The following is a 122,194-nucleotide window of genomic DNA, read 5'->3' as shown; positions in this document are numbered from 1 at the left end:
ATTTTGAACATAATTTGGATACAATTTCTAGGGGCTCTTTATTTTCAGATAAATATTGTAACTACCCCCTCAAAAGCCACCAGTTGCTTTTTGGAAAAATTTTGACCTGGTTTCTGAGATTCTGTTCATTCTGCTTTATTAATTGCTTCCTCAGTTTTTGTTTGTTTGTTTGTTTGTTTTTTGAGACGGAGCCTCCCTCTGTCGCCCAGGCTGGAGTGCAGTGGGGCAGTCTCAGCTCACTGCAACCTCCACCTCCCAAGTTCAAGTGATTCTTGTGCCTCAGCATCCTGAGTAGCTGGGACTACAGGCACACGCCACCACACTCGGCTAATTTTTGTATTTTTAGTAGAGCTGGGGTTCACCATGTTGGCAGGCTGGTCTCAAACTCCTGACCTCAAGTGATCTGCCCACTACGGCCTCACAAAGTGCTGGGATTTCAGGCATGAGCCACTGTGCCCAGCCCTAGCTTCCTCAGCTTTTAATTTGGATAGTTTTGATCTCATGTGCATGGTTGACATGTAATGTTTTCCACATCTGTAAATACGTAATATTATCGAATACAATTCCAATCTTACTACTGATGGATTACATGGATTATAATTTTGAATTGTGTGGATTATTTAAATGTCTTCTTGGTTTTTCTATAAGCAATTTCCCCATATATTTTTGTGTGCCAGTTAACGTAGAGCATTTGTTTTTGCATTACTATTTTTCATTATTCTAGACTTACCGTCTTCATCATGACTCTTAAGAATTGTTTAAATTGCATTCATTTACTATGTTTTGAAGTTTTCATGAAAGATCACAGAGAATAATAAAACATCCATGTACCTACCACCCAAATTTAATACATCCTAAGTGGCCTTCCTTGCTTTAATTCTTCTGAGAAACAATATGTTATAGATGTAGTTATTTTGTTTTCTCCCCATAACCCATTCCCTTCCTCTCTCCTAAAAGGTGACTGATATCAACCACTATCCTGGGTGTGAGATGTTTCTATCTACTTTTTTTTTTTTTTCTTCTGAGACGGAGTCTTGCTCTGCCGCCCAGGCTGGAGTGCAGTGGCCAGTTCTCAGCTCACTGCAAGCTCTGCCTCCCAGGTTTACAGCATTCTCCTGCCTCAGCCTCCCGAGTAGCTGGGACTACAGGTGCCCACCACCTCGCCCGGCTACTTTTTTTGTATTTTTTAGTAGAGATGAGGTTTCACCTGTATTAGCCAGGATGGTCTCAATCTCCTGACCTCGTGATCCGCCCGTCTCGGCCTCCCAAAGTGCTGGGATTACAGGCTTGAGCCACCGCGCCTGGCCTCTATCTACATTTTTACATTATGCTTTTATTATAGACCGGATTTCAGAAATCTATGGTAGAGTTTTGTGTGGTTCTTAAACTTTATTAAGGCTATTGTACTATATAAGTAGTATTCTGTGTATTGATTTTTTCAGGTAAATGGTATATTAGATATTCATGTTTGTACTTGAATATCTAAGTCATTCATTTTGACTGTTATATAAAATTAAGAATGTATCATAATTTGTCATTTTTCTCTGTATAGAAATATCACTTCCAATTTCTTGCTAATGTGAATAGTGCTATAATGAACATCCTTGTATATTATCTCCTTATAGCATATGCAAGTTTCCCAGAGGCATGCACCTAGTAATGAAATTGTTAGATCTACAGTAGTCAACCTTACTAGGTATTGTCAAATTGCTTTCTAAAGTATAATGAGTGAATAATGATAATTTTCATCTCACCACATCTCACCAACACCTGATACTGTCACATTTTTAACATTCTTGTCGGCCGGGCGCGGTGGCTCACACCTGTAATCCTAGCACTTTGGGAAGCTGAGGCGGATGGATAACCTGAGGTCAGGAGTTCAAGACCAGCCTGACCAACATGGAGAAACCCTGTCTCTACTAAAAATACAAAAATTAGCCGGGCATGGTGGCACGTGCCTGTAATCCCAGCTACCCGGGAGGCTGAGGCAGGAGAATTACCTGAACCCAGGAGACGGAGGTTGTGGTGAGCCAAGAACATGCCATTGTACTCCAACCTGGGCAACAAGAGCAAAACTCCATCTCAAAGAAAGAAAAAAAAAAATTTGTCAACCCACGTTGGTATGAAATTGTTTCTCATTATTTGCATTTCACTTATTACTAGTGAGGTCAAACATTTTTTCCCTCTTATTTTTTATCCATTAAAGTTCATTCTGTGAATTGCCAGTTCATGGCCATTTTGGGGGTGTAGTTTTTCTTACTGATATATTGAAGTTTAATATTTTTCTGGAAACTAATATTTTGCTAGTTGTGTCAGTTGTAAATATATTCTCCCACTGTATGTTTTTTTTAAAACTTCGTTTGTATTGTCTAACTTAGCACATATTTAGTGAATGCCTCTATGTGCAATTCTTTTTTTTTTTTTTTTGAGACGGAGTTTCACTCTTGTTACCCAGGCTGGAGTGCAGTGGCGTGATCTCAGCTCACTGCAACCTTTACCTCCCAGGTTCAAGTGATTCTCCTGCCTCAGGCTTCCCGAGTAGCTGGGATTACAGGCACCTGTTACCATGACCGGCTAATTTTTTGTATTTTTAGTAGAGATGGGGGTTTCATCATGCTGGCCAGGTTGGTCTTGAACTCCTGACCTCCGGTGATCCACCCGCCTCGGCCTCCCAAAGTGTAGGGATTACAGGCGTGAGCCACTGAGCCCAGCCTCTATGTGCAATTCTTAATGTCAAGCTGAGGGAGAAGTCTAAGAAGTTTTATATAAGTCTGACACCCAAGGTGCCTGTAATTAAAGGTGGAGTGAAATTATAATTTACGAGTTGATCCTTTTGTTTTTTAGTTCAGTACTTCCCCCTTTTTATAATGTATACTTTCCAGATAATTAGTGAGATAAAGATTTGATTTTCACTTTTAGCGTTTCTAAAAGACGTAATAAGCTACCTAATATAACTTGTTTTTAATTCTCGCTCTAACTTCTGATATTTTATAGTTGTGTGTTTTGAATTATAGTTTAAAGGATTAAGTGGATTATTGTGCATGATGTTTAGTAAAGTGTTTGGGTAGCGTTTAGTACAGCCTCCAAACTTAGAATTCCACTAGCCCCCTGATCCTACATATCTGGCATCTTAAGAGTCAATAATAGTAAAGTTGAGAGAGGCAGCTTGGTGTGGTGGAAAGAACATGGGTTTTGGATCAGGTAGTCTTAGGTTCAAATCCTGGCTTCTTCAGTAATTATCTTCTGTAATTTTAGCCAAGTGTTTAATTTCCTCAAGTCTTGGTGTCTCAAAGATGACATAGAAAATGGCTTTCACCAGGTTGTTGTAAAGATTGAATCAAATAGTGTACATGACAAGTGCAAGGCATAGTGCTCAGTACAGAGTTAACATTCTTAAATATATGTTGAGGAATGGTGTGCACCTGTAGCCCCAGCTACTTGGGAGGCTGAGGTGGCAGGATCACTTGAGTCCGGGAGGTTGAGGTTGCAGTGAGCCATGATTATGCCACTGCACTCCAGCCTGGGTGACAGAATGAGACCCTGTCTCAAAAAAAAAAAAGTGATTTTTTTTTTTTGCACATAAAAGCAAATATATACTGCATTCTAATTTTTCTCCTTTCTTTTCTTTCTTTTTTTAAACACAAAAGGGACAAGTACAGTACAATATTCTGTACTTCATTTGTTAATGTATCTTGACATGTCCTTCTTTTTTTCATAGAGCTGCACTGTGTGGGCATACCAGAGAGTAACCTAGCAGTGTACAAGTGCTAGTTCCCTAGCAGTGTACGTTTCAGTTGTTTCCAGTCTTTTGCTATTACAAACAGTTCTACAAAAAATTACTTTGCGCACATGAGTAAGGATATCCCGAAGTGGAAAAGCTGGATCAAAAGGCATGTATATTTGCAGTTTTTATAGGAATTTTCAGAAGGCTCTTCTACCACCATTAGATGAGGGCTCCTAGTTCCCTACAGCCTTGCCCACAGAGTTTATTAACCTGGGGTTTTTGTTATTCTGATAAGTAAAAAATGGTAGGTCAGTGTAGATTTAAATTGATCTTCTCCATTATGAGTTTTATATTTCCCTTTCTGCTAATTTATCTTACTATCCTTTGCCCATTTTTCTATTAGGGTGCTGATCTTTTTTCTTTTTCTTTCTTTCTTTTTTTTTTTTTTTGAGACAGGGTCTCACTCTGTCACCCAGGTTGGAGTGCAGTGGGGCAATCTTGGCTGACTGCAACCTCCACCTCCCAGGCTCAAGTGAATCTCCCACCAGGATTTCACGATGTTACTCAGGCTGGTCTCAAACTCCTGAGTTCAGGTGATCCGCCTGCCTTGGCCTCCCAAAGTGCTCTGGGATTACAGGCATGAGCCACTGTGCCTGGCCTCTTTTCTTCTTGATTTGAAATTCTTCATAGATTAGACAAATTTGCCCATTGTACAAATATGTTGCAATTATATTTTCTTGGTTTGCTATTTATCTTGATTTTTCTTACAGTTTTAAAAAAATGTGATTGGATTTATGGTTTCTGGCATTGAACCATAGTTTTAAATGTATGCTTTACTCTGAGGTTGTCCAGGGGAGTTCCTAATTTTCGTAATTTAATTTTCATCTTTTTAAAAACAGCTCTATTGATGTATAATTGATATACAAAAATAGCACATATTTACTGCAGTTTGATAAGTTTGGACATGTGTACACACCCAGGAAACCATCTGTTAACCTGATGGTGGTGAAGGTTTCATGTAATTTTATGCTTCTATTTTTCACATTTAAGTCTGACTTTTCTGGGATTTATCTAAGTGCATGATGTGAAAAATAGATTCAATTTATTTTTCTTGCCAGATGGCTACACCTTGTTCTAGCATAATTTATTAAATAGTTCATCTTTTTCTTTCTGATCTGAGATGCTATTTTATTGAGATGCTAAATTTCTGTACGTTTAAATTTATTTGCTCCTTTTGTTTGTGTCTTCGTACACCAGTATCTATCTCATTGTTCTAAGTATTCGAGCTTCATGAGAAATTTTAATACCTTCTGGGTAGGAACAGAACCTTCTCGTTACTCTTGTAAAGTTTTCTTCTTTATTCTGGTTTATTTTTCCTAAGAACTTTAAAAGTTGGTACTGAATTCCAAAATAGAACACCCCAAAAAGCCTGTTGATTGTTCCACTGAGATTATGTTAAATTTTCAGGTTAACTTAGGGGAAACTGTTATCTTCATGATGTTAATTAAGTCTTACTCCGTGAGAGCATGGTACGTCTTTTCATCTGCACAGGTCTTTTTATATATTGTTCAGTAGCAATTTGAAAAAACATCTACTAAGTTCAATGAAATAAAAGTCGAGATTTAAAAATTTGGCAAGGAGTTGAAAACTATAAAAAAGAGGCAAATAAAAATTCTTTTTTTGCTCCCATAAGGCAGAAGAGATAAAAATTCTACAACTGAAAAAATATAATATCTAATATTAAGAAATCAATAAATGGTTTATTATATTAGATACATTTGAAGAGACAACTAAAAAATAAGAAAAATATTTTCAAAGCAACTCAGAAAAAAGAAGATAAAAAAGAATACAATACTGTTTATATATAATAGTATATATAATACACAAGTTTAACATAGGACTGCATTTGCAGAATAGAAGAGAGATAATGGGAAGATAGCAACACTTGAAGGAAAAATAACTAATACCTTTTTTTTTTTTTTGAGACGGAGTCTCGCTCTGTCACCCAGGCTGGAGTGCGGTACTGCGATCTTGGCTCACTGCAAGCTCCACCTCTCGGGTTCCCGCCATTCTGCCTCAGCCTTCCAAGTAGCTGGGACTACAGGCGCCCGCCACCACGCCCGGCTAGTTTTTTTGTATTTTTAGTAGAGATGGGGTTTCACCGTTTTAGCCAGGATGGTCTCGATCTGCTGACCTCGTAATCAGCCTGCTTCGGCCTCCCAAAGTGCTGTGATTACAGACGTGAGCCACCACGTCCGGCCAAAAATAACTAATACTTTTTTATTTAAAGTGCCTAACTTGGCTGGATGTGGTGGCTGACACCTGTAATCTCAACACTTTGGGAGGCTGAGATGGGTGGATCATTTGAGCCCAGGAGTTCAAGACCAACCTGGGTAATATGGCAAAACCCCGTCTCTACAGAGAAACCCCCAAAAGCAAAAAACAATAATCAGCTGAGTGTGGTAGCACATGCCTTGCTACTCAGCGAGGCCTTGCTACTCAGGAGGTGAGGGTGGGAGAATTACCAGGGCCTGGAAGTCAAGGCTGCAGTGAGCTGTGATCGCGTCACTTTACTTTAGCCTGGTTGACAGAGTGAGACCCTGTCTCAAAAAGAAAAAAAAAAAAAAGTGCCTAACTTGGTGCTTGGCACTTTCTAAAATTGATACATAATATTTGTACCTGTTTATGGAGTATATGTGATATTTTGATACATGCATACAATGTGTGTAATGATCAAATGAGGGTATTTAAGATATCCATCATCTCAAACATTTTTCTTTGTGTTGAGAACATTCCAAATCTAGGTATTTTGAAATATATAATAAATTACCAACTATAGTCATCCTAATGTGCTATTGAATATTATTGAATTCCATCTAATTATATGTTTGTACCAATTAACCAATCTGTATTTATTCCTCACCCCCAGCTCCCACTAACCCTTTCCAGTCTCTGGTAACTATCATTGTATTGTCTACCTCCATGAGATCAAATTTTTTACCTCCCATATTGTTGTCAATATTATTATTTTTCCCACCTCAGCTCCTATGAAGGATTTATTGACAATATCACTGGAATCTAAATCCTCTAGGCCATTTTTTCACCAAAGCCCTTATTTTCTTAGGGCATTATTTTTTTTCTTAAATCAACAGTTTTCTTGAAATATAATTCCCATTCTATAAAATTTCCTCTTTTGAATTGTACAGTTTAATAGTTTTTAGTATATTCACAGAAGTGTGCAACCATCACCATAATAAATTATGAAACATTTTCAGCAGGGCATAGTGGCTCACGCCTGTAATCCCAGCTACTCAGGAGGCTGAGGCAGGAGAATTGCTTGAACCCGGAAGGCAGAGGTTTCAGTGAGCCGAGATTGCGCCACCGCACTCCAGCCTGGGCCACAGAGACTCCGTCTCAAAACAAAACAAAACAAAACAAAACAAAACCAAAAAACCCAACAATTTTAGAACATTTTCATCTCACCATCCTACCAAAAAACCCTGTTCTCCTTAGCCATCAATCTTCAGCTCCCTACCCACCTCTAACCACAAATCTATTTTCTGTCTCTGTAGATTGGACTATTCTAGATATTTCATATGAATGAAATAATATAATATACGGTTCCTTGTGACTAGTTTCTTTCACTTAGTATGTTTCCAAGTTCATCCATGTTTTGGTATGTATCAGTACTTCATTCCTTTTTATCACGGAATAATATTCTGTTGTATTGATATACTGCATTTTATTCATTCATCTGTTGATGAACATTTGGATTATTTCCACTTTTGTCTATTATAATAATTCTGCTATGAACACTCATGTATAAGTGTTTGTATGGACATGATTTCATTTTTCTCGGATATATACCTAGCAGTAGAATTGTCGAGTCATAAAGAACTCTAGGTTTAGCTTTTTGAGGAGCTTCCAGATTATTTTCCAAAATGGCTGTGCCATTTTACATTCCCACCAGTAAAGTATGAGAGTTCTAATTTTTCCCTGTCTTCACCAACACTTGTTGTTACCTTTTTTATTATAGTCATCATAGTCCGTATGAAGTGATTTCTCACTGTAGTTTTTTCAGTAGTAATTTTAAAAGTTCCTACCTACTTTAGCCTAAAATTACTTTCCTGACTCTCTTCAGGGAGCCTGCCAGAGAATTCTCTTTCTCTTGTGCTGGCTCCCTTATGCCTGGGCATAAGCTCTGATAAAGCCCTGTCTGGGAAAACTCTTTTGGCCTTCTCAATTTCTATTACATTGAGAGCCCAAGAACCCATGGTCAGTAACAGGCCAATGAGAAGGCTCCTGCATTAGTCTAGGTGAAGGATGATGGTGGCTTGGACCAGAATAGGGTGGTAGTCATGGAAATGGGGAGAATTTGACAGACTAAATTTATTTTGGAAATAGAACTGAATTTGACCAGATTGAATTGGGCAGGGAGCAGGGAAACTGAAGGGGAAGGAAGACTCCAGGTTTATGCCTTCAGCATTTGGGTGGATGAATGGATGGGTGGTGGTTGGATGGATGAGTGGTTGGATGAATGGATGGTGAAGGGGTGAATAGATTGGGTGGATGGAAAATGGAGAGATGATGAACTGAGATGGGGAAGACTAGAAGAGGTGCATATTTTGAGACAAAGACAGTTTTGCAATACGTTAAGTTTGAGGTGCCTCAGAGTCATACAAGAGGATTTGTCAGAAAGGCAGTTGGATATAAGATTTCGAAGCTCAAAAGACAGGAAGGGCCTGATGGTATGTTTAAACCTATATGGATATCACATAGGTAACATTTAAAGCCTTAGAAATGGGCCAGGCGCAGTGGCTCACACTTGTATTCCCAGCACTTTGGGAGGCTGAGGTGGGTGGATCACTTGACGTCAGGAATTCAAGACCAACCCAGCCAACATGGTGAAACCCCATCTCTACTAAAAACACAAAAATTAGTGGGGCGTGGTGGCGCATGCCTGTAGTCCCAGCTACTCAGGAGGCTGAGGTGGGAGAATTGCTTGAACCCAGGAGGCAGAGGTTGCAGTGAGCCGAGATTGCGCCACTGCACTCCAGCCTGGGCGACAGAGCAAGACTCTGTCTAAAAAAAAAAGAAAGAAAGAAAAAAAAGAAAGCCTTAGAAATAGGCAATGCCACGTAAGAAGAAAGATGAAAGGAGGGCAGTGCCCTGAGGTGTGCCAGCACTGGAGGAAACAAACAGCCAGAGATGTAGGAGGAAAGCCCAGAGAAACTGTGAGCTGCAACGATGAAGTAGTAACAAATAAAAACGCCACCAAGAGAAGAAGAAGGATGACGGGAAACAAATAAACAAGAAAGACTATTGCATTTAGCAACTTGCAAGCATTGGATTACTTTTTACTCAGAAATCAGACCCCAAGGATAGTGTTTCCCCTCCCTGCAGGGGTTTCTGCAGGTCCCTTTACATGCCCCCTTCCACTTCTTTAAGTGCTAAAAGTGATTATTTGGGGATGATGTTTTAATTTTTATTCTTTTTGGCTTATAACTGTGTTTTCTCATTCTCTACAACAACAGGTAGTATGTTGTAATAGAAAAATCCACTGTGGTCAATGATAACTTCTGCCCGTTCCTGGGCACAGGGGACATCACTATTAGTGCCTATTCCTTCCTCCCTACTGCTGATAAGGAAACAGGGGCAGGAATAATACTAATAATTTGTGCTACTTTTTCTGCATACCCTTGGCCTTATTCTGGGCTACTGAGCTGAGAGCTTGTCTGTGGCTGGAGCTCTACTGTCTGAATCCAGGGGCAGAAATAACTGAGGGCTCTTTACGGCATCCACCTGGAGGCTGCCTGCAGGCTTGGGTTGCTAAGTGCATTGCTTAATTTAGAAGCGCCTTTTATCCTGGCTCTCTTGACCAGTCAAAGTTGTGGTCACTGTTTTCAACAAGGACTGGGAAAGAAAGGGTGGAATTAATTAAACCTAGAGGAAGGGACTTTGAAGGGCGGAGCTAAGGTCAAAGAAAGAACCCTTTAAATAAAGGGCCCACACTGGCTGCCAGGGAGTGCGCAGGACTGGCAAGAGGGAAGCTGGGCTGCTCCACGCCTTTCACACCTTCCACCTCCTGCGTGTCCATCTGTGAGAAGCAGCCAGAGCCCAAGGGAGAGGATGGAGCCTGAGGAGTACAGAGAGAGAGGTGAGCGACAGGCATCCCTGGCCCTCTTCCCTGCTGCTACTTCTGCAGGAACAGCTGCTGGTGGGTGGCCCTTAGATTTTGGGGTGACATTTGACCGGAGCATTAGAATTGCCTTCTGAGAGTTGGAACCAGCAACACTTTTTTTTTTTTTCTGCAAAAGGGATATGGGATCAGAGTGTAAAACTTTTTTCAACCACTCTTTCATTCTCTCTCTCATATACCCACTCTCACATACGTCCACACTACCGTGCCTTGCTTTTCCTCCTCACTTTCCCACAAAATAGAGGATTTGGATTCCTGAGCCACTAAATGGGAAAAGGGGATTGTTCATATTCTGAAATAGACAAAAAATGTTCTCAGTATTTTGTGATCACTGCAAATCTTTTCTTTCTTAACATTCATTCCTTCACGTGTGAACCTATCGGGAGCATTCTTTGATTTAGTCATTTATTTCATAAATATTTAGTAGGTGCCTACTCTGTATCAGGCAAAACCAAGTGGTTATCCAGTTTTCAGACATGGCTCTCCCTTAGCAGGAAAGTAGGTAGTTGCTTAAAAGAGAATCTTGAATGTTTTTATTTCTACAATTTTTTATATCCTCCTACTCACTAATTAGTGTGCATTGGCTTCTTCTGTTGCTTTCCTAAGGCACTGTCAGCTGAGAGCAGGTTCCTGTAGATAGTCATCCTCTGAGTAGAACACAAGTACATTTAGCACTGTTGCTGGACGTGGGGAGGGTTAGGTCTAGAGCTCTCAGATCTCTGGTGGGGCCCTGCTGGAGAAGCACCAGGATGTGAGAGGGCTGAAGGGGAGCAGAAGGAAGACAGAATGGTGTGGAAATCTACCTTTGTCTCATCAGTGTTGTCTGGGGCTGGTTCTGTTCTTAAGAACTTTGCATAAGCTGCTGCAGAGGGGAGAAATTGAGTTCCCTCTCCTAGGTAAAAGCACCTCAGGAAGTACTAAGGAATGGATATTGAGACAAAGAAATACGTACACACACACACACACACACACACACACACACACAGAGCAACAGAGGCATTGAAGACTGCAACCTGAAAGAATAAATAATTTGCAATAGTTTCAGAGTATTCGACTTGACTTTTTTTCCCTTCCTTATTCATATGTTCATTCACTTGATACATTTTTTTTTTTTTTAGCATCTAAAAAATATCCTAAGCACTGAGGTGTTGATGGAGGCAGCAGGGAGGGAGAGAAAGTCATTAACATTTGGTGCCACATTTCCCAGGCCAGGGCAGGGGGCTTGGTCTGGACCCATGGTTGTGCTTTAGGAATTCTGTGAGTCTCAGAAATTATACACAAAGTTCTGTGTATATGTAAGCCTACAGTTTTAATCAGATTCTTGAATTTAAGTCCTCATATGAGTCCAAAAAAGATGAATAATAATGGATTCAATGGGAATGGTGAAAAAATAGATTTTTTTGTCCTTTATTGGAACTGGGCATGGAATCTTTCCATCTGTGCTAACAGATGTAACTGGTGGGTGTGTGTGTAACACTTTTTGGATACAAAGAGCTATAGAGTTTCTACTGAACCTATAAAGTAGTTAATAGATGTCCTGTTTCTGAGAAGGAAAGAAAGGTAGGAGAGACAATCAAAATTGAAGTGGAAAAAGGAAGGGGAAAGAAAATGAAACGTTTCACTTTGGCGCTAGAGTTTTGTGCTTTGGAGATTTTCCCTCTTGTTCATTTGCTCACTCAGAATCTCCCTCCATCATTCATTCACTCCCTTAGTCTTTTTTTAAATTCTGAAGATAAGGTTGTGCAGGGGAGCAGATCCTACCCTCGGCCCATGAATCTGTCTCTTTTTTTTTTGGGTCCAGGCTGGAGTGCAGTGGTGCGATCTTGGCTCACTGCAACTTCCATCTCCCAGGTTCAAGCGATTCTCCTGCCTCAGCCCCCCAAGTAGCTGGGATTATAGGCACCTGCCACCATGCTTGGCTAATTTTTTTGTATTTTTAGAAGAGAGGGGTTTCACTGTGTTAGCCAGGATGGTCTCGATCTCCTGACCTAGTGATCCACCTGCCTCAGCCTCCCAAAGTGCTGGGATTACAGGCATGAGCCACCGCGCCCGGCCAAATCCATCTCCTTCTTTACCAAGTCTCTTGGCCCGGACCTGAGAGGGATGGGCACAAATCGGTCAGGCCCAGTCAGGGGACTTCAACCTGATTTCTCTGTGTCACTTCTAGGGAGAGAGATGGTGGATTACATCTGCCAGTACCTGAGCACTGTGCGGGAGAGGCGTGTGACGCCAGACGTGCAGCCTGGCTACCTGCGAGCCCAGCTGCCTGAGAGTGCTCCTGAGGACCCCGACAGCTGGGACAGCATCTTTGGGGACATTGAACGAATCATCATGCCTGGGGTGAGACACAGTGACCACAAGGGCAGATCTGGATTTCAGGGCATGGAAGGGTGGGTGGTGGCCTGAAGAAAGGCCTGCTTTGTGTCAGCTTGGGATGAGAATGAATCCTTCAGCCACTTGGCCACCAACACCCCAGCCCATCTGCGAGGCATGTGGAGGGCAGGACTTTGACTGGTATTAGGTTTCTTTTTCTTTTTTTTTTTTCCCAGTTGTGCCGGTTTATGATGCCAGGGCAGGGCTGGCCAGAACACCTGCATTCCAGAGCACAGTCTGGCAGAAGTGTGGAAGTCTAATGGGATGGGTGGAGAAGAGAACATTTTGTCTGAGGGGAAAGGACAACTGTGGGTAGTAAGACAGCGGAGAGGAAGCTGGAGGTAGTGCCTGGCCCTGACGACGGAGCCAGGGACTCTTCTATACAGTGTCTGAGACCAAACCAAAGAGAAGGAAGGAAGTGGGGAACACATCCCTGCAAGGACACTCTGGTGACCAGGTTGCATTGGTCCAGGAAACTGGGTGGGCCCCAGCAACCCCTCCTGTCACCTCTGAGGTCTGGTGATTGAGCTGCTTTCCAAGAGCAAGAGGGGCTTTCCCTGAATCATTGATACTTTCCATGACGGAGGGTGCAGCCGGGGTAGTGCTGGTGGGGCCAGGAAGCTGATGGAAGCTGGCTGATGCATGGGCTTGAGCTGGAGCCTGCCTTGATGGGTGGTGATGACACCCCTGGCCAGTGGCAGTGAGGAGCTCTGCCATGTGCTCATGCTAAAGTAGCATCGACTCCCTTCCTGTGGCGGGGCTCCCTGCCATGTGCCAGCTCTGTGCTGGCCACATTACATGCTCTCTTATTTAATCTTCCCAGTGGCCCTGTTTTACAGATGAGGAAGCTGCTGATGCTCAGAGAAGTTAACTGTCTTGCCCAAAGTCACAGAATTAGTACCTGGTAGATCCAGGATTTTAACCTAGACCAGTCTTACTTCACAGGCTCTGCCATTTCTCCTACCCTCTGTCACCTCTACTGGTGAGTGCCTGAGTGTGCCTGGCTAAGCCTGGGTCCCTAGCATTGCCTCTCTGGTTCTGCACCCCCACACAGGTTGGGTCCTCCCTCTCCCTGCTTAGGGCATTTGTGTTCTGAACCACACATGTTTAGAGGCTCTTCCTGAGGCCAACTTGAGGTTTGCCTTCATCATTGCCAAAGAACTTTTGACTTAAATGTGACAAAAAGGCCAGGCGCGGTGGCTCACGCCTGTAATCCCAGCACTTTGGGAGGCCGAGGCAGGAGGATCACCTGAGGTTGGGAATTCGAGACCAGCCTGACCAACATGTAGAGAAACCCCGTCTCTACTAAAAATACAAAATTAGCTGGGTGTAGTGGCGCATGCCTGTAATCCCAGCTACTTGGGAGGCTGAGGTAGGAGAATCGCTTGAACCCGGGAGGAGGAGGAGGTTGTGGTGAGCTGAGATAGCACCATTGCACTCCAGCCTGGGCAACAAGAGCGAAACTCCATCTCAAAAAAAAAAAAAAAAAAAAGTGACAAAAATATGCTAGAGGCAGGGGTGTGAAAATACTCAAGCTCAGAAAGTGATGGCAATTTGGATTTTTTTTTTTTTTTAAAGCAACAGAAACAAGGTCTCACTATGTTGCCCAAGCTGGTCTCCAATTCCTGGGCTCAAGTGATCCTCCTGCCTCGGCCTTCCAAAGTGCTGGGACGAGAGGTCTAAGCCACTGCGCCTGGCCATGAAGGCAATTTCATATAAAGCCATTCATCTCTTTGACCATTCAGCCTATTTCACAAGCATCTTTTGAAAATGTCCGTATCAGTAAGGCTTACGGAGGCTAGATCCTGATAAGATTATCTCCTGGATTTTATTCTGTAAAATGTAATCTGCTGAGGGGCTAACTGTAATCTGGGAGTGAGACTGAAAGCAACTGTCAGAAGAGGTGGAAATGAGCTGATTCATTTGATTGAAAGGAATTCCAGCAGTTGCTGTGGGTGTGGTCGGTGAGGCTCATTTCTGGAAGGGAGGTCTGTTTGTTTTTGATAAGGGCTCTTCTGGCTTATTCTATCTTATTTATCTTACGAGAACAGACTATTGTCTCTTGATAGGGCTAGGAGGTAGAAGCCCTTGTCTGGGGTTTCCAAAATACTGTCACTAAACACAGTGATAATAAGGGTCAAATCTCTCAACTCATCTCTCAGGCCACACCAGCCTCCGAGAGCTGGCCTGAAAGCAGTTGGCCCTTTGCTTACTCATTTTGCTCAGTGCCTCATTGAGAACTGAATTAGTTTTTCTCTTCCTGCCACCACCTAGAAAATAAGAGAAGAAAAACTCTCTTTCCCCTTTAATTCCAACCCTGGTTAGACAATCCTCATTTACTTTTCATGAGAGAGAGAGGGCATTCCCATGGAAAAAGTCAGGACACCACCCTGCTCAGGTGTCTGGGCTTCTGTCTTATTGCAGTCACCTGTCTCTATGGGGTATGTGTGACCACAGGGATGTTGCTTCTCTCTGCCACCCCCAGTTCTCACCTGTAAAACAGAGATAATGCGTAGGCCCTACCCCATAAGGTCCTGTGAGAAGTAAGTAAGAGAAGGCATGGAGAGCAGGAGATGTGGTTATTACCAGTCATGAGTCTTGCATGGTGAAAATCGGAGGAAGAGGTTTGATTCTCTGAGTCAAGTCAGGATATGTGATGTGTCTGTCACCCACATGATTAGTTTACCGTTAACATTTCACACATTTCTTGCCCACGCCTCCACCCACACAGCAACCCTAGGAGACAGGATTTATTTTACGACGAGAAACTGAGGTTGAGGGAAGTGCGGGATAGGCTCCTGGTTTTAGGGGGTCTGTACTGTAAACGCTTTTTGAGACCTCCTCTTGAAAAACAAAAAAGAATGAGGCTGGGCACGGTGGTGCACACCTGTAATCCCAGCACTTTAGCACTTTGGGAGGCTGAGGTGGGTGGATCACAAGGTCAGGAGTTCGAGACCAGCCTGGCCAGCATAATGAAACCCTGTCTCTATTAAAAATATGAAAACATTAGCCAGGCATGGTGGCGGGCACCTGTAATCCCAGCTACTTGGGAGGCTGAAGCAGGAGAATTGCTTGAACCCGGGAGGCGGGGGTTGCAGTGAGTCGAGATGGTGCCATTGCACTCCAGCCCTGGTGACAGTGTGAGAATCTGTCTCAGAAAAAAGAATCTTAAAAGAGACCCCTGCAAACATGGTATGTTGGAGCTTAAGTTCATTAGCTTCATGGTAAATCTACACAGTCACACAGCTGGTTAGGGACCAAGGTGGGATGGGAACTTGTGTCCTTGGACTTAATTCTTATGCTCCTCATACTATACATGTTGTCCAGGACAAGGCCTTTGTTCTTCAAGGACTCTGAGTATTTGTGCACAGTAAAGAACAGGATGATGTTCTAAGAGGTTATCAAATGAGTCCTCAGTAGAGTGAAACATCTAGAATTATAGTTTTCCATCGCTCAGGGAAGGGATCGAAGGGAGCTGTGGGAGCTAGGGGAGAGTTCGAGTAGGAAATGAATATTTAGTAGCTTTCTAAAAACTGGCAGGTTTTGGAAGGTCATGTCTTTATGGCGAGTGTCTTTGTATCAGGGGACACAGCATTGCTCAAAGACATAAATGCAGGAAGGAACAGGGCATGCTTGCAGAGCAGTGAGATGAGGAGAGATTAGATAATCCATGAGGCAGATGAACCACTGGGGCTGCTTCTGAGTTCTGATGGGGGCCCTCCCTGCCCACTCAGCTCCTCCTTACATCCGGGTTTGATTGTGGGCTCAGGGCTTAGCCTGGAGGTTGGCCTCCAATATGCGTGGTCTGGGCTCTCCTCTCTACTGTCTCCTCTCCTCACTACATTCCCAATGTGATGCTTAAGGACAGCTTTGAACCTATTCACCCTGACCCTCTGAGCTGCATGCCCAGAGAGCTCAGTGCTCCATAAAACAAAAGGTACCTTTTTCAAGAAACTGGATGAAACAAGCAATCTACTTTTCTAGAGCTCACAGTCTGTCCTTCCTTTTATTCCTGGGCAGGGGCGGCATGAGCGGTAAGTATTGGGGACTAATGTGAATACCACTCAGAATCCCACAACTGGATTACTTTAGCAACTTTCCTTTTGCATTTTCCCCTCTGGACTTTGCATATAGGAAAAGGCTCCACTGATGATCTAGCATAGGACATGAGCCATGTGAGTGGCAAGAACACCAGTTAACAAGTCGGATTTTCATGGAGTTGTGTCACTTATTTCTGCTTAAAAGTGTCAGCCCATCTCTAGAGTGACACTTCACCTTGCCAGAGATGGTCTCTGGAGAAAGCAAGCCTCCTGGTGCCAACTGTGTGCATGCTCTGCCTCCAGGTGGTACATTGGCAGAGCCCCCATATGCACGCCTACTACCCAGCCCTCACCTCTTGGCCCTCCCTGCTAGGAGACATGCTGGCTGATGCCATCAACTGCTTGGGATTCACTTGGGTGAGTAGCAACGGCTGTAACTACTGGCAATGGGGAACGTAGCAGGGAGTGGCATCCTAGGGCAGACATATTTTGCCTTTCTTTCTGAATATGGCTCCACAATAAATATTAACAATGGCTACATTATTTAAGCTTATGCCTTATTTTAATTTTCTCATTGCATCCTTTAACCCTATGGAATCACAAGTATTGGTCTCATTGCGTAGGTGAGGAAATCGAGGCTTAAGCAACTTATCTCCCCCAGATCACACAGCTCATAGAGACACAGATAAGATTTGGATATAGATCCGGTTATTGCCACAGTTTGTGACCTTAACTAAGCAATTTGATGCCTGTTGGGTCGCCACTTCCCCTGTGCCCTTGTATTTGAGTAGCTGGAGATACGTCCTAAGACTTCCCTTAATAACCCCTTAAGCACCACTCAGCTTTAAATGGTGCCAAAAAGCCTTCTAGAACATCTTTTTATTTTAAGCCTGAACTCTTATGGGTGTGTGGGTGGGAGGGCGGGGATATTCATATCTTTTCTAGGAAAGAGTACGTTCTTAGTCCTAAAACTTCCCCCTGGGCATTTGAGGACTTCTCAGCTATGTATTTTAGGGACTTGGAAAACCAAATCCAAGCCAACGATTTCTAGGGCTATTTCTCCATAGAGCCTTGGAGAATTCACCTCATTGAGGGCAGCATGAATCCAAAACCCCACATTATTTTCTCTTTTTGGTTGACAGAGCGTGGACCGGGAGAGAGGCACATGGCCTAACATTGATCCCTTTTCCAGAAAGGTTCCCATTGACACCATCAGGGGCAGACATGTTTCTGGAGCTCGTGGGGGCACCTCAGTGCCCTGGGGCTGTGCAGTTTGAAGTTCCTTTTCCTTTCTCAGGCATCCAGCCCTGTGTGTACAGAGCTAGAGATGAATGTCATGGACTGGCTGGCAAAAATGCTGGGACTTCCAGAGCACTTCTTGCACTACCACCCCAGCAGCCAGGGCGGAGGCGTCCTGCAGGTACTTCCCTTGGCAAAGCTTCGCCTAGCATGGGGGCTCAGTAGTGAAAGACAAGCCAAACCCTAACCTGGCAATTCTCCCGTTCTCCATGGAGTTTCCCCCACATTACCACACCATCATCACCAACACCACCATCATCACAGCTTCCACCTCTACTCCCAACTCAGCTTCTGCTTCATTCACATGTGCTGCTACTTCCTTTGAAAGAAATTAAAGAGCCAACACATGATCACATTTCCAGTATTATTTGATTCGGGTTTCTTAGTCTATAATCTGACAATTCCCTTTTGTTGTCCCATTTGCATCTCACGGTGAAAGGGGAAAGGAGAAGGCAAGGGAGGACTTCCCTCTCTCTCCCTGCTAGGTTCAGGAGATCCCTTGCAGTGAGAGCAACTAACAGCATAAACTGATTAATGGCATCCTCTGACCCTATCTTTTGGATAGTTGTCAAATAATGGCTTTTCAAATATTTCTTTTTTTCAACTGTAGTGCCATGGAGTGGAGCTTTCTGGGTGCCTCCCAGAAAGCTTAGGTGCTTTTGCATCAGTGAGCTATGATTGCACCACTGCCCTTCAGCCTGGGCGACAGAGGAAGACCTTGTATCAAAAAATAAAAAAATTGCCATGTCGCTCTGAGATGAGAGCCAGGAAGTTCACTGGGTCCTCTTGCTAGCTGAGTGACTCCCTCTCTCACTCCAGCCTTGCAGCCAGATTAAAATCTGAACCTCGGAAGAAAGACAAATTGCTGCATGTTGTGGACATTTTGGGTTGTCAGCAAATAGTTACAACTTCGGATATCGTATTTGGGAGAACATGCTAAATGTCTATGGTGCATGATCTTGCTTTTCATCTAATTATCTCAGGAACCCTGTAGGTGAATAGTACCATTCGCCAATGTTTGAGATAAGAGCATTGAAGTTCAGAGAGATTAAATAACTTGCCCTAGCTTACACAGCTGAGAAGCAGAAGAACAAGGATTCAAACCCATGCCTGTCTAAATCCAAACCATGCTTTCTCCTGTATCGTCAGCCATGTGAACTTGAGTTCATCCCATCACCTCTCTGAACATCCCTCTCCTCCTCTTAGTGTGACAAGAATCATAATTATCTCGAAGAGGTGTTGTGAGGAGCAAGTAGAATGCCAGAAAGTGTTTTGTAAACTAGGAATTGCAATACGGATGGAAGGTGTTGTTACTATTATTATTATTTTTAAAAACAGGGCCTGGTTCTGTCGCCCAGGCTGGAGTGCAGTGGAGCCATCATGGCTCACTGCAGCCTTTACCTCCTGGGCCCAAGCAATCCTCCCACCTCAGCCTCCCGTGTAGCTGGGACTACAGGTGTGCGCCACTAAACCTGGCTAATTTTTTTTCTTTAAGAGATAGGGTCTCACTATGTTGTCCAGGCTGGTCTCAAACTCCTGGACTCAAGGGATCCTCCCAAAGTGCTGGGATTACAGGCGCAAGCCACTGCACCCAGCTGATGATGATGATTATTATGCTATGTACCTCTTTACATAAATAGCTTTCTTGTTATGGAGTAACTCCCAGACACTTACTATCTGTGGGATCTGGTCCACACCACTCTCCATGACAGTGTCTGCCAGGCCTTTTTAGCAGGATTCTATCAGCTATAGGTTACTGGAAGATTTCAAGAAGCAAAGACATCAAAGACTGGGTGAATGAATGATGAGGAACCATAAAGACTCCTGTGAAGTTTCTGAGGTGGCCCTGAAGATTTCCACAATCATGGCCAGAGCAAAATCCTACCCAGCCCTTGTTTGGATAATCTATACTTCCGTCCTGGGAAGCAGTTAAAGGGATGCTCTCCATTTCATAGACAGAAAAGAGTCTTCTGGAGGGGAAATGTTAGCCCAAGCTCACAAGAGCTATTGACAACTAAATGGGCCCAAGTCACCAGCCTCTCACACAGGCCAGGATCCTCTCTCCCTGGGGAATCGAACTCCATTTCCATTTGTGTAATAAACTGAGAGTTCTTCTTTTAAATATGTTTTACATGGGGAGCAAACACATCCAGGAGGGACAGAACATTCTCTTTTCGGTTTCTGTGGCCTCTCTAATAGAGAGGGTGGTATTAGGTGCAAGCTTATTTTAGAAGGCAGAATAGGAATGCAAGTTGGGGAGGGAGATAGGCACCTTGGGCAGGAGGAGCTGTGTATTTCCTTCTGTGAATAGCTATGACAGAGAGAGAGAGAGAGAGAGAGAGAGAGAGAGAGAGAAACAAAACCTGGGGAAATTTGGCAAGAGAACACAGAAAGGCTGCCATGGTAATCCTTTTCCCCTGCAGAGCACGGTCAGTGAATCCACTTTGATTGCCCTGCTGGCAGCAAGGAAGAACAAAATCCTGGAAATGAAAACGTCTGAGCCAGATGCTGATGAGTCCTGCTTGAATGCCCGACTCGTGGCCTATGCCTCTGACCAGGTGAGTTGCCCGACACAGGACAGCCCTTCGGGTTGGTGCTTGGCTTCTGGAATCTTGGTCCCTGAACAATTTTTTTCTAGATGTGAGTACGCTGGGGTTCCAGGCAGCTCAGACCTGGGAGCTTGTCTCCAGCAACTGTAGGGAAGACAAGCTTCCAATGATTGTATTCGGTTCCCCGAGTCTTAGGCTTCAGCAGTTTCTGGGGAGTGATCATTCCAGGACGACTCTTGCTGACAGGTTTCTGTGGCTTCTAGGCTCACTCCTCCGTGGAAAAGGCTGGTTTGATATCCCTTGTGAAGATGAAATTTCTGCCTGTGGATGATAATTTCTCACTCCGAGGGGAAGCTCTTCAGAAGGCCATCGAGGAAGACAAGCAGCGGGGCTTGGTGCCTGTCTTTGTAAGTCAGAATGTGTGCCTAAGCTTAGAATGATAGAACTTGGATGTGAGGAAGGAATTTTGGCAGAATTCAGGTAAGTAACATGCTGCACACAAAAGCAGAAAGGTCCTCCCATACAGTATTTTACACATCATGAGGTGCTATCCATAGGTGTGTTGTGGAATAAATTTTGTGGGTCATAACCAACATTAAAAAGAAATATAGTATAAAATATTAGAGTGCACACATATAGCCAGAGTATGCATTGTTTTATGAAACTTTTTTTTTCAAATACACATGTATACATGTACTAGATTGTTATATAAAATGTAGTTTCTTACGAGCCATGGTAAAACACAGTCTGAAATATACACTGTTCTGGTGGGATGGATGGCAGAAGATCACATGTGTGGTGAAATCTTTCTCAGGCCAAATGTGTCACACGAGCCCACCCTCCTATGTTAACTTGCCTTCATTTTCCCCTAGGTCTGTGCCACACTAGGGACCACCGGGGTCTGTGCGTTTGACTGTCTGTCAGAGCTGGGCCCCATCTGTAAGTATCTTCCCTCTCTGGCTAGGAAGACAAGGAATACATTTTAAAATGTCTCCTAACGCAAGAACCTGAGACTAGCTCTATGGGATTATTCTGTTCCTCTTTGGTCAATGCAGAGACATGGGAAGAACCACCAAAGGTCATGAGGCTGTCTTCCAGGGATCCCTGGACACTGCCTTTCCCAGTGGTGTGACAAGAGTTAGAGGTGCCCTACCTTGCCTCCTGTCCTAGGAGGCGACAGTAAGAGAGGCTTTGGTTTTCTCATCCTCTTACTCGTATGTTGAACTTTACTTAATGCAGGCTATATCCAAAATACAGTGGGAATTAGGTTAGAATAGAAATGCTTTCTATTCTAGCTTCAGAAAAGGAAAAGGGTAGGGTAGGGGAAATAATGGGAGAGATTAAAGGCAGAGAGGAAACCCAGTCGGGACTGTTTAACCCCCAAGCAAGAAACCCTCTAACTTTTGTATTCGGTGCACTAACATTGCTCTCTGTGCTGGCGGGAAATTGATTTCTGTGCCAGGATGTTCTAGGTTGAGGCCAAGAGGGTGCTGGCTCTTTACCCAGTGGAAGAAAAAGGCAAGGGTGAGGGTTTGTAGACTTTCCTGTTAGGAGGTAACGATGCCTCCTTCAGCCCCACTTCTTCAAAACTCCCCCTGCTCCCATCTCCACACCCCTCCATTTCTCATTTAGTCAAAGCACATTATCCTTGCAGCCCACCACTCAGCTTGGCCAGGTGAGAGACACCTTTCCCCACTTCATGCCTCCCCTCCAGCCAGGTGATGTTTGCCTCCTCAGGTGCCCGTGAGGGGCTGTGGCTCCACATCGATGCTGCTTATGCAGGCACTGCCTTCCTGTGCCCCGAGTTCCGGGGGTTTCTGAAGGGGATTGAGTATGCCGACTCCTTCACCTTTAATCCTTCCAAGTGGATGATGGTGCATTTTGACTGTACTGGGTTCTGGTGAGTGGGGCAGCCCAGCTCTGAGCAGGCGGGAAAGCCTTGCCTCCTCTGGAGAGACCTCAGCCACTAATGCCCGTTTGGAAACCCACAGGGTCAAGGACAAGTACAAGCTTCAGCAGACCTTCAGTGTGAATCCCATCTACCTCAGGCATGCCAACTCAGGCGTGGCCACCGACTTCATGGTGAGTGGCCAGGGACAGGCAGCCTAGTGGTCTCGGGCGTCTGACCCCCCAAAATCTGGACGGTGGCTCCCTTCACAAGGTAGCACGCTATGAGCTCCTCTCAGAATATTGCCAATGCATATCTTGGTTTCTAATTGTCCCTAAGTATATAGAATGAAACCCAGAAAATGGTTGAAAATGAGACCAGCCTTTGAGGCAGTGTGCACATTTCCTGAATATTTGTGGCACCGTTTTAATTCCCAGAAACGCTCTTCCTATCACAGGTGGACCAGTTCCTTCTGCCTCCATCTCGGGTCATCTTTTTTGTTTCCTACCCAGTAGCAGGGCAGGGTGGAGAATTTCCCTGGTGGGGAAAGAGCCTTCTTGCTGAAATCGGTTTTGTTTTTTCGTCCCTGACAGAGGCGCTGTGTGGCAGCTCTGTGGTAGTGACGGGCTGTGGGACTTGTGTGAGGTTCTGGAAGCCTCCGAGCATTCCTGACTTCCCCAGCTGGCTGCACCTCAACTCTCTAACACACACACTCTCTCTCTCTCTCTCTCTCTCTCTCTCTCTCTCTCTCTCTCTCTCTCTCTCTCTTTTTTTTTTTTTGAGACGGAGTCTCGCTCTGTCAACCAGGCGGGAGTGCAGCGGCGCCATCTTGGCTCACTGCAACCACCGCCTTCCGGATTCAAGCGATTCTCGTGCCTCAGCCTCCCGAGTATCTGGGACTACAAGCTTGAACCACCGCGCCCGGCAAACCTCAGCTCTCTTGATCCCACATCCTCAGCCAGTATTTTGCCTTAGGGAAACGAGTTCTTACAAATTGACTCCGCAGTTTGAGGATGAGCCCTTCCTTTACTTGTAGGGGAGACAGGGATGTAAACGAATGTATTACACATTACCTGGCCAACGAAGGCAGCAGAGCAGAGTGGGGGCGAGCTTGGTTTGGAATTCCATTGCAGCAGGGGCCCTTTGGGAAACTAACTGGACCTCTCTGAGCCTCGCTTTCCTTATCTGTAAAATGAGAATAGTGGCGCTGATTCACAGGGTATTGTGAAGCTTAAATGGGAACACGTGTAGATCACTTAGCACAATAACCGTGTGGCAAGTGCTCGATATATGGTAGGCATAGTATTTCTGAAAGTTCTTCTTTAAGGTGCAGAGATTTGTTATGACAGTGGGTAAACATGTAGGTGCTAAAGCCAAATGGCTTGTATTGGAGTCCTGGCTTTCTGTTTACTAACTTGTGTGACCTTGGACAAGTGACTTAAACTCTGTGTCCAGATTTCCTCTTGTGTCAAATGAGGCTGATGACCACAGTTCTGGCTTCTTAGGCTTGCTGTGAAGATTATACAAATTAATACACTGAAGCGCTGAGAGCAGTGTCTGACCCGCGTAAGTGTCCTTCCTTATGAAGAGATGCTTTTATCTTATCTTCTTGGACAACTGAAGTGTCTTGCCCTTTTAGTCTTAAAATAATACCTTCATCATCACTTGATTATACTGGCTCTTCTCCCTTGGACCAGCCCGCACCCTCTTTAGATTATTGAAGCTTTTGGATTAGAATTGCAGCAGTAAGCCTCATGGCTTACTGGTAGTGACAGAAGACCCTCTAGAGGTAAATAAAGAAAAAATAATGGTTCTTTGTCTCCACTGCTCTTTCTGGTGGGTTTTTAGAGATTTTTAATGAAAAATTAAAAAAATTCCGGAGCAGCCCAAGGGTCAGATATCTTTAGGGATAACTGTGGGTTTGCTTCCTGAGTGTGAATTGATGCCCATTCTCCTACCAGTGTATTTGGGTCATCATAACTGAGGAGCATTATGTTGACCGTTGCCCTTTTGAATTTCATGTTACCCTTTAAATTCATTTACCACAGTGCCTCAGGATCTTCCCGGGGTTCATTCCCAGGAGTTTGGAGATTTTACAGTGCTCTCTCTCTTCCAGATAACTCATAAAAATGTTACAGTAAACTCTTCCCAGCCCTGCTCTGGGGAACCTTATTATTTTTACCTCTCCACCCAGAAGGTGCTGCCTGACACTTATCCTTCCCCCCACCTTTAATCCTATGGATTTGATTTTCAAGTCCATGAAGAAACTCCTAGAAAAGTGAAGCTGCTATCTTTGTCATGATCCTGAGGGTCCTCATAGTTACTCTCACATGGGTCCAATGTCCTTCCCACCCAGGTGGCTGCAGCTTTGAACAGAAGCTCAGTCTTGCTCTGAGAAGAGCCAAAAATAGGGCAGCATCCCAGGAGAGAAGACGTAGGTGCTTAATCCCTGGGGCCCTGGAATCACCTAAAATCAGGGCTAGATTCTCTGACAGCAGAGAAGCTCCCTCTTTTCTGCCTCCCACTGGACAGAGAGCACCAGTGGAGGGAGCATTACCTTGACCTTGGCAGGGGAGCCCTGCAAAACCTTACAAGGACACAGAGGAGGCTGGGGATGCCTCAAGGTCAGAAGAGTCCTGTCAGCCTTTATATGTCCAGATTTTTTGATCCAACAGAAAATGTTGGCTAGAACCACTCTGCTGAGTCAGCATGGATCAGTTTTGGAATAGTGACAAGCAAAGGAGCAACTGGGAATAAGGAAGATTGTGAAGAAGTCAAAATAAAATCACCTCTGCCTACCCTGGTTTATTTGGTGGTAAAATAAAGTAGCTCTTTCTATGTACGAAATAAATTGGCTATAACTATCTGGAAATCAGAACCTTTTAAGAGATGACCCCTATCATCTGTTCATTATTCTCTTGGAGTGTCCATGGACAAGAGATAGAGTTGACGCTTTCCCTGTTACAGCAATTTTGTTCCATTTTCAGGTTTTGATGCCCTCTGCTGGCACACAAGCCACAAGCTGGTCCTCAGCACAACAGAGTTTTTTGCTTGGAAATCAAAGGCTTAGTACTTTTATGCTGGGGAAACTTTGTCTGTCAACAAAGGGGTGATGTCCCAACTGTGCCTGGCTTAGGAAACTGGGGTGAAGGGTGAAGGTGAGGACATTTGTGAGGATTTGACAATCTTGTGCATGGGCAGATAAATATGCAGTGGGACAAACATTTATTTTTAGTCAACAGAAATTGTGGTAGAAACTTTCTGACATTTGAGGGAGACGTCATTAGACTCATTATAATAACTCATTATAATAACTGCAAATGTTTTCCAAATCCTCTGCTCTATTTTCAGATCTGAGAAATCAGTCTGAAATTAATTTGGAAATTTTCAGATTTGTGGTGGCTGCAACCTTGAACTTTAAGCTCTGTTGAATTTGGCCACCAGGAGCAAAGGATCAATTTTCATCTAACAGAGGCAGAAGTTTCGTTGCTCATTTGAAATCTGACAGCTGGAGTGATGCCTCTCAGATCACACGAATCTCACAGGAAAATGAACAAGACAGTGTGAGGTTGAATAGGGATCATCTTGGCTCTTGACAGACATGCTACTGTGATTTGTAGCTCACATTTTAAAATAATCGAAATAGCCAACACCTACTGACAACTTCTTCTGAGGCTCTTGGCATTCTTTGTCCTCACGCCACTTCCCCGGGAGGTGCAATTGGTTCTTTATGTCCCGCACTGATGAGCCAGTGAGGTGGCACTACCCAAGGTCACACAGCTAGTAAGTGGCAGAGCTGGAGGCAAAACCTAGGTCTGCAGGACTCTAGTGTCTGTGCTGTAACCACTATACTTTACATTTTGGGGGTGGGATCAAAATAGGACTTTATTTTCTGCTATTCAAGGAATATAGATTCATTTAGAGTGCAAATGTATTGCCCTTATGTTGAATTTCTGGGCTGGGATGAAATGTTTAAAGGAGCAATTTAAAGCAAAGTGCCCTTCTCATTGGTTCAGGGTAATGGGCTTGATTTCCACTTGTCTGGCTCTCAGACAAGTGACTATTGGCCACCTTCATCAGTGACTTGGTCACACGATGGGGCAACCGTTGGGAAGCTTGGCTTACCTCTTAGCAACAGCTTCCGGAGTCATGGTGACACCATTCATCCCTGGAGAGCTGGGCAGGCAACAGATAATGCCCAGAAATGCCCGAGGGAGTGGGGCGCCCTTGTCTCTAACCGTGGGCACTGTGTTCCTTTGTTTCTAGCACTGGCAGATCCCCCTGAGCCGACGGTTTCGGTCTATTAAGCTCTGGTTCGTGATTCGGTCCTTCGGGGTGAAGAATCTTCAAGCACATGTCAGACATGTATGTAGCATGCCACTGTGGGGGCTGTGCCTGTGTTCCTCTGTTTTCTCATGGTGAGGAAAGCTGGTTTCTACTTTGCAGATCTGCCCAGGAGATTTGCGGTGTCTGGTTCAGGTGTCTGGGCCTGTTCCTCAGCTCCTGGGATTTGATTCTCTTTGTCAACCTGAGGAGCGCTGAGCACAACATGCCCCAAGGGCCGCCTGATGCCTGTCTTCTGCTGAGTGTCTCACTGTTCCCCTTGCTGTCACTGAGCACTGGGGAGGGATGGCCCCAGAGTCTGGTTTGCAGAGAGAGAAAGATAAAGTAAATCAAGGGGAAGTGTGTCTGGCCAGGGTAGGATCCTATCTGCTTTGGAATTACCTCGATGGTCACAGCTGGCTGAATATTTTAGCACTATTATGATTATGCCTTAAACAAAGCTCTCCTGGCTTGGACGGGTAGACCTACCAAGTCTGGAACAAACCTCCCTGCATTGACAGGCATTTATTGAAGCCCTATTTGGCTTAATTTATTTCTATTCAATTCAGCAATTACAAAGGTATTGTGCTAAGAAAGGGACACAGAGGTAAATGAGACAGGCACAGCCTCTCTCTCATGTTCTTCATGGAAGAGGAGGGACTTAAGAACTCTGACCCCTGGTGGCGGTCTCCCATTTCTACAAGAGCCCACATGCAAGACAAAGCCATTGATAAAAGCGGCAGGGGAAGCTGGAGACACTATCCTTTCTGCCTATGTGTACTTTGTCCTTCCACCTTGCCTCTAGGGAATTCCTTCTTGGTTAAACAAACACAAACCAAAATGAAGTGGTGGAAGTGGTAACTATGACTTTTTACAACTTAAAAAAAATTAATTATTATGCTTATGTAATAATTACGCATTTATTTATGGTGTATGTGTGAGGTTTTGATACAGGCCTACAATGTACAGTGATCAAATTAGGGTAACTGGGTATCCACACTCAACCATTTATCATCTTTGTGTTAGAAACATTCTAGTTCCATTCTTTTAGTTATTTTGAAATGTATAGCAAATTATAGTTAACTACAGTTACCTTATTGTGCCACCTAACCTTAGATCTATTTAACTGTATTTTTGAGCCCGTTAACTATCACCTTTTTATCCCCCATTCCCCGCTATCCTTCCCAGCCTCTGCCAACCTTCATTCTATTGTGTGTGTTCAGTTTGCTTACTTTTTAACTCCCATGCTTGAGTGAGAACATGTGAAATTTGTCCTTCTGCGCCTGGCTTATTTTGCTTAACATAATATTCTCCAGTTTCATATGACTGGTTTTAATGTTGGTAATTTTACCTTTGTAATCACCACTGGTTGTTTACCAATGAGCAGCTGCCACCAACAATATTGAGGAACTTTAGGCACTTTGTACTGTTTCTAGAAACTCAGACTCAAGACTGGAGGGTTGTGGGTGGGGAATGGTTGGTGGAGGTTACAAGTAATTAGGAAGTTTTTTTTGCTTACAATTTGGGACTGGATATTCAATGTGCAGATCCTGACCAACCTCCCTTAGCACTTCCGTCTGCGAGTCAAACCCCTGAATTCCTATTAGCAACCCCATTGCGTGCCATATATGAGGCCCACACTCCTGGGCCTGGCTTTCAAGGACTTGATCATCAGCTCCTACCCTAGCTTGGGCATTTCATCGACCCATCCAGACCCCATGCTCAGTCCATCTCTGCACCTTCACCCGTGTCCTTCACCTGAATTGCCCTCTCCTTTCCAAATGTTGCAAATGGATTAAATTCTGCTTCTACCAGGAACTTTTCTGCCTATTCCATCTATTCTGGTTTCTGCTTCATTAGCATTCCTATGATCACCTACTCAAACACCTTTACAAAACTGAGCTCAGAGTTCTTCCAATGTCCCACAATAGAAGAAATGGAATTAAAATAAAGTTATTTGATATGATTTACTTTTTTTTTTTTTTTTTTTTTTTTTTTTTGAGACGGAGTCTCGCTCTGTCGCCCAGGCTGGAGTGCAGTGGCCGGACCTCAGCTCACTGCAAGCTCCGCCTCCCGGGTTCACGCCATTCTCCTGCCTCAGCCTCCCGAGTAGCTGGGACTACAGGCGCCCGCCAGGTCGCCCGGCTAGTTGTTTGTATTTTTAGTAGAGACGGGGTTTCACCATGTTAGCCAGGATGGTCTTGATCTCCTGACCTCGTGATCCGCCCGTCTCGGCCTCCCAAAGTGCTGGGATTACAGGCTTGAGCCACCGCGCCCGGCCGATATGATTTACTTTTATCTCTTCAACTTGACTGTGATGATAATTAACACTTGTATAATGCCTTCAGTACAAAAATAAATTCTAGTTATTCACTAGATTTTTAGCACAGTGCTTGGGGTGGTCACTCTAATCTGACAAGGCTCAGAGGGAGCAATTGCCCTGCTTGCGGGAAGAAGGCCTGGGACTTCCCCTGAAGCCTCCCAATTACAAATCTTTTCTTCATAGTTCTGGGCTGCTTTCTACTACACTGAGCTCTTGGGAAGTTATATAAAATTAAATTTCATATTTCTCTGTTACAGAGAAGTGCCTTAAGGAATGGAAATTTAGTTCTACCCTTTACTATTTGGTGACCTTAGATAAATTACTTAACCTTTCTATATTTGTCTCCTTCCTTCCTTCCTTCCTTCCTTCCTTCCTTCCTTCCTTCCTTCCTTCCTTCCTTCCTTCCTTCCTTCCTTTTCTTTCCTTCTTTCTTTCTCTCCCTTCCTTCCTTCCTTCCTTCCTTCCTTCCTTCCTTCCTTCCTTCCTTCCTTCCTTCCTTCCTTCCTTCCTTCCTTCCTTCCTTCCTTCCTTCCTTCCTTCCTTCCTTTCTTTCTTTCTTTCTTTCTTTCTTTCTTTCTTTCTTTCTTTCTTTCTTTCTTTCTTTCTTTCTTTCTTTCTTTCTTCTTTCTTCTCTCTTTCCTTCTTTCTTTCTCTTTTCTTTTCTTTCTTGTTATTTAATTTTGAGATGAGGTCTCTGTTGCCCAGGCTGAAGTGCAGTGGTGCCATCAGAGCTCACTGCAGCCTTGACTTCCCCAGGCTCAGGTAATCCTCCCACCTTAGCCTCCTGAGTAGCTGGGACTACAGGCGCATACCATCATGCCTGGCTAATTTTTTGTATTTTTCGTACAGATGGGGTTTTGTCATATTGCCCAGGTTGATCTCAAGCTCCTGGGCTCAAGCAATCTGCCTACCTTGGCCTCCCAAAGTGTTAGGATTACAGGCATGAGCCACCACCCTGGCCATGCCTTCCTAATCTATAAAAATGAGAAAAGGATACTACCTCTCTCAAATTAAATGAGATAACATATATGCAGCCCTTAGCATAGGGTCTACCTATTACTCAGTTAAGTACTCAATGAGTTCTTCCTGTTCTCGTCTTCTTCCCCTCCTTCATCATCTCCTTCTTCATCTAATTATAAGTTGTCGTCATCATCATCATCATCATCATCATCATCATCATCATCATCCTCATTCTCATCTCCTATCACCTACAATAGGGATTGGTAAACATTTCCTATAAAAAGCCAGATAGTAAATATTTTTGGCTTTGTGGACCATACTCTATTATAATTACCTCTGTACTACAAACGCTATCATAGACAATATGTAAGCAAATGGGAATGCTGTGTTCCAAAAAATTTTACAAGCACAGGTGGAGGCTATATTTGGCCATGACTGCACTGTGCCTGCCCTTGACCTAGAGTGGTGCAGGGCACTGGCAGCAGCTCTGTTTTCATGACCTGTAATGTGGGGCTTTGGAGGTGGTGGTGCTGCCTGTGCTCTGTGTTCTCCTCTCCCCTGACCTCTGGTTCTGTTGTTGCAAACAGCATGCGTTATAGGAGGGATAAAAGCACAGTGGGAGGAGATCTCCCTGCTGTCACTTGTACCTTGGGAAAGTCACTTTCCCTTGGTTCCTTCTAAAAAATGGAAAGATTGAGCTGGGCACAGTGGCACGTGCCTGTAGTCCCAGCTACTTGGGAGACTGAGGTGGGAAGCTCAATTGAGCTCAGGAGTTCTGGGCTATGGTGTGCTATGCTGATTGAGTGTCTGCACTAAGTTCAGCATCAATATGGTGACTTCCCAGGACAAGGGATCACCAGGTTGCCTCAGGAGGGGTGAAGGGGCCCAGGTTAGAAATGGAGCAGGTCAAAACTCCTGTGCTATTTGAAACTGACCATGCAGGGGAGAAAGGGGCTCTGAGAAAGATTTGAAGAAACTCATTTCATTATGGTCAAAAGACAGGATCAGGGCCAGACATGGTGGCTCATGTCAGTAATCCCAGCATTTTGGGAGGCCTAGGAAGGAGGATCGCTTAAGCCCAGGAGTTTGATACCAGGCTGAGCAACCTAGTGAGACCCCTGTCTTTACAAAAAAATTAAAAAATTTAGCTGTGCATGGTGGTGCGTGCCTGTAGTCCTAGCTACTCAGGAGGTGAAGGTGGGAGGATTACTTGAGCACAGGAGTTCAAGGCTGCAGTTAACTTTGATTGTGCAACATGCCACTGTACTCTAGCCTGTGTGACAAAGCAAGACCTTACCCTCTTAATAAAATAAAAAGGACCAGGGCGCGGTGGCTCACGCCTGTAATCCCAGCACTTTGGGAGGCCAAGGCGGGTGGATCACGAGGTCAGGAGATCGAGACCATCCTGGCTAACATGGTGAAACCCCGTCTCTACTAAAAATACAAAAAAATTAGCCGGGCGTAGTGGCGGGCGCCTGTAGTCCCAGCTACTCAGGAGGCTGAGGCAGGAGAATGGCGTGAACCCGGGAGGCAGAGCTTGCAGTGAGCTGAGATTGTGCCACTGCACTCCAGCCTGGGCGACAGAGCGAGACTCCTTCTCAAAAAAAAAAAAAAGCCGGGCGCGGTGGCTCAAGCCTGTAATCCCAGCACTTTGGGAGGCCGAGACGGGCGGATCACGAGGTCAGGAGATCGAGACCATCCTGGCTAACCCGGTGAAACCCCATCTCTACTAAAAAATACAAAAAACTAGCCGGGCGAGGTGGCGGGCGCCTGTAGTCCCAGCTACTCGGGAGGCTGAGGCAGGAGAATGGCGGGAACCCGGGAGGCGGAGCTTGCAGTGAGCTGAGATCCGGCCACTGTACTCCAGCCTGGGCGACAGAGTGAGACTCTGTCTCAAAAAAAAAAAAAAAAAAAAAAAAAAAGAGGATCAGCAAACTCCCTGGCCCTCTCTTGAAATAGAGTAGCAAGTGTGAGAACTAATTGATATAATTACTTAGCAAATATTTTATTGAGCTCTTCTGGATGCTTGGAGAAATTTTTTAAAAAGAAAAGAAAAGGCAAGTCCTGTTCTTGTTTAGTTAGTAATCCTAGGTTAAAAACAAAAAGCAAAAAAACCCAGGACATTTAAAAAGATGACATGAACTTCAGTGGAAGATTCATATAATACAAAGCCTTTAACATTTTAAAATTGTAACAAAATATACATAACATAAAATGTACCATTTTACTCATTTTTAAGTGCACGATTCAGTGGCATTAAGTATACTCACAATGTTGTGTGAGTTATTTCCAGAACTTTTTCATCATCCTGAGCAGAAACTCTGTATCCATTAACCAGGTCCAACACCTTTCCATGGTGGGTGGGGACAAGATGTGAAAATATATTCTCTATGGAATGTCAGAAAAAGGGGATGAAAAGGGCATTTGGGGTACAGGGTGAGAAGAGGTTTGAGAGGCAAGTGAAGCATGTAGGCTGAGGATGGGGCAGGGCTGCCACTAGCCCATATGGCAACTTTATGTACCCTAGAAACAGGCATCTCTTCCTTTAGGCAGATGCAGCTTGCATGAGGCACCTGGCTGGGGATGTAGAGCATGGGCTGGGTTTTGGTCCTTACTTGCCCACTTGGCCGGTCCAGGAGCTGTGAAACCAGGAGTTGAGGTCAGGTTGCCTGGACTGCAAAGCACATGCCTTCTGGGTTCTGGGGCTGAGTTTAAAGAGGGCCCTGAGATGAGTTCTCGAGGTGGATCTGATGTGACAGGAAACAGGGGGCCATGGGAGATTTTCCAGCTTGGAATATGAGCAAAATCAAATGGAGATGACAATGAGGCAGAAGCTGCTTAGGTCTCTGTGATGGGAAGGTGGCACTGCTTTAAAACTATTTAGCAGTATGAAAGTTTATGCATAGTTAGTCCCTTGTCCAATGGTGAATCTCAGTTCTCTTTATATTTGCAATTCCAGGGTACTGAAATGGCTAAATATTTTGAATCTCTGGTCAGAAATGACCCTTCCTTTGAAATTCCTGCCAAGAGGCACCTTGGCCTGGTGGTTTTTCGTCTAAAGGTAATACCGTCTTCCAAGCCCCTTTGTGAGTGATGTTATGTGGTGCTCCAGAGCCTCTCAGAAACACAAATGCTGGGGAAACACAGCATCTGGGGATGCTGACGGGGTGTGATGGAGACTTCTCTTTATTTTTCAAACAGGGTCCTAATTGTCTCACAGAAAATGTGTTAAAGGAAATAGCTAAAGCTGGCCATCTCTTCCTCATCCCGGCCACTATCCAGGACAAGTTAATCATCCGTTTCACTGTGACATCCCAGTTTACCACTAGGGATGACATCCTGAGAGACTGGAATCTCATTCGAGATGCTGCCACTCTCATCCTGAGTCAGCACTGTACTTCCCAACCCAGCCCTCGGGTTGGGAACCTCATCCCCCAAATCAGGGGTGCCAGAGCCTGGGCTGGTGGAACGTCCCTTCAGTCTGTCAGTGGGGCAGGAGATGATCCAGTCCAGGCCAGGAAGATCATCAAGCAGCCTCAGTGTGTGGGAGCCGGTCCCATGAGAAGGGAAAACGGCCGCCATCATGAAAGCCTGCCGGACCCAGTTGATGATTGCTTTTCAGAAGAGGCCCCGGATGCCACCAAGCACAAGCTGTCCTCCTTCCTGTTCAGTTACTTGTCTGTGCAGACTAAGAAGAAGACAGTGCGCTCCCTCAGCTGCAACAGCGTGCCAGTGAGTGCTCAGAAGCCACTGCCCACAGAGGCCTCTGTGAAGAATGGGGGCTCCTCCAGGGTCAGAATCTTTTCCAGGTTTCCAGAAGAGATGATGATGCTGAAGAAAAGTGCCTTCAAAAAACTCATCAAGTTCTACAGCGTCCCCAGCTTTCCTGAATGCAGCTCTCAGTGTGGGCTCCAGCTGCCCTGCTGCCCTCTGCAGGCCATGGTTTAGACCCAGGGTCTTCAGCCAGAGTCTGAGGATATACTTCAGGGACTCTGTGAACCCCTCACAGTTGTATGCCAACTTTGTGTGCTTATGTGTACATGCAATTTTCTTGGGGGCGAGTTCATAATTTTAATCACATTCTCATAGGGGTTCACGCCCCACGATGGGATACAAACGAAGAGTTGAAGCCAGGATGATCCAGATGGGCTCAGCAGGCTGGTCAGAGAGAAAGGGCTGAGGGTAGACAGGCAGCTTCTGTGGCTCAGCTTGTGACATGAAATATAACCTAGAAATAAATTATGTTTGTCCCTGAAACAAAACATATCCTGTGTCACTTAATTGGCTGCTGAAACATTGATTAACCAGTCTGGGAGCTTAAACGCATGTACTTTTTTTGAAGCATCAATTATGAGTCAGGCACTGTGGCTCAAGGTTCATGAATGAGGAAACCAACGTTTAGGTCACATAGCTTTATTTATTTATTTATTTATTTGTTTGTTTGTTTGTTTGTTTATTATACTTTAAGTTCTAGGGTACATGTGCACAACATGCAGGTTTGTTACATATGTATACATGTGCCATGTTGGTGTGCTGCACCCATTAACTCATCATTTACATTAGGTATATCTCCTAATGCTATCCCTCCGCCCTCCCCCAACCCCACAGCAGGCCCTGGTGTGTGATGTTCCCCACCCTGTGTCCAAGTGATCTCATTGTTCAATTCCCACCTATGAGTGAGAACAGGCAGTGTTTGGTTTTCTGTTCTTGAAATAGTTTGCTGAGAATGATAATTTCCAGCTGCATCCACGTCCCTACAAAGGACATGAACTCATCCTTTTTTATGGCTGCATAGTATTCCGTGGTGTATATGTGCCACATTTTCTTAATCCCACATAGCTTTAAATAGGCAAACCCAGGTCTCCTGGCTTCCAGTGAAGCCCAGGCTGTTTCCACCATGCAGAACTGCTCAAGGTTGGACCTGAACAGGAGCTCATGGCCCAGCAGGCCACTGTGGTCCTCCAGTACATTTAAAAGTTTCCTTTCTAGGTTTGGACCTTGTGCATTTTTTCTTTGTTTTCTGGACCCAGTAGTCAAATAAAAGCTATGCTCACAAGTGGCTTGCTCATCATTAGTTCAGAGGCCAAACACATAATTTTGTTTCCATTTCAGATGGTACTTTGCTAGGTTGTGACTCTGAAATGGGTTAGTAAAGAGTATTAAAGACAAACAAAGCTGGACATTAGTTAAAACTGTAAGGATAGATGTTAATCAATAATATACTATCACAATAGGGAAAAGGGTCCCGTGTGAACTGAACTCACCTTGGATTTGTGCAAAGTTGACTAGGCATTTCACAGGGCGAATGGAGAATAGGGAGAAGGCCAGCCTAGACTTGGAAGAGTCAGGAATGTGAAAAATTACAAAAAGTGGAAAGTGGTTGATGTGAAACCCTTCTGGGTTTGCTAACTGGTGCTTTTTGAAGAAAGACTCTTACTCTCCCACAGAGACTGGGAGTCAGGGCTCTGTGTTCAGGGGTTGGCTGGAACAAACAGTTAAATCTTTCGGCAGCTTTGAGTTTTCTTAGGCAGGCACTTTAAGGTGGGCTAGGATCATCTCAGGGATGTGGCCTTGAGCTGTGAGAAATTATGTTAGTGTTTGTTCACGTCTTTATAGGCAAAGGTTGAGGCCTAGTCGAGAAGGGGGCTCAGGGCTCAGAGGAGCTTGACTAGAGTTTGGTCAAAAGAATCTTTGTTAAGAGTTTAAAGCTTTTTTTTTTTTTTTTTTTTTTTTTTGAGACTAGTGCTTTCTCTCTTACCCAGGCTGGAGTGCAGAGGCACGATCATGGCTTACTGCAGCCTCAACTTCCTGGGCTTGAGCAATCCTCCTGCTTCAGCCTCCCAAGTAGCTATTTATTTATTTTTGAGATGGGGTCTCATTCTGTGAGTGCAGTGGTGTGAACACAGCTCACTGCAGCCTCAGCCTCTGAGGCTCAAGCTGTCTTTCCACCTCAGTGACCCGAGTAGCTGGGACTACAGGTGCACACCACTATACCTGGGTAAATTTTTATAGAGACAGGGTCTTCCTATGTTGCCCAGGCTGGTCTGGAACTCCTGGGCTCAGGTGATCCTCCTGCCTTGGCCTCCTAAAGTGTTGGGATTACAGGCATGAGCCACCATGCCTGGCCTGGCTGATTTTTAAAATTTTTTGTACAGACAGGGTCTCCCTATGTTGCCTAGGCTGATTGTGAATGCCTGTGCTCAAGAACTCCTCTTGTCTTGGCTTCCCCAAATGCTGCGATTATAGGTGTGAGCCACTGCACCCGGCCAAAAGCTGAAAACTTGCCCCTTGTTCTCTACTAGTGATCCCTGAGCTTTGCTGCCTATTGGAATCACTTGGAGGTCCTTAAACAAATACTGATGCTTCATTCCCACTCCCAGAATCCTTGATCTAATTGATATGGCATGGGTCTGGGCTTTGGTATTTTTGACAGCTCCCCAGATGATTCTAGTGTGCAGTGACATCTAGGAACCACTGCTTTAGACTGACATGCTACTCAAAGCAGCATGTGTGCCCCAAGCGTTGGTGTCCCCAAGTGATTGTCATGCACAGTAAAGCTTGTGCACTGCTCTAAGCCAGTGATTCTCAAACTGAGTCCACATCAGTAACACCAGGGGGGCTTTGGCTTGTCAAAACACAGATGTCTGGGCCTGCATCCTGAGTTTCTGATTCAGCAGGTCTAGAATTTGCAGGGTCCAAGAATTTGTTGGTCCAGCAAGTTCCCTGGTGCTGCTGATGCTGTTGGCTCAGGGACCACACTCAGAACTACTGGTCTATGACGATACTCTCTTCCTGCAAGTACTAAGTGAGATCTTAGTGATGCCAATTAGCTGTGTGATTTTAGTCATGTCATTCAACCTCAGGCCTCAGTTTTTTCATTTATCGAGTAAAGAGGTTTGACGAGCTACTCTCTAGGATTGTTTTTAGTTTGCTATAGCAAATCATAATACATGTGTATGTATCTAGCAAGCAGATATGAGCTGTAATTGATGTAAATTTCCAAGAGCAATTGCAGGCTTGAGATGACAAGGTGCTTCTTGATGCTGGACATTTCCTGGGGCCTGCACTTTGAGCCACTTGATCTAAGAGCTGAGTCTCAGTTAGCAAGGGATAACCCAGCCCAGAGGAACTGAGTTACCCACTAAGTAAGTGCACATGATGTATAACTCAGGATGTCAGTTATTCCCCAAATGTGGCTCCCATCCCACAGCATTACCTTCACCTGGGCATTGTTAGAAATGCAAACTCCAATTCTAGTTCGGGGGGAATGGGACTCAGCACTCCATGTTGAAAACATTTCTTGGTCCATAGCAGGCACTCACTAAGTGCTTATAGAGTGGATGTATGAATGAGTGACACATTTAGCAAATTATCTCTTAGGTTGAGTCACTGCAATTAGTTAAACCTACCTTTTTTTTTTTTTTTTTTTTGAGATGAGGTCTCACTATGTTGCCCAGGCTGGACTCAAACTCCTGGGCTCAAGTGATCCTCCTGCCTCAGTCTCTGGGCAGGGATTATAGGCAGTCTCTAGTAGCTGGGATTATAGGCAGTCTCTAGTAGCTGGGATTATAGGCACACCCCACCAGGACTGGCTAACCTTACCCATTTTAATACTGATTCTCATCAGCTTCCATTTCAGAAGCTGACATTTCCTACTTTTATCCCCAAATTATTTTGGTGCCTATAGCATCCCATCTATGCACTGATTACAGGTTTCCAAACAATACATTTGAAATCAAAGCCCTGTTGGATAATTTACATGGATATCAGCTTATTTTTTTAAATTCAAATATCCACTTATATTTTCAAATGAGAATGACTTGTGCAGATATTTCTTGGGCACAATTTCTTACCCTTTTAAAAGAGAAAAATCAGTCTTTAAGGGATTATCTCTCACAAGTGATGGCTTAAAATTGTTTACATACATGCAAACCTAGGGGCTGAGGACATTGTGGGGGTGTCTCTATTTATCTCAATGGAGCTGTGTTACCTGGTCAGATTCAGGGAGGTGTGGGAAAACGAGAGACTGAGGAAACCATCAGGCTGGGAGGCAGAGCTGGGCAGGGTGTGGATGTGAGGACCTGGGTCTCTGAGTTTCTGACTGGAAGGTCTAAAACACGGGTCAAATGAGATCGGGGTAAGCAGGCTCTGGTTAATATAACACGAATATTCTGGCCAACAGTGTAAATGCTGACCTCTTACCCAAAAAGATACCCCTTGTGACACAGAAGGAAGCCACTGCCCTAACATGACCCCTGCTGACATCCTGCTTCTCCTTTGACAAGATTCCAGGTAATACAATTGCACAATGTGATACTCAAAGGCTGTCCTATCTCCCACTACTTGGGTTCCTCATTCTCCTGTAACTCAAAGGCAGAGAGAATTTTGCAAAAATTCCCAAGTGCTGACTCACAAACAATAATCATTCTAATTACTGGCAAAATTCACAAAGGTGCAGCCTATCTGGAGTTTTCTTTAGACCCTCCTCAAGTCCTCGATGTATACTAAGCACTCAGGAAATGTTTATTGTTAGGTATAATGAGTGGGGGCAAGGATTTTGGTCATGATTCTTCTTAAAAGTCACCCTAAAGAGTGAAGAGAGTTAAAAATATATTTCTAGTACTCTGTTGGGGCTGGGGGTGGCAACACCTCTCATCATATATCATTGAGGAGTCCTAGATATGTTTGCCTGGAGCTTTATGGGGACTACACTGGAGGAGAATTGGCAAGCCTTACCAGCTCCTGGTCATCTGAAGATGTCCTCTAGGGAGGGAAACTCCATGATGGAAACTTCTAGGGAGGCTGTGGTAAACTTGGGCCATGCTTTCTGGATGTGAACTCAATGACCGTGATGCTCCCACGGCCTAGGACAAGCTCTAGGTAAGGTACATGTCGTCTTGAGTGCTGCCACCCATGACCTGCTCCTGGAATTCTGTTGCAGCTCATACATCAGAGGTAAAGCAATTAAACCCAGGAAGGGAGCAGCTAGGTCTAAGGAGAAAGGGCTTAGGTGAAAGAGCTCCTCAGAATTTCCCAAAGCCTCGGCCGGGCGCGGTGGCTCAAGCCTGTAATCCCAGCACTTTGGAAGGCCGAGACGGGCGGATCACGAGGTCAGGAGATCGAGACCATCCTGGCTAACACGGTGAAACCCCGTCTCTACTAAAAAAAATACAAAAAACTAGCCAGGCGAGGTGGCAGGCGCCTCTAGTCCCAGCCACTCGGGAGGCTGAGGCAGGAGAATGGCGTAAACCCGGGAGGCGGAGCTTGCAGTGAGCTGAGGTCCGGCCACTGCACTCCAGCCTGGGCGACAGAGCGAGACTCCGTCTCAAAAAAAAAAAAAAAAAAAAAGAATTTCCCAAAGCCTCCTGTGCCATCTTAAAGGTCCTCCTGTCCTTGAAAAGGGTCCGTGGGCAGGAGACTGGCTTTGGAGTGAAACCAGTTGCCATCTGGGGAGTAGGGGCACATGTAAGTGGGACTCGGGTGCTAACTGGACAGCTGGGACTTATCTGGCCCACAGACATATTTTGTTTGGGATGCATAGAAGTTTAAACAATTTTGAGACGTCAGATTTCAAAAATTGGGAGACTCACATACATATCTAGATTTCTGTTTTCTTTTTAAAAAGCCAAACTTAGTAGTTGTGTGTGTGTGTGTGTGTGTGTGTGTGTGTGTGTTGGGGGCGGGGGTTGTAGATCAACTGTAGTGACACTAATGTTAATAAGTTCTGAAGGATTTCTGTTTTCTGAATACTCAGAAAATCCCAGCAATACTTGACCTATATTCAGCTGACTGAAGCTTAGTGGCTGTCCCCAAGTTTACCACATTCATTTGTGACCTGCTTTTCTCATCCATATTACCTATGTGAATTCTGAAGACACCTGAGTTTGCAACCCCTGATGTAGCTAAAATGTATTGAACACTTTTTTTTTTTTTTTTTTTTAGACGGAGTCTCGCTCTGTCACCCAGGCTGGAGTGCAGTGGCGCCATCTTGGCTCCCTGTAACCTCTGCCGCCCGGGTTCAAGCGATTCTCCTGCCTCAGCCTCCCGAATAGCTGAGATTACAGGTGCCTGCCACTGCGCCTGGCTAATTTTTGTATTTTTTTAGTAGAGATGGGGTTTCACCATCTTGGCCAGGCTGGTCTTGAACTCCTGACCTTGTGATCCACCTGTCTTGGCCTCCCAAAGTGCTAGGATTATAGGCGTGAGCCACTGTGCCTGGCCTGAACTCCTTTTATGTACAGAACTCTGATGCCATAGAATTAGGCTCCTGTAAGGACTATAGATGGCATTATTACCTGTTGGATAATGCTGCCTATACACAGTGGACGGGATGCCTCTGGGTAGGGAAAGTGGCCTCCTCACATTGGAGTAGATTTTCATTGTGTTGGCCTCTGCTGATCCAGCCTCCTCACCCTACCACCCCTTACACCCCAGCCCCCATCTCCAGCCAATTTTACCTAGAATGTCATTACTCTTATGAATGGGACACATATGAAAAGTTACCAGTGAGAACTTCAGGCTTTGGAGTAATTGACACAGGCTTTGTATTAGAATAACGTGAGGAAAGAACACAGAGACGGTGCCATCTCACATGTTGGTGTTCATTTAATTTACTATGTATTTTAAAAAATAATGCCTTCCCTCCAACAAGCTCAGTTTGCAAATACAAACAGTAGGTACACACTGAAAAATAATAATCTCTAAATCTTTTTACTTGCAAAGACTCAGCTGTTATTTTAAAAAGTCTCCCTTTACTGGTATGCATAATTTCCTAGAAAAACTGCACCTCACAATCTTCAATCAAATTAAAGTTGGATTATATCAAGTGGCTATCCATTCAGTTTCTTTCTGGAAATGTTGAGTTATCCTCCTGGGAATATTCAGAGTTTCAGGGTTTTAGCACTTATGGCATTATAGATGTCCTCCGTCATAGGCACATACGTTTTTGCTGTGTCGTCCAAGAAATACAAGGCATCTTTGATGACAGCGGGGTTAAAGCCCTCCTCCACCAGGGTCACTTTGCGGTGTTTAAAAGTTCCAGTGATCTCAATGGTGTCCTGAAAAGCATCAAATAATCCCCATTGTGGTTGCATTTTGCAATAGATTGGGATGCAGGGCAAGGGGTAGGGGTGGGGCATGGGGATCTGGCAAATCATTGGCATCCCTGGCTCATGTGACAGCTGGGAAGTGAAAGTTAAAAAAAAGGTTTTCCATTTTGATTTATTTTTACATGGACAGATAACATTATGTGTTTTTCTCATGTACAATATGATGTGCTGAAGTACACGTACATCGTGCAGTAGTTACATCTAGCTAGTTAACAAATGGATTACCTCACATAGCTATCATTTTTGTGGTAGGAGAAAGTAACATCCACTCTCTTTACATTTTCTAGTGAAGTGAAAGTTTTGTATGATACCCATACATTCTGTTAGCTGGTCTCCATTAGGGAGCCCTTTGTGAGGTATTTTTTTATTCCCTTAAAGCTTTAGGATCACCTGTGGGGAGGGAGGACTTGCCAATGATGAGATACCTGTGCATAAATTTCTGAGCAGAGGAGTGGTGCTTACTGCTTGGTAAGGCTTCAGGTACCACTAGGATATCCCGACTCTAGGTGGGAGTAGAAGGAGGGATCATTTACAGACAAACTCTGTTTTCTCAGTCTGCTTATCTTGTCTACTAGATTGAAGACTGATTTTTCCTCCAATTAATGTGTTAATCAAAATATCTGAGGATATTTCATTTTCATGCCTCTTTACCATCTGGTTGCAAAGCAAATGTCGGTGCTTTATGAACAGGAATAATCCTATACACACAATATCTGGAATCTTAAGACTTCCTTTGTCAAGTCTTCAACTACAGAATCACAGAGCTCAAAGTCTAAAAGTGAGAGTGTTCAATCAACCAAAGGGTTAATGTTGGAGGAAGAAAAAAACCCCTAGCGGTGATAGTTAGTCTTAGGCAATTCCAGCTGGCTAACATCCAGTTAAATTTCACACCATGGAAAGGTGCAGAACTTCTATGGATTTCTGTATTCTTTAAAACTGGAAACAACAAACAGGGTCAGAGCATTTCTATTTGCGATGTCTGTCAGGACTCACCAAACAGACTTTGTGAGTTATGTGCTAAGACTCTTGCTGAATGAACTGGTCTGACATTGTAAGGAGAAAGGGATTAGAATTGGATTTCTGCTAGCTGTTTTCTGAATTTTTTTTTTTTTTATTTTTTTATTTTTATTTTTTAAGACAGGGCCTTGCTCTGTTGCCCAGGCTGGGGTGCAGTGGTGCACTCATACCTCACTGCAGCCTTGATTTCCCAGGCTCAAGTAATCTTCCTGCCTCAGCCTCCCAGGTAGATGAGACTACAAGTGCGTGTCATCATGCCTGGCTAATTGTTTTTTTTTTTTTTTTTTTTTTTTTGAGACAGAGTCTCACTCCGTTGCTCAGGCTGGAGAGCAGTGGTGTGATCCTGGCTCACTGCAACCTCCGCCTCCCAGGTTCAAACGATTCTCCTGCCTCAGCCTCCCGAGTAGGTGGGACTACAGGCATGCTACACCACACCCAGGTAATTTTCTATATTTAGTAGAGACAGGGTTTCACCACATTAGCCAGCCTGATCTTGAACTTCCAACCTCAGGTGATCCGCCCACCTCGGTCTCCCAAAGTGCTGGAATTACAGGCGTGAGCCACTGCGCTCGGCCTGTTTTAAAATTTTTAGTTTTAGTAGACATGAAGTCTCACTATGTTGCTTAGGCTGGTCTCAAACTCCTGAGCTCAAGCAATCCTCCCACCTCGGTCTCCCAAAGTTCTGGGATTACAGGCATGAGCCACTGCACCCAGCCAGCCTGATATGACCACTTCCTTATTGGTCTATGACACTTCTTTCTGAGCTTCCTGGAAAGTGTGGTGATAATTTGGCAAACGTAGTCATCCTGGGAGAAGGCAAGTTGTTCCCTAAGAAGTAGGACTCTCCAAGAGAGCAGATCATTGAACTTGATAATAAGAGATCTCACCTGTATTCTTAGAAACCGGGGCCTCGCGTAACTAGGCAGGTAATCAGCAACGTGCTGAAAGAGTTTCTTTCCATCAAATTCATGGTTTTCTTTCATTTTGATGGAGGCCATGCCAATGCGACCCTCATGATCTAGAAATAAAGTGAGAAAAAGTTAGATGTGTTATGGCTATTTATGATGCTTTATTAGTTCAAAGAACTGTGGACTCAGACAACTTTATAGCATGGGTTTCATTTGGATAGTTGGAATTTTTATTACAAATACCTGTCGAAGATACTTTAAAGTGAGTGTACTAATATTAATAGTAATAATAACAGTTGGTTGACTATTATATTCCAGGTCCTATACTAAGTGTGTTGTATTGATGATCTCACTTAACCCTCACAACAACCTTCTGAAGAGATATAGATGTTATCTCCATTTTACAGATGAAGAAACTGAGGCTTAAAGACATTAAGAGACTTATTCGAGGTCAGACATCAAATACTAGGCAGGGTATGGAATTGAATTCAGGCAGCCTGGCTCCAGATCCTGTGCTTAGAACCATCATCCTTCTTTTTAGCAGCCAATACAAACACATCTGGGTAGCGAGTAGGTTGGACTGGTGGCGACAGGAAGTTATTTTTGACTCCAGTGAAAGTCCTTGCTCCACTGTCAGGCACGACTTACTGAGCTTGGATTGTTCTTCAGGTTGCAATGTCAGGTTTGTTGCACCTCTGGGCACAAATACCACCTTGGAGACCTACTTATCTGATCAAGGTTCTAATAGCTTTTCTTGTCTGCATTTCGGAGAGGATGTGTGACAGGAGGTGAAGGCAGGCACAGGGAGCTGTTTTGTGCACTCCCGTTAAAGGCCCATTAGTCCCAAGAGGAGGTGCCCTCCACAGAGAGAACAGATTCTACAGCAGGGTATTTAGCCCAGAGCAGTTTCCAACAATTACCACTGCCTTCTTGTGAGGATAGTGGTAATTAGGTATTAATGTATCTTCTACCTGATCCAGCAGACCCAGCGGGAGTCCCAATCCACTTCCCTCAACTACTCAGCTGTAATCAGAGAGGAGACAGGAGCCTCCCTTGGTTACCTGAGCCCCAGCTTTTGAAATCTCTCCCATGGTGATTGTGTGTTTACCTATAGCTCTAAAGAAGGCAAACAGCAAAAGGAAAAAAAGATGCCCCCTCATTCGGTTTGCTTCTTGTCTGAGAGAGAGAGAGGCAGGGGCACTTAGTTTACGGTCCCTAGCGCCTGTCTTAGAAATCTCAAGTGTCTCCAATAAGTTCCTTTTAGAATTAAGGCTCATGCAACAGAAATCCTCCGCATTGACCATCTCTTTGCTTCTTGCCCTGGTAGCAGCAACGCTGAACCTAGGGGCAAATGGGCCTGTTAGGTCTCAGGCCTCTGCCCTGACTCTCGGAGGGTGGTTTGGGACTAGTTCAGCTCTGGGGTGATGGTTCCAGCCTATAGGAGTTCTGGGCTAACTGTAAAGGTCAATTCTGGCCAAGGGTTCTCTAGAGCTGCACGGTCTAATGACATCCACTGGTTATTTGTGGCTATTAAAACTAAAATCAATTATAATATTATGAAAAATTCAGTACTTCAGTTGCACTAGCCACATTTCAAGTGTTCCATAGTGACATGGTGGCTATTGGCTATCATGCTGGATAGTGCATATGGAACATTTCCATCATTGCAGAAAGTTCTACAGAGTAGTTGGACAGTTCAGGTGTGACACCTAGAAAAAGTGATCTCCACTCCAGGCCCAAACCTAGAAATTCTCTCCTGGTCCAAAGCCAAGATGTGTGACTGCCTTGTCCTGAATCACCCATAGTGGAAGGATGCCTTACTTCAGACAGTCCAGCTGCATTTCTACTCTGGAATGGGACTGGCCTCTGTGGATGGGGGGCCAGACAGCAGCAGTTGTGGCATTGAGAATCACAGAATCTGAAAGTTGGGAGGGACTTTAGAATGTATCTCTAATCTTTCACTGCTGCAAGAGTTCTCCCAGGATCCCAGGTGGGCATCCAGCTTCTCTTTACATGCCTTAGTTGGTGGGGGCATTTCCTATCCTGGGAGACAAGCCCATTCTATTGATGGTTCCTTTGGTTACAGGGGAGTTCTCAGGCTAAAATTGGCTCCCTGGTCATTTTAATCCATTGGTTTTAGTTCTGATAGCTGGAGCAGCACAGAACACACCTGCTCCTCATCCTATCTGACTGTCTGCCAACAATGTAAGACTGTCAACCTCCTCCACTTTGTTCTGTTTCAGTGGCTCCCAGAACTCACTGATCATTAGATTCACTTGGGAATTAAAAAAAGACATGCAGATTCTGAGTCCCATACTCCAGAGCTTCTGGTCCATTAGATCCAGGCTTTAAAAAGTTTCCCAGATGGTTCTGATGATTGGCCAAATTTTTGGAACCACTGGGTTTTAGTGCTTTAGTGTGTGTGTTTTTTAAAATTGTGATAAACATATAAAATTTATCATTTTAACTCATTTTAAAGTGTACAATTTGCCGGGTGTGGTGGCTCACGCCTGTAATCCCAGCACTTTGGGAGGCCAAGGTGGGGGGTGGATCATCTGAGGTTAGGAGTTTGAGACCGGCCTGACCAACATGGTGAACTCTCATCTCTACTAAAAATACAGAATTAGCCGGGCGTGGTGGTGCATGACTGTAATCCCAGCTACTCAGGAGGCTGAGGCAGGAGAATCGCTGCTTGAACCTGGGAGGCTGAGGTTGTAATGAGCCGAGATTGCGCCATTGCACTCCAGCCTGGGTAACAAGAACGAAAATCTGTCTCCAAAAAAAAAAAAAAAAAAGTGTACAATTCAGTGGCATTTTACACACTTACAATGTTGTATTATCATCACCAGGATCTAGTTCTAGTGCATTTTCATCACCCACTAAATCAGACTTTCAGTGTTTTTAAGAATGTCTGGGGCGTTTGTGCCAGCACAGCTTCCCAGCCCCGCCCCAGAGATTCTGACTTGGTAGTTCAGGGTGGGCCTGAGAAATTGCACTTGTAACAGACTCCTGGGCGATGCTGACACTGCTGATCCGGGGACCCACTTTGATGAACACTAGGCTAGATCCTTCCGTTTCATCTTCTAGATTCTCTTGCCTCATACATACTCTTTTGTGTGGTTATTCTTTTTAAAATCAAGCATTTAGACGCATACGTAACATTTGAGGAAGGGTCTGCAAGAGCCCGGGATGGCACAATGCCTGACAACCACAACTTAGACCCTTGTGTTAGCTCAGCATAAGGCCTGGGGAGTTCTCCAACGGGAGTATTCACACCCCTTTTCATTCTGTCCCCTCTCACACCAAGATGTGGCCATAGTTCCCCTTGTGTCATTGTCCCAGAGTTGGGGAGGAACAAGCAAGAGATATTCTTGAATATTCTTTTTGTTTTTTTGAGATGGAGCCTCACTCTGTCACCCAGACTGCAGCGCAGTGGTGAGATCCTGGCTCACTGCAACCTCCATCTCCCAGGTTCAAGTGATTCTCTTGTCTCAGCCTCCTGAGTAGCTGGGATTACAGATGTGAGCCACCACCCCTGGCTAATGTTTATATTTTTAGTAGAGACTAAGTTTTGCCATGTTGGCCAGGCTAGTCTCAAACTCTTAACCTCAAGTGATCCTTCTGCCTCGGCCTCCCAAAGTGCTGGGATTATAGGTGTGAGACACTGCATCTGGCCTTAAATATTTGAGACAGAGTCTTGCTCTGTTGCCAGGCTGGAGTGCGACGGCACGATCTCGGCTCACTGCAACCTCTGGCTCCCTGGTTCAAGTGATTCTCCTGCCTCAGCCTCCTGAGTAGCTGGGACTACAGGCACCCACCACCACGCCCAGCTAATTTTTGTATTTTTAGTAGAGATGGGGTTTCACCACGTTGGCCAGGATACTCTGGATCTCCTGACCACCTCGGCCTCCCAAAGTGCTGGGGTTACGGGAGTGAGCCACTGTACCCGGCCTTGAATATTTTTTAAAAAAGAACAAGCACAAAGCCATGTAGAACTGTCACAGCTTGAGAAAGATGGACTTCTGGATTTCTACTTTGAATATGGGTGGGAATCCCAAATGTGAGTTGTGGGGGAATAGTAATACCCCTAGTGCCTTATATTTGCACAGTAATTTGGAGGCCAGAATCCTCTCTGATGTGTATAATCAATGTGATTTATTGTCACAACAACCCTTATGTATATATTTGATAAATATATGCTTAGCATTGATGTAATTAAAATGAATTTGTTCTATTGACAACCTTAACTGCAGGGCTGGCATTATCCTTAATTTTAGTGATTAGCCAGCAGTCAAACAGCTGGCAGGTGTTGAAGCCAGGATTCAAGGTCAGACATTGGCCCTCCTGACTCTGCTGGCAGAAGCAGATCTGTAGATGAAGCTGTGGTGGCAACATTCTTGTGTGATGATTCTGAAACTTAGTGGGGTGAACTGGGCTTAGAAATCTTAAAAAGAAGAGGTTGTACAAAATCCACTTTTCCCCAGCTTTTTCTTCTAGCAACTGCACTGGCTCTTCTTTGTGCCTCCTAGTTCGGAGGCCAGAACACCATTTCCCAGCTCTTAAGCATGACACGACTTTTCTGGAGGCGTGCCAAATGTGGCGTGGCGCTCCCATATTTGAGGCTTTGTTTGCCTGAGAGCCCAAGAATGGCTGGGAGCTGAACTGAAGAGAAGGCCATGTTCAGATGTAGTGAGCTGGCTTTTATAATGGAACATAAGCCAGACATAAGCTCCTTACTCCCTGGCAGCTGAAAGAGCTGTTTAACTCTGGATGGCAAAAGAAAGCAATGACAAACCTGGGCTAAAATTATGTTCAGATCCTCTATGGGTTTAGGTACAGATCTTATCTTGTATATACCTGGCACACGCACTCCATAAACATTCACTTCTTGGACAAAATCAACCAGTCCTACTATATCAGCAACTTCAGTGGTGGCCACATTCTCCCCTTTCCACCTGGAAGAAAGGACAAATTTAGCAGAAGTCAATGGTGGTTTCTGGCCCAGGTCACAATGATGAAGAGCAGCTGTTTCCTTTAGATTTCTGCATGGTGTTGATCTTGTGTTCCTCACCTTGGCCCCTCAAACTCCCCAGCTTAGTCCTGGCTGGGGTATCTTGCTTGAGGCATACAAGGGAAAAGTATAGACCTAGATAGCAAAATGTGGAATTTCAGTGTTACCACATGAAACACAATACATGGAATAATGTTCTAATGTTAAAATACAGCCCTGGCTAAGAAAGGCACTGAAAATTAGAAAGAAATCTCAATGATTTTCTGCTGTGTTTAGGTCTCTCAACTTCTCAGTTACTAAATCAAGTTGCTATTTATTTCAGTTGGTGACGTTCTCTTTAATAGAACTTCATATTTTATTTCAGGGTCTCATGGCAACAAGAAAGGAAAAAATATCATACTTCAGTTACAGGGAGATTCTAATGTTAAAGCCCAACCAGGTGCTATTTTTTCACTTAATAAAGAGTTAAATTTTGTTTTCATTAATTTTTTTTTTTTTTTTTTTTTTTTTGCAGAAGTGGGTAGAGTCTCCCTCTGCCACTTAGGCTGCAGTGCAGTGGTGCAATCTCAGCTCACTGCAACCTCCGTCTCCCAGGTTCAAGTGATTCTCTTGCCTCAGCCTCCTGAGTAGCTGGGGCTACAGGTGCGTGCCACCATGTCCAGCAATTTTTGTACTTTTAGTAGAGACGGGATTTCACCATGTTGGCCAGGCTGGTCTGGAACTCCTGCCCTCAGGTGATACACCTGCCTCAGCCTGCCAAACTGCTGGGATTACAGGCGTGAGCCACCACTCCCGGCCCATTAAAAATTCTTTAGCCCTCCCAGAAGTATCTTCTTAATAGCATGAAGATGGCATAAAGTGATATGGATTTAAGACATGAAATAGTAGAGATGGAAGGACCCTGCGAATCAGTGTGACCCTCATCTCAAGGGCAAAAGGACTGAGGTTCACAATGGTTACCTGTCTTGATACCACTGCTGCTCAGGGGGGAGAGGTGAGCCTGGTTCTCCTCATTTCACCTGCTGTCTTTCTACTGCAGTTAGACAACTTCCATCCGTTCCTCATTCATTCATGCAAAAAGTGATTATGTGTCAGGCACCATGGTAGGTGCTGGGGATGAACAGGCAGACACAGGGCCTGCCCTCAGGGACTTTACACAGGAATGAAGCTGTGTCATGAGGCTGGAGGACTGTGCTATGGTTGGAAGTTAATTCCATGGTCTACTAGGACTTCCAAACTTCCTTGCACTGACCTGGGGGTTCTGCAGAAAACCATCTGGTTGAGGATGAAAGGCATTGGGGGAGGAGGCTCTGAACCCCTCACTTCCTCTTCAACTAGATCAGCTCCACACTAATTTACCTCTGATTTTATCTAAACACCTCCATGATTGGAAAGGTGAAAATCCTTGGCTGTCCTGAGAGTGACCAGTAATAATGCAGGAGAAACAAGAGGAGTTAAATGTACTTTTGTCTCCAGAAATCAGATACAGGTTTCCTGACTTATTCTCATCTGGTGTTGCTCAGCCAAGTTAACTGTGCACTGCAGAGTGACACTTCATGCACTTCATTCCTCATTCTCTGGGAACACAGGAGTTTGACCTGATGTGCCAAAGACAGGGAAGCAAATGCACCATAACCAAAGTGGAATGCGATTCCACTAGGAGTATGCCAAACTGTACGTGTGTTTGTTTTTGGCTCAATGATTCAGAAAAACCAACCGGAATGTATCTCCAATTCTGTCGTGGAAATAGATGAATTTTCACGGTCAACCATTAAGAGATCTCCACTGTTGAAATAGAGGTCTCCTTTCTTAAAGACATCTCTCAGTTTTTTCTTCTCTGTCTGAGCCTTTGCTCCAGCATAGCCACTAAATGGTGTAAGTTGTGTGATTTTGCAAACCAGAAGTCCAACTTCACCTAAAACAGAAGAAAATAAACTTATTTTATGTGCTAGAGGTCACATTTATATATCAGCCTTCTCTTAAAACTAATGCCATACAACCTGCTGGCAACAAACTGGCTGTAGGAAGTATCATTTTCCATGCATGTATACCTGTGAATTATATGTACATATGTATCACAGACACACATATATATACCACACACACATATACTGTACATTATTGTATATGGCCTAATTATTTTATTTTGATTTTTTTTTTTGAGATGGAATCTTGCCCTGTTGCCCAGGCTGGAGTACAGTGGTGTAGTCTCAACCTCTGCCTCCCAGGGTCAAGGGATTCTCCTGCCTCAGCCTCCCAAGTAGCTAGGGTTACAGGTGTGTGCCATCATGCCCAGCTAATTTTTGTATTTTCAGTAGAGACAGGAGTTTGCCATGTTGGCCAGGCTGGTCTCGAACTCTTGATCTCAAATGATCAGTCCTCCTCAACCTCCCAAAGTGTTGGGATTACAGGCGTGAGCCACCACACCTGGCCTGTAATTCTTTTACTGCTAATCTTTTACTGAAAAATGATTTATGCACACTTACACAAACGCCCAGTAGTTAAAGCTTAAAGGTAAAGGCCACCTAAAACTATGGTTTTGCAACCACAATTACATATCCCTTCCCACAAAACATTACCTCATAAGCAAGAAGTTGTTAAGCTAGGTTTAAAACTAGAATTATGTTATATGTAGTGGTAAATTAGCACCTTTGGAATTCCTGTATATTGGAGGGTACTTAAATAAACCCCCCTTTTCCCCACTCTGATAAATTTTACCATGTGGCAATAATATGTTAGTCCTTAAAAGTCACTTGGTCAAGATAAGAAGGGGCACAGGTTGATTGAACAAAAGTCTACTGTACCTTTGGGAACTCTGATGCAATAACCATTTTCATCACGGACAGGTTCATCTTTCTCCACATCATATTTAATCAGGTCATAACTTATGATTTTCTAGCAAAATCAAAATGTATAATTTTGAGAATAAATCTTTTACAATTTTTCCCTTTTTAATTATGGTATAACGTAAAGTATATCTTAGGCGTACAGGTTGATGAAAATTTGCATTTGCATATACCCTTAAAACTGCCACCCAGAGAGAGACACAGAAAACATTTTCATTTCACCTAGAAAGTTTCCTCCTGCCCTTCTGTGACATCAACTACTATTGTGACTTATATTGCGGTCAATTCATCTTAAACCTCAAACAAGTGAAATGAATGTATACTTCTGTGTCTGCTTCTTTTACTCAATATGTCTATAATATTCATCCTTCCATGTTAGTGTTTTTTATGGCCATGCAATTTTCCCTTGTATACATATACCATGATTTATTTATCTATTTTCCTGTTAATGGGTACTTGGATTATTTCTAGTTTTGGCCTGTTATAAATAAAGCTGTTATGACATTCTTGTGTCTTTTGGTGGATGTATCACAAATGGGTTTTTAAAATCTTATGTAACCTTATATTAATATGACACTGTTAGATTTTTCACTTTTCTATGGAAATGTTATCTAACATATTTTGAAATCAAAGGCATATTTCATGCCCATGACTATACAATTATTAAAACTCTATCATATTTAAAACATAATTCAATGCATAAGAATTTAATTTTCAGCAATTCAGTAAGAGCAATAATAAATATATTATTTTCCTTACTGGAAGAAAATGCAAATATGACAGTATTTGGATATAATTATTAGCCATGATTACTGTGTCTATTTCAAATTTATATTCAAGTCTATGTGATGAAGCAACCAATCATATGCTTTAGTATTAGCAGACAACTTCATTAAAAAAACAAGCGGCGTTTATGGTCAACAAATGTAGATCTTATTTGCAGGAATGTAAAAAATTTATAGGTGATAATAAATGTTCTTTTCCACATCAATTGCATGGGATCATCCGGTTTTTAAAGTTTTTTTTTTTTTTTTTTTTTTTTAATGTGTTGCTTAAAGTAGAAAAACTGTCAATAAAACATAGCACTCAATGGATGAGAAAGTAAAGAATGGGTAATGCACAGCATTAGCTGACCCGCTCAGCAGCAGTTCCAGTGAGGTGTAGGAGATCGATTCTCAGTCTGCAGCAGCGCTGCCCAGGAATCTGCTGTGATGATGGAAATATTCTCTGTCTGCATTGCTCAATACTGTAGTCACTAACCACACGTGGCTATTCAGCACTGGAAATGTGGCTAGTGTGACTGAAGAACTAGATTTAAACTTTTATTAATATAACTTAAATTTAAGTAGTCACATGTAGCTAGTGGCTACTGTTCGGACAGTGCAGGTCTAGAGGACTGTGGAGGGACCTGTGTAGCGTAGGTGGAGCTGCTGTCATTGTTAGAGAGGGTCCTTGAACTTGGGAACACCTTGAGATTAGGCCAGAATATAAGAAATGAAGTGATTATCATCATTACGGTTAACAATTATTCAAGGCTATTAAATGACAAGCATTGGGCTATAACCTCTAAGGGCCTTTTCAAAAGTTATTTAATCCTTTCAACAATCCTTTTCCCTTATTGAGTGTGGGCTCAGCACTGGGTTCAATATTTTCTCTTGTTATCTCTGTTTTACAGATGATGAAATTGAGGCCTGAGGAACATACAGGACCTGCCCAAGGTCACTCAGCTAGATTATGGTGGCACTGAGATTTGCTCTCCAGAGCCAGGGCTCTTACACACATGAACTACTGTCCTCTGAACTCTGCTGGTCTGTCCCTGGGGACACAGGTTGAGTGGGAGTCCCGGTGCGGCTGTTTCATGGCCAGACGGGATGAGCGGTCCAGAGGCACAATGACCACAGTGACTTCTCAAGCCAGCAGAGGCTCAGCATTTACTGAACATTTCTGGGTATTTGCAGAATAGTTGGTTATCTGGAAGACTGACTGCTTGAGTACAAAAAAGACAACAGAGACCCACAAGCAATAAAATGACTGACAGGGAAAAGAGATGGCTATGTGAGCTGGTTTAAAAATAAGAAATATCTCGCCGGGCGTGGTGGCACATACCTGTAATCCCAGCACTTTGGGAGGCTGAGGCGGGCAGATCATGAGGTCAGGAGATCGAGACCATACTGGCTAACATGGTGAAACTCCGTCTCTACTAAAAAATACAAAAAACTAGCTGGGCTAGGTGGCAGGTGCCTGTAGTCCCAGCTACTTGGGAGGCTGAGGTAGGAGAATGGCGTGAACCCGGGAGGCGGAGCTTGCAGTGAGCGGAGATCGCGCCACTGCACTCCAGCCTGGGCGACCGAGCGAGACCCCATCTCAAAAAAACAAAAACAACAACAACAAAAAATAAATAAAAAATAATTATCTTTCTGGTGGAATTATTAGGTGGACATAAATGTTCACCAGATCCTAGCACCGAGATGCCTGGGCTCCACCTCAGAACAACTGAATCCAAAGCCTAGCAGGTGGGGCCTTGCATCTGTGCATATTAAAAAACTCCCCAGGTGATGGTGCTGCACGACACAAAGGGAAATACTAGGTTTCACAGTGTACATTAAGCTTATGGAACTTGTAACCTTCAGGTGTTTTATCACATACAAGTATAAATGGCATCAGGAAGACTTTGCCTAAGTTGCAGATGGCAAGGGCACAATGGATTGTTCTTAACAGAAGTTGAGATGTTTTTAATTGGAGGATCTGATGTTTTGAAGTCATCATCACAGAGAATGAGCAAAATCTCTCTTGGTAATAGGAATGGGCCATGGCTCTGATGCTACCTGACTTCTGATAACATCATCACAACTTGGCTTTTAAGAAGTCTCTGTATTCTGAAAACTGGCTACATATGCTCTCATTTTTCAATGTACTTACTTTCTGTAGGTAATTTACTCTTCCAACAGCACCGACTTTTCTCGTATAATTCATAAATCCAATATTGCCTTCAGTGGCAGCATAGAACTCATAGATGCATATGTCTCCAAATCTCTTGACAAATTGTCTCCACACATCTCCTCGTAAGCCATTGCCCAGTGCCAGTCTCACTTTATGATCACGGTCATTTGGCTTCTGTGGTAGGGGGAGAAGAAGACCAAACTGAAACATCTCTGGAGCCTATGCTTACATATTAATAATTGCCTTTATTTTGTATGTATTTAATTTATACTGACATTGCCTTTACTACATATTTATGTTGGTTATAAATGCCCCTTAGTGTCTGCCTTTTTCCTGCCATTCACACACAGTATTCCCTATTCCTTTAGCACAAGCAGTATGGTCTGATAGCTGGAACTATGATTTAATAACCAAAACATGTGAATTCTCCCATTTTGGTTTCTAAGGAGCCAGATGAGACAATCTGACAGAACCAGGTGATGCCAACATTTAATCCATATCCAATCTAAAGTTAGAAGGATGTGTATAAGGTGTTCATAGTTACAATAATGTAGATGTTCATAGTTTTCTTGATGGGGCTGGTGAACATTAGTGAATTTCCAGAAAGGAGGAGCCACATGGGAAGGATCTGTCAGAGATGGGGACAATCTCCTACCAGTGGGACCCTGAGCAGTGTCTAGGATTTTTATGACAATGAAGAAGAAAACAGGAAACACAGTCCAATGAGATACAGAAAGAGAGAGAGAGAGAGCACCATTTTCCACAAAGCCATTAAAGAGCAACAGTTGGAGCCTGTGGGAACTGGAGGGAAGAGTCTTGACCACGCCCTGCCGTGTTTAACAGGTAGACCCCAGCGTTCAGAAGACCAGGCAGAGCTGAACCGAGACAACAAAACTGTCCCAGTGGGATGGGGAGGGGAAGAGGAGGAGGAGGCCACCTCCCAGTTGCCTCAGGTGGCCTGCGAAGAATATGATTTGCTATAAATAAAGATCACAAAGGAAAGTCTGTTTTGGGTGTAAGGACTGAAAGGAGTCTCTCTGGTGTCAGCAAGAGAGGTGGGGCTATGACCAGGCTGCCTTCCATTCAACCATACTCATTTAGGAGACCCCACAAATATGTCCATGACAATGATGGTTTTATTTATTTTGTTACTTTTAATTGTTAACAAAGACAGTCAAGTACAGTAGTGAGAAGAGGGGAAACAGTAGAACAAGAGGTTTGATCTATAACTGTGAACAATCAAGTGAGATAACTCACTACCTTCAGACCAGCCCGGTGATGGTTTTAATGATATCTTACGTTAACAATGTAATTTATGTCTTCCAGGAAATCACAGGCTGGTGGAAGAGACAAATAAAATAAATAGGAATAATTTTACCCCGTAAATTCTGTTACTCTATGACCTTTATTCTATCAGGATACAGAATGAAATGGGGTAAAAGTGCTAGGTCATTAGGGCTGTCCTCTCACATCAACTGTTAATTTCTTTGATAAAACAGCAATTGCTTAGAGCATTTTTTACATTATTTACTACAGTGTGAAATCACTGTGAAGTGGTCTTGGCATAAGAATTCCTCTCTGAAAAGAACTATAAGGGGGCGGGACTTTGGCATGGCAATTAAAAACCACACCAAGACAAACTCTGAATCGGTTTCCATGCAGGAGGAGCTAAGGGGCCAGGGAAGCAGAAAATATACATTCAATCTTTAAGTAGTTTGGCCAGAACATATGCGGCTCTTTGAGGAGTCCTAACCAGAGAGGCGGACTGATGCTGGTCACTGGTGAAAATGGACCCCTTGAGCAGTCATTCTGAGGGGGAAATGTGTCAAGAGAGACCAGGGCCCTCCACTGCCAGTGGCTCTTACCCAGGGTGTTTGGGAGAATTGCCTGAGAAGCCTTTTGAACCTGCATGAGACCTAGACATTCAGACTGAGTAGGAATCTATTTTCTCTCTCTCGCTCTCTCTCTTTTATTCTTTTGAGACAGGGTCTTGCTCTGTTGCCTTGGCTGGTGCAATTATGGCTTACTGCAGCCTTAACTCCAAGGCTCCTGCAATCCTCCTGCCTCAGCCTCATGAGTGGTTGGGACTACAGGTGCATGCTACCATGCCCGGCTAATTTATTTATTAATTTTGTAGAGATGAAGTTCTCACTATGTTGCCCAGGCTCATCTTGAACTTCTGGCCTCAAGCTATCCTCCTGCTTCGGCCCCCCAAAGTGTTGGAATTATAGGCATGAGTCACTGTGCCCAGCCAGAATCTGTTCTCTTCCGGTCCCTAGGTCACTGACTCTACTCCGCTTTATAATTACCAAGCTCCCGTAAGTCGGGAGATCGTATGTCTGGTTTGCCAGGGCAAGCCCTGGCTATACGTGTCCTGGAATGCTGGTTATCTTTCACTACCTTCACTCTCAAGTGTCCCTGTCTGGCTAATGAATTGTAGGGTCACCCTGCCCACAAGGCACTATCCTCCTCCATAAGGACTGTCAGTATTCAGAGACCACCCACTCCTACTGCTGTCCCAAGGATAAAACATCACACACGTTTGAAGACTTGCTTTTGCTTAAAGAAAATCACCTGAGCTGGGTGCTCACCTGCTCCAGGCTTGCATGAGAAGCTCCAAAGCAGCATTCCCGCATGTAGACCCAAGGTCTGACTTATCCCACATGCAGCCCACCAGCAGCCCTTCTCTTACCCACTTATTTCCTTGTCTATTGGATGGTGATCACCTATCTCCCTCATTAAATGGCAAACTCCTTCGAGGCCAAATGTACATGTATCTCTATGTCATCCCCAGTGCCTGGACCTGTGATTTGCATATGGCATAATCCTGGCAGTAAAATAAATAATCTCTACCAGGAAACCTCACTCCCTGTTCAATAACTAGTGGCCGGGTCAGGGCAGGGCTTAGGGTGCAGGAGGCCGCAGACACCCTGGGTGTGTGGGAAGCTGACCAGCCAGCCTCACAGGTGCAGCTGTCACCTGCCAGTGGCAGGTAGCTGAGCTCATAATCATAACACCATGGGCTCAGTTTTCATCATCCAGCTGGAGAATCTTATTACATCAGCAAAAAGGATTAAGGCTGGAAATGTTTGTGGGCACAAATGGGAGATCCTGGAGCCTTCTAAGATGTCTGGTTCTCACCTAAGCTTCTGCTCACCAGTGGCTGAAAGAGTATGACTCAAGTTTTCCTTTCCCATAGGGGGAACAGTGTTCCTCCATCACCAAAGCCACTCCTCAGAGGAACTGATTTCTAGATCAAGGGTCACCAGCTTATTTTTTTTTTTTGTTAGAACAACTCAGCAAAATAAAATTCCTGTTTATTGTTGGACAACATTGTTTCACACATACATCAAACAAACAAAAAAAACTTCTTCTTCACGTTAGAGCTAAGGTGAAACATGCAAACACACCTGGGGGACTAAATCCACACTGGGACTGAATAACTGATGAAGAGCAAGAGGTCAGATGTCCAGAGAGGAATGAAGGGTGCCAGGTAATTAGAACAGGCAGAAAGCTTCTATTGAGGGTTTTTCCGTGGGTCAGGCAGTTGACCTGTTTCTAAAGAACCCTATGAAAGGTGATAGCTAATGAAAGTATTTGCCTCATATTACAATTGAGGAAATGGAGACTCAGAAAGCTTAAAATAATTTTCCCAGGATCACAAAGGTAGTAAAACGGTTGCTCCGAGATTCAAATCTGAATCAATGTGACTTCAGAGATCTTTTCCTTATGTTTTTTAAAGCCCTGCACTTGAGGGGGCATCCACTGTGCTGCCCCTCCTTACTCATGCCCACCAATAAATCCCATTCCCCCCCAAAAAAAGAAAAAAGGAAAAAAAGCAACAAAGAGCGTGTGCCACACACATACTGTAAGATAAGAATCAAATAGTCCTGAAAGACCCTTAAATGAACAATGGTGTATTCACACCATCTACCTGTTCCCCCCCTTTACCTCCAGTTTACCACCCAGAGGCAGACACTTAACTCTTGTAGCTGCTTCTTGCTATCTGCATATTTCTAAATTAAATGCGTATACTTCTTTCTCTTGTTTCATCAATTGCAGATTTCCTATTGTGGTAGATGAGGATTCAGTTCTTTCCTATTCTCTCTTCCATTTTTCCAGTATCACAATTTTTGGTTAAATCAATATTCAGTGCTCACATTATTCTGCCCATAATACAACACTGAGGAGCCAAGTAATATGCTATGAACACATTTTCATTTTTCCTGGAATTAATTGCCTTTCTGCCCATTTGCTTCATTTCCTTAGTTTCTATTGGTAAGTTTCCCCTTATCCTCCAGTAGCCTCTAAAATTTTCCTCATGGTGAAATCTGTCTGCTGATCGAATTTCCTATTTTCTATTACGCTTCTTTGTCTCCTTTGCTCCAATCTGGACTGGTTATTTTCGAAGCCTGGGGGGTCCCTTTGTCTCTCTTTCCTGGATCCTGTGTTTTCCTCTGTTTTTTCATTCTCCTGTTTGGATGGAATATTTTCTTTAGTAACTTCCCAAAGGGGAGTATGTACATAGTAAGTTTATTTTATTTATTTTATTTATTTTTTGTGTGGAGACTTGGAATATCTGAATATTGTATACCTGAGTGATGATTTGGCTGGATACAGAATTCTAGATGGGCAATAATTTGTATCTAGAATTTTGAATGCACCACTCCTTTGTTTTTCAGCTTGCAGTGTTGCTACTGACAAGTCAAACTTTCACTATCTTTTTTTGGTAGTCTTAAATTTCATCATGGCACACTTTCTTTTTCCTCCACTAATTTTATTGGGTACTCCATTGGTCCTTTCAGTCTGTCCAGCCCTCGGATGTTTTCCTGTGTTATTTCTTTGATCATTTCCTCCTCTGCACTTTTTCTATTCTCTTTTCCTGATTTCCAATTAAATATATATGGGACCTCTTTGATTGGTCTCTAATTTTTCTATCTACTCTCCCTTTATGCCCATCAATTTATCTTTTTAACTTTCTGTAAGATTTCTCAACTTTATCTTCCAACTTTTCTATGAACTGAAGATTTTTAAACATCATTTTAATTTTCAAGTCTGATTCTTTTTTTCTTGTAAAACAGTACACTATTCTTGTTTTATGGATACAATATCTTCTCCAGTCTCTCTGAGGATATTAATGACACATTAAAAACATTTCTTTTTTTTTTTGAAACAGAGTCTCGCCCTGTCACTCAGGCTGGAGTGCAATGGCACGATCTTGACTCAATGCAACCTCCGCCTCCCGGGTTCAAATGATTCTCCTGTCTCAGCCTCCCCAGTAGCTGGGATTACAGGCGCCCATGACTGTGCCCAGCTAATTTTTGTATTTTTAGTAGAGATGGGGTTTCACCATGTTGGCCAGGCTGGTCTTTAACTTCTGACCTCGTGATCTGCCTGCCTTAGCCTCCCAAAGTGCTGGTATTACAGGCGTGAGCCACCGTGCCTGGCCTCTTCTGTTTTTTGAATTGATGCTTCTTTTCTTTTGATGATCCTTCCTGTAGGAGGCTTTCCTCAGGTGCTTGGTGATTCTTCATGTTTGTTCAGATTTAAGAGTAAGGCAACAGAAAGATGATTGGGCAGTTCTGTGGGGGCGGGGCGAGGGGGCTACTGCTAGGTGGGCTGCACTGCTGGTTGAAGCAATAAGCCCATGTCCAATGTCTTTTCTGGGAAAGTTTAGTTCTTCCTAAGAATTACACTCCTTCAATATCCTCCCTGCAAGCATAAACTGGCTACTGGAGTTCCAATATCTGTGCAGGGGAAAGGAGCTGGGGAGGGTCTCCCTGGTTAGTATGCAGATATTTTCTTAATCTCTGTTTTCAGTGCCTCATCCCTGCTCTCCTCTGTTCTTGGGGTCCTTCAGTCACAGCTTCATTAGCTCTCCAGAGAAAAATCCTCCTGTGTCCCACACAGTGGGAGAGGGGAATAGCAGGTCCAGCTACTTCCTATACAGATTCTATTTATTTATTTTTATTTTTCCATAAGTTATTTGGGGTACAGGTGATATTTGGTTATATAAGTAAGTTCTTCAGTGGTGATTTGTGAGATTTTGGTGCACTCATCACCCAAGCAGTATACACTGCACCATATTTGTAGTCTTTTATCCCTCGTCCCCCTCCCGCGCTTCCCCCAAGTCCCCAAAATTCATTGTATCATTCTCATGCCTTTGTGTCCTCATAGCTTAGCTCCCACATATCAGTGAGAACATACGATGTTTGGTTTTCCATTCCTGAGTTACTTCACTTAGAATAATAGTCTCCAGTCTTATCCAGGTCACTGTAAATGCTGTTAATTCATTCCTTTTTATGGCTGCGTAGTATTCCATTGTATATATGTGAATTGCGCTGCTATAAAAATGCATGTACAAGTATCTTTTTTGAATAATGACTTCTTTTCCTCTGGGTAGATACTCAGTAAGTGGGATTGCTGGATCAAATGGTAGACCTACTTTTAGTTATTTAAGGAATCTCCATGCTGTTTTCCATAGTGGCTGTACTAGTTTACATTCCCACCAGTAGTGTAGAAGTGTCCCCTGTTCACTGCATCCATGCCAGCATCTACTGTTTTTTGATTTTTTGATGATGGCCATTCTTGAAGGAGTGAGGTGGTATCACATTGCAGTTTTGATTTGCATTTCCCTGATCATTAGTGATGTTGAGCATTTTTTCATATGTTTACTGGCCATTGGTATATCTTCTTTTGAGAACTGTCTATTCATGTTTTTAGCCCACTTTTTGATGGGATTGTTTGTTTTTTTCTTACTGATTTGAGTTCGTTGTAGATTCTGGATATTATTCCTTTGTCCGATATATAGATTGTGAAGATTTTCTCCCACTCCATGGGTTGTCTGTTTACTCTGCTGACTGTTCCTTTTGCTGTGCAAAAGTTCTTTAGTTTAATTAGGTCCTAACTATTTATCTTTGTTTTTATTGCATTTGCTTTTGGGTTCTTGGTCATGAAATCCTTGCCTAAGCCAATGTCTAGAAGGGTTTTTCCAATGTTATATTCTATAATTTTTATAGTTTCAGGTGTCAGGTTTAAGTTCTTAATCCATCTTGAGTTGATTTTTGTATAAGGTGAGAGATGAGAATCCAGTTTTATTCTTCTACACATGGCTTGGCAATTATCTCAGCACCATTTGTTGAATAGGGTGTCCTTGGTCCCCTTTATGATTTTGTTTACTTTGCCAAAGATCAGTTGACTGTAAGTATTTAGCTTTATTGCTAGGTTCTCTATTCTGTGGCAATGGTTTACATGCCTGTTTTTATACCAGTACCATGCTGTTTTGGTGACTATGGCCTTATAGTATAGTTTGAAGTGGGGCAATGTAATGCCTCCAGATTTGTTCTTTTTGCTTAGTCTTGCTTTGGCTGTGCGGGCTCTTTTTTTGGTTCCATATGAATTTTAGAATTTTTTTCTAATTCTGTGAAGGATGATGATGGTATTTTGATGGGATTGCATTGAATTTGTAGATTGCTTTTGGCAATATGATAATTTTCACAATATTGATTCTACTCAGCCATGAGCATGGGATATGTTTCCATTTGTTTGTGTAGTTTATGATTACTTTCAGTAGTGTTTTGTAGTTTTATGTAGAGGCCTTTTGACTCCTTGAGTTAGGTATATTCTTAGGTATTTTATTTTTTTTTGCAGCTATTGTAAAAGGGGTTGAGTTCTTGATTTGATTCTCTGCTTGGTCGCTGTTGGTGTTTAGAAGAGCTACTGATTTGTGTACATTAATTTTGTATCTGGAAACTATGCTGAATTCTTTTATCAGTCCTAGGAGCTTTCTAGAGAAGTCCTTAGAGTTTTCAAGGAAAATGATCATATCATCAGCAAGCAGTGACAGTTTGACTTCCTCTTTACTGATTTGGATGCCCTGTATTTCTTTCTCCTCTCTGATTGGTCTGGCTAGGACTTCCAGTACTATGTTAAAGAGGAGTGATGAGAGTGGGCATCCTTGTCTTGTTCCAGTTCTCAGGGGGAATGCTTTCAACTTTTCCCCATTCAGTATTTTGTTGGCAGTGGGTTTATCATAGATGGGTTTTATTACATTAAGGTATGTCCCTTGTATGCCGATTTTGCTGAGAGTTTTAATCACAAAGAGATACTGAATTTTGTTGAATGCTTTTTCTGCATCTATTGAGATGATCATGTGATTTTTGTTTTACATTTTGTTTATGTGGTGTATCACATTTATTGACTTGTATATGTGAAACCATCCCTGCATCCCCGGCATGAAACCCACTTGATCATGGTGGATTATCTTTTTGATATGTTGTTAGATTTGGCTAGCTAGTATTCTGTTAAAGATTTTAGCATCTGTGTTCATCAAGCATATTGGTCTGTAGTTTTCTTTTTTGGTTACATCCTTTCTGGTTTTGGTGCTAGGGTGATTCTGGATCCATGGAATGAATTAGGGAGCATTCCTTCTTTCTCTATCTTGTGGAATAGTGTCAAAATAATTGGTACCAATTTTTCTTTGAATGTCTGGTAGAATACTGCTGTGAATCCATCTGGTCCTGGACTTTCTTTTGTCGGTAATTTTTAAATTACCATTTCAATCTTGCTGCTTGTTATTGGCCTTTTCCAGGTTATCTAATTATTCCTGATTTAAGCCAGGAGGGTTGTATTTTTCCAGGAATGTATCCATCTCTTCTAGATTTTCTATTTTATGTGCATAAAAGTGTTCACAGTAGCCTTGAATTATCTTTTGTATTTCAGTGGTGTTAGTTGTAATATCTCCTGTTTTGTTTCTTAGTGAGGTTATTTGGATTTTTTCTTTTCTTTTCTTGGTTAATCTTACTAATGGTCTATCAATTTTATCTTTTCAAAGAACCAGCTTTTTCGTTTCATTTATCTTTTGTATTTTGTTTGTTTGTTTGTTTCAATTTCATTTAGTTCTGCTCTGATCTTGGTTATTTCCTTTCTTCTGCTGGGTTTGGGTTTCGTTTGTTCTTGTTTCTCTAATTCCTTGAGGTGTGACCTTAGATTGTCTGTTTGTGTTCTTCCAGTGTTTTTGTTACAGGTGTTTAGGGCTATGAACATTCCTCTTAGCACCGCCTTTGTTGTATCCCAGAGGTTTTAATAGGTTGTGTCATTACTGTCGTTCAGTTTGAAGAATTTTTTCATTTCCGTCTTATGTTTTTGACCCAATGCTCATTCAGGAGCAGGTTATTTAATTTCCCTGTATTTGCATGGTTTTGAAGGCTTCTTAGGAGTTAATTTCCAGTTTTATTCCACTGTGGTCTGAGAGAGTGCTTGATATAATTTCAATTTTCTTAAATTTATTGAAGTTCATTTTATGGGCTACCATATGATCTATCTTGGTGAAAGTTAGAAAGTTATGTGCTGTTGAATAGAATGTGTGTTCTGTTGCTGTTGGATGAAATGTTCTGTATATATCTGTTAAGTCCATTTGTTCCAACGTATAGTTTAAATCCATTGTTTCTTTGTTGACTTTCTGTCTTGATGACCTGTCCAGTGTTGTCAGTGGAGTACTGAAGTCCCCCACTATTATTGTATTGCTATCTCATTTCTTAGGTCTATTAGTAATTGTTCTATAAATTTGGGAGCTCCAGTGCTAGGTGCATATACGTTTAGGATTGTGATATTTTCCTGTTGGACAAGGCCTTTTACCATTCTACACTTGTCCCTCCTTGTCTCTTTTAACCGCTGTTGCTTTAAAGTTTGTTTTGTCTAAGAATAGCTTCCCCTGCTCACTTTTCATGTCCTTTTGCATGAAATGCCTTTTTCTACTCCTTTACTTTATGTAAGTCCTTATGTGCTAGGTGAGTCTCCTGAAGGCAGCAGTTGGTTGGTGAGTTCTTAGCCATTCTGCAGTTCTGTATCTTTTAAGTGGGGCATTTAGGCCATTTACAGTCAATGTTAGTATTGAAATGTGAGGTACTGTTCCTTTCATCATGCTCTTTGTTGCCTGTGAACTTTTGCTTTTTTGTTTTTTGTTTGCTTTATAACTTGTATTTTTGTTTTATAGGTCTTGCGTGATTTATGCTTTAAAGAGGTTGTGTTATGATGTGTTTCCAGGATTTGTTTCAAGATTTAGAGCTCCTTTTAGCATGTCTTATAGTGGTGGCTTGGTAATGGCGAATTCTCTCAGCATTTGTTTGTCTGAAAACGACTATATCTTTCCTTCATATATGATGCTTAGTTCCGCTGGATACAAAATTCTTGGCTGACACTTGTTTTGTTTGAGGTGGCTGAAGATAGGGCCCCAAACCCTTCTAGCTTGTAGGGTTTCTGCTGATAAATCAGCGTTAATCTAATAGGTTTTCCTTTATAGCTTACCTGGTGCTTCTGTCTCACAGCTCTTAAGATTCTTTCCTTGGTCTTAACATTGGATAACCTGATGACAATGTGCCTAGGCAAAGATCTTTTTGTGATGAATTTCCCAGGTGTTCTTGTATTTGTATTTGTGCTTCTTGTATTTGTCTGTCTAGGTCTAGCAAGACTGGAAAGTTTTCCTCAATTATTCACCCAAATATGTTTTTCAAGTGTTTAGAATTGTCTTCTTACTCAGGAACATCAAGTATCCTTAGGTTTGGTCATTTAATCCCAGACTTCTTGGAGGCTTTGTTCGTATTTCCTTATTATTTTTTCTTTGTCTTTATTTATTGGGTTAATTCAAAGACCTTGTCTTCGAGCTCTGAATTTCTTTCTTCTACTTGTTCAATTCTATTGCCAAGACTTTCCAGAGCATTTCGCATTTGTAAAAGTGTGTCCAAAGTTTCCTGAATTTTTGCTTGCTGTTTTCTTTAAGCTATCTATTTCCTTGAATATTTCTCCCTTCACTCTTGTAAAATTTTTTGGATTTCCTTGCATTGGGCTTCGTATTTCTCTGGTTCCTCCCTGATTAGCTTAATAACTAACCTCCTGAATTTTTTTTCAGGCAAATCAGGGATTTCTTCTTGGTTTGGATTCATTGCTGGTGAACTAGTGTGATCTTTTGGGGATGTTGACGAGCCTTGGTTTGTCATATTACCAGGGCTGGTTTTCTGATTCCTTCTCATTTGGGTAGGCTCCGTCAGATGGAAGGTCTAGGGCTAAAGGGTGTTGTTCAGAATTTTGTCCCATGGGTTATTCCTTTGATGTAGTACTCTCCCCCTTTTCCTACTGATGTGGTTCCTGTGAGCTAAACTGCAGTGATTGTTGTCTCTCTTCTGGGTCTAGCCATCCAGCAAGTCTACTCGGCTCCAGGCTGGTACTGGGGGTTATCTGCACAGTCCTGTGATGTGAACTATCTATGGGTCTCTCAGCCATGGATACCAGCACCTGTTCCAGTGGAGGTGGCAGAGGATGCAATGACTCCATGGGGGTCCTTAGCTTTGGTGGTTTAATGCCCTGTTTTGTGCTGGTTGGTCTCCTGCCAGGAGGTGGTACTTTACAGAAAGCATCAGCTGCAGTAGTGTAGAGAGGCACTGGCAGTGGGCAGGGCCCTAAAATTCCTAGGATTATATGTTTTTTGTCCTCTGCTACCAAGGTAGATAGGGAAGGACCATCGGGTGGGGGTGGGCTAGGCCTGTCTGATCTCAGACTCTCCTTGGGCTGGTCTTGCTGTGGCTGCTGTGGGGGATGGGGTGAGATTCCCAGGTCACTGGAGTTGTGTACCTAAGAGGATTATGGCTGTCTCTGCTGAGTCATGCAGGTTGTCAGGGAAGTGGGGGAAAACTGGCAGTCACAGGCCTCATCCAGCTTCCAGGCAACCTGAAGGGCTGGTCTTACTCCCACCGTGACCCCACAACAGCCCCGAGTCTGTCTCCAGGTGGAGGGCGAGTCAGGCTTGAAAACTTGCCCAAGGCTTTCTGCCTCCCAGCTGTTAAAGCAAAGGCTTTAGTTCTTCCCCACCTGTGGGGTCTGCAAGCCAGATTCGCGCCCTCCTTGGAGTTCTGGCCAGGAGTCTTCTTGCCCCATTCAAATTGTCACAAAGTTCAGCTAGAGAATTCCTTCTCCCTGTGCAGTTTTACCCCCTGCTCCTCTGTCCACCCTCCTGATGGATCCCTGTGGTGCCAGGCAGGAATGCCCTGCTAGGGGACCCAGCAAGCTCCCAGGGCCTTTCTACAGCTTCCTCTACCTCTGTATTTTGCTCAGTTTGGCTCTTGACTCAGCTCCAGGTAAAGTTGGGAACGTCTCCTGCAAACAGACCTTCAGCTTCTCCAGTGTGTGTTCGGGAGATGAGGGTCTCCCTTTCCCACTTCCACAGTTGGGGCGATCACAGTATTTGGGGTGTCTCCCGGGTCCTCTAGGAGCAGTCCACTTCTTTCAGAGGGTCTGTGGGTCCTCTCAGGATTGCTGGTTAGTTCTTGCAGTCAATCTGGAGCTAAAATTCACAATGCGAGCCTCCGCATGCTGCTCTGTCTGGAGCCACAATCTAGTCCTGCCTCGCGTTCGCCTTGATCCCCTGTCCTCTGTATTTTACTTCTTACACAGGTTTTCAAATAACCCCCCTGTTTTAAGCCTGACACTTCATCCCACCTTCAGCTGTATTCAGCACCTGCAATTTCTCAGCTTTCAGGAAGGCAACAACCTTCTTTTTTTTTTTTTTTTTTTTTTTTTTTTTGAGACGGAGTCTTGCTCTGTCGCCCAGGCTGGAGTGCAGTGGCCAGATCTCAGCTCACTGCAAGCTCCGCCTCCCGGGTTCACGCCATTCTCCTGCCTCAGCCTCCCGAGTAGCTGGGACTACAGGCGCCCGCCAGGTCGCCCGGCTAGTTTTTTGTATTTTTAGTAGAGACGGGGTTTCACCATGTTAGCCAGGATGGTCTTGATCTCCTGACCTCGTGATCCGCCCGTCTTGGCCTCCCAAAGTGCTGGGATTACAGGCTTGAGCCACCGCGCCCGGCCGGCAACAACCTTCTTATTGGGACTTGCCTCTTAAGTTTCACCCTTCTCAGCCTATTATGTCAGTCACTGTTATCTTTTAGCTTCCTATACTATGTAGTTCATGGTTGCAATGTCTCTTAAGTTTCTGAGATGATGGTGTTTTTGTGTGTTTTTCTCATCTCCTTGTTTTGGGGTGACTTCCAAGAGGTGAAAGGGCAGAAGCTCTTTATCACCTTAGGAAAACTCCAGAGTCCCTGTAATTAATATGTTACACTTCTGCCTGGACAAGTTTCCACCTGTTTGCTTTACACAAGAGGCCCTTTGTCCTTCTGTGTATTCTCCCACCACAGCCAAAAGGACTGTCTAAAAATGCCATCTCCCACATTACTCTTCCATGTAAGGCCCTTTAGTCATGGCTTGTCATGTTCACATTTGAGTCTCAGCAGAGTAAAGCCCTTGCCACCTGACCCAGCCCTTCAGCTTCACCTCCTGCCAGACTGCTTGCAGTCCCCAGTGTGCTGGGTCCTTCATCTCACTGCTCACGTGATTTTCCTGCTGGCCAGAAACCCTTCTTTTCTTGCCTGCCTGCAGAACTTCTCTGTATTCTTCAAAGCCCACTTTCCCTGGCGAACCTTCCTGATTCTGCTCCCCTTCCCTCTTTCTTTTGGCCTCCCTCTGTCTTGGGCCCCAGTCATACTGGCCACTCTCCACTCTGTGCTGCAACACATCCATCCATTCTCTTTTTTGAACAGAATGAAGCTGATGCAGAGACAGAAATTTTAGGCTAGAAGGGACTACAGAGGTTATCCAATTTCGGGGGGATGCAGACAACACTAGAGGTAAGTTGAGTCTATTCAGCTTTTTCAGGGTTTTGGTCAATATTATTTCTCCTTCCAAATATCATGCTTCTATGTGTGGCCCCTGGAACTCTTTTTTGGTTCCCTTTCTGTCTTCCTCCTCCCACACTCCAGCAGGTGGCATAAAGCCTCACTGAGACCCCTTGCTGTAGCTTCAGTCTGTAATTTGAGGAAAGAAACACTGAGCTTTAGCAATATCATGTTCCAGTAAATAACTTTCCCTAGATGGCATGGTTTTTAGGCAACTACACAAACCGAATGGAAGGTGACAACCATACACTGCAAGAAATGAATCAGAACGGCCTTTCATTACAAACAGGCGCTCTGAAAGGAAAGGCCCAAAAACAATGTGGGAAGATGGCAAAATAGATAGAAAATATTCACTATAATATTTTAAAAATCACTTAGGTCAACAGCTTTGCTATCTAATCCCCTACTCAACCTCAGACGAAGGTAATTAAGTAGAATGTTTTCCCTTATTTGTTCCTTTGTGTAAGTGGGCAGAATTTTCATTGATTCATTCAACAAATATGTATGGGATGCCTATTATGAGCGACACACTGTTAGGCATGGAAAATGATAATGATAATAATGGCAACATGTGTTGAGCATTTACTAAGTTCCAGCTACTACGTGGTTTACATATATCATCTCACGTTGTCTTTGTAGACCTCATGTGAGTTAGTTACTATTATCTCCTTGTCGGCTGATGGGAAGCTGAGATTTAGAGAGGTTAACTATCCTGCTCCAAAGGTAGAGTCAGGATTCAGGCCGACTAACTAGCAGAGTACTTGCTCTCAGCACTACTTTAAGTATCTGGAGCCAAATCTGAACCACTGAGTGTGGCTGGGAACATTCTCCATAGCCCCCTGCTCTACCAGAGAAGCTACTGAATATGGTTGAGAAGAGGGCAGAGAAGCACAGCGGCTTCCACCTCCCAGCACTGGCCCCAGATTCTCCTGATGAGCTGGGCCATGTATGTCTGTGGATGGGTGTCACTTGGTTTAGCTGCTCTGCTAAGGCAGAGGTTGCCTCCCTGGCATCCAGTGCTTGGGAGTCATTGGTGGGGTTAGTCCCTCCAGCAACAGCGTATTCTAGGCAGCTCTAAGGGTTAGGAAGTTCCTGATTACATTGATCTAGGCCCTTCCCCCATTCATTCTAGTTTTTATCCAAGTCTTTTTTATTTTTATTTTTTGCAAAGTCTTTTTGATATAATCTTTCCCTATACCCCACAGAAACTGGACTTCCTACTTCCTATGATGACCTATGATTAAATTTTTAAAAAAAAATTTTGCATAGATCTCCTGCTTGTCTAATGACCTATGATTATTTTCTTTCTTTTTTCTTTTCTTTTCTTTTCCTTTTTTTTTTTTTTTTTTTTTGAGATAGGGTCTTGTTCTGTCACCCAGGCTGGAGTGCAGTGGCACAATCTTGGCTCACGGCAACATCTGCCTCCCGCTTCAAGTGACTCTCTTGCTTCAGCCTCCCGAGCAGTTGGGATTACAGGTGCGTGCCAACAAACCCTGCTAATTTTTGTATTTTTAGTAGAGACTAGGTTTCTCCATGTTGGCCAGGCTGGTCTCGAACTCCTGACCTTGAATGATCTGCCCGCCTCGGCCTCCCAAAGTGTTGGGATTAGAGTCGTGAGCCACCGCGCCTGGACTGATGAACTGTGATTAAAAAAAAAATCTTTAACTGAAGTTTTTTTTTTTTTTTTTTTTAGATAACTTTGATCTTTTATTACACTTTTTATAAGTATTTTCCAGACAAACAGAACTCAGGGGTGGGGAAGCACTGGCAAATAGGAAGTCCAGGGGTCATTCAAGATTATGCATTAAATCATAGTACATTTTGAAGTCATAAAACCCCGATCAAATTGTCTTTGTTTTCCAGTATTCGAGACAACAGTATAAGAGAAAAACTGGGAGAGTGTATGCATGTGTGTGTGTATGTGTGCATGTGTGTATGTGGATATGTGTGAGCCTTAAAACAGCTACACACAAACATATTTATTTTCCTCCAGTCGAAAGGAAGCTCCCATTAGTACGTATAGAAACAACACACACTCCCAGGAGATTTCTAACTGACAAGGGGGTGTCTTTAAGGTAGAGAAGAAAAGCCCAGCAGAAGGGCCCCATATGGATTTCTGGATGTTAATGGAGAGACATGCTATCTTGAGGGCCACGTGGAATATTAATGTGAAAAAAATTCGATAATGACATTAACAGAAACTGCTGTGGAAAATGCCCTGACCCAACTCACTGCTAATTATGATCCTCAAGAATCTATTGAATATGCCAAAAAATCAGAATAATATGTGCTAAGCCCAAACATTTTGGGGGAAACATTTTGGCTCCCTCAACTCAACTATACGTTTTTCAGGATCAAGGATTTAAGAGGTTCAGTCCGCAAAATCTGTTGATGCCTATGATGTGTCATTTACAGATCTCGGTGCTGTGGATCTGGTAGTGGACAGAGCCCCTGCTCATATGCGACTTTCATTTAATTGGGGGGAGGCAAACAATAATCACATAAACCTTCACTATGTCAGGAGTGACAGGTGCCATGAAATGCAGTGACAAGCGGGACAGTGAGGGGCAGGTGATATGTTTGATTATTAGCAGGAGAGGCCTCTCTCCTAATGAGGTAACATCTGGGCAGATACTGAGTAAAGCAAGGTGAGAGAGACCTGGGGGAAGAGCATCCGACACTTCTTTCTGCGTCACATAGCGGCTGGTATGTAAGGTGAGCACGACAGGTGTTTATCAATAGTAATTTATCAACTTAGTGATCCTTTGAGGTTAAGTTGACTGAGTAGATTAAAGGAACTAGAATCTGGTGAAGGGGATTAGAATCTGGCGAGTTTACTGCATTGTCTTGCCCAGTGGTTCTCAACTAGGGTAGCATTTGCCTGCCAAGGGACATTTGGCAGTATCTGGAGACATTTTGATGATCACAACCTGGGCAGGTGGGGAGGTTACTACTGGCATCTCGTGGGCAAAGTTCAAAGGGTGCTAAACACTCTACAATTCACGGAATAAGTCCGTGCAGCAAAGAATTAAAAGCCCAAAGTGTCAGCAGTGCCACCGTTGATAAATCCTATCTGATACCAGATCTCTGATGAGAGTTGAGGGACTGGGCAGGAAGAGCTCTTGAGAACAACCCTATCGAGAGCTGAACATCTGCAAACAGGGCAGATCCAAGGCCGTTGGAGATGCCCTGGGGCCTCTGTTCCCAGCTTGGTGACAGACTTGGCTGGTTGGTTTCAAAGTCACACAGGGATTTATTTATTAAACAATATTAAGTAAAAGTTTCCTGTATGTTTTTGGTATAACAGAAAACAAGGAGACAAGATGTGGTTCCAGCCATCAAAGATATTATAGCCAAGGAAGGATGGGAGGCATGCACGCGAACTCCTGCTATGTGACAAGGGCCACAGAGGGTAGAAATAAAATGACGTAGGGGAGAAGAGTAATGACTTTTGTTGGAGTGACCCAAATAGGTTTAATGTATGAGGTATCATTTGAACTGGGCTTTGACAATGGCTTTTAGTAAGCAGAGAGGGAAACGCAGGATATGCTAGGTGGGGGGTAAGATGTGAAAACAAGTAAAAAGTCAGGAAATAATCGTCATCATCATAATAATATGAACTCCCACCTACTAAGTCCCCTCTATATGGTAGGTATAGTGCCAAGTACTTTATCATGATAATTGTATACTAAACTCAAAACTGATATATGCAAATCAGCTAAAGCCTAGCACAACCCAAAGTGACTTGAATTTCCATCTTACCCATTTCAAAATGATAGTACAACGGGGGCAGTGTTACCTGTGGTGTGTTGCATAAATACCGAAGCAGTTCACCGATATACTGAATGACAGTGATGTTGTATTTTCTGCAGTCATCCCAAAACTGGCTGGCTGAAAATTTAGTCCGCAAGGCAAGAGTAGCACCTACAGAGAAAGCATAGAAAGTGTCAAGAAAGAAATGGTAGAAAAAATTCTCCCAATTATGTTTAATTTGGGAACTTTGAAAGACAGGAATTTAAAAATAAATTATATTTGCAAACAAGTACTGAGTACCTTATATTCAATGCAAAAAATTAGTAAGACATGGTTTTGTTTGATAGGGGCTTCCAATCTATGGAGGAGAAGACTCATACAAAGGTCGTTTTAATAAAAGTCAGCTTGCAGTAAGAGATTCAAATGAGGTCCTAAGAGGGAGGGAGGGGAGAGGGACAGAGATTCCATGCAATATATATATATATATATAAATATTTCATGCTATATATAGAGTGAGACTGTCTCAAATATACATATATACACACATACATACATATTTATATATATATATATTTGAGACAGAGTCTCGTTCTATTTTGTTTTTTTCCTTTTTTGAGACTGAGTCTCGCTCTGTCACCCAGGCTGGAGTGCAGTGGTGCCATCTTGACTCACTGCAACATCCGCCTCCTGGGTTCAAGTGATTCTCTTGCCTCAGCCTCCTGAGTAGGTGAGATTACAGGTGTGTGCCACCACGCCTGGCAAATTTTTTGTATTTTTAGTAGAGATGGGGTTTCCCTGTGTTAGCCAGGATGGTTTCAATCTCCTGACCTCGTGATCTGTCCCCCTCGGCCTCCCAAAGTGCTGGGATTACAGTCGTGAGCCACTGCACCTGGCCCGAGTCTTGCTCTGTTGCCCAGGCTGGAGTGCAGTGGTGCAATCTTGGCTCACTGCAACCTCCGCCTTGTGGGTTCTTGTGCCTCAGTCTCTAAGTAGCTGGGATTACAGGCAGGCACCATCAGGCCTGGCTAATTTTTGTATTTTTTAAGAAGTGATGGGGTTTTGCCATGTTGACCAGGCTGGTCTCAAACTCCTGACCTCAAGTGATTCGCCTGCCTAAACCTCCCAAAGTGCTGGGATTACAGGCAGGAGCCACTGTGCCTGGCTCATTCATGCAATATTTTAAATAATTTTGTGCATAAAATAAAGTTTGTGTTAAGTACTTATCTGTAGTATTTTCCACTTGTGGTGTCCTGGTGCTCAAAAAGTTTCAGATTTTGGAGCATTTTGGATTTCACATTTTTGGATTGTGTGTGTGTGTGTGTGTGTGTATTTGAGCTGCTATAACAACATAGTACAGACTAGGTGGCTTAAACAACATATATCTCTTGCAGTTCTGGAGGCTGGGAAGTCCCTATCAAGGTGTTGGCAGATCAGGTGTCTGGTGAGGGCATTTTTCCTGGTTTGGGGATGGTCATCATCTCCCTGTGTCCTTACATGGAAGAGAACGGAGTCAGGAAAGAAGCTCTCTCCTGTCTCTTCTGATAAGGGCACTACTTTTCATGAAGGTGCTACTCTCATGACCCAATTACCTCCCAAAGACCCTACCAGCTAATACCATCATATTGAGGGTTAGGATTTCAACACATACATTTTTGGGGGACAAAAATATCCATCCATGACATGCATGCATATACACACGCATATGTGTATGTGTATATACATATGTGTATATATATTTATATATACATATATGATTATTTAAAATGAAATGCCACATGGGAGAAAAAGTTGTTTTTTAGTTCAGTCAGAAAGTTACAGATAGCTTCCTGGAAGAGATGGCTATTGAACTTTGCGGTAATGTATACAAGTGACATAAATCCTCCTGGAAGGAGAGAGGATGGCAACTCCAATTTGAATAGTAAAGTCTGAGAAGGAAAGAGAAGAGATGGCAAGCCAAGCCAAGTATTCTGATGGAGTTGCCATCTTCTCTCCTTCTAGTAGAGCTGAAAAGCTGTGGAAACAGGGGAGGCTGCAGAAGAGTGCACACAACTGAAGAAGTTTAAATCAGATGCTGATGGAGATCAACATGTAAGTTTCTAAAGATGGAAATGACATGACATAGAATCTAAGATTCAAGTGTCATAACCTAGATACAGATAATTTTTTATTTTTATTTTTATTTTATTTTTCACAGTTGAGGTCTCACTCTGTCACCCAGCTTGGAGTGCAGTGGTGCAATCACAGCTCACTGCAATCTTGAACTCTTGGACTCAAGCAATTCTCCTACTTCAGCCTCCTGGGTAGCTGGGACTACAGACTTGAGCCACCATGCCTGGCTATTTTTTTTATTTTTGTAGAGATGAGGTTTGCTCTGTTTCCCAGGCTGGTCTTGAACTCCTGGCCTCAAGCAATCCTCCTGCCTTGGTCTCCCAAAGTGCTGGGAATACAGGTGTGAACCATTGCACCCAGCTCTAAAATATTTTAAAGGATTTTCTCTCTTGATATACTGAACAATTATAGCATTATATTATTAGATAAGCAGGCATGAAAAAACAGATTATTTTAGATGCTTGCTTGTAATATGAGTCAAATAGCCTTATTGTTAATGCAAAATTGAAGACTGTTCCTAGCAGACAGCAACGTAGCCAAATTTTATATTACTGTTCCTTGTGAGAAAATGTAAATGTGCACTCGCCTCCAACACTTTGTAGAAAAAGCTTACCAGCCACAATACATCCGTGAAAGCCAATCAATAGTGCAGCACTGTGGTACAAGGGCAGAGTGATATAGATGACATCATCTGCCTTCAATCCGCTTACAAAAGTGAGGCCAGTTCCATACCATATGCGCTGATGAGTGATCATGGCCGCTTTTGGAAGACCTTTGCAAATATACAAGAGAAGGCATGAGTTAACCAAGACTGGGCATTTACAGTGTAGGAGAGAGATCTGGCTTAGGAAGATTAATCATCCTGTATTTTGAGAATTGTGCTGGGAAGGGCCATGACCGGTTAGACCAGAAGTTGACAAATTTTTTCTATAAAGGACCAGAGAGTAAATGTTTTAGGCTTTGTGGGTCATACAATCTCTGTTGCAACAACTAAACTCTGCTATTGTGGTCAAAAGCAGCCATACACATACACATAAATGGAGTGTGGCTGTGTTCCAATAAAACTTTATTTATAAAAACAGGTGGGAGGCTGTATTTGGCCCACAAGCCACAGATTGCTAACTCCTGAGTTAGATGGTTATGACAGTAGTAATCTGAAGAGAAACCGAAAACAGAGGAATGAATGTCTATTGAATTTCTGCTCTGTGGCTACCATTTTGTAAGACATTTAAAAAATTTCATTTAATTTCCATAACACGTTTATGTATGACATAAACAGAATTATATTCTCTAATCCACAGATGTGAAGGCTGGGAGTCAGAGAGATTTCTTATGTACTGCAGTTATTTTATACAAACAAAGCAAATATGAACATTTGCTTATATGTTCTTGCCTTTTCCATTAAAAAATATGCACACTCAGCCGGGTGCGATGGCTCACACCTGTAATCACAGCACTTTGGGAGGCCAAGGTGGGTGGATCACAAGGTCAGGAGATCGAGACCATCCTGGCTAACATGGTGAAACCCCGTCTCTATTAAAAATACAAAAAATTAGCCAGGCATGGTGGTGGGCACCTGTAGTCCCAGCTACTTGGGAGGCTGAGGCGGGAGAATGGCGTGAACCTGGGAGGCGGAGGTTGCAGTGAGCCAAGATAGCACCACTGCACTCTAGCCTGGGTGACAGAGCCAGACCCTGTCTCAAAAAAAAAAAAAAACAAAAAAAAAAAACCACACTATTTGCATGTTTTTTGTCTCTGCTGCTTAACACTGTTTATTGGAGATTTGTTCATGTTTGTACATAGAGATTTCTCTTATTCATTTATTTATTCTCTTTCTCAGCTCCTTCAGAAGTTCTTTTATGAGTCTATTATAATTTATTTATACTATTTGCTGTTACAAATGATGCTGCAGTGAAGAACCTCGTCCATATGGTAGTTCACATATGAATGACACCATATCTTTTGGATAAATTCACGGAAGTGAGATTGTTGTGTCAAAAGATAAAAGATGGCCAGTCCTGTAATCCCAGCACTTTGGGACGCTGAGGCAGGAGGATCGCTTGAGCCCAGGAGTTCAGCACCAGTCTGGGCAACATAGTGAGACCCCTCCTCAACAAAAAGTAAAACAAATTAGCTGGGCGTGGCAGCATGCATCTGTAGTCCTAGCTACTTGGGTGGGAGGACTGCTTGAGCCCAGGAGGTTGAGGCTACAGTGAGCCCTGATCCTGCCACTGTACTCCAGCCTGGGCAACAGATTGAGTTTCTGTTTCAAAAAAAAGTCTTTGTAATCTTGATAAATAACTGCCACATTTCCAGTTATAAGGGGTGTCCCCATTCATTCTCCTACCAGCAATACATGAGTATGCCTGTTTCCTCCTTGCCTTGTCAATGTGTGCTCTTAAATGTTGGGACCTTTGCCAGTCAGAAAGGTGAAAAACGGTATCTCCATGTAGTTTTAGTACATTAGACTAAATGCGTTTGCATTTTCTTAACCATAATTTATATACGTTTTTTGTAAGATTTTATTCTGTTAAGTGTTTACTTATATTGTTTCCCATGGAAGAACAGTTTAATTGGGGAGGGCATGAGGTCACTGGGAAGGGGACTAAGAGTTTAAGATCTGAGTGGGTAAGTAGACTTCATGAAGAGGAAGACAGATCTCTGTTGACTCAGATTCTTCAATGCTTGATAATACGTTCACCGGATATTGCCCAAATAGCAGCAACTTGTTCCGAGGCAGACAAATATGGTCAGCAACCTACCATTACTGTAAACACAATTCAAAATTCATTTTCTTTGACAATGGGCCAGTTTTTTTGTTTTGTTTTATATATTATTATTAATATTATTTTTGAGATAGGCTTTCACTCTGTTGCCAGGCTGGAGTGTAGTGGTGTTCAAGGCTCACCACAGCCTCAGGTCAAGTGATCCTCTTGTCTCATCCCCCCAAGTATCTGGGACCACCGGTGTGCACCACCATGCCTGGCTAATTTATTTATTTATATTTGTTTGTAGAGACGAGGTCTTGCTTTATTGCCCAGACTGATCTTGAACTCTTGGCTTCAAGTGAGCCTCCCATCTTGGCCCCAAAGTGTTGGGATTGTAGATAAGAGCCAACATGCCTGGCCTCTGAACTTTTTAAAAAGAAATGCTCATCTTTGTTGCCTTGAAGTACTTCCAGAACTTTCCCAAATTAAGATTTTGTATTAATGAAGAAATGAGAATATCTGGTAACTATTATATAATTTTGTGCTAATGACTTCCTTTGAGGAACAGGGACATTTGTTCTCCAACTGTTTAAATGAATTCTTTTAATTAATGTTTACAAGAGTAACTTAGCAATTTTTTTTTCTACAGACAGTGTCTTGCTGTGTCACCCAGCATGGGGTACAGTGGCACGTCACTGTAGCCTCAGACTCCTGGGCTCCAGTGATCCTCCCACCTCAGTCTCCCAAGTAGCTAGGACTACAAGGTGTACCACTATGCCAGCTAATTTTTTAATGTTTTTGTAAAGATGGGGTCTTGCTATGTTGCCCAGCCTGGTCTCAAACTTCTGGGCTCAAGCGAACCTCCTGCCTTAGCCTCCCAAAGTTCTGAGATTATAGATGTGAGCCACTGTGCTTGGCCTAGCAAATATTTGATTCAGAGAAAATGAAAAAAGTAAAATAAACACCCATTCAATTGTCTTCCAATTAAATATAAATTCTGACTTAAGAGATTAAATCAGAGAATGCTCATTCTCCTTTTTCTCCCTAAAAGGGATTTTCTATTTGACTGTGAAAACAGCATTATAACAAAATTTCATACTTGTTTACACAGTACTAAGATTGGATTTCCCCCTCATTAACCAAGGGCTCAATCCTTTCCCAAATAAACATTTACAATTTAATTTTACCATTCTATTAAGAAATGATGATAAAAGTCCCATATGTTAAGGGAATGTCTGTATGCAGCAGAAGCAATTGGTTAATTGTGCCATCTCACCTTTCTGTTGGCCTGGCAATAAAAATAAAAAAATAAAAAAATGAGAGACATTATGTTTTGGGCACCAGCTTTAATATATCAATCCTGGCTGCTTCTTATTTACTTAAATACTTAGCAAAAGTGACTGTATGAAGTGAGGCCAACAGTCAAGTTAAACTCAGGTCCAGGAACTGTGAGCTCAGGTGGGTGCTGAGGGCCTGTCGAGGTGAAGGAGACAGTTCCTGTCAGCTGTAGCCGAGATAAAAGGCTCAAAGGACATTTTAGCCTGGTCTGTTGATTATTTAACAAGGAGAAGACACGTATTACCTGCTTAAATTAAATTAAAATTTTAATCAACAGAGGTAAAAGACTCACAGATTCAATTTTCCAATATTGATAATAATAATTGGTATGCTGGGGCTGGCTTCCTGTCCTTCTTTTAAATATACCCCTCAGGCTTCATATTATTACATTTTGGTCTTCCTGGCCTATAGTAGGCAGACACTAAATATCTACCACATGAATAAACAAGAAGGTACTGGGGTAGAGCTGTCAATTGTATGAGCTATGGAATCAGCCTCCAAGGTGAATCCTGACAGTTCTAATGCTTATCTTGGGAAGTTCTTAACCTCTCTAAGCATCATTTTCTGAATCTCTAAAATGGAAGTAAAAATAGTACCCATGTCAAGAGTTGGGGCAGAATCTTATCAACAAATGTTGTAAAGCCCCTTGAAGAATGCCTAGCACACATACTACCCTTAATATTGCTTCTTCCATATAGCAGTGCTCCCATAACATTGTTAATTGGCAGTGTTTCTTCTTAGTGGCTCATAATGGTGCAGCTTACAGTTGAAGGCATCCTAGATAAAATACTGTATTTGAAATACAGTATTTTAGGCCTTATGCTATAGCCACCCCACATCCACAGCACCAAACAGCTCCAAATCAGTGTTGCATGGGAAGATAATGGTTAAAACATTTATATAGACAGAACCCCCTAATTGTTCACTGGTCTTCTCCTGTGTTCCATTTATAATCAATTATAAAGTCTATATGGACTCTGGATGTAATATAATCAAAACACAACAAGCATGAAAAACAATTCCAACTACCTATTCAGAGTCAAATCTCATTCATCATCATAACTCCTTCTGTAGTTCTTGGTTAATCTCTTTATCTGTTCTATACCAACTGGGGGAAAATATGCATAGCTTGGAGAAACCCAAATGAGATCACATGCTATGAAATAAGATCAGTTCCCACAGGCAAATAACTAAATCTCCTGAAGTATTATTTATCCAATAAGTTTGGCAAAGAAAGAGATTTGAAAACCTGTGCCAACATTTAACTCCTTCAGATCCATTTTTTTGGGGAATCCCCCCTTTATTTTTACCTGTGGTTCCAGAAGTATAAATGTATAAGGCAGGAGCGGAAAAAGTGACTTCAGACCTCCATGACTCTGGGGTAGGTTCAGCTGATACTTCATCCACTTTGTCCAGGAAAGAGTCAATCCCATCTGTGTTAGAAGTTCTGCTCACATAATAGATGGACACATCATCTTTTTTAAGGCTTGGCAGTATCTCTTCAACAGCTGTTTGTAGTTCTTAATTTAATAAGAAAAAAATCAAAACAACTAAATCAGTCTATTAAAGTTCTATTAGTGCTTCAATAAGCATCATAATTTTATTTTCAGCATAATTTTTTGGTTAAATTTGTGGACATGACAAATGATGCTTATCATTATGTATTTTATATTATTATTATTATTATTTTAATGGAGATGGGGTCTATGTCAACCAAGCTGGTCTCGAACTGCTGGCCTCAAGCAATCCTCCCATCTTGGCCTCCCAAAGTGTGGGGATTACAGAGCTCGTGAGCCACTGCACCCAGCCCTATTGTGCATTTTAAATATGAAATTTACTACATTTGAAAAAAAATCACGAGATTCCAATACTGAGGGAAGTTTGGGTTTTGATGGTTTCACAAGCATAGCAGATGGTTGGCTGAAATCTGTACTTCCTGTGGCAAGTGCAAACCAATGGACGTATGGGCAAAACCCAAGAAATATCAGTGTGTAACTGATATATATCTAAATATAACTCCAGAAATAAATGTAGCTATTCCTAATATGTGCCACACAGGACTAAAGATGAACAAAAGAGAGAAAATTTTAAGGAAGGAGAAGAGAAATGAAAAGAAGGGAGCCATGCTAATGAACAAAGATGATAGACGCTAACTTTATGTAACAATTTTTTCGTATGCATCAGTAACAAGTAATTTCCTAGGAAGGTTAAACTGATCTGAGAAATAAGCTCTAAATTTCATAAGCACATTCTCCAGTCTGAGGGGAAAAAAAGGAGTGATTAATTTAGAGCAGTGTTTCCCAACCTGTGGGTCATAATTACAGTAGTGGATTGTTAAAATCATTTAAACTGAGCGATATTTAAAAAAATGAAAAATACTTAAAAGAAGGAAATAGAAATTTTGAAGCACATCTTAACATAGTAAAAGGTAACAGTTCTACTGCTTATCTTGAGAAGTTCTTAACCTCTCTAAGCATCATTTTCTGCATCTCTAAAATGGAAGTAAAAATAGCACCCATCTCAAAAGTGGTGGCAGAATCTTATCAACAAATATTATAGCGCTCCTTGAACAATGCCTAGTACACACTACCCTTAATGTTACTTCTTCCATATGGCAGTGTCCCATAACACTGTTATAGGAACTATTCTTAATAGATGAACAGGGCTATTCATTTTTAAAAGTTTTGTTTCAGTTATGTGGGTGTGTGGGTACTGGGTCATGCACAAAAGTATTTCTCACTGGGTTAAGGTCAAACATTTTAAAGGCATTGATTTAATATGCAAACCACATTTCAGGCTTGCCACTTGGATTTTGTGCCTTTAAGCCATAAAGTGAGACTGCTTTTAAGCCTACTTGTCTGGAATTGTGATAACGGAAGTGAATATACTTACTCTTTTTTTGTTTTGTTTTGTTTTGAGACGGAGTCTCGCTCTGTCGCCCAGGCTGGAGTGCAGTGGCCGGATCTCGGCTCACTGCAACCTACGCCTCCCGGGTTCATGCCATTTTCCTGCCTCAGCCTCCCAGTAGCTGGGACTACAGGCGCCCGCCACCACGCCCGTCTAATTTTTTGTATTTTTAGTAGAGACAGGGTTTCACAGTGTTATCCAGGATGGTCTTGATCTCCTGACCTCGTGATCCACCCACCTCGGCCTCCCAAAGTGCTGGGTAGGAAGGTAACTAAATGTCCCAGGGAATTACCTTGGGGAGGCTACACCTAATTCATCTGATATGCTTTGCTTTTCAGATGTTTGTGTATGATATCTCCATGAAGACAAGAAATATCATCAGGATAGATGCATTTAAAATTAAAAAAAATATTTTAATCAAAAGACTCACACACCTGGTAACAATAAATCAAATAGTACAAAAGGGTTTATAATGAAAATAAACAAGTCCTTACCCAGGCCTTCCTCGCAACTAAAGCTATTGCCTAGGGGAAACCACTGTCAATTTTTTAAATTTAATTTAATTTATTTTATTTATTTATTTATTTTGAGATGAAGTCTCACTTTGTCACTCAGGCTGGAGTGCAGTGGCGCGATCTCGGATCACTGCAAGCTCTACCTCCCGGGTTCATGCCATTCTCCTCCCTCAGCCTCCCAAGTAGCTGGGACTACTTGTCCCAGGTGCCTGCCACCACACCTGGCTAATTTTTTTTTTTTGTATTTTTAGTAGAGATGGGGTTTCACTGTGTTAGCCAGGATGGTCTTGATCTCCTGACCTTGTGATCCACCTACTTTGGCCTCCCAAAGTGCTGGGATTACAGGTGTGAGCCACAGCACCCAGCCCACCATTGTCAATTTTTAAAAAGCTGTTTCTTCTGGCAATTACCTCTCCATCACCAAAAAATATGCATTTCCTGCTAGTTCTTGGCCTATCAATTTTGATTCCTACTTCCATTTCACCCTGTCCATTTCTGACAGTTATTATCTTCACTTTACATTGTCTAGGGTAATAGCATTTACATTTATTCTGATACCATTATTCTGTCTTCCCAGCTTTATGGATTTGCTCTAGGAGCTGAAAACCAACAATCAGAATCAACACAATTATGACTACGAAAATACTCACTGCAGAGCCACGTAAAGTGCTATGATTGTACTTTCTTTATTGAAGTTCTCTTTTTTTCTTTTGTCCCAAGAATCTTTATTCTCCTCCTTTACATTTTTTTTTTTTAATTTGTGTCTGGTTGCTCTCTAGTCCTTCAGCACTCCAGAAAGGTTACTAGAAATATGACTGTTGTAGAAACTGGGATGGTAGCATCCACTCCTGTGCCACCGCCTTGGCTCATGTCCTCATTATATCCTACCTAGATTATTGCTATAGCCTCCTGACCAAAGTCTTGCCCTTGAGTCTCTTCCTGCTTCTAATTTATCAGCTTCACTCTCATCCAACTTCTTGTTGCCACCCTGTTTTTCAGGGCTGTTCATCCTTGTCACAGAATCCACTCTCCTTATTCGGGAGGTCCAGAGGTGCCTCCCGGTCCCACTCCTGCTGGCATTCTGTGTCATCGCCTACTCGCTACCTCTTGCCCTCTTTCCTCTAACCACACTGATGTATGGAAAATCCCTGAAGGTACCCGTATGCTCACGTCTCATTACTTTTGCCCAGGTTGTTTCATGGTCTCTCACCCGCTGGTCACCTGGAAAACTCCTGGTTATCCTTCAAGACTCAGTGTAGGTAGCACTTCTTTTCTGTTACCTTTTCCTCCTCTGCAAAGTTAGCTGCTCCCTTCTACAGCTCCCATAGGAGCCCGTATTTATAATTATCAGGGCACTTATACACAGTATGATAGGGTTCAATTTTTTTTTTCTTTTGAGACAGGGTCCTGCTCTGTCTCCCAGGCTGGAGTGCAGTGGCGTGATCATGGCTTACTGCAGCGTCAACCACCTGGGCTCAAGTGATCCTCCCATTTCAGCCTCCCAAGTAACTGGGACTACAGGAGTACCATATGCCCAGCTAACTTTTTGTAGAGATGGTGTCCCACTACGTTGCCCAGGCTGATCTCCAACTTCTGAGCTCAAGCAATCCTCCCACCTCTGCCTTTCAAAGTGCTGGGATTACAGGTGTGAGCTACCATGCCCGGCAGATGTGGTTTAATTCATTTTCTCCTCTATTAGACAGGGAGATCTTTGAAATTAAGATCATAATCAAATCATCTTTGCACTCCCAGAACTACTAGATAAGTGCTCAATAAATGTCTATAATTGAAAAAAATTTGCACAAAGTATGATATTAGTGTGGAAGAGACAGAGGAATACGCTAAAGCTGCTTAAAGGATTCAAATCTGCGAGTTGATAAACCTTTAAGAAAACATAATGTAAGATGAAATAATTTTTGAGATACAAGTATGCCTTGCTTACAAGTAAGGGCCCACAGAGGTAAATTTAAAAACAGCAATTCCTACTGCTAAAGAATTGTGAAATCTCCTTTCTTTCCTCCTGTCATGAGACTCATGGTCCATAGTCAAACAACCCATTCATAAGTTACCTGGATCCATTCTCATTCCCTCCCTCCCAACATTTATTCAACATCTATTTAAAGAGTGTTCCCTGTGTGCCAGACAGGTCTCTGTACACTGGATATGACAGTGAGCAAAACACTGTCCCTGTTTTCATAGAGCCCAGGTCTAATAGAGGAGAAACAAACAAAAATCAAAATAAGTGGCCATAGGTGTCACCACAGGGGAAGGAGAAGGTATTTGGGGAGCAGGTGGTGGTGGGGCGGGGGGGGGGCAGAAAGACGACCTATAAGAAGTGCCCTGAAAACTGAGACCTGAAAGATGAGCAGACGGTGGAGATGAAGATCTGCTGGGACTGACTAAGCCTGCGTCTGGGCAGTGGAACGGCTTATGCAAAGGCCCAGAGCCAACACAGCCTGGGGCCCAGTAACTAAAAGAGGTTAAAGCTGACTGGAATGTGGAGTGGGAGGGGAATAAGGTTGGGAGAAGAGGCTGGAGACTTAGAGAGCAGGTCCCTGAGGGCCTGGCTTAAGCCAGGCAAATGGACTGGAGGGGCAGTGAGCAGAGGTAGGGAGACCAGCTGTTAGATGAAGCTTGTCTACACTGTGGAGGCAGCAGTGGGTAGAGAGAAGTGAATGTACTTAAGAGATATCTGGTAGGTAGAATAGATAGGACTTAGTAACAGTCTTTTTTTTCTTTTTTCTTTTTCACCTCCAAGTAATCACCTTAATGAGGGGAAAATGGTAGGTCAAAAGGGACTTTAAGTTTTTCTGTACATTTTTTTTTAAGAAAAATGTACTCTAGCCTGGGCAACATGGCGAAACACCTCTACAAAAAAATACACACACACAAAAATGTTAGCCGGATGTGGTGGTGCACACCTGTAGTCCCAGCTACTTTGGAGGCCGAGGTGGGAGGATCACCTGAGCCTGGGAGGTCAAGGCTGCAGTGAGCCATGATTATGCTACTGGACTCCAGCCTGGGCAACAGAGTGAGACCCTGTCTCAAAAAAAAAAAAAAAAAAAAAAAAGAAAAGAAAACTAAAAAAAGAAAAATGTACTCAGGTATTAGTATGAAAAATTAATAATAATGAAAGGAAATGCAATTAAGCTGGTGTCATGCTTGATCACAGTCTAAGCAACTTCACATCATGTGTACTTCATTCATGTTCCTAGCTGGCCCTCTGCAGGCATGTAGTTTGTGATTCCTGACCTTTTATGCAAGTCATCTAATCTGAAGGGAGGGCCATTGCCCCTGCCCTACACCATTTCCTTCCATCTCCTGTAGGCTGTTGGTGTAGATTTGTTATTTGGGCACACTTGAGTTTCCACTGGCTTGCCAACCATATCAGGACACACTATGGAAGCCTTTCTTCCCTTAAAGATGTAGAAAGAAGAAATGAAATTTGAAAGGAAATTCTGGATGTGAATCTACCTGTCAACTATCTAGTTGATATTTAATGTCTTTTTTAAATTTTGAGATGGAGTCTCACTCTGTCACTCAGGCTGGAGTGCAATGGTGTGATCTCAACTCACTGCAATATCTGCCTCCTGGGTTCAAGCAATTCTCGTGCCTCAGCCTCCTGAGTAGCTGGGATTACAGATGCCTGCCACCATGCCCGGCTAATTTTTGTACTTTTGGTAGAGACAGGGCTTCACCATGTTGGCCAGGCTGGTCTTGAATTCCCAACCTCAAGTGATCTACCCACCTTGGCCTCCCAAAGTGTTGGAATTACAGGTGTGAGCCACTGTGCCTGGTTGGCCTACATATTTTCTAATTTAAGCATAAAATACTTACATAATTCTTATTGTAAAGTCTGCTCATCTAAGAGTGAATATCAACCAGAACATATAAGCTATAATTCTATTTGTCAAGGTTGGGTTCTCTGAGACTCTGAGATGTGCATGCAGGAGTGCTCTTGGGAATGGGACCTGTGAGGCTGCAAGGGAAGTAGACTGGATAGAGGGAGACATTGAACTGTAATGCAGACACATCAGAAGCCTCCCTCAGCAGATCCTCTAATCCTAAGGGGATTCTGGACCTGGGATGCCCTTCAGGGTTGTCCCAAATTAAGGGAGGTAGGCTGTGCCTTCACACCTGCCCTTTGACCAGCCCAATGGACTCAGGCTGGGGTGGTGGTGCTTAACCTTGGGCAAAGTGTCTCTCTTCAACCAAGGACAAGTCCTGGGAGAGGTCTCAGCTGAGAGCTCCCAGCTGCTGAAGAGTGAGTCTGTCAGTCTTAAAGCGGGGATCTGGGTGGTACATCACAGCATGCACCCACCTCTCCTTTACTAATAACAAACATTTAAAATTTGCATTTGCATAGAACTGTTGGTATAGTTTTATACATATATCACTTCACATAATTTTCATAACAACCCTGTGATATAGATACCAGTAATCTTATTTCTATAAATGAGAAGATGTTCACCAAGTCAGTGTATGGAGGGTCACATGCAAAATGAAAAGAATCATTCTGGGTTTCTGAGATTCCCACCTCCTTGTATGAGCCATTCAGATTAAGTTCTAGCAAAGTGCCTTATTTCTTGGAAGAGGCTGGCTGCTTGGCCTTCTGCTCAGTGCTTTTTCAATCCTGTGGATCTGCCTTTAATGAGTAACATGGATGATCTTTTCTTGAAGAGCAAAACCTCAAGCTTTATTAAAAGTTTGAGTATGAGAAACAGTAGTCACAGAAAGTTGCCGAAGGGTGTAGAGCAGCTCCATCAGTTAGTTCTTCATCAGTATAGTTTTAAGTTGTAGACTGAAATAAACCCTCAGCGAAAGAGCACACACTTGGGTGTTGAAAAATCAAGTGATTACAACACCACTTCCCCATCCCCTTAAAGTCTGTTCAAAGGAAATTTTAAAAAATTAAGGTAGCATATTAAGTCTGTCCCTGCCTTTTTTTTTTTTTTTTTTTTTTTTTTTAAGGAAAAAGGAATTTTCTGAAAAAACAAGCCCATTGCTAGAAGGCAGGGAGATTGAGTGGGTGGTGAGCTGAATCAATCTTCATTACTAAGGTGTTAGGTGCTCAGGCTAAACCTGCAGGTTTCCAATAGGAAAACATTCAGTTTAGTAGCTTGTTCTGCTACTAGACTGCCTCAGTGAATGAGTAACTGACTGGATTAAACAAAACACCCCAGAAATATTTACCAAGAAGGTAAGGTCCAAAAGGAAGGTAGTGAAAGGAAATGTACTCTCATCATGAAATGGTTGGTTGATGAGCAAGTCAAGCTTGAAGGTTTATCTCTTTTCTTCACTCAGGAAAGCAACTGAAACACAAACTAGTGCTATTAATAACGTAGTCCTTGAAGACAATCTAAAAATAGTTCCTAAAATGCCATTTGTAACTGTAATTTTGTATCTCAATCATTGGCAGTTTGGAATGACAGTATTTTGTACAGCAAGATGATGCATATTATAATACTAAATATATATATAGAGAGAGACGTGTGTGTACTCCTCCCTCTTCCCCACACAAAACAAACCACCCAGAGGTCATAGAAATGTTTAAGTTCCACCAGGAGTAAGCAAAAATTTAACGAGGAAATACATACTCATTTTACATTTATGTAATTAAGTAGTAATCTCCTTGATGTTAATTTTTATTTCTCCAAGTTAAAGTTCTTGCTTATATGAACTCTTGCTTTCTAGATAGCCCTGGAATCAAAGGTAATTCCTTATCCTGAGTTACTAGGTCACACAAGGCCTTACATAATTGTTAGCATTTGATATCTGTAAGCAACCATGTCATCTGTCTACCAACGATCTACTTCCTTTTTCTCAGAGGCTATGGGAAGGTCCTTTTCAAATACTAGCCACTTATATAGAATAATCTGAACTCTATCCTTACCTTTCAGATTCAATAACATTAACACCTGATTCAGAGTTTGTTTTTACCTCTTAATTCCCTGTTTCTGAAGAAAATAAAGTGCATTCCCATATATGCCAGCAAAGTGCTAATTTTGTTCTTGGATGGAGATGTACAATCATCTCCTTTGCAAGCTTCAGTTAAGAGCAGGGAAAGAAGATAAATTTTAGAGAATATCTTTAAGCTACCTTTCCTTGGGCTACTAGGCTGGAAATCTCAGCCCTTGGATATATTAATCATTTGGTGTCTGGGTTTCTGTCCTTGTACAGGGTCCTCCACCATCCTACTCACAGATCCTTTCCAGCCCATCCTGTGCTCACCACTGGCTTACTCGCTGCACTGAGACCCGAGGAGAGCACCGCTGTCCTACCGGGTACTGCCAGAGGGCGGGACACGGTTATTGATTAGGAGGACCTTTGGGAGATAAGTAAGCCTGTAGTAGGGTAAGGCCGGGCCCAGGGGAGATTGAGTTTAAATGGATATTTTCACATCTGATTTTGTTACATCACTTTTCAGGCCCTCATGCCCAACCCAGTGGTCCTTAAGCTTCAGGGAACAAAGCCTGTCACAATCAACCAGAATAATGGAACCCATTAATTCAACAGACATTATCTATCTATTATGTATGTATGTATGTATGCATCCACCCATCCATCTACCTCCTTCCTTCCTACCTACCTACCTACCTACCTACCTACCTACCTATCTATCTGGACAGTCTCACTCTGTTACCCTGGCAGTGGTGTGATCTTGGCTCACTGCAACCTCCGCCTCCCAGGTTCAAGTGATTCTTGTGCCTCAGCCTCCCGAGTAGCTGGGATTACAGGTGCCTGCCACCATGCCCGACTAATTTTTGTATTTTTAATAGAGACAGGGTTTCACCATGTTGGCCAGGCTGATCTCGAACTCCTGACCTCAGGTCAGGAGGCCCATCTTGGCCTCCCAAAGTGTTGGGATTACAGGCATGAGCCACCATGCCCTGCCCAACTGACATTTATTGACTGCCTACTATGTGCTAGACATTACTAGGGAATTATTCAAAGATATATGAGAGAATTCTAAGCCTTTGAGACAAAGTGCATTGAAGCACCTCATTTAAGTTACTCTTTGGGCAGCCCAAAGAGGTGAGAAGAGTGGAGATCAGATTATTTCTGTGCCTTGATTCTGGACTAAAGTTGGCATTAGAAAATTAAATATTTCCTTCTGTGGAAGTGAGGCCACTGCTGTTGGCCATTCTTTGGACTCTCTGAGTCCCTATTTTTTCCATTTCCTGAGTCCCTTCAGGAAACAGCTTTAAAAAATGACTGTTATTAAGTCCAGCCTGCCATTGTTCTTACATCGCAATACACTTTAATGAAGCATCTCACTGTTTTAAGCACCTGATCAGAAGTGCCTCTGGTGCTCCTTTTGCCTGGAATTCCCCTTCCCCCAATGCATTTGTCCAGCTCAATAGTCAGTGCCCCCAGAAAGCCTTCTCTTGACCTCTGCTTGTTTTCCTACAGCACTTGTAGCTCTCCCAGCACACGGAGCACATTCTCCTGGGTGTCACAATCATTTGTGCATGTGGTTTAGTTCTTTTACTGGACTGTAAGATCCTTGAACTAATTCATCTTCTTATTTCTCCATCCCATCATGGCAGAGAGAAAACTAGCTTGTACCTTACTGGGACTCTCTCTCTCTCTTTTTTTTTTTTTTTTTTTTTTTTTTTTTGTGGCTTCTCCTCCAAATGTTTCTTGCTTTGAAAATCAAATTGTTGTACCATCAGTTTTTCTCAATCTAAACTCAAAAGTTTGGATGACAGGGGTTATCCTTGGTCCCAACACTTGTTTTGTAATGAAGTTCTTCGGTCTTAGAGCTTTTAATGATGCAATATTTTTGAAAGCTATTGTAAGCATTTTCCTTTATCACATTGTTTAAAGGAGGTCTAATTTTGCTTTCTGCAACCTTGCAACAGCAGGTCAAAGGTAATCTGGAACATTTTATAACTTATCTGGGACTCAGTTTTGCAACAGAGAGTATCTTTAACTGTTACTAAAGACTTGTATAAGAGTAGTGCCTACACGGTGGGAGCCTCGCATGGCTGTGTTGAGTTAGATAGTGTATACCCTGCCAGTGAGCTGCTGAGGGGACCTTCAGGAGACCTGGGTTATCTACCCAGTAGAAGAGCTAGTTTAATGATGGTCTTGATGCTAGGATAAATGGAAACAGAACAAATGTACTATTTCAGGCCTCTTTTGTAGGTTTTTATAAACTATCCTATATTGTGTGAAATAAAATATGTTTTACTGTTTCACCCATATTCTGTATTTGGAAAGTTGTGTGAAAAACTACTGGCCCAGCCAGTTGGCTTTTATTAATTACAACATTGATACAGGTTCTTATCGTTGGAGACAATTTTTCCATGTGATTACCTAGATCATACCCTGCCCTGGAGAACGATCATGAAACGTACAACAGAGAGAAAGTTATATTCTCTGGGAAACAGTGCTGCTGCTTGATTCAGGGAAGTGTTTGTGAGTCTTGACTTTCTGTAACTATAGTAAAATTGGAAGGAGTAATTGAGTACTGAAATTCCTGCACTCAACCCTGCAGGGTTGAGTCCTGTTAAGTTTTATAAAGAAACCCCCAAATTCATAACAACTGGATCAATCCTCATGATAAATGCCTCTGTGCTGGTCCTTTACATATACTGCAGAATTTAACTGACAGATGGAGCTCAAGAGCTCTTACTAGCCTACAAGCCCTGGGCTGAAATTCAAAGTATGGAATCAAACTCACATTTATGTATCATGTTCAAGATGGTGTGATAGAATAAACAGTGCCTCGTAAATGAGAAAAAAAAAATCTGGGTTCTATCTCTACCTTTCTGTTCCTAACTATCCACTTGACCATGGGCAATTCATATCATCCCTCTAGGCCTTTGTTTATACAGCTATAAGACAACGGGAAGGCCAGTAGCGGTGGCTCATGCCTCGAATCCCAGCACTTTGGGAGGCCAAGGCGGGTGGATCATGAGGTCAAGAGATCGAGACCATCTTGGCCAACATGGTGAAACCCCATCTCTACTAAAAACACAAAAATTAGCTGGGCATGGTGGCGGGCATCTATAGTCCCAGCTACCTGGGAGGCTGAGGCAGAAGAATGGCTTGAACCTGGGAGGCGGAGGTTGCTGTGAGTTGAGATTGCGCCACTGCACTCCAGCCTGGGCAACAGAGCGAGACTCTGTTTCAAAAACTAAGAAACAAACAAACAAACAACAACAACGAAAAACAATGGGAAACTAGACTGTTTCTCAAAGCCTAGTCCTCAGACCATTTGTTTCAAAATCACCTGGGGTTGGGGGTGTGGTTTCTTATAAAAATACACATTCCTGGGCCCCAACATAGTCTTACTGAATCAGCATTTTTGGGGATGATCTCAGAAATTTTATTTTTTTGTTTTGAGACAGGGTCTCACTCTGTCACCCAGGCTGGAGTACAGTGGCACAATCACAACTCAGCGCAGCCTCAACCTCCCAGGCTCAAGCGATCCTTTCACCTCGGCCTCCCCAGTAACTGGGACCACAGGCACTCACCATCATGTCCTGTTCATTTTTGTATTTTTTTTTTTTTTTTTGTAGAGATGGGGTTTCGTTATGTTGCCCAGGCTAGTCTTGAACTTCTGGGCTCAAGTGATCCTCCCTCCTCTGCTTCCCAAACTGCTAGGATTACAGGAGTGAGCCATACCGTCCGGCCTCAGAATGTTTTTAAAAGTAAGCTTCCCAGGCGATTCTTAGGCTTATTAAAGTTTCTTCTGTAAACTTTTTTTTTTAAAAGTATAACTCATTTATTAAAGGTAGAGGATTATAGGGTTAGAATATCTTTAAGGTCCCTTCCAACGCCAAAGAACTCTAAGAATCAAGTCCATTCAACATATTTTCCCATGGGGATGTTTAGTAAACATGCAACTCTGTGACAGACTGTAATTTTGCTTCATGTGCAAAGGTATCTCAGTGATTTGGAAAAACTGACTTTTTTTCCCCCCAATATGTGGCCTCCCTCAGAGGTCAGTTGACTGTCCAGAGAGTGCCTTAGGTCCACTGCAAAGTCTGGTTCATGTTTGATTTTAATGTAGAAATTTCCATATATTCTCTATGTAAATACATAGCTCTATGGCAGAGAACTGTTGCCTGGGTGGGAAGAGGGTATCTGGTTGTACTTCTGACTTTATTACAGAACCAAATTGTATCATGGTCATTTAATCCTGAACTTCTTTGTCAGCAAAACTCCAAACCCTGTGACCTCCCTCTCAGGGGGCCTGGGATACTAAAGTGATAAACACAATTTAGATGCCTCTTGAAGTGGTACAAAGATCACTGTGTTAATAATTTCCCTCCAAGTAAGCTGGTAAAGTAATAGGCTTAGGAGAGTCTTCTAGTTACAAAGTAGTGAAGTTACTGCTTTTCTCAGGCAACTAGAAATTAATAGGAATTTTCTTGAAAGGACCATCTCTTCCAAATAATTTAGCCACCTTTAAACTTGTCTTTCTTTCTTTCTTTCTTTTTCTTTTTTTGAGATGGAATCTCACTCTGTCCCCCAGGCTGGAGTGCAGTAGCATGATCTCGGCTTACTGCAACCTCTGCCTCCTGGGTTCAGGTGATTCTCCTGCCTCAACCTCCCAGGTAGCTGGGATTACAGGCACGTGTCACCATGCCCAGCTAATTTTTTTTTTTTTAAGTAGAGATGGGGTTTTTGCTATGTTGGCCAGGCTAGTCTTGAACTCCTAACCTCAAGTGATCCGCCCACCTCAGCTTCCCAAAGTGCTGGGATTACAGGCTTGAGCCACCACGTCCAGCCTAAAACTTGGCTTTCTGCTTTTAAACTTTTATACAAAGCCTGTATTTTTTGGATTATTTATTTCATGCCACGTGAAGCAGGTGTGTAAGATTCCTGGTTTCTCACAAGTGAATTAATCTTTCATCTTTCTGTAGCCCCCTTAGTTTGCCTCAGTTTCCCCAGCTATGAAATGAAGGGGTAGAGCAACTGGACGCTTCATCCCTTCCAGCACACTTAGACTTTACATTCATGCAGAGGAAGACAATAAGATGTAGGAAAGAGGCTGGGTGCAGTGGCTCACACCTGTAATCCCAGCACTTTGGGAGGCCAAGGTGGGTGGATAACTTGATCTCAGGAGTTTGAGACCAGCCTGGGCGACATGGTGAAACCCTGTCTCTTCCAAAAATAACAAAAAATTAGCTGGGCATGGTGGTGCATGCCTGTGGTCCCAGCTACTTGAGAGGCCGAGGTGGGAGGATCGCTTGAGCCTGGGAGGCAGAGGTTACAGTGACCTGAAATAGCACCACTGCACTCCAGCCTGGGCAACAGAATGAGATTGTTAAAAAAAAAAAAAAAAAAAAAAAAAAAAAAGTAGGAAAGAGCATGACTTCGAATTTGGATTTGGATAGAGCCAGGCTCCAATTTTAAGCCTCAGTTTTCTCAACTGTATAATGGTGGTGGTGGTGGGGTGGGGGGTAGTGATATGTTATCTCCCGGGCTAATAAAAGCATCTACTATAGGGCTTAGCACAGAAATTCATTCTAGAAAGCTGAGGCTCCTTGACTCCCTAGACCCCTTCCCTGTCACCCAGGTCTTTCAGCCCACACCTGGGTAGGCCTCTTCTTACTGACTGAGAGAAGGAACCCTTGGTCCTTATTCAAGCGCAGAGACAAGCTCTCTGGGAGGGGAAAGCCATCAGCCCTGTGAGTAACAGGTTCTCTGTCGCTTCCTGGCCTTGTCGTCACTTAAGTTACTATTTCAAGTCTGGCTGAAATGTGGCAGGAGGTAACCACAGAACTGAAAGGGTCACTACTGTTATAGATGCAGTGGGGGCTCACAAGGGCCCTGTAGCAGATCCCCAATATCTTCTCTCTGGGGATCAGGTGTGGTCACCTTTGTTTGGCAGGGAGGGGACAGGGATGCTAACAGCAGTTGAGAGCTGGAAGCAACATTGAAACCTGCCTCATTAGAGAGGAGCAAACCAAGGGACAGAGAGAAGTGACTTTCCCATGATCACACAGCCAGTCAAGCAGCAGAGGTGAGAAGAGCCCCTCTGGATCCACTAGAGTTCGCACTCAAGAGCCTCTGCATTTTAATGCAGATGTTATAAGTATTGATTAAGAGCTTGGAATTTGGAGATAGATAGCTGGGCATGAGGCTTCGCCTCTCAGGACCTCAGTGGTCTCATCTATAAAAGTCCTATAACAAATCTTACCCATTGTGAGGATTAAAAGCCACACTGCCTGTAGAGTGCTTTACACAGAACCTAGCACATAATTAGCTTCCACAACAGGTGGTTCTAAATGATCATTATTTGCGATTCAAGGAAACACTGCCAACCTTTTTTTCTGTACCTCCAGTTCCAATCTGAACCTCCCTCTGCGAACCCCTTATGCCACGCTGTGGCTCGTTAGTCAAGGCGCCGAGAAGCCCTGGTGCCAGGGCAGGGCGATCCTCGGGGCTCACCTGGCGACGCCAGCAGCACCTTCGCCCCGCAACACTGGAAGCAGTGCAGCAGGGACTTTGCGCGGATGTTGTAATTGAGGCACGCCATGGCACAGCCCAGCTTCATCAGCCCTAGCCACAGCCACACGTAGGCCGGCTCGTTACCCATAAAGAGCGCCACGCAGTCTCCCTGGCGCAGGCCGAGGTGGTCGTGCAGCGCCCGGGCCACCTGGTTGCTGCGCTGGTCCACTTGCGCGTAGGTGAGAGTCTCGTCGCGGAAGAGCAGAAAAGGCTTGTGTGGAGTCTGGCGCGCTTTCTCCAGGAACGCCCGCAGGATGGTGCGAGCCGGCCGCCGCTGCCCGTAGCTGCGCGCCCTCCGGCCCACGGCGGCCACCTTCAAGAAGTAGCCCACGTCCTGGAAGAAGTAGGGGCAGCAGAGGTTCACCAGGAGCGGCAGGAACACCAGCCCCGCCAGGACTGTGTAGATGGCGGAAAGCATGACGGCTGCGGGGCCCTCTGTTCCAGCCAGGGCAGAGGGCGCACCCCGGGCGTGCAGCGCGGCGACTGGGCAGGCTCCGGGCGGACTGGCGGGCTGCGCCGGGGCGCACGCGGCGGGACGCCGGGCTCGTAGTGAGATGAAGGGGAAGACAGAGCTCCTCCGCTGCAGGCACCGCCGCAGGCTCCGGGACAGGTGTAGTTGTGTGCGGGCCGCCAGGGGTTCCGGGCCGGACTGGCCGGCAGAGCCCGCCCCCTTGTGGGGGGCAGCCACCTGCGCTCCCGGCCCGCCCACGCGGTCCTTCCCGGGCTGGGTAGGCTGCCCTGCGGCTCACCGGGGGCCTTGGCCACCTCCCCGCCCGAGTCTGGAGGTCTGGGGTCAAGTCTGGACCCCCTCTCATTGTGACCGAAGTACTTTACCTCTAGGAGCCACGGTTTCTTTAAATGGTAATAAGACGCAGTTAGCGGACGTTGAGAATATTAGATAATGGAGGCGTGGGGCTATAATTTGTTACCACTAACAGAGTGGCTTATGGAGATGACACTGTTATTACCGATGAAGTGCCTTATAAATGTCAGACAGTCGTATTATTTATTAATAGCGGGCACCAGATGCCACTGCCAAACCAGAATCTTATCTCTGCTTCCTGGTCCCAAGGGCTTTCCCTTGTTTCTAAGATTTGTTTCCCAATCCGACTGCCAGGCGGTCTCCTGTAGCGAAGGCTTCAAGGTTGAACAGAAAATGTCCGCAGCAGTCACGTCCAGCTCATCCCAAGCCCTGCCCGGTGAGTGAGGGCAGGACACCCTAACCTAGTCGGCCCTGCCAGGCCGGGGGAGTCCTGATTTCGTGAGGAGCAGTGCCACAGATCACCATGTGAAATCAAGCTTTGACATTATTTTAAGATTTTGTTCTGTTAAGTGATCCTGCTGTTCCCTCATGTTGAAAGTTCGCAAGTGTCAGCACAGTTCATACATTTACTAAGGTGGCTCTGTCAGAGAATAGTATAGTACAGAGGACACTGAGTAAGTGGTATTGGCGTGTCTCAGAAACCTTTTAGAGGAAATGTGAAGCTTTCTTTTAATCTGCCTTAGTGCTACTTCTGTACAAAGTGAATGTTCACTACTTGCCACTGAGGAGGGTCAGGATCCAAGTAGTGTTTTATTTTCATCCTCTCCTGTCCTCCTGTGTTCCTCTACCTTAATTTGATACGATAAATACAAATAATGCTTACTCCTCCCAGACACGCTGCTAGAGGTTTCCCTATGTTACATTTTGGGAGCCTCTGTTATTTTATACACGTGGCACTTTCATGCTCATTTACAGACAAGAAAGAGAAGCTTCGGTGAATTGAGACAGCTGGTAAGTAATTCGTGGGTTTTGGAACTGGTGTCTGTTTGGTTCCGGGGAACCAACTCTTAGCTTATTCTTGGTAACTATATTATGCTGTCCTCCTATTCTCTAGGTTTCTGTCCATGTCCTCTTTTTTTAGGTGTGTGTAAAGCACATAGAAATGTTTCACATTCCCTCCAGGCCACCCCCTGCTATTTTTTAGCCTCCTTTTCTTATCCCTAGTAACTGCTCAAGCAACCTTTTCCTTTTCCTGACTTTCTCATTTCTGATCCAGTTACCTGGTTGCATCATTTTCCTGGGGAAGAGTTGAGGGCCTTCATCATCCCTGAGGAGAAAGCAGTAGAATTAACCAAAGTGAGGGCCCAACAGACACCATTCTCATGTACACTTCTTTCATGTTGAAGCTCAGAGCCAGCCCTTCCTTTTTCATCCCAATGCCACCCTCGTCCCTTGATGGCTAGTCACTTCTGTGTAGCCACCTGCACCCCTCTTTTCCTTAAACAGCTACTGTCTACCCAGAGTGCTAGATTACCACAAGGGCCCACTTTTTCCCCTCTTATTCTGAGGATCACTTTAACCTCAGTTGCAAGTAAAAGAAAACAAGACCCAAGCTAGCTGAAGCAGAAGCAGGAATTTAAGTGGTAACTGGAGAGTCCTGGGGCCAAGACATCAAGGATTTTAAATCTATGGCTTAAATGCTGACACCTGGATCTAGTTTCACTTTTACTATTTCTCCTCTGCACCTCCTTTGTTCTCGTTCAGGCTTTCCTGTTGTTGCCCAAAGATGGCTGCCAACAGCCCTTAGGGGTACATGCTTTCTGGCTCAACTTCAGAGAGAAATACAAGAATCATCTTCTTAGGAGTTCTCATTAAAAAAAAAAAAAAAATCCCTGACTGGATTATGCACCCTTTCCTGAACCAATGTCTCTGGGTCCTGGGAAAAAAGGTGCTAGTTGTTTTAAGCCAATCAGGGCTCACGCATGGGGCTGAGAGTATAATCAATTTCACCTAGGCCATTTTATGGAACATTTTAGGGTATTATTAAAAAGTGGAGTTAGGGAGAATAAATCTGGGAAAGTAATTTGCAAATGTCTATAATATATACCTCAGGAGTCCCAGTGATTCCAGCTTTGAGCCTGGGATCCAGCTCTCGCTCTCTCAAGAGATCAATAGATGTCTTAGTCTGTTTGGGCTGCTATAACAAAATACTGTAAGCTGGGTAGTTTATAAACAGCAGCAATTTATTTCTCAGAGTTCTGGAGGCAAGTCTAAGATCAAGGTGCCAGCAGATGTGGTGTTTGGTGAAGGGCTACTTTCTCATAGATGGTGCCTTCTCACTGTGTACTGTTTCGTAGAAGGGACAAATTACCTCTCTGGGGCCTGTTTCATGAGGGTACTCATCCCATTCATGAGGGCTCTGCCCTATGATCAAATTACTCCTCAAAGGCTCTACCTCCTAATACCATCACATTGGGGGTTAGGATTTCAATATATGAATTTTGTGGGGGACATGAACATTAAAACCACAGCAATAGTCTTCCTGGAAATATCGCTGCCATCTTATATCTCCACTGCTCAATTATCTTTAGTGGTTCCCCATCGCTTCCTATTGTCTTCCACCAATGACATCTATAGACAGTTGTATTTGTACAGCGTACTAGAACATACCTGGCCTAGAGTTGACCAGGTGCCCTGGCTTCTGCCTGACTCCTTTGAAAGGTGATCGATAGCTTAGCACATTGGCTGCCCATTCTTGGTACATCTCTTGGGAACCTCTGGTCTATAAAATGAAATTTAAACTTTATTTTCTGGCTCTTCTGAATCTGACTCAAGCTTTCACTACACTCAATTAACAAATATTTATTGAGTAACAAATATTTATTGAGTTTCTACTATGAACCAAACATCATTAGGTATTAAATATTTTAAAATGGACCAAAACTTAATTCTAACTGTTCCTTTTCAAGGGCACTTTGTTTTTAGCAAGGCTGGTCTGCTAAAAACCTAAAAATGCCCTGCACCTTCCTCTTTCTACTGGCTTGTTCTTACCACTTTCCACCCCTGAACATCCTAACCCTGTAAATCTCAACTCTCCTTTAGGGCAGAAGTTCTTTGATTCCTGAATTTCTTAGTCCAGTAATGTTGTATTTCGAAACCAAGTTAGGGACTCAAAAAAGGTAACAACTTCTTAATTTTTCTAGCAAAAACAACCCCCTCCCCCGTAACAGTGTATTTGTTTTTTTTATAGACGAATGACATTTTTGGCACTAAAAAAGTATACTTGAACTGTACACTTAAAAATGGTTAAAATGGTTAATTTTTATGTTATGAATATTTTACCACAATTTTTAAGACAGTAACAACAAACATATAGCCCTTTCCAAGAAAAGATGAAGACAATGTTACACCAACATATAAAAAGTACAGAAATTATCCAAGTATAGTGGCATGCACCTGTAATTCCAGCTACTCGGGAGACTGAGGCAGGAGAATCACTTGAGTACTGGGCCACAGAGTGAGACCCCTTCTCATATAAAAAACAGAACAAAATAATCTTACAAATTCTCACAAACAGATAAAAATAAAAAAGAAAATATTTTAAAATGTAGAAAACTGCAACTTTTGTCTGGGTTTTGATACCATGTAGAAATTGTTTTTATACAAGTTTGTCTATTCAGTAACATAAATTCCACAGTGAAATATGAAATAGAGCCATATCTTGGACTTTGATATAATTTAGGATTTTGTCAGCACTGAGATCTCAGACATGGAGATTCTCCGTCCCCATAGCCTTAGTTAAGCCTCCTCATCCCACTCCTCCCATTCTCCGACATTATTGAGCCTACTCATTTCCTTTATCAAGTTTTTGGTCCCTTCCTGGCCAGTCACTTCAATGTGGCCTCCTAGACCCCTCTTTTCCTTAAACTTTCTGTCCAGGTATAGATGACCTCAAATGCCCACTGTCTTCTGTCCTATTCTAGGTATTGCAGGAGAAATTTAGGGCAAGACAGGATTACTGGGTGTGTATATTGACACCTTCTAGCCTTGGTCAGGACATTCATCCCTATCATCTATCTCTGCTATTTGAGAGAAGGCTTCCTAATGGCAGTCCCAGACCTTCCCTACCCCTTCCAAAATTCCCAATCCCAATCTCAAATGTTCTTTTAAAGTAGGTGGCTTCCCTTCCTACTTTATGGAGATGACGTAGTTCACTATTTCTCAAACTTTACAAGACTGAGAATCACCTGGGGAACATGCTAAAACATAGTTCATTAAACCCCATCTCCAGAATTTCTGATTCAGTGAGTCTTGGGTGGGGCCAAAGAATTCACATCTCTAAGAAATTACCAGGTAATGTTGTCACTGCTAGTCCAGGCACTATACTTTGAGAACTACTGATTTAGTCCATTGGCTTCCAAACTACTCAGTAGAGCCCTAGTGGCTGAGAAGCCACTGAGGAGAGTTCATTGCAGAGAGTGGGTAAGGGGCTCTGGGAGGATCCTACCCTAGCTCCAATCAAAACAGCTCATATACCTGTTTTACACTTCCATGCAGAGTTCACGTGAAAAAAAGTATTCCCAAACTTTTCCTTTAAATCTTCTAGCCCATGCTGATCTAGCCTTTGTACTGAACTTATAAACCCATCGCATAGCTTGGCTTTTGATTGTTTCTTACCTGTCAGTTTTGCCTTCATAACTAGAATTCAATGTCCTGGAATGAAGTAATAGAAAAGATTGTGAGACTTGAAGCCAGAAGACCTGATTTTGAGTCTTTATCATGCATTGGCTGAGTAGCTTTGAGAAGTGTACTGAGCTCTTACAGTGACTTGTGTGAATTTTGTAGAATTTGAGGCACCTAATGCACAGGGCCATTCTTGAAAGAAAAATATAGATTATGAAACTTGCCATTTTTGTGACATTACATACTTGCTACAATATAAATTTTGTGTAACTGACTCATTCAGTGGTTTGTGGGAAGAATAATCTCTGACTGTGGTTGCCATAAGTTAATCACATTTCTTGAAATGTGGGTGCCTGTTACCCTATTGACTGTCTAGCATGGTGCCATCTGAGTATAGACCTACAAGTGTCAGGCCTCTGAGCCCAAGCTAAGCCATCATATCCCCTGTGACCAGATGTGACATCCAGATGGCCTGAAGCAACTGAAGATCCACAAAAGAAGTGAAAATAGCCTTACCTGATGACATTCCACCATTGTGATTTATTTCTGCCCCAAACTAACTGATCAATGTACTTTGTAATCTCCCCCACCCTTAAGAAAGTTCTTTGTAATTCTCCCCACCCTTGAGAATGTACTTCGTGAGATCCACCCCCTGCCCACAAAACATTGCTCCTAATTCCACCGCCTATCCACGACCCTTTGCTGATTCTTTTCGGACTCAGCCTGCCTGCACCCAGGTGAAATAAACAGCCACATTGCTCACACAAAGCCTGTTTGGGGGTCTCTTCACACAGACGTGTGAGACAACAGGATGTGCAGATATTCAGAGAACAAAATGGCAAGGGTTTGATGGAGATGGTGTGTGATAAGATTGACTCTCTTTTTGAAGAATGAAAAAAAGGTGAGACTGGGAACAACGGATTATTGATATTAGACATGAGAGAGCAGGGAACCCTTGCATTGGCATCCCAGTTGTGCTTGCTATACAGTCAGGACAAATTATAATTTGAGAAATAGGTGTTTGCCCTCTTTAGTTCTGACCAGAATGTCTTTGATTAGGTGTCGAATTCTAACTTAGGGAAAACTCTTAATGAAATTATCATTGTTTCTAGTGTTAATATGTGTGCTAATTCGCCAGATTTGGGTTCTATTTTTTCAACAGCTCTCTCTCTCTTCTTTCAGTATCCAGCTGCAACCCATGTACTCTCCATCCCAGTCACAATGTACTCTTTTTTAAAATTTTATTATTCATTTTGTTTTTTTAATTTAATTTTTAAAAATTTTTATTTTTCCATAAGTTATTGGGGTACAGGTGGTATCTGGTTACATGAGCAAGTTCTTTAATGGTGATTTGTGAGATTTTGGTGCACCAATCACCTAAGCAGTATACACTGCACCAGATTTGTAGTCTTTTATCCCTTGCTCCCCTTCCACTCTTTCCAAGTCCCCAAAGTCCACTGTATTATTCCTATGTCTTTGCATCCTCATAGCTTAGCTCCCACATATCAGTGAGAACATATGATGTTTGGTTTTCCATTTCTGAGTTACATCACTTAGAATAATAGTCTCTAATCTCATTCAGGTCACTGCAAATGCTGTTAATTCATTCCTTTTTGTGGTTGTGTAGTATTCCATTGTGTGTGTGTGTGTGTATATCACACACAGGGATCGCCACACTGTTTTCCATAGTGGCTGTACTAGTTTACATTCCCACCAGCAGTGTAGAAGAGTTTCTTGTTTACTGCATCCATGCCAACATCTACTCTTTATTGATTTTTTGATTATGGGCATTCTTTCAGGAGTGAGGTGGTATCACATTGTAGTTTTGATTTGCATTTCCCTGATCATTAGTGATGTTGAGCATTTTTTAGTATGCTTGTTAGCCACTTGTATGTCTTCTTTTGAGAATTGTCTATTCGTGTCCTTAGCCCCCTTGTTGATAGGATTGTTTGTTGTTTCCTTACTGATTACATTTGTTCGTTAGTTTCTTCGTTTCTTATTGATTAGATTTGTTAGTTTCTTACTGGTTAAAGTTCGTTGTAGATTCTGGATATTGGTCCTTTGTCAGATGTATAGATTGTAAAGATTTCCTGCCACTCTATGGGTTGTCTATTTACTCCACTGACTGTTCCTTTTGCTGTGCAAAAGCTCTTTAGTTTAATCAGATCCCAGCTATTTAATCTTTGTTTTTATTACATTTGGTTTTGGGTTTTGGGTCATGAAGTCCTTGCATAAGCCAATGTCTAGAGGGTTTTTCCAATGTTATGTTCTAGAATTTTTGTAGTTTCAGGTCTTAGGTTTAAGTCCTTAATCCATCTAGAGTTGATTTTTGCATAAGGTAAGAGACGAGGATCCAGTTTCATTCTCCTACATGTGCCTAGCCAATTATCACAGCACCATTTGTTGAAAAGGGTGTCCTTTCCCCACTTTATGTTTTTGTTTGCTTTGTCGAAGATGAGTTGGCTTTAAGTATTTGGGTTTATTTCTGGGTTATCTATTCTGTTCCACTGGTCTATGTGCCTATTTTTATACCAGTACCATGCTGTTTTGGTGACTACAGCCTTATAGTATAGTTTGAAATCAGGTAGTGTGATGCCTCAGATTTGTTCTTTTTGTTTAGTCTTGCTTTGGCTACATGGGCTCTTTTTGGTTCCATATGAATTTTAGAATTGTTTTTTTCTGATTCTGTGAAGAATGGTGATATTCTGATGGAGATTGTGTTGAATTTGTAGATTGCTTTTGGCAGTATGATCATTTTCACAATATTGATTCTACCAATCCATGAGCATGGGATATGTTTCCACTTGTTGTGTCATTTATGATTTCTTTCAGCAATGTGTTGTAGTTTCCTTGTAGAGGTCTTTTGACTCCTTTGTTAGGTATATTCCTAATTTTTTTTTTTTTTTGTAGCTATTGTAAAAGGGGTTGAGTGCTTGATTTGATTCTCTGCTTGGTCACTGTTGGTGTATAGAAGAGCTACTGATTTGTGTACATTAATCTTGTGTCCAGAAACTATGCTGAATTATTTAATCAGTTCTAGGAGCTTTCTAGGGAAGTCCTTAGTGTTTTCAAGGTAAATGATCATATCGTCAGCAAACAATGACAGTTTGACTTTCTCTTTACTGATTTGGATGCCATGTATTTCTTTATCTTGTCTGATTGCTCTGGCTAGGACTTCCAGTACTGTGCTGAAGAGGAGTGGTGAGAATGGGTATCCTTGTCTTGTTCCATTTCTCAGAGGGAATGCTTTCCATTTTTCCTGATTCAGTATTATGTTGGCTATGAGTTTGTCATAGATGGCTTTTATTACATTGAGGTATGTCCCTTGTATGCCGATTTTGCTGAAAGTTTTAATCATAAAGGGATGCTGGATTTTGTTGAATGCTTTTTCTGGATCTGTTGAGATGAGCATGTGATTTTTGTTTTAAATTCTGTTTATGTCATGTATAACATTTATTGGCTTGCATATGTGAAACCATCCCTGCATCCCTGGTATGAAACCCACTTGATCATGGTGGATAATCTCTTTGATATATTGTTAGATTCGGTTAGGATTTTAGCATCTATGTTCATTAAGGATATTGGTCTGTAGTTTTCTTTTTTGGTTATGTCCTTTCCTGGTTTTGGTATTAGGGTGATGCTGGCTTCATAGAATGAATTAGGGAGGGCTGTTTTTTGTTCTCTATCCTGTGGAATAGTGTCAAAAGAATTGGTACCAATTCTTCTTTGAGTGTCTGGTAGAATACTGCTGTGAATCCATCTGGTCCTGGACATTCTTTTCTTGGTAATTTTTAAATTATCATTTCAATCTCACTGTTTGTTCAGTGTATCTAATTCTTTCTGATTTAAGCTAGAAGTTGTATTTTTCCAGGAATGTATCCATCTCTTCTCGGTTTTCTAGTTTATGTGTGTAAGGTGTTCATAGTAGCCTTGAATGATCTTTTGCATTTCAGTGGTGTCAGTTGTAATATCTCCTCTTTTGCTTCTTTGTGAGGTTATTTGGATTTTTTTCTCTTCTTTTTTTGGTTAATCTTCCTAATGGTCTGTCAATTTTATTTATCTTTTCAAAGAACCAGATTTTTGTTTCATGTGTTCTTTGTATTTTTTTGTTTGTTTCGATTTTGTTTCATTCTGCCCCGATCTTGGTTATTTGTTCTTGTTTCTCTAGTTCCTTGAGGTGTGATCTTAGATTGTCTGTTTCTACTCTTTCAGTCTTTTTGATGTAGGTGTTTAGGGGTATGAACTTTCCTCTTAGCACCGTGTTTGCTGAATCTCAGAGGTTTTGATAGGTTGTGTCATTATTGTCATTCAGTTAGAAGAATTTTTAAATTTCTGTCTTGATTTCGTTTTTGACCCAAAGCTAATTCAGGATCAGGTTATTTAATTTCCATGTATTTGCATGGTTTTGAAGGTTTCTTTTGGAGTTGATTTCCAGTTTTATTTCACTGTGGTCTGAGAGAGTGCTTGATATAATTTCAATTTTTTAAAATTTATTGAGGCTCATTTTATGGCATATCATATGGCCTATCTTGGAGGAAGTTCCTTATGCTGTTGAATACAGTGTGTATTCTGTGGTTGTTGGATGACATGTTCTGTATATATCTGTTAAGTCTATTTGTTCCAAGGTGTAGTTTAAATTCATTGTTTCTTTGTTGACTTTCTGTCTTGATGGCCTGTCTAGTGCTGTCAGTGGAGTATTGAAGTCCCCCAGTATTATTGTGTTGCTGTCTATCTCATTTCTTAGGTCTGTTAGTTAATTGTTTTATAAATTAGGGAGCTCTAGTGTTAGGTGCATCTATATTTAGGATTGTGATATTTTCCTGTTGAACAAGGCCTTTTACCATTCTATACTGTCCCTCTTTGTCTCTTTTTAATTGCTGTTGCTTTCAAGTTTGTTTTGTCTGATATAAGAATAACTATACCTGCTCGCTTTTTTTGTCCATTTGCATGAAATACCTTTTTCTACCCCTTTACCTTAAGTTTATGTGAGTCCTTATGTATTAGGTGAGTCTCCTGAAAGCAGCAGACAGTTGATTAGTGAGTTCTTATCCATTCTGTAGTTTTGTATCTTTTAAGTGGAGCATGTAGGCCATTCACCTTCAATGTTAATATTGAAATGTGAGGTACCATTGCATTTATTTTGCTCTTTGTTGCCTGTGTACTTCGTTTTTGTTTTGTTTTGTTTTTGCTTTTTACTTGTAGTTTTGTTTTATAAGTCCTGTGTGATTTATGCTTTAAAGAGGTTCTGTTTTGATGTGTTTCCAGGATTTGTTTCAAGATTTAGGGCTCCTTTTAGCAGTTCTTGTAGTGGTGGCTTGGTAATGGCAAATTCTCTTAGCGTTTGTTTGTCTGAAAATGACTGTATCTTTCCTTCATATATGATGCTTAGTTTTGCTGGACACAAAGTTTTTGGCCCATAAATGTTTTGTTTGAGGAGTGTGAAGATAGGTCCCTAATCCCTTCTAGCTTATAGGGTTTCTACTGAGAAATCTGCTGTTAATCTGATAAGTTTTCCGTTATAGGTTACCTGGTGCTTCTGTCTCACAGCTCTTAAGATTCTTTTCTTCCTCTTAACTTTGGATAATGATGACAGTGTGCCTAGGCAAAGATCTTTTTGTGATGAATTTCCCAGGTGTTCTTTGTGCTTCTTGTATTTGCATGTCTAGGTATCTAACAAGGTTGGGGAAGGTTTCCTCAATTATTCCCCCAAATATATTTTCAAGGCTTTTAGAATTCTCTTCTTCCTCAGGTACACCAATGATTTTTAGGTTTAGTCATTTAACATAATCCCAGACTCTTGGAGGCCTTGTTTTTTTTTTTTTTTTTTTGAAACGGAGTCTTGCTCTGCCGCCCAGGCTGGAGTGCAGTGGCCGGTTTTCAGCTCACTGCAAGCTCTGCCTCCCAGGTTTACGCCATTCTCCTGCCTCAGCCTCCCAAGTAGCTGGGACTACAGGCGCCTGCCACCTCGCCCGGCTAGTTTTTTTGTATTTTTTAGTAGAGACGGGATTTCACCATGTTAGCCAGGATGGTCTCGATCTCCTGACCTCGTGATCCGCCCGTCTCGGCCTCCCAAAGTGCTGGGATTACAGGCTTGAGCCACCGCGCCCAGCCCGAAGGCCTTGTTTATATCGTCTTATTCTTTTTTCTTTGTCTTTGTTGTATTGGGTTAATTCGAAGACCTTGTCTTTGAGCTCTGAATTTCTTTCTCTTACTTGTTCAGTTCTATTGCTGAGACTTTCCAGAGCATTTCACATTTCTAAAAGCATGTCCAAACTTTCCTAAATTTTTGATTGTTTTTTCTTTAAGTTATCTATTTCCATAAATATTTCTCCCTTCACTTCTTGTATCATTTTTGAATTTCCATGCATTGGGCTTCATCTTTCTCTGGTCACTCCCAGATTAGCTTAATAACTAACCTCCCAAATCAGGGATTTCTTCTTGGTTTGGATTCATTGCTGGTGAACTAGTGTGATCTTTTGGGGATGTTGATGAGCCTTGGTTTGTCATATTACCAGGGTTGGTTTTCTGATTGCTTCTCATTTGGGTAGGCTCTGTCAGAGGGAAGGTCTAGGGCTGAAGGCTTTTGTTCAGAATTTTTTGTCCCACAGGGTGTTCCCTTGATATAGTACTCTGCCCCTTTTTCCTATGCATGTGGCTCCTGTGAGCTGAACTGCAGTGATTGCTTTCTCTCTTCTGGCTCTAGCCACCCAGCAAGTCTACCTGGCTCTGGGCTGGTACTGGGGATTGTCTGCACAGAGTCCTGTGATGTGAACTGTCTCTGGGTCTCTCAGCCATGGATACAAGCACCTGTTTTAGTGGAGGTGGCGGAGGCTGCAAGGGACTCCATGAGTGTCCTTAGCTTTGGTGGTTTGGTACTCTATTTTGTGCTGGTTGACCTTTTGCCAGGAGGTGGCACTTTCTAGGAAGCATCAGCTGTAGTAGTGTGAGGAGGGACTGGTGGTGGGCAGGGCCCTAGAATTCCCAAGATGATAGGCTGTTTTTCTTCCACTACCAGAGTGGATAGGGAAGGACCATCAGATGGGGGTGGGCTAGGCATGTCTGAGCTCAGAGTCTCCTTGGGCGGGTCTTGCTGTGGCTGCTGTTGAGGATGGGGGTGAGGTTCCCAGGTCACTGAAGCTGTGTACCTAAGAGGATTATGGCTGTCTCTGCTGAGTCTTGCAGGTTGTCAGGGAAGTGGGGGAAAGCCAACAGTCACAGGCCTCACCCAGCTCCCAGGCAACTTGAAAGGCTGGTCTCACTCTCACCATGCCCCCTAACAGCCCCGAGTCTGTTTCCAGGAGGAGGGCGAGAGGGGTTTGAAAAGTTGCCTGAGGCTTTCCACCTACCAGCTGCGAGAGAAAAGGGCTTTAGTTCTTCCCCAACCTGTGAAGTCTACACACCCATTTAGTGCCCTCCTCTGATTTCTGGCCAGGAGGCTTTTCACCTCATTCAAATTGTCACAAAGTTCAACTAGAGAATTCCTTCTCCCTGTGGACTTTTACCCCCTGCTCCTCTGGTCACCCTCCTGATAGATCTCTTTGGTACCAGGCAGGAATGGGCTGCTTGGGGGCCCAGCAAGCTCACAGGGCCTTTCTCTACTCCTGTATTTCACTCAGCTCTCCAAATGGACTCAGCTTCAAGTAACATCGGCAACCTCTTCCACAAACAGACCTTCAGCTTCTCCAGTGGGGGTGTGTGGTTTGAGAGAGGAGGGTCTACCTTTCCCACGTCTGCAGTTGGGGCACTCACAGTATTTGGAGTGTCTCCTGGGTTCTGCAGGAGCAGTCTGCTTTCTTCAGAGGGTCTGTGGGTCCTCTTGGGATTGTGGGTTTGTTCTTGCAGTTGGTCTGGAGCTAAAATTCACAATGCAAGCCTCCGCATGCTGCTCTGTCGGGAGCTCCCAGTCACCATGTACTCTTTATTTCTGAATGTGTTGGTTAATTCTTTACTACTTAGGTCCTTTGCTTCTTTGTTTCCTTCTCTTGTAATATCTTTTCTTCTCATTCAATTCTTAAATGTAAAAGTTTCCTAGCATTATGTCATCTACTTCAGCTTTTTATTGTTTTTCTATCTAGTTGATCTCATTTATTCCTACGGAATTGACTGCCACCTGTATGCTGAGGACATCTAAATATTCAGCCCAAATATGTCTGCTGAGTTCTAGATCTGATTTAATTATGGCCTACTGAACACCTCCAGATGAATCCATTCCTTTATTTACTCACATACTAATTTATTCATTTGTTGTTTATTTAAAGTGTACTATGTGCAGATTACTTCATATTGAAGCATGTAGGACAAACATTATTCCCATTTTTTGGTAAGGGAATTGAAACTCAGGGAGATTAACCAACTTGCTTAAAGCCACACATAGCAAGTCAATTGTGAAGCAAGGATTATAACCCAAATTTTCTGATTCCTAGTTAAATGCTGGTATGCTAAGTGTAGTGGGTCGAATGTGTCTCATGTTGCCCTCCAAAAAATGATATGTATACCCAGCACCTGTGAATCTGACATTATTTGAAATATGTGTTTTTGCAGATATCATTAAGCTAAGGATCCTGAGACAAGATCATTCTGGGTTAGGCTGGGCCCCAAATTCAATGACAGGTATCCTTAGAAAAGAAAAGAGACAGAGAAGAGAAGGCAATGAGAAGATGGAGGCAGAGATTGAAGTGCTATTTCTACAAGCCAAGGAATGTCAAAAGTTGCTGGCAGGCACTAAAAGGTATGAGAGAGGCCTGGAATGGATTCTCCCTCAGAGTGTTCAGAAGGAATCGACTCTGCTGGCACCTTGACTTTGGACTTTTGTCCTCCAGAACTGTATGACAATAAATTTCTGTTGTTTTAAGACATCAAGTTTGTGGTGATTTGTTACAGTAGCCCTAGGAAGCTAATATGCTAAACCACATTGTGTTTCAAATAAATTGGGATTTTGACTTCAAAACTAGGATGCCCAATGGTCAAAAAAAGTCCAGTAGTTGACAAAATAGAAAGAAGTATAAGGATCTAAAGTAGGCTGTAACTATTTCACTGAAACAGTGAGAATCCTCATATAATTGGCCTCATGGTGAGTAAAATTGTGATCTGGGAATTAAACATTTCCCATGGAGTCAAGGTCAGCTTGTTGACCCCAGAATCTCAAGTTAACTGATCATTTACTGTTGTGGTGATTCAGCTTTTTTCTATTGCTGTTTTGTTGATCCTGCCACAAATTTCACCCTCAGTACTATAAAACATTCCAACCCCCAACCCCCCATGCATGGATTCTGCGTAATCAGGTGTTCTATTGGCTTATGGCATGTGATTACCTCCTTCTCCCTACAAATCTTTCACCTTTGGCTCCCTGTAGACTCAACTATGTTCCCAGTTTTCTAGGTCATATTCTTAGGATAATAAATCTGGTAGCCCAGACAATCACCCACATACATGATTGTGTAGAATGCTGAGGTTTCAGTCCAGCCATTAGACTATTGTACTTGAGTAAGATGCATGGTCCTGGTCCAGTCAGCTGTGTGTATTTCTGGAGGTGGATGGAAGTGGAAATAGGGAAGATAGTTGGGTTTCCTTATTCAAAACATCGTCGCTATAAATAAGGCACTCACCAGTAGATAGTTGGCAATTTCCCTCTAAAGGAGCTTATCTCCTGCTTTGTTAAGATATAATTCTCTCTGATGACTACATACAACAGTCATGAATAGCTACTTTCTATTACTAATAAATTATGATGTAATTTAGTGCTTACTTGTGTGACAAGATTATATCTTAAAATATTTATGGAAATTCAGATTTTTGTCTGATGTCATTTTCCTTCTGCTGGAGGAATTTCCCCTAATATTTCTTGTACTGGAGATCTGCTGGCAATTGCTTTTTTCACCTTCGTTTTCTGATAAAGTCTTTATCTTACTTTCACTTTTGAATAGTATTTTCACTGAGTATAGAATTCTGATATGATAGTTTTTATTCTTTTGGTACTTTCAAGATATAAGTCTATTATCTTGTGACTTACATAGTTTCAGGCTGCTGTAATTCTTATGTTTGTTATTTTTTTCCTGTTTTCAAGATTTTCCCATTATCTAATTTTCAACAGTTAGTTGAGGGTGTGTGTGTGTGTGTGTGTGTGTTTGTCCTCTGGGATTCTCTGAGCTTTCAGATCTATGGTTTGATATCTTTGATGACTTTGGAAAAATTTGGGGTCATTATCTTTTCAAATTTTTTGTCTGTCTGTTATCTCTCTTCTCTCTCTTTGACTCCAGTTTGTGTTGGGTTGTTTGATATTGCTCAACAGTTTTTACATGAACATTTTTTTATTTGCTTTTTTTCTTTTTGAGTTTCAATTTTGATAATTTTAAACCTATGTTCAGTTGACTGGGATTTCCGCCTCAGCTTTGATAACTCTAGGTAATTCTTTATTTATGATATTGTGTTTCTTTATTTCCAGAATTTCCATATGACCCTCGCCCTTTTATTTTTACGGTTTCATCTCTGTTGATATTTCCTTATCTTCTCACACATGTTGTTGACTTTTTCAACTAGATCCTTTAAAAGTTTTTTATGTGGGGGGAGGAGGTAGAGCAAGATGACCAAATAGAAGCCTCCAGTGATTGCCCCCACCACCCCCTACATGAACATCAAATTGAGCAACTATCTACACAAAAAAACATGTTTATAAGTAAAACAAAAAAACCAGGTGAGTGAACACAGTACCTCACTGTGTTTTAATATCTTATTAAGGAAAGAGGGACTGGACATGGTGGCTTATGCCTATAATCCCAGCACTTTGGGAGGCTGAGGTGGGCAGATCACTTGAGGTCAGGAGTTCGAGACCAGCCTAGCCAACAGGGTGAAACCCCATCTCTACTAAAAATACAAAAATTAGCTGGGTGGTGTGGTGGTGGGCACCTGTAATCCCAGCTACTTGGGAGGCTGAGGCAAGAGAATCACTTGAACCCGAGAGGCAGAGGTTTCAGTAAGCCAAGATTGTGCCTCTGGACTTCAGCCTGGACAATAGAACGAGACTCCATCTCAAAAAAAAAAAAAAAAGTATTGAAGAGGGTAGGAAAGACACTCTTGAATTGCCTACACAACCCTTCCCAAATCCCCTGGCAGCAGCCTCATGGCATGGAGAAATAATCTGTGTGCTTGGGAGAAGGAAAGCACAGTAATTGTAGGACTTTGCATTGGAACTCAGGACTGTCCTGTCACGATGGAAAGCAACATTTAACTGAATTCAGCTGCTGCCCATGAAGAGAATGTTAAGACCAGCCATAGCTAGAGGTGAATCTCCCATCCCAGTGGTCAGTCTGAGTTCTGGAAGCCCCGCCACCGTGGGCTAAAGTGCTGTAGAGTCCTAAATAAACTTGATCTAGACAAGGACTGCAATTCCTGCACAAGTCCTGTTACTGTCCTGGGCTTAGAGCCAGTGGACTTGGAGTACACATGACCTGGTGAGACACCAGCTGGAGCAGCCAAAGGAGTACTTGCTTCATCCCGCCCTCAACCCCAGGTAGCACAGTAGAGAGACTGTGCAGCTCTGGGAGAGACTTCTTTCTTCTGCTTGAGGAGAGGAGAGGGGAGAGTAAAGAAGACTTCGTCTTACAATTTGGATACCAGCTCAGCCACAGTGAAATGAGACACAAAGCAGGGACCTGAGGCCCCCATTCTAGGCCCTAGCTCCCAGATGACACTTCTAGACACGCCCTGGGCCAGAAGAGAATTGGTACCTTGAAGGGAAACATCCAGTCTTGGCAGGATTCATCACCTGAGACTAAAGAGCCCTTGGTCCCTGAATAAGCAGCAGCGGTAGCTAGACGGTATTTGCTGTGGGCCTTGGGTGAAACTCAGAAATACGCTGGCTTGAGGTGTAACCCAGCACATTCCAGCTGTGGTGGCTACAGAGAGAGACTCCTTCTGTTTGAGGGAAAAAATGTGATGAGTAAAGGGAGCCTTGTCTTATAGCTTGAGTACCAGCTCAGCCACAGTGGGGGTACAGTGCCAAGCAGGCTCCTGGGGTCCCTGACTCCAGGCGTTGGCTCCTGAACAACATTCCTGGACCTGCCCTGGGCCACAGGGGAGCCCACTGCCCGGAAGAGAGACTCAGGCCTGGCAGAATTCACCACAAGCTGACTGGGGATCCCTTGGACCTTGAGAGAACATTGGAAGTAGCCAGGCAGTACTTTCCATGAGTCTGGGACAGTGGTGGCCATGGGGAGAGACTCTTATGCTTAAGAAAAGGGGAAGGAAGAAGAGGAAGGACTTTGTCTTGCAGCTTGGGTGCCAGCTCAACCATGGTAGAATAGAGTACCAAGTAGATTTCTGAGGTTCCTGACTTTAGGTCCTGGTTCCTGAACAGCATCCTGACCCACTAAGGGCTAGGGGGATCTTGTAGCCCTGAAAGGAAAGATACAAGCAAGGCTGGATTCACCATCTGCTGATTGTAGAGCCCTTCAGCCTTCAGTAAACATAAGCAGTAGCCAGGCAGTGGTCACCCTAGGCCTTGGGTGAGACCCAGTGCTGTGCTGGCTTTGGGACTGATCCAGTTCAGTCCCAGTGGTTGTGGCCATTGGGATGCTTGTGTCACCTTTCACCCAGCTACAGGCAGCTCAGCACGGAGACAGACTCCATTTGTTTGGGGAAAAGTAAGGAAATAGAACAAGTGTATCTGCCTGGTAATCTAAGGGAATCTCCTAAATCTTACCAAGACCACCAAGGCAGTATCTCTATGAGTCTGCAAGAGTCACAACATTACTGGACTTAGGGTGCCCCAATGCAGATATAGCTGCAGTTACCAAAGACTTAGATCACGATACCCAAGTCCCTTGGAATACCTAGAAAGCCTTCCCAAGAAGGACAGGTACAAACAAATCCAGGCTGTGAAGACTACAATAACTACCTAACTCTTCAATGCCCAGTCACTGACAAACTCCACAAGCATCCGAAACATCCAGAAAAATGACCACATCAAATGAACTTAATAAGGCACTAGTGACTGATCCTGGAGAGATGGAGATACGTGACCTTTCACACAGAGAATACAAAATAACTGTTTTGAGAAATCTTAATGGAATTCAAGATAACACAGAGAAGGAATTCAGAATCCTGTCAGATAAATTTTAACAAAGAGATTGAAATGATTAAAAAGAAGCAGAAATTTTGAATCTGAAAAACGCAATTGACATACTAAAGAATACGTCAGAGTCTCTTCACAGCAGACTTGATCAAGCAGAATAAAGAATTAGCTTGAAGGCAGGCAACTTGAAAATACACAGAGGAAACAAGAAAAAAAAACAAAAAAGAATAAAACATGCCTATGAGATGTTGAAAATAGCCTCAAAAGGGCAAATCTGAGTCACTGGCCTTAAAGAGGAGGTAGAAAGAGAGATTGGGATAGAACATTTAGTCAAGGGAGTAATAACAGAAAGTTTTCCGTATTTAGGGAAATATATTAATAAAGTATAAGAAGATATTAATAAAGTATATAAATAAATAAAGATATTAATAAAGTATAAGAAGGTTATAGCACACCAAGCAGATTTAACCCAAAGAAGACTTCCTCAAGGCATGTAATAATCAGACTTCAAAGGTCAAGGATAAAGAAAGGATCCTAAAAGCAGCAAGAGAAAATAAACAAATAACATACAAGGGAGCTCCAATACATCTGGTAGCAGACTTTTCGGTGGAAACTTTATAGGCCGGGAGAAAGTGGCATGACATATTTAAAGTGCTCAAGGTAAAAAAATATTTTATCCTAGAATAGTATATCCAGTGAAAATATCCTTCAAACATAAAAGAGAAATAAAGACTTTTCAAGACAAACAAATGCTGAGAGACTTCATCAACCCAAGACCTGTCCTCCAAGAAATGCTAAAAGGAGTTCTTCAATCTGAAAGAAAAGAACATTAATGAGATTAAGAAATGATTGAGAAATCATCTGAAGGTATAAAACTCACTGATAATAGGTACAGAGAAAAACAAAGAATATTACAACACTATAATTGTGGTGTGAAAACTAATCATATCTTGCATAAAAATACTGAAACATGAACCTATCAAAAATAGTAACTACAAGAAAATTTTAAGGCATAGACAGCACAATAAGATATAAATAGAAAAAACAAGGTAAAAAGTGGGGGATATAGTTAAAGTGTAGAGTTTTTATTTTCTCTGCTTGTTTGTTTATGCAATCTGTGTTGTTAGCAGTTTAAACTAACGGCTTACGACATTATTTACAAGCCTCATGGTAACTTCAAATAAAAAAACTTACAACAGATACATACAAATAGAAAGTAAGAGATAAAAACATACAGTTAGCAAAAATCACCTTCACTAAAAGGAAGACAAGAAAGAAGGAAGAAAGAGAAGATCACGAAACAGCCAGAAAACAACAAAATGGAAGAAGTAAATCTTTACTTATTAATAACAACATTGAATACAAATGGACTAAACTCTCTAATGAAAAGACACACAGTGGCTGAATGGATAAAAAAGCAAACCCAGTGATCTACTGCTTACAAGAAACACATTTCACTTGTAAAGACACATACACAGAAAATAAAGGGGTGGAAAAAGATACTCCATGCCAATGGAAACCAAAAAAGAGCAGAAGTAACTATCCTTATATTGGATAAAATAGATTTCAGGACAAAAACTGGAAGAGACAAAGAAGGTCACTACATAAAGATAAAGGGGTCAATTCAGAAAGAGGATATAACAATTTTAAGTATATATGCACCCACCACTGGAGTACCCAGACACATAAAGCAAATATTATTAGAGCTAAAGAGAGAGATAGACTCCAATACAATCAGAGTTGGAGACTTCAACACCACGTTTTCAGCATTGGACAGTTAATCCAGACAGAAAAATCAGTAAAGAAACATGAGACTTATTCTGCAATATGGACCAAATGGACTTATTGAAGACATAATAAAACGTCTCCCAGCAAAACAAAAGCCAGGACCCAATGGCTTTACTGCTGAATTTTATCAAACATTTAAAGAAGAACCAATATCAATCCGACTCAAACTATTCCAAAAAATAGAGGAGAAGGGAATATTTTTTGACTCATTCTAGGAGGCCAATAATCATCAACAGAATTTTAGCAAATCAAATTCAACAACACATTAAAAAGATCATTCATCATGACCAAATGGGATTTATTCCAGGGATGCAAAGATGGTTCAACATATACAAATCAATGTGGTACCTCATATCAACAGAATGAAGAGCAAAAACCATATAATTTTTTCAGTTGATGGTGAAAAAGCATTTGAGACAATTCAACATCCCTCAAAAATCAGGTAGAAGGAACAGACCTCAGCATAATAAAAGCCATATATGACAGACCCACATGCTGACACATACTGAATGGGGAAAAACTGAAAGCCTTTCCTCTTAGATGTGGAACAAGACAAGGATACCCACTTTCACCACTATTATTCAACATAGTACTGGAAGTACTATTTAGAGCAACCAGACAAGAGAAAGAAATAAAGGACATTCAAATTGGAAAGGAAGAAGTCAAATTATACTTGTTTACAGATGATATAATCTCATATTTGGAAAAACCTAAAGACTTGACCAAAAAATGATTAGAACTGATAAACAAATTCAGTCAAGTTTCAGGATACAAAATCAACACACAAAAATTAGTAGCATTTCTATATGCTAAGTGAACAATCTGAAAAAGAAATCAAGAATATAATCCCCTTTACAATTGCTACAAATAAAATAAAATACCAAATTAACCAAAGAAGTAAAAGATCTCCACAATGAAAACTACAAAACATTGATGCAAGAAATTGAAGAAGACACAAAAAAGGAAAGATATTTCATGTTCATGGATTGGAAGAATAAATATGTTAAAGTGTCCCTACTGCCCAAGGCAATCTACAGATTCAGTGTAATTTCTATCAGAATACCAATGATATTCTTCACAGGTATAGAAAAAAAATCCTAAAATTTATATGGAACCACAAAAGTATCCTGAGCAAAAACAAACAAACAACAACAACAACAAAAAACCTGAAGGGATGGGTGCACTAAAATCTCAGTTAATCATTGTGCAATTCATCCATGTAACCAAAAACCATTTGTACCCTAAAAGCTATTGAAATAAAAAATAAAGAAGTGGGATCTGAAGCAGTATCATTTTTGTAAAGAACGGATGATTCTTAGAACTAGCGTACAATATTGCTTGAGCTCTTTGAGCCCTCCACTTCCATGGCTCATCTTTTCTGCACTGGTGAGTCTTCTCTCAGGCCGAGTCTCTCTCTTTTTGATAGAAGCTTTTGACTTTATTTGGGATTTGGTTTGGTTATGACGCCACTTTATATAAAGGACCTTATATATCCTCTTGGGATGTTAAAAAAACTTTCTATCTTTTCTGGCAAATTCTTTAAGTATCCTTTTGGTTTGAGTACTCTGGTTTTTACAGAACTTACATTCTATCAGTGGGCATGTCTTTTCTGGTAAATTTACTTGTGGTTCTTTCTGTGTGCCTAATTTAATATTTTGTTTGATCTGCACACTTGAGTTACAATTTTTCTGAACATTTATCTTGGTTTAATTTTGGTCTCTGGTTATTTAAGTGATTTAGCTGCTTCCCTTGCTTGTTTCTAAAAATCTTTCAAGAGCAAAAATAAACATACTAAATGGTAGATACAAGATGACTACTTAAAAGCCACTAAGACAATCACGACAATCTAAAATACCAGTCCAAGCTCCTGATACTGTCTGACAGGATTTATAAGATAGTCTTTGCTCTTGAGAGATTTTTAAGAAGTGGAATGGCAATCTCAAACATTAAGTCATGCCAAGGTTTTCTGAGACTCTGGCCAGCTATAGTATTATTCATTCTCATGCACATTTAAAAACTGATATGCAAATTGCATCAAGGAAAATGTAGAGCTCAATTTACATTATTTGAACCTAAAAAATCTACAACTATAGTTAACATGTAGAGCCTACTAAGTTTTTTGCTTATCTCTGTCTCTCTTTTTTGCCTGCCTTGAATCTGCTGACCTTTCTTCTGATGTTGAAATAAAACTCACTACTTATGATATTCCAGCCCAAAAAAGAGAGAGGGTGAGTATTAAATGGCTTTGAAATTAATGGTTTTACAAATTATAACAGCGTTATGGTACCCAACTCCCTAGAGAGCTTTTGGAAGTATAAATTTAGGTTTGCCTGTCTAACAATTGCTTAAGGTGATGAAATATTTAATGAAGGATTGAAGTTTAAAATGAAAAAAACCTAAATAAATGTGTATAAAAGTTAGGTCTCAGAGCAATTATATCAAGTATCTCTATCTGTCATAAAAATTGCTTTGTTTGGTGCACAGGGGCCAAAAGGAAAAGCAACAAAACAAAACGAAAAACCTCTAAAATGCTTTGCCATCTGCATTGACTAGTTAAATCAAACCAGCAAACAAATATATATATATTTGTTACCAAGAATTCAGGGATATTAGATTGTTTGTTTTTATACCAGTCAGCCAGTCCTAGCTAAAATATAAACTTTGAAAATTTAGCCCTAAACTCATTTGCAACTGAAAAAAAAATCTTTTAAAACCAAACTTCTGACACAGAAGACCGGTGATTTCTGCATTTTCAACTGAGGTACTGGGGTCATCTCACTAGGGAGTGCCGGACAATCGGTGCTGGTCAGCTGCTGCAGCCTGACCAGCGAGAGCTGAAGCAGGGCGAGGCATCGCCTCACCTGGAAGCGCAAGGGGGAAGGGGATCCGTTTTCCTAGCCAGGGGAACTGAGACACACAACACCTGGAAAATCGGGTAACTCCCACCCCAATACTGCGCTGTAAGCATACAGGCATTCCAGGAGAATATATCCCACACCTGGCCGGGAGGGTCCCACGCCCACGAAGCCTCCCTCACTGCTAACACAGCAGTCTGCCGCGATCTATCCGCAAGGCAGCAGCGAGGCTGGGGGAGGGGCGCCCGCCATTGCTGAGGCTTAAGTAGGTAAACAAAGCCTCTGGGAAGCTCGAACTGGGTGGAGCTCACAGCAGCTCAAGGAAGCCTGCCTGTCTCTGTAGTCTCCACCTCTGGGGACAGCGCACAGCTGAAGACCAACAGGGGAAGTAGCGGGAGCCGGTGCAGACGCGAACGACTCTGTCTGACAGCTTTGGGGAGAGCCGCGGATCTCCCAACGCGGAGGTTGAGATCTGAGAACGGACAGACTGCCTGCTCAGGTGTGTCCCTGACCCCTGAGTAGCCTAGCTGGGAGAAATCCCCCACTAGGGGCAGTCTGACACCCCACAACTCACAGGGTGGAGTACACCCCTGAGAGGACACTTCCAAAGGAAGAATCAGACAGGTACACTCGCTGTTCAGCAATATTCTATCTTCGGCAACCTCTGCTGCTGATACCCAGGCAAACAGGGTCTGGAGTGGACCTCAAGCAATCTCCAACAGACCAACAGAGAGTCCTTCTGACTGTCAGAAGGAAAACTATCAAACGGGAAGGACACCTATACCAAAACCCCATCAGTTCGTCACCACCATCAAAGACCAGAGACAGATAAAACCACAAAGATGGGGAAGAAGCAGGGCAGAAAAGCTGGAAATTCAAAAAATAAGAGCGCATCTCCCCCTGCAAAGGAGCGCAGCCCATCACCAGCAACGGATCAAAGCTGGTCAGAGAATGACTTGGACGAGAGGAGAGAAGAAGGCTTCAGTCCATCAAACTTATCAGAGCTAAAGGAGGAATTACGTACCCAGCGCAAAGAAACTAAAAATCTTGAAAAAAGAGTGGAAGAATTGACAGCTAGACTCATTAATGCAGAGAAGATCATAAACGAAATGACAGAGATGAAAACCATGACACGAGAAATACGTGACAAATGCACAAGCTTCAGTAACCGACTCGATCAACTGGAAGAAAGAGTATCAGCGATTGAAGATCAAATGAATGAAATGAAGCGAGAAGAGAAACCAAAAGAAAAAAGAAGAAAAAGAAATGAGCAAAGCCTGCAAGAAGTATGGGATTACGTAAAAAGACCAAATCTACGTCTGATTGGGGTGCCTGAAAGTGAGGGGGAAAATGGAACCAAGTTGGAAAACACTCTTCAGGATATCATCCAGGAGAACTTCCCCAACTTAGTAGGGCAGGCCAACATTCAAATTCAGGAAATACAGAGAACGCCACAAAGATACTCCTCCAGAAGAGCAACTCCAAGACACATAATTGCCAGATTCACCAAAGTTGAAATGAAGGAAAAAATCTTAAGGGCAGCCAGAGAGAAAGGTCGGGTCACCCACAAAGGGAAGCCCATCAGACTAACAGCAGATCTCTCGGCAGAAACTCTACAAGCCAGAAGAGAGTGGGGGCCAATATTCAACGTTCTTAAAGAAAAGAATTTTAAACCCAGAATTTCATATCCAGCCAAACTAAGTTTCATAAGTGAAGGAGAAATAAAATCCTTTACAGATAAGCAAATGCTTAGAGATTTTGTCACCACCAGGCCTGCCTTACAAGAGACCCTGAAGGAAGCCCTAAACATGGAAAGGAACAACCGGTACCAGCCATCGCAAAAACTTGGCAAAATGTAAAGACCATCGAGGCTAGGAAGAAACTGCATCAACTAACGAGCAAAATAACCAGTTAATATCATAATGGCAGGATCAAGTTCACACATAACAATATTAACCTTAAATGTTAATGGACTAAATGCTCCAATTAAAAGACACAGACTGGCAAACTGGATAAAGAGTCAAGACCCATCAGTCTGCTGTATTCAGGAGACCCATCTCACATGCAGAGACATACATAGGCTCAAAATAAAGGGATGGAGGAAGATCTACCAAGCAAATGGAGAACAAAAAAAAGCAGGGGTTGCAATCCTAGTCTCTGATAAAACAGACTTTAAACCATCAAAGATCAAAAGAGACAAAGAAGGCCATTACATAATGGTAAAGGGATCAATTCAACAGGAAGAGCTAACTCTCCTAAATATATATGCACCCAATACAGGAGCACCCAGATTCATAAAGCAAGTCCTTAGAGACTTACAAAGAGACTTAGACTCCCATACAATAATAATGGGAGACTTCAACACTCCGCTGTCAACATTAGACAGATCAACGAGACAGAAAGTTAACAAGGATATCCAGGAATTGAACTCATCTCTGCACCAAGCGGACCTAATAGACATCTATAGAACTCTCCACCCCAAATCAACAGAATATACATTCTTCTCAGCACCACATCGCACTTATTCCAAAATTGACCACATAATTGGAAGTAAAGTACTCCTCAGCAAATGTAAAAGAACAGAAATTATAACAAACTGTCTCTCAGACCACAGTGCAATCAAACTAGAACTCAGGACTAAGAAACTCAATCAAAACCGCTCAACTACATGGAAACTGAACAACCTGCTCCTGAATGACTACTGGGTACATAACGAAATGAAAGCGGAAATAAAGATGTTCTTTGAAACCAATGAGAACAAAGATACAACATACCAGAATCTCTGGGACACATTTAAAGCAGTGTGTAGAGGGAAATTTATAGCACTAAATGCCCACAAGAGAAAGCAGGAAAGATCTAAAATTGACACTCTAACATCACAATTAAAAGAACTAGAGAGGCAAGAGCAATCACATTCAAAAGCTAGCAGAAGGCAAGAAATAACTAAGATCAGAGCAGAACTGAAGGAGATAGAGACACAAAAAACCCTCCAAAAAATCAATGAATCCAGGAGTTGGTTTTTTGAAAAGATCAACAAAATTGACAGACCGCTAGCAAGGCTAATAAAGAAAAAAAGAGAGAGGAATCAAATAGATGCAATAAAAAATGATAAAGGGGATATCACCACTGACCCCACAGAAATACAAACTACCATCAGAGAATACTATAAACGCCTCTACGCAAATCAACTAGAAAATCTAGAAGAAATGGATAATTTCCTGGACACTTACACTCTCCCAAGGCTAAACCAGGAAGAAGTTGAATCCCTGAATAGACCAATAGCAGGCTCTGAAATTGAGGCAACAATTAATAGCCTACCCACCAAAAAAAGTCCAGGGCCAGATGGATTCACAGCTGAATTCTACCAGAGGTACAAGGAGGAGCTGGTACCATTCCTTCTGAAACTATTCCAATCAATAGAAAAAGAGGGAATCCTCCCTAACTCATTTTATGAGGCCAACATCATCCTGATACCAAAGCCTGGCAGAGACACAACAAAAAAAGAGAATTTTAGACCAATATCCCTGATGAACATTGATGCAAAAATCCTCAATAAAATACTGGCAAACCGGATTCAGCAGCACATCAAAAAGCTTATCCACCATGATCAAGTGGGCTTCATCCCTGGGATGCAAGGCTGGTTCAACATTCGCAAATCAATAAACGTAATCCAGCATATAAACAGAACCAAAGACAAGAACCACATGATTGTCTCAATAGATGCAGAAAAGGCTTTTGACAAAATTCAACAGCCCTTCATGCTAAAAACGCTCAATAAATTCGGTATTGATGGAACGTACCTCAAAATAATAAGAGCTATTTATGACAAACCCACAGCTAATATCATACTGAATGGGCAAAAACTGGAAAAATTCCCTTTGAAAACTGGCACAAGACAGGGATGCCCTCTCTCACCACTCCTATTCAACATAGTGTTGGAAGTTCTGGCTAGGGCAATCAGGCAAGAGAAAGAAATCAAGGGTATCCAGTTAGGAAAAGAAGAAGTCAAATTGTCCCTGTTTGCAGATGACATGATTGTATATTTAGAAAACCCCATTGTCTCAGCCCAAAATCTCCTTAAGCTGATAAGCAACTTCAGCAAAGTCTCAGGATACAAAATTAATGTGCAAAAATCACAAGCATTCTTATACACCAGCAACAGACAAGCAGAGAGCCAAATCAGGAATGAACTTCCATTCACAATTGCTTCAAAGAGAATAAAATACCTAGGAATCCAGCTTACAAGGGATGTAAAGGACCTCTTCAAGGAGAACTACAAACCACTGCTCAGTGAAATCAAAGAGGACACAAACAAATGGAAGAACATACCATGCTCATGGATAGGAAGAATCAATATCGTGAAAATGGCCATACTCCCCAAGGTTATTTATAGATTCAATGCCATCCCCATCAAGCTACCAATGAGTTTCTTCACAGAATTGGAAAAAACTGCTTTAAAGTTCATATGGAACCAAAAAAGAGCCCGCATTGCCAAGACAATCCTAAGTCAAAAGGACAAAGCTGGAGGTGTCACGCTACCTGACTTCAAACTATACTACAAGGCTACAGTAACCAAAACAGCATGGTACTGGTACCAAAACAGAGCTATAGACCAATGGAACAGAACAGAGTCCTCAGAAATAATACCGCACATCTACAGCCATCTGATCTTTGACAAACCTGAGAGAAACAAGAAATGGGGAAAGGATTCCCTATTTAATAAATGGTGCTGGGAAAATTGGCTAGCCATAAGTAGAAAGCTGAAACTGGATCCTTTCCTTACCCCTTATACGAAGATTAATTCAAGATGGATTAGAGACTTAAATGTTAGACCTAATACCATAAAAACCCTAGAAGAAAATCTAGGTAGTACCATTCAGGACATAGGCATGGGCAAGGACTTCATGTCTAAAACACCAAAAGCAACGGCAGCAAAAGCCAAAATTGACAAATGGGATCTAATTAAACTAAAGAGCTTTTGCACAGCAAAAGAAACTACCATCAGAGTGAACAGGCAACCTACAGAATGGGAGAAAATTTTTGCAACCTACTCATCTGACAAAGGGCTAATATCCAGAATCTACAAAGAACTCAAACAAATATACGAGAAAAAAACAAACAACCCCATCAAAAAGTGGGGAAAGGATATGAACAGACATTTCTCAAAAGAAGATATTCATACAGCCAACAGACACATGAAAAAATGCTCATCATCACTGGCCATCAGAGAAATGCAAATCAAAACCACAATGAGATACCATCTCACACCAGTTAGAATGGCAATCATTAAGAAGTCAGGAAACAACAGGTGTTGGAGAGGATGTGGAGAAATAGGAACACTTTTACACTGTTGGTGGGATTGTAAACTAGTTCAACCATTATGGAAAACAGTATGGCAATTCCTCAAGGATCTAGAACTAGATGTACCATATGACCCAGCCATCCCACTACTGGGTATATACCCAAAGGATTATAAATTAGTCTACTACAAAGACACATGTACACGTATGTTTATTGCGGCACTATTCACAATAGCAAAGACTTGGAATCAACCCAAATGTCCATCTGTGACAGACTGGATTAAGAAAATGTGGCACATATACACCATGGAATACTATGCAGCCATCAAAAAGGATGAGTTTGCGTCCTTTGTAGGGACATGGATGCAGCTGGAAACCATCATTCTTAGCAAACTATCACAAGAAGAGAAAACCAAACACCGCATGTTCTCACTCATAGGTGGGAACTGAACAATGAGATCACTTGGACTCGGGAAGGGGAACATCACACACTGGGGTCTATCATGGGGAGGGGGGAGGGGGGAGGAGGGAGGGATTGCATTGGGGAGTTATACATGATATAAATGATGAATTGATGGGTGCTGACGAGTTGATGGGTGCAGCACACCAACATGGCATAAGTTTACATATGTAACAAACCTGCACGTTATGCACATGTACCCTAGAACTTAAAGTATAATAAAAAAAAAAAAAAAAAAAAAAAAAA

General features: G+C 42.6%; 2 protein-coding genes across 5 annotated transcripts; one reads left to right on the top strand and one right to left on the bottom strand.

Moving 5' to 3' along the window:
• Nucleotides 1–9,725: 9,725 nt before the first annotated feature.
• On the top strand, nucleotides 9,726–33,940 carry HDC (histidine decarboxylase). Of its 4 annotated transcripts, XM_010356612.2 has the most exons (12): nucleotides 9,726–9,881; nucleotides 12,091–12,263; nucleotides 16,640–16,753; nucleotides 17,634–17,756; nucleotides 20,059–20,193; nucleotides 20,448–20,591; nucleotides 21,057–21,123; nucleotides 21,922–22,084; nucleotides 22,176–22,266; nucleotides 26,339–26,437; nucleotides 32,638–32,739; nucleotides 32,880–33,933. In XM_010356612.2, exons 1-12 carry the CDS (start codon nucleotides 9,854–9,856, stop codon nucleotides 33,624–33,626), a joined length of 1,986 nt encoding a protein of 661 aa, XP_010354914.1. In that variant the 5' UTR covers nucleotides 9,726–9,853; the 3' UTR covers nucleotides 33,627–33,933. The 4 variants fall into 4 exon arrangements, with proteins under 4 accessions (XP_010354914.1, XP_010354915.1, XP_030785537.1 ...); XM_010356613.2 differs by lacking the exon at nucleotides 26,339–26,437 and having other exon boundaries at nucleotides 32,880–33,940; XM_030929676.1 differs by lacking the exon at nucleotides 17,634–17,756 and having other exon boundaries at nucleotides 9,759–9,881; nucleotides 32,880–33,940.
• Nucleotides 33,941–40,258: 6,318 nt separating this feature from the next.
• SLC27A2 (solute carrier family 27 member 2) lies at nucleotides 40,259–93,675 on the bottom strand. The gene is given in 11 exon segments (XM_010356614.2): nucleotides 40,259–40,735; nucleotides 42,691–42,821; nucleotides 47,569–47,666; nucleotides 49,440–49,479; nucleotides 49,482–49,637; nucleotides 50,527–50,617; nucleotides 53,488–53,682; nucleotides 71,029–71,153; nucleotides 73,705–73,863; nucleotides 78,448–78,657; nucleotides 92,971–93,675. Coding segments are annotated over 11 exon segments (1,860 nt in total). The 5' UTR covers nucleotides 93,449–93,675; the 3' UTR covers nucleotides 40,259–40,558.
• Nucleotides 93,676–122,194: the final 28,519 nt, after the last annotated feature.

This window comes from Rhinopithecus roxellana, chromosome 5 (genome assembly GCF_007565055.1).
Source record: "Rhinopithecus roxellana isolate Shanxi Qingling chromosome 5, ASM756505v1, whole genome shotgun sequence".
NCBI classification, from domain to species: Eukaryota; Metazoa; Chordata; class Mammalia; order Primates; family Cercopithecidae; genus Rhinopithecus; species Rhinopithecus roxellana.
This window is presented reverse-complemented; position numbering and strand designations above follow the sequence as displayed.

Excerpts from the sequence above, each read along its gene's own strand:
- HDC (XM_010356612.2), top strand. The coding sequence starts at position 9,854 with ATGGAGCCTGAGGAGTACAGAGAGAGAG. Across the intron at positions 16,754-17,633 it reads ACTGCTTGGGATTCACTTGG|GCATCCAGCCCTGTGTGTAC; the intron begins GTGAGTAGCAAC and ends TTCCTTTCTCAG. Across the intron at positions 20,194-20,447 it reads TGGCCTATGCCTCTGACCAG|GCTCACTCCTCCGTGGAAAA; the intron begins GTGAGTTGCCCG and ends TGTGGCTTCTAG.